The sequence below is a fragment of the Schistocerca nitens genome, chromosome 7 (genome assembly GCF_023898315.1).
Source record: "Schistocerca nitens isolate TAMUIC-IGC-003100 chromosome 7, iqSchNite1.1, whole genome shotgun sequence".
Lineage (NCBI taxonomy): Eukaryota > Metazoa > Arthropoda > Insecta > Orthoptera > Acrididae > Schistocerca > Schistocerca nitens.
In genome coordinates, this window is record NC_064620.1 from 355972787 (window position 1) to 356082807 (window position 110021).

The 110021-nt window shown below is 40.4% G+C and overlaps 2 protein-coding genes across 2 annotated transcripts; one reads left to right on the top strand and one right to left on the bottom strand.

Annotated features, from left to right (window-relative positions):
- Window positions 1-512: 512 nt before the first annotated feature.
- Window positions 513-23208, top strand: LOC126194918 (39S ribosomal protein L43, mitochondrial). Its single transcript, XM_049933293.1, has 4 exons — window positions 513-853; window positions 929-1035; window positions 1118-1320; window positions 22776-23208. The coding sequence occupies exons 1-4, from the start codon at window positions 717-719 to the stop codon at window positions 22899-22901; spliced, it is 573 nt and encodes a 190-aa protein (XP_049789250.1). The 5' UTR covers window positions 513-716; the 3' UTR covers window positions 22902-23208.
- Window positions 23209-41781: 18573 nt separating this feature from the next.
- On the bottom strand, window positions 41782-102668 carry LOC126194908 (leucine-rich repeat-containing protein 1-like). The gene is made up of 5 exons (XM_049933267.1): window positions 102480-102668; window positions 102182-102395; window positions 57385-57625; window positions 52020-52210; window positions 41782-42130 (listed from the first exon to the last, which is right to left on the bottom strand). The coding sequence occupies exons 1-5, from the start codon at window positions 102621-102623 to the stop codon at window positions 41871-41873; spliced, it is 1050 nt and encodes a 349-aa protein (XP_049789224.1). The 5' UTR covers window positions 102624-102668; the 3' UTR covers window positions 41782-41870.
- Between the last annotated feature and the right edge of the window lie 7353 nt (window positions 102669-110021).

The window sequence follows — 110021 nt, forward strand, 5'->3', positions numbered from 1 at the left end:
ATGCATTGTTTTATTGTTTGGTTAGTGTTTATAAAGCAGATGTTACGCCATTTCGAAACAGGACAGTCAGCTAGAAACGAAGCTTTATTTTCGGATATCTTAAGCTTCATGTTATTGCTTGTCAAAAAGATTTCGACACTCTTGAAAGAGTTTCATGAAGTGGTATGTTGTGTTTCAGCACCTGTGCCGAGCCCGAATCTCGTCCGACACAGAGTGGAATGAAACATCCCTGTTTCGATACAATTAGTCCGTTCCAGGCACAGGTGGACTGAAACAGCCTTACTTTGAAACAACGATACAGTTTCTGTGTCTGGCTCGAGATCGAATCTGGTCCGAGACAGGGGCCGAATGAAACACCACTGTTTCGAAATAGTGTACCACAACCGTCCCGAAACACTGAAACAGTTCCACGTATCGATACACTGTATCGAAACATAGAAACAGTGGCCAAGTCTACCTTGCAGGCATACATGTCGACTGTATGGTCGACACCGTTCGACTTAAATAGTTCTCGGTCTCCGAAAAATCGATTCGATCATAGCACAACATCCAAGGCCCAAGCACAACAAATCGGGTATGCGGGTATGGAAAGGGGCATGAAGAGTAAGAGGTTGAGTTGTGTTTGTTTACAGCATTCTGTGGGAGGCAGTGTTTGATACGAACAGGTTACAGTACACAGAAGGAAGAATCAGTGTGTGTAATAGTTGTTTCATATCATGTCGAACTCTCATTTATTTTTGCCTTCGGGTTTTCCGAGAGCACCATTAGGAAATGGTTTGGGCAGATACATTTGTCAGTTGCAACGAATAACTATAAAATTTTGCAAAAACCATGGAGCAAGTAGAGGCGTCAGGTAAGTTATAAGGTAGTACTCTAGAAACCAATGTTTTTATTACGCTTCTTACCATTGCTTTTTGAAATCTTTTAGGGAATTCATTGAATGCGACCTGATTGATTTTGCACGTAAGAACCCTCAAACCGTAGTGTACGTAAAGCCCCGTCGACATCGATCACCTGTCATCAAGGCGGAATACCGTACGTTTTTCATTTTGCAACAAAATACTCTTTGTCTTGTTAAAGTTGTCGTTATTTAAGGATTTAAAGATTTTTGTTTCAGTGAACGGAGAAAATCATCACATGAGTGTTCATAACTTTACATTAGATGAGATTCGCAAGTGGATATCGGTTTTATGCACGCAGAACCAAGGGTCATTCGTACGTTATCGCAAAATGTGGCACACAGATCATCCTTCCATACAAGGTGTGTGGAACCCTTTCACTCACAGGCAGCCAGAACTGAATAAATCCACGTTCCCACAGGTGAGATAAAACGCCAAATACAAATTTGCATAATGAGAGAGCTTTTTTGATATAGTTCTAGTTGACAGTAACAGAAATTGTATAATAATGTGTGGCCGCTAGCAACCAGCAGTCATTTGCACAAGCAGTAGTACTGCAAAGAAATTATGAAGTGTGCTGGGACGAAAATTATTAAGTAATTGTCATTAAATCTAACCTAACATTTGTACATGTGTTGCAGGAAGATGTTTTGCAAAGACGACAGTTTTATTCAGCACTTCTATTTCAGCCTTATGTAGCAAGTCAGGAAAACTTTGAATGTTTAATTTCGTGTTTTGTGACAAGTATATGTTTTTGTTAGCTACACGAGAATGTTGCACAGAAACATTGGGGAGACCTATACATGAAGTAGATCATACATCATATTCCCATGATATAATTCAATGTGTCATTGATTTTATTTGGTTCTACAAGCTTTCAAACTCATTAAGAACATTAGGAGATTTTATTTTTAGTGACCAATTGAATGCAATACAAAACTGTGCTCAAGGGAAGACAGCACTTGTTCATTTTCAAGTGTTATGCAAAGTACAAACCGTGACAAATGTGTGCAGAACAAAGGGTTAAGAGGAAATACGGAAGCGTCCGATCCCGCCCGACTGCTTTGACCCATGACGTCACAAATATGGCGGAAACGACCATAAACCACGATTCCAATATGGCGCATATAAAGTCGGTACGTACACATTATGAGAACGAAAATACATCGAAAAACAAACACACACACTTTCCACAAAAATCCTAATGACACTAATGGGACAAGCGCGGGAAATGGGGTGTTTTTGGGTGGGGGCAAACTAAATATAAACAAATTTAGACACCCACCCCCATACAAACCATACAAAACGACGAAAAAAACCATCATCACAAAACTCCACAAATACCACTAAACACAATATCATCTGCAATCGGACACTTCCCTTGACCTATATAGCTCAACAGCAGCTCCCGATCCCATAAGTTAGGATCAAACAGTTCCCTTGGCCTATATAGCTCAAAAACATCTCTCGATACCAGTATCAACATACACAGCCACACATTGGGATCGAACTCTTCCCTTGACCTGCGCACTGGTAATTTTATCCGTCGTATCCATTCGTGAACATAAACAACAACAGATTAATTTTACTAAAATTACCACACGATGTACAGCGAACAACACTAAATTAACCTTCACACAAATCGTTAACTCACTGAAATGAATTACACTACAAACACAGCCGACACTCGAACAATTCTGGATAATGAGCAAAGGCAAACTGAGCCCATTACACCACACAAACGAAAACCCTGAACATACCACCAGAGAGTACAACAAACCACAACACGACAACATCTACAAACACGCCACACTCACAAACCTAACTCCGTGCCGTCATGACGTCACACACGACAACACCCTTACGTCATGGGTCAAAGCAGACGCATGTGATCGGACGCTTCTGTCAACCCGGGTTAAGACTAAGTGTTTTGGAAGAACCTCTGGCAGTGCAAAACTTGTGGCAAAATAGCACAAAAGTTGCTATGTAGAAAATAAAAGCAAAAACTATACGAGAAGAGTTGGAATGTCAGAAAACATTCCTCGAGTAAAGAAAGGCCTGGAACAGTGTGGAGTTCTTCCAGTGTTCTCAGAGTGAAATGGAATCTGGCCTTTCGGATCCTCAGTTTTTCATTTTTTCAGATGAGGTGTGTTTTGTCCCATCAGGGTACGTGAACATGCAGAGCATATGTTGTAGTGCAAAAAACTCTGTCAGTACTTTCAAGCGTCATTGCACAGTCTTAAGATTGGTGTTTGGTGCACAATATCTGGTGTCCGCATTGTAGCAAGATTCTTTCTTGAAATCATTAATGTCAACTGGTGTGTCAAGAATCAATTTAATTCATATGTGGATCAACTCACAGCAGATGAACAACTGTGTGGACATTTTCAACAAGAGAAAGCAACAGTGCTCACCACTTTGACAACTTAGACACAACTGCATGAGGTGTTTAGTGAGGAGAGGACAATCAGCAGAGGCAGTACAATCTTATGGTCACCTTGATCACATGATCGGCCTGGAGATTTTTACCTGTGGGGCCAATTGAAGGGTCAGGTGTACTCAAATAATCTGCACATGCTGGAAGAGCTACAGCAGCACATTGAAAATGTTACTGTTACTGTTACTGTCCCTCGGGCAAAGCTACTCTTCTTATTACCCAGGTTGATAAATTGAGCACAGTGTTGCATCAGTGTCAACAATGGACTTTCCCAGTGTCTACTGTGATGTTCATAAAGTGTTAGTCCCACATCAGTCTTGTTATAAATATTTTCTGGGCCAATTTTATTTTGGTTTCTTCTACTGTTGGACTCCCTTACAGTGTTAAGGCACTTTTAAACATCATAATCCAAGTCGAACAGAGGGAGAAATAAATGAAATATTGGAAAGTATTGATTATTGGTTCTTGACAACGTTATTAATAGAAGGTTGTCCCAAAGCAAAATGAGTCGTGACTGACTGCCCCAGTGATGTCACTATAGGAGTAAAGCAGGGAAGTGGTTGGCACAGATAGCAATTTGTAAACGCAAATAACTGCTTATAACTGCAATAAATTTTCAGAAAATTGTTTAAGGCAGTTGATAACCTGTTTAGATGTTTTGTATTGGCTGAAATGTGTCACTGCTGTAATTATCATTTTTGTGCTGCTGCTTGCATTTGCAATGTCATATTTAGGAAGCGCACATAAATGAAAAGTTTGTTTCTGATTTACAGTTTTATAATTGCTGATAACAATCGGTATATTTCCTTTGTACAGCATTGCAGATTATCACTGTGGCTTTTTTCCCCCCTCAAAACTTACAAATCATTACATTGAAGTTATTTTATGTAACTAGTCATCTGTCTGAACTGTAAACCCATTGCAATATAGGACTTTGGACATAAACAAATTTTCCAGACTTACTGTAGCAGTAGTTGTTGTAGTAGGCTGTTAAGTGTGTCACTGTAGTTGTTTGCACAATACAATGTGTAGCCAGCCAAGTAGAGGAGCAGTCAGCATCATATTTCACAGTAGATTCCTCTGGTGAAGTTTAAAGAGGAAAGTTAATATCGTGCAGCTCACTTTCACCATGTGTTATTTCCAGTGTTTTTCCCATGTTGGGCAAAATAGCTCCAAATATATGTGGTTTCAAAAATCCTTACCTATTGTCTGCCTCCACTGAAGTTTCATTTGACAGCGGAATATCATCATCGTTGTGCCCCAAGTGTAGCAGCCATTGTCAATGTTTTGTTTCTGTTGGCGAAGGAATTAAGTGGCAGTGATTGATTCCTCATATCTGTGAGGAAAATATTCTTTTGTATAACAGATTTTGTAACAGTGTCATGACTCAGATGTACAATTGCCATACATGACGCTAAGAGACACTTTCTTTAACATGACAAGTACACTAAAACAAGTCACGCTTACTAATCACTGTGCATATTTCATGTGGTTAGTGAAGTGTTTAATTGTGCTCACCAAGATCCAGAATGTGCCTCTTACTGATAGCTATGACAATGTGACATTCCTGACACTGGACATTATTGCAACTATTGCAGTGGACACGTGTTACTCGTTGGTAATGTTCCAAGTATTAAACAGCACAGCTTATTCAATTAGTAATTGCAATGGCTATTGGTTACGTTTGTCATTTGAAGATGTTAATTTAGAATGATGTGTGTTGTGGGATAATAACCATACCTGAAATATTGGAATGTTGATCTTTGCTAATATTTACATTACTCAGCTGTGGACACACAAAATAATAAAGATTATCTTCTATGGAGCAGATAATAGAATTCCACTGTTCAGCATTATCTGTGAATCAAAATTATGGTAGACTGCTTGCTTCCACCCTATAAACAAACAGCATACCATTACAAATAACACATTAGTATGCCATCCTACAACACAATCTTCAACGGAATATTATGTACACTGTTGACTACATTTATTTTGACAGTGAAGGTGACTAGCCTTTCATTGGCTGCAAAACATCTGCAAGCACACCAGGAAAGCATGTGAAACAGTGTAAGCTCAATGTTTCCAGTATTGATAATCCTGAAAGTGGGAAACCAACCTTGTTTCTTAATCCTTGAGTGGGTGCACTGTCTTTCACAACGAGTGGGCGTACCGTGTACTTTGAATATTTGCAAAGAATCACTTTCTTTATGTTACCAAAGTAAACATTGTACGAGCAAAATCGCAGTTTACTTAGTATAATTAGACAACAATAAAACAAACTTACGTAATATGAGCTAAAGCACTGTCTAATTAAGCAATAACAAAATAAACTTTCATTATACCACTCTGTTGCCATGGACAGATGTTACCTGTCAGTAATGACCCAAGTATTAAACAGTGCAGCTGCATCACATTCCTGCCAATCGCTTATTCAATTGGTAATTATCTTGTAGACAACTGCCTAATTGTGGGATTGTGCTGCTAACTCATAAACTGGTAATTTTCTTTCGGATCGTAAATTTTTTTTCTTACCTAGTTCACTGTTTATTTTATATTAGTGCTGCTCACTTGGACATACGACAACACAATTTATCACTGTTAGCTGAAGCGGTAATGAAGGAATTGGTATGGGCTGACAATTGTGGAACAATAATGGAATGGGGCGAAGCAGTTTTATGTGCAGTTGGAGCATTTTATACATAGGTGCACCTGCTCAAGGGTTAAAAACAAATAGCGCTTCCTGGATACAGTACAAAGCCTAACCACTATACAGTTTCTTCTCTGGCCACTTTACTTGTTTCTTTCCACTCAATAAACAGTTTATCTGTGTATAGGAAACTCCTGTTTATCCGAAATCCGCTTTATCCGAACAAATTTTTCTGATTTTCGCGGCTTACATTGATGCTGTCTGATGTATCACGCAGCTTCACTTTTGGCTAGCTAGACTGACACTTGACAAGTTTCAACTTGTCTGCACCTGGAGCCATGATTTCGCTGCTGTTTTTCGGCAGTCACTGCTAATCAGTGCACTAACCCGTGTCAAAAGTATGAGTGTTGTCAATTTGTGCATGTGTTGGTTGAAGTTTTAGCATGTTTCTTGTTCGTATTGCTTGATTTCATGCCATTGCCATCTATTGGAACTCCTTGGAAGTACAGTAGGGACATTATTGCTCTAGGCAGTGGGAAATGCCCTGTTGAAACCAACAGTGGGAGTGTGGCGCCAAACACTTTCCGCCTGTTATTGGTACGTCAAACGAAGCAGAGTCTTTAACAATTTGACAGTGAATGTACAACACACTGTTGTGTTGCTGCGTTGGCTTGGGTAGGACAGGGGAGAGGGGTTAGATGTGTCGAATCTGTAATTCAGTGGCTGCCACAGCCTGGTTTCAAAAGTCAGAAGCTTTACTTAGTGCATCTCAAGGGTTGTCAAGTAGTCCGCTTGTGTGCTTTCGATTCAACGTTTCGTGCTCGTGCTACATGCTTCAAAATGTCCAGAACCAAAAAAGAATCAGTCAAGTATTGGTAAAAAAAAAAAAAAAGCTGAATGTGACTACGGGTGTGAAGCGAAAAAAGAATGTGATCTCATTGGAACAAAAACTTTACGCTTTGCAGAGAATTGATGCTGGTGAGCCACCCACAAAAGTTGCTGCGGATTTGAACATCGGTAGGAGTACGATTACTGATTGGAAGACAAATCATTTAGAAATTGAAAACTTTTGTTCCATCCAAGTGTCAGGCAGTGCAGTGAAGTCTCGAAAAACAGTGAGAAAAGGTGCACATCCTCAGTTGGAAGAGGCCTTATTTTTGTGGCACGAACAAGTAAGAGCCAAAGGTATGCCAGTTTCAGGTCCTCTACTTTGTCAAAAAGTGATGACTTTTTTATGAGCTGGTTGAAGGAAAGGAGAAAGGATTCTTTGGAAGTGATGGCTGGCTGGATCGGTTCAAGAAGCGACATGGTATTCGTGAAATTGCCATCAGCAATTAATCATTATCCGTGGACGAAGCCACTATCGCTGATTTTAAGAAGAAACTGCACACAATCATTGACAAAGGAGGTTATCCTGGCGATCAGCGATCAACTTTATAATTATGATGAAACTGGGTTGCATTACAAAATGTTGGCAACAAAAACCCTTGCCTCTAAACAAGAAAAAAGACATCTGGATATAAATAAAGCAAAGAAAGGGTTACTGCCCTCACATGCAGTAATGCCACTGGCAAACATAAATTGTGCCTTGCTTTAATTGGCAAATCCAAAAAACCAAGAGCATTTAGATTGCATCCAGCTGATAAACCTTTTCCATTTGGGTACGTGAATCAGTCTTAGGGCATGGATAAATGGTGCCATCTTCAAAGAGTGGTTCCAGGCAGAGTTTGTTCCAGCTGTAGGAAAATACATGGAGGAAAATGGACTTCCTCAAAAAGCGCTATTTCTTGTGGACTATGCTCCATCTCACCCAGATGATCTACAAGATGGGATATCAAAGCGTGTTTCTCCCATCAATCGTCACGTCTCTATGTCAACTGATGGACCAAGATGTTCATGAGGCGATGAAAAAAACATTACAGACGCAGGCTGCTGGAATACTTAATCGATGCGATTGATGCTGAAGAAGCTCTTAAAAAAATCGATGTTTTAGGTGTCATTCATTGGATTGATGAAGCTTGGAATCTAACTCTTCCAATTTCTCTCAGTAGGTCTTGGAAAAACTCTTAGATCATAAGGCAGCTCATCAGTGTTGGGAAGAAGAAGGCAACATCGAAGCTGTAGCTGGCATGCCAGAAATAGATGAAAATGACGTAATTGTGGTAAATTTACTGGAGAAGCTACTGGGTTGTGAAGAAGCAAACTTCGAAGATGTTGAAGAGTGGCTGGAAAACGACTTTTTTGATTTGGCTGAGGAAGAAATCGTCCAAATTGTGACCAATAAGGAAGTGTCAGAAAAATATGTCTCTGATGACAAAGCAGAGAAAAAGATTCCTCACACAGTCAGATACGAAGTGGTCCAAATCGCTCTGGAGCACATCAGCCAGCAGGAGGAGGCGACTTTATCGAAATGTTTCCAGCGTTGGAGATATATTACTGCAACAAAAGTTTCTCAAGCCAAAAAAACAAAAAACCATTACGAACTTTTTTACCAAAAAATAAATTCTAATGAAGCGTCCTAGAACTTCAAGGACCATACGTTAGTTTTTTGTTTTTTTACTTTAAAGGTCTTCTAGACAAACTTTTCATTCCATTGAGTAAGCTGTAGATTTGTTTCATAATTTTGTACAGTAGTTTATTTTTCACTCAAAAGAGTAGGTAATAAAATTAAAACTCCTGTTTTTTCCATGCTGCCATATAAGGTGGATTTTTTCTACAAGGACACAAAATAAACTAGCTTTGTTGTTCAGCATTTAAAAACTTTCGAGTTTTCAATCATACTTTGGCGCCCTTTTAACACGCCGACACAATTGTTTTCAGTCAAAAACTTTCAGGCTTATTCACAACCATATCAATAACATTCTACCATACCCTACACACAATTTACGATCATATTTCGCCGTTTTGACCCAATTCTGGGTGTTTCACGTGTAAAAATTGGGACTTGGTTTATGCGAAATTTTCATTATCTGATACGGCAGCCGTCCTGATCATTTCGCATAAACGGGAGTTTACTATATCTCGAAAATAGTTTGCTTAAAATTTCAATCGCTCTCTCCTGCTCTTGCTTCTTTCAACACAATACTTTACTTTAATTTTTATGTACTTTTCACTGTACCTCACAGCTAGTCTGTGATTTCTTTATTCTGATTCTTCTGTGCAATTGACCGTCCTCTGTAGCTCATTGCACTTGGTAGAGCACTTGCCCGTGAAAGGCAAAGGTCCCGAGTTCAAGTCTCGGTCCGGCACACAGTTTTAATCTGCCAGGAAGTTTCATATCAGCACACACTCCGCTGTAGAGTGAAAATTTCATTCTAGAAATAGATTGTCTCTTCTCCCAGTGGGACAAATGTCTTAATGCATTTGGTTATTATTCTTGAATGGAACCACTCCATGATCCCATTTTGGCTGGTGTTATTTTACATTTGACTGCCCCTTGTGCATGGCGATTAAGAGCAGTCCTTTGCACATTCCTGGGGCATGGCTGATGATACCCTTGTTCTGAAGAACAGTTGCCGTCAAGGACAATGTTCTGGATTCCATTACCTAAGAAGTCTTCAAGTCACTCATATCTTGGCACTTATTCCATATGCTTGTACCTATGTTAACAGTCTGCAGTGGGGCACCATGTCAAACACTTCCTGGAAATCTGGAATCTGCCTGTTGCCCTTCATCCATGGTGTGCAGGATGCCATGTGAGAAAATGACAAGCTATTTTGCATGAGCAGTGCTTTCTACAGCCATACTAATTTGTTCATAGAAGCTTTTCTGTCTCAAGGAAATTTATTATATCTAAACTGAGAATATGTTCAAGAATTCTGCAGCAAATGGATGTTAAGGATATTGATCTGTAATTATGCAAATCCGTTCTTTCACTCTTCATATATACAGGAGTTACTTAGGCTTATTTACAGTTTCTTTGGACTTTGTGCTAGGTGAGACAAATTCACGTTAAGTAAACAGCCAGTGCCACAGTGTACTTCTTTTAAGACCCAACTAATATTCCATCTGCATCTGTTGACTTTTATTTTCAACTCTTTCAGTTGCTTCTCTACTCCAGGAAGACATTTTACTATATCGCCTATTTGGCGGTCTGTGCTACAGTCAAGTGATGGTATGTTTGGATGATCCTACTAATTCTTGCCTGTCGACACTGGCACATTCTTTTTTGAACCAAGAGTGCAACAATCTCTGCTTCCTCATCATTTTCCGAATTTTATTATTGGAAACCATTGTCGGTCTGTTTATACCATTTTATTTGGCACATATTACCCACGGCATGTTTACAATCATTTTAAAGTGTGTCTAAGTAGGGTGCTAACGACTACTTATCTGCTCTTTATAACATAAAACTCTCCTAGCCTTCTTGATGAATTTATTAACTTTAGTAACCATCATTACTTTGATGACATCTTGATCTGTAATCCCTCTCTCTATACTGACACTGTCATGCCATTTGGATAATTTTGTGAGGTAGTTCCAGAAATAAACATAAAGTATTCATTGTACAGAAATTAGCTGTTACGATACCTTGGGTCCATCCTCAAACTTCATGTAGGCAATTATTTAAAAAATTAGGCCTACCACCAACAGACCACGATACATTTGCTCATTTTTTAAGTTTTTGAGAAGATTATTTCACAGTTTGAAAATAGTAGTATTCATAAATATAACACTAGAAACAAAGATAGCTAGCTACCACTATCCAACTCTTGACCATACTAGGGGGAAAAAAATATGCATCCATAAAAAGAACCACCTTTGTGAATTAAAAGTCCTGGCAGATAATGGAAGTTTTAAAAACAAATTTAAGTTCTGCTTTTAACTGCTTCTACTCAATACATAGTATATCCAGAATGAATTTTCTCCTTGCAGGGGAGTGTGCACAAGTTTTAAATTTCCTAACTGTTTAAAACAGTGTGCCAGACTGGGACTCAAACCAGCACACTGTTTTCATCTGCCGGGAAGTTTTAGATAGTTTCTGTTTGTTTTTGGGTTTCATTTATCATATTTTGCTATAGAGTCAGATTAAAGAAAGAATCCAGTTATGTAACTATCAAGCATGTAGCCCCATTTTTACAGAGAGAATGTATCATATTTGTAAAATTACAATCAATTTTAGTAGCCACAGAATATGTAAAATTATGAAGCAAACTTCAAAGAATCTTAACTGGGTAGTCTACCATCTCTGATGTATTTTGGGATAATGGCTGTGTTGTGAAACACTGTGAATTAGAAGTAGAGCTGTAGCATACGAATTGTAATGTAACAACTGCATATAATAATTTGACTGGACTGATAAAAAATCTACTCACCAAGTGGCGGCAGAACACACATGTAACAGAAGGTTGTAATTAGGCAAGCTTTCGGAGCCAGTGGCTCCTTCTGGCAGAGGGGTTGAAGGGGAAAGAAGAGGGGTGAAAGAAAAGGACTGGAGAAGTCTAGGAAAAGGGATAAATTTTGGGAAAGCATCCTCAAACTGCAGGCCAGAAGAGACTTACCACATGGGATGAGAAGGAAAGACTGATAGTAGGGGACTGCATTGGATGAGATTTGAAAACATGAGAGCTTAAAGATGGTAGACAATGTAATAAGCGGGACAGAGATTACTGATTAAACATCATGCATAAATTAATAAGAATGAAAAGGAAAGTGCATTGTACGTAACAGAGATGGGAGGGGGAGGTGAAAAATAGACAGGTAAGACAATGAAAGAGCACAAAACTAAAACGGAGTGAAGAAAAGAGTAGCTGATGTGAACAAATGCTGAGATGGAAGAAATTAACATAAATTAAGGCCAGCTGTGTGGCAAGAACCAAGAACATGTTGTAGTGCTAGTTCCCACCCGCTGAGTTCTGAGAAACTGGTGTCTGGGGAAGGCATCCAGATGGCACTATGATGAAACAGGCACTGAGGTCACAATTGTCATGTTGTAGGGCATGCTCTGCAACAGGATACTGTGTGTTGCCACAATGCACCCATTGCATATGCCCATCAATTCTAATTGGTAATTTGTTGGTAGTCATGCCAATGTAAAATGTTGAACACTGTTTACATAACAGCTGGTATATGATGTGTCGTACACCCATTCATCCAAAAGAAGGGAGAGGCAAGTCCTCCTGGTAATAAGAATACTTTGGGCTGCAGTAACAGGTCTCATGGAGTCATGAATAACCATGAGTTTCTGGTGATAAAGAGGAAGGAAGGGGACATTTGAAATAGCATCCCCCTTTTATATCCATAAGGATTTGGAAGGCCTTTCTGGAACATTGTTAATCGAAACTAACAGGTCAAAGCAGGTAGACCTTCTTAAAAAATCGCAGAAACTGGGCCACTATAATGTCATTGTTGAGATGCACACCTCTCTCAACTCCAGTAAGGGCATTGTCACATGCTGAGATATCATGGATATGAACATAGCAGATCTGAAGCAAGAATGGGCATTCCAGGGAATAGTCGATGTGGAGCGATGAAACTTTTGTTGTCAAATTCAATTCTCCAACACTGCCTGAATATCTTATGGTGGGGTTTCTTCAATTTAATGTTCGGCCTTACATTCCAAACCCTATACAGTGCTATAAATGCCAGCGTTAAAGCCACACAACCACGAGCTGTAGAGGTGAAGCGATCTGCGGGAACTGCCGAAAAGCCACTCATGACGCTGGGACCGACTGCTCGTCCCCAGTGATCTGCATCAACTGATCTGGGAATCACCCAGTCTGGAGCCAAGACTGCACTGTTTCTGCTGAAGAACCCAAAATACAGGAGATAAAAGTGACCAAGCAGATCCCCAATGCCAAACGCAAAAAAGAAAATAAGGCTACAAAATCCACTGTCTTTGCTACCTTATATTCTTCCATGGTGCAGAAACCTACTCCCAAGGTGGACGCTTCGACACAGATGACGCATAGTGTGTCTGTATCCACCACAGGCACCTGTTCTTGCACGTGTACATGTCAAGGGAAAAAGAGTAAAGACAAAGCAATCCAGGCAGCTGCAACAGGAAAGCCCAAAAGCAGTTCTACATCTACATTCTACATCTACATTCTATATCTACATTTATACTCCGAAAGCCACCCAACGGTGTGTTGCGGAGGGCACTTTACGTGCCACTGTCATTACCTCCCTTTCCTGTTCCAGTCGCGTATGGTTCGCAGGAAGAACGACTGCCGGAAAGCCTCCGTGCGCGCTCGAATCTCTCTAATTTTACATTCGTGATCTCCTCAGGAGTTATAAGTAGGGGGAAGCAATATATTCAATACTTCATCCAGAAACGCACCCTCTTGAAACCTGGCGAGCAAGCTACACTGCGATGCAGAGCACCTCTCTTGCAGAGTCTGCCACTTGAGTTTGCTAAACATCTCCGTAACGCTATCACACTTACCAAATAACCCTGTGACGAAACGTGCCACTCTTCTTTGTATCTTCTCTATCTCCTCTGTCAACCCGACCCGGTATGGGTCCCACATTGATGAGCAATACTCAAGTATAGGTCGAATGAGTGTTTTGTAAGCCACCTCCTTTGTTGATGGACTACATTTTCTAAGGACTCTCCCAATGAATCTCAACCTGGCACCCGCCTTACCAACAGTTAACTTTATATGATCATTCCACTTCAAATCGTTCCGCACGCATACTCCCAGATATTTTACAGAAGTAACTGCTACTAGTGTTTGTTCTGCTATCATATAATCATACAATAAAGGATCCTTCTTTCTATGTATTCGCAATACATTACATTTGTCATTGTTAAGGGTCAGTTGCCACTCCCTGCACCGAGTGCCTATCTGCTGCAAATCTTCCTGCATTTCGCTGCAATTTTCTAATGCTGCAACTTCTCTGTATACTACAGCATCATCCGTGAAAAGCTGCATGGAACTTCTGACACTATCTACTGGGTCATTTATATATATTGTGAAAAGCAATGGGCCCATAACACTCCCCTGTGGCACGCCAGAGGTTATTTTAACGTCTGAAGATGTCTCTCCATTGAGAACAACAAGCTGTGCTCTGTTTGTTAAAAACTCTTCAATCCAGCCACACAGCTGGTCTGATATTCCGTAGGCTCTTACTTTGTTTATCAGGCAACAGTGCGGAACTGTATCGAACGCCTTCCGGAAGTCAAGGAAAATGGCATCTACCCGGGAGCCTGTATCTAATATTTTCTGGGTCTCATGAACAAATAAAGCGAGTTGGGTCTCACACGATCGCTGTTTCCGGAATCCATGTTGATTCCTACAGAGTAGATTCTGGGTTTCCAGAAATGACATGATACGCAAGCAAAAAACATGTTCTAAAATTCTACAACAGATCGATGTCAAAGATATAGGTCTATAGTTTTGTGCATCTGCTCGACGACCCTTCTTGAAGACTGGGACTACCTAAGCTCTTTTCCAATCATCTGGAACCTTCCATTCCTCTAGAGACTTGCGGTACACAGCTATTAGAAGGGGGGCAAGTTCTTTCGCATACTCTGGTATCACGTCAGGTCCAGTGGACTTTCCTCTGTGGAGTGATTTCAGTTGCTTTTCTATTCCTTGGACACTTATTTCGATGTCAGCCATTTTTTCATTTGTGCGAGGATTTAGAGAAGGAACTGCAGTGCGGTCTTCCTCTGTGAAACAGCTTTGGAAAAAGGTGTTTAGTATTTCAGCTTTACGCGTGTCATCCTCTGTTTCAATGCCATCATCATCCCAGAGTGTCTGGATATGCTGTTTTGAGCCACTTACTGATTTATCGTAAGACCAGAACTTCGTAGGATTTTCTGTCAAGTCAGTACATAGAATTTTACTTTCGAATTCACTGAATGCTTCACGCATAGCCCTCCTTATGCTAACTTTGACATTGTTTAGCTTCTGTTTGTCTGAGAGGCTTTGGCTGTGTTTAAACTTGGAGTGAAGCTCTCTTTGCTTCACAGTAGTTTCCTAACTTTGTTGTTGGACCACGGTGGGCTTTTCCCGTCCCTCACAGTTTTACTCGGCACGTACCTGTCTAAAACGCATCTTACGATTGCCTCGAACTTTTTCCATAAGCACTCAACATTGTTAGTGTCGGAACAGAAATTTTCGTTTTGATCTGTTAGGTAGTCTGAAATCTGCCTTCTATTACTCTTGCTAAACAGATAAACCTTCGTCCCTTTTTTATATCCAAAAGTTCGTGTCTGTTTGTTATTGGTAGGTCCAAGATGTTATCTCCACGAGTCGGTTCTCTGTTTAATTGCGTGAGGTAATTTTCGGATAGTGCACTCAGTATAATGTCACTCAATGCTCTGACCCTACCACCCATCCTAAACATCTGAGTGGCCCAGTCTATATCTGGTAAATTGAAATCTCCACCTAAGACTATAACATGCTGAGAAAATTTATGTGAAATGTATTCCAGATGTTCTCTCAGTTGTTCTGCCACTAATGCTGCTGAGTAGGGAGGTCGGTAAAAGGAGCCAATTATTAACATAGCTCGGTTGTTGAGTGTAACCTCCACCCATAATAATTCACAGGAACTATCCAATTCTACTTCACTACAGGATAAACTACTACTAACAGCGACAAACACACCACCACCGGTTGCGTGAAATCTATCCTTTCTAAACACCGTATGTGCCTTTGTAAAAATTTTGGCAGAATTTATCTCTGGCTTCAGCCAGCTTTCCGTACCTATAACGATTTCAGCTTCGGTGCTTTCTATCAGCGCTTGAAGTTCCAGTACTCTACCAATGCAGCTTCGACAGTTTACTATTACAATACCAATTGCTGCTTCGTCCCTGCATGTCCTGACTTTGTCCCACACCCTTTGAGGCTGTTGCCCTTTCTGTACTTGCCCGAGGCCATCTAACCTAAAAAACCACCCAGTCCACGCCACACAACCCCTGCTACCCGTGTAGCCACCTGCTGTGTGTAGTGGACTCCTGACCTATCCAGCAGAACCTGAAACCCCACCACCCCATGGCGCAAGTCGAGGAATCTGCAGTCCACACGGTCGCAGAACCGTCTCAGCCTCTGATTCAGACCCTCCACTCGGCTCTGTACCAAAGGTCCGCAATCAGTCCTGTCAACGATGCTGCAGATGGTGAGCTCTGCTTTCATCCCGCTAGAGAGACAGGCAGTCTTCACCAAATCAGATAGCTGCCAGAAGCCAGAGAGGATTTCCTCCAATCCATAGCGACACACGTCGTTGGTGCCGACATGAACAACCACCTGCAGATGGGTGCAACCTGTACCCTTCATGGCATCCGGAACCACCCTTTCCACATCTGGAATGACTCCCCTAGGTATGCACACAGAGTGCACATTGGTTTTCTTCCCCTCTTGCTGCCATATCCCTAAGGGGCCCCATTACGCACCTGACATTGGAGCTCCCAACTACCAGTAAGCCCACCCTCTGCGACCACCTGGATCTTGTAGACTGAGGGGCAACCTATGGAACAGGACAAGCAGCCATATCCGGCCGAAGATCAGTATCAGCCGGAGACAGAGCCTGAAACCAGTTCGTCAGACAAACTGGAGAGGCCTTCCATTCAGCCCTCCGGAATGTCTTTGGCCCCCTGCCACACCTCGAGACGACCTCTCACTCTACAGGTGAGGGGTCAGCCTCAATGTGGGCAGTATCCTGGGCAGCCACAGTCTTAGTCCGGTCGGGGGATGCGTGGGACGAGTTGGCCGTCCCCGACAAACCCCCATCCGGACCCCCACAGTGATGCCCATTGGCAACAGCCTCAAGCTGTGTGACCGAAGCCAACACTGCCTGAAGCTGGGAGCGAAGGGATGCCAACTCAGCCCGCATTAAACACAGCAGTCACATTCCCTATCCATGCTAAATACTGTTGTGCAAAGAACATCTGAACTAATCTACAGAGAGCACAAATAATTCGACACAAAATTTAAACGGTTATTAAAATACAAGATTGCCTAGTAAATGCAGTAGTGCTGCTACTTGCGCACTTCTGACACACTGCTTGGCGACAGAAGGAGACTACGTGATTTTACACTATTCAGGTACTAAAATGCGATGCTACAACTCTCAAATACTATAATACGCCCAAACTTTATGAATTAAACAATGCAAGTACCCAAAAACACACAAAGAAATTAAGAATTAAACTATGTAACAAATAAGTGAGCTAAGAGTATACGACTTGCTGCTGGCAGCTGCTTATCCAACGGCGACAGGGAGCATCCAGAAGGTACAAGAAAAGCAGAGTGCCTGTCAACACCCCCTTTCCCCCTCATCCTCGAAGGGACAGGGTGCAGGGACAGTCTCACGACATTCGGGTCAAAAGCTGTCCCGAACGCTGTCAGATGTCATTCTTTTCCGCTTGACGGTGCAAAGATAGGGGTAAATTAAAACCGCATCGATGACATAGCTATCATACTACAGTGGATCATGAATAGGTTCAGAACTCATGTGGAAGAACTGAAACTCCTACCACAGGCACGTCCCTTGTGGTTTTGTTTACAAGAAACACATTTTAAAGATACAGATGTCCCTTTGCTACAGGGATGTATGCTATACCGCAAGGATGACCTATCGGGGAGAAAGGGCCAAGGGAGAGGTGTCACAGTGTTTGTCACTAAAACACACCACTCATCAGTTCTCCCCTTCGCTACTGACCTGCAAGCAGTTGCAGTTCAAATTCATGTATGTTGAAGAATCACTGTTTGCTCACTGTATTTACCTCCGCAAGATGTACTAGACTGAGTTTCTCACGGGTCTTATCGCACAACTCCTGTGACCATTCCTCCTCCTGGGAGGCTTCAATGCGCATCATGTCATGTGGGGCTCAACCAATATTTGCCCTCAGGATCGAGTTTTGGAGGGCCTCATGGTGTCTTACAAGCTGTGCGTCCTCAACATGGATACTCACACACGTTTCTCTACTGCTATTTGGTCATTCTCAGCCAACAACCTCTCTTTCTTTCGCCCCCCCCCCCCCCCCACCATTTCTGTTCAGTGGGAGGTCATTGACGACCTTCATCCCAGTGACTACTTCCCAAGCTGCCTTCACCTTTTAAATGGCTCACCACTTGAAGTTAAGCCCCCAAAATGGATGGTCAGCAGGGCTAACTGGACGCGTTTCAGCCAGCTGGCTGTGTTCGAACGCTGCGACAGCGTCCAAGGATGGGTGGACCACACCACACAAATGATCCATCATGCTGCTGACTTCTTCATCCCCCAGTCCTCAGGTCATCTTAGGAGGCAACCAGTACCTTGGGCGACAGATGAGTGCCATTCCGCAATCCGGGAAAGGCATGCGGCTCTTCGACATTTTAAATGCCGACCGACAACAGACAACCCTAGGGCCTTTCAAGTCGCAAGGGCCCTGGCTCGACGCCTCAGTAGGGAGAGTATGAAAAGGTCATGGCAAGCGTTCCCGGACTCCGTCAATCATTCCACTTCTTCTATAAAAGTATGGGAAGCCATCCAGAGGATTTCCGGTAAACACAGCCGTTTACTGATAGCAGCACTGCTGGAACAGGGGTGCCTCCAAACAACACCCAGAGACATTGCTCAGATGCGGGACGAACAATTTGCACTGCCAATGCAAGCCAGGATCTGGTGTTTCGTCGCTATCGTGTGACTGTATTGAGGGAAAAGTTGGACTTCAGGTCCAACAGTTCTGAGGCTTATAACTCCCCTTTCTCCATGTGGGAGCTCAAATCGGCATTGAATGAGATTTGTGACACTGCACTCGGCCATGACCAAATCCGGTATGTCATGCTTTGACACTTGCCAGCGGCATCAAAGGAAATCCTCCTCAAATGTTGTAATATAATATGGCAGACAGGCAACTTCCCCAACTCATGGATGGAGGCAACTCTGATCCTGTGTAGGATCTCAGTAGCAGCACAATAGCAGAGTCTGCATACGAACAAGTATGTTTGCCTCAAATGCCAAGGCTGTATGGGAGGGGAAGTTTGACATGGAAAGGATGGCAACTGTCAAAATGTAAGTACTGCTGTTTGTTGGTAGTGGACCGAAGTGTCTAGCTGGCCTTCAGTGAGGAAATTGGGAGAAGGTATTCAGAGATTCCAGGAATTTTAACAGGTCAGTTTCACCATGAGTCCATATGATAAAGATGTCATCAATGTACCTAAACGAAACCAGGGGCTGAAGATGTATGGATCCCAGGAAAGCCTTCTCCAAGTGACCCATGAAAAGGTTGGCATAGGAAGTAGTCATCCTGGTTCCCCTGATCTGTTTGTAAGTCTGCCCCCCAAAGGTGAAGTAGTTGTTGGTAAGGCCGGTATTACACTATCAAATTTCTTTGTAAAAGATGTGATCAAATATTCCGTCAAATATATTTGACAAAGATCTTTGACGTAGCGCTAGAAGGTGTGTTACACTGTCATCATATTTTTCGTCAAAGTTCAAGATGGCTGACAATAGCAACTTGTTATTAACTGCAGCAGTTTCATGTACCACAGTTGCACTGTGTGCACATGCGGAAGAGAAGCGGGGGGGGGGGGGGGGGCACATACCTGGGTGAAGACTTGGGTTTTATGACACGATAAAAGCATTCAACAAAACTTGTTACGTAAGCTTGTAGTGGAGGACGTCAAGTCATACATCAATTACTTGAGAATAGATGAGAATACATTTCTGTATGTGCTCAATGAAGTGTATCCTCATATCACAAAGCACAATATTCACTTAAGAACTGCTACATCTGCAGAAGGCAGGCTCACTGTAACACTCCGATTCCTTGCTACAGGAGAGGGTTAGGTTAGATTAGGTTAGGTTAGGTCAGGTCTCCAATCTTCGTAATCTATTTTTGTATTCAGCGTGCCTCACGTTGTAAAGTGCCTCATCAGCTTCATACATCTCTCTTAATTTTGTAGTTGTCGGCAAACACCAATTGTATTTACCGGCAATGTTTATAAAAACACTACAGACGACAGAAGGTGGGTAGAAAGGATGTCATAGGTTTGGAATCAGATGGCACTGACTGAGAAAATGTTTAGCAGTAGTCAGACCATGTACATGGGGATGTTGGTATATAGGGAGGTGGCATCAATGTTGACAAGCAAGGGGTGTGGTGGGAGTGGAACAGGCACAGCTTTCTGACGATCTAGGAAATGGTTGCTATCTTTGACATGGAGGGGAGTCTTTGTACTATGGGTTGCAGGTGCTGATAAACTAAAGCAGATATATGTTCAGTGGATGCTTTGAAGCCAGAAACTGCAGGATGGCCAGTATGAATGGATTTCTGGATCTTAGGAAGAAGGTAAAAGGTAGGGGTGTGTGGTTTGTATGGGGTGAGAAGTTATATGGATTGAGGTCCTTTGTCTGTTGGTAGGTTAATGATGAAGTCATCAGTTTTTAGGGCATGTAGAGCCTGCAGTTCTGCAGAGGACAGGTTAGGATCATGTTGTAGGGACCACGGGAAGAGTTATGAAGTAATGCTGGATGTGAGGAATTCTTTGAAGGCTTATAAGGGATGATTTTGAGGTAGTGGTGGTGGATCAAGTTGGGATTATGGTCTGAACTGTTCAAGGCAGGGTTCAACATCAGGTTTGTTGTTGGAAAGGTTTTGGGATTGGGTTGCAAAGTGATATTTCCAGTTGATTTACATGTGAAGGAAAGTAGGTCCTTCACCAAAGCAGCAAGATCAAATGCAGGTTTAGGGTTGAGAGTGAGACCCTTAGATAATACAGATAATTCAGAAGAGTAGAGTGCTTTATATGAGAGGTTAAGAACACTGTACTGTTGTGACTGGTTCATGTGAGTATGGGCTATTCTGGGTCTGGGAGGCAGTGGTGGATGTTGTGGGATGTTAAGGAGGTTGGCCAAGCTCGGTTTGTTCCCCTTCAACCCTCCTGTCTGAAGAAGGAGCCATTGGCTCTGAAAACTTACCTAATTACAACCTTCTTTTGTGTACATGTTCTGCCATTGCTTGGCGAGTAGATTTTTTTATGTATCCAGTTAAATTATTTTGTCAAAAATTGGTGTTTTTGTTGTTAAATACATTTAATAGATGTATGAAGCACTACAATATGGAACATATCTTTTGTGAGTATAATTATTGTCACAGTATTGTTTGACATGCAAAAGCCATCAGTTTGATTACTGTGGAAAACTAAATAAAAAAATGTAGTTTTGTTGTGTATTCTGTTGTTATGATAGTTGTTACAGTAGTTTGCAGAAGCTGAAACAAGCATTTAATCAATGCGAGTATATAAAGAAAATTACATTGTTGAGCAGATATTAAAGCAGTCTATCTTAGTGATACATTACTTAAAGATAAGTTGCTGATATACCTCTCGTATTTCATTGTTAACTTTGTGATGTTTGGGGTGATTATATGATTCTGGTGCCTCTTGCACTGCCAGAGTGTTAACAAATATACTTTGGCTATCTCCTTTTTCCAACTAATTGGATGGACTTACAGTAACAAACGTTTGTTTGAATTACACACACTTTGTCATCCTTTGTTACAGTAACAGGTTTTTAAGGCCTACAGCAGAAAAACAAAGAAATAGCCACTCTACAAAAGGATGAAAAACACCTTACTTAAAAAAAATAACACACTGCAAAAAGCATAATAAAAAAGGAGATCAGTCAATTACAACAGAGGAGATATCTACTGCAGATAGTAGTCCATTGTTGCCAGTCCGTAGCTTCTTCTCCCACCGCTGTTGGCTCCACTTTTTTAAGGGTAGTTAATATGTTGTCCTTCCCTCACGCCCTTGGACTTCCCCTTGTATGTTTTTGTTTTCCAGCAGGTTGAGAGTGGAGGACTCGGTACAGGAGGGATCTATCAGCTCGAAGGATGTGACCAAACTACTGTTGTCTCTTGTGTCCTAATATTCTGCCAATGTGTGACTTTCCAAACCACTGGTACAGCTCTTCTGTCGTTCTTCATTCCCATTTACCTTCCAGGATATTTAGACAGTGTTGCTGATCCACCTAAGTTTCATAAGTATATAAAATTACCAGCAGTAATAGTGTCATGTATGGCTGGATCTTATTCTTCTGTGATATCAGTCATGACTTGAATAAATTGTTCAGACTAAAAAACATGTGATTAGCACTTATTATTTGTTGATGCACTTCTTTCGTTGCTTCACTTTTATAGTACTTGAATTCTTGAACTCAAATTTCACACACTTGCAGACATAAATTTAAATCATTTTCCCCTTTTGTTCCTTCCTCCTCCCTCACACACACAATTTTCTTTTGAACACAGCTGGTTAATATTTTACTGTGTTGGTTGCCCTCATTTTGTCACATTCCCTTTGGTTCATTTTCAGATATACTGACAGATACAGCAGTATATCAGATATAAATATGTTTCACTGCTTCCCACTTCAAACCGTCACTTGCTCAGACGCCGGGGATGTATTTTATCGACATTGGAAAGTATTAAGGCCTACAAAAATCCTGTAGTCTTCCCTAAAAATTTGTCATCCTGACAGTTTAAATGTTATGTAGCATCTTCTTTCTTTTCACCTAGTTGTTTACAGCTCTGAATATTTGTCAGCTTATTTTGTGTTAAGATAATGACTTACCTTCAGATAACATTACAGTAAGATTACTGAAAATGTGTATGTTTGAGGTTGGGACTCAATTCCTTATTTAACGTGGAACATACATTTTTTAGTATGACTTAATTTGTTCTATATTTGACATATGTCTTCTTTAACTTTGTGGCGTCATCTAATTGGTTGGTATCTTAAAAAGATGCAGATTTCATACTAATTCAATGATTTAATACTGACTGAACAGGTTGTGAAACAAAATTACACTTTCATTGTTAATATACTTATTTTAAAATAATTTTTCTTTTCTGCAGGAAGAATTGTCAAGTCCACAGAATTTACCACCCACTGCTACTGATTTGTTACTGGAGATGTTCAAAAAACAGAAGCTGTCAGAGGAAGACTCTAGAGCTGTCTTAGAAGAGAAACATGCTGAGTGAAGTTGCATCTAGAACGGGAGACTAGTCAGTGTTGTAGTAAAATAGTGCAGAAAGAGAAGAGCCTGAGAATTTATAAAGTAGCTACTACTGTTGATTTTGTGAGCAGTAGTACCTTAATACTTACTAGCATTTGGTCAGAGAAATCAGCCATGCGTCTGCAATCATTACTTGAACCAGAATTAAAATTATGCAAGATGTGATTTACTTCTGCAATTCATGCGTCTTGATACAAGAAATTGTGTTTCTATGCTACAAGACGCTGTAAAGACATTGTTTTGATCTATTTGGCAATAAAAGTGTTATTTTAGGTTGCTGTTCTTCAATTACCAGTTTAAATAGGTGATGAGAATAACAGTCGTGACAATTAAGTCCACGATGAAAGGGGGAGAGGCACTGTAAATGTACTGATCGCTAGGAACATAGTTGAGGAATTTCAGTGGCTTGTAAGCACATAAGACTTTAGTGAACTGTCTTCATGTGAGTTGTTATTTCTTATGTTTACTGTATTCTAGTGCTGCCAGTTTGAATTTGTGACTCTTAGAAATAGTAATGTTCCTGTGTCATTCACTACTGAACAGCAGCAATACATCCAGTTTTTATAGAGCATTTAGTTTAGCCATTTTATGACGTGCTTCAGTATGGACATAAACAATAGTTGCTTATGTACTAGAGCTTTTTAATTTTTCTAAGTGTTTGCATATTTCCTGAGTGTGTTGCAAGGTCCCAAAAGAGCATAGTAGCAGAACAAGCCTTAGTCACAGTGTTGTCTCAGTTGTTTATACAGTTAGATCACAGCTTCAGATCCTCTTAAGGTTTAAATGTACCTAATTAGATTCAATTACGTGTGTTATATGCCTAACGACGCGCTTGTTATGAATGGATGTGAGGAATATTGGTCATAGTCTGTGAATACCTAGAAGCTGTGTTACCTGTGGGTGATAATCCTCAGACTGCTACCCAGGACTTGAGCAGTATGTTGAAAACAAATATGAGGTGGTGCCCATTTTTAAAATTATAAAGGAGCCAACAATAGCCACTCCATCTTTTTGGTACTAGCATTGATCTTCCTGGAAGATCTAGATTTCCACAGAGGGAGGTGGTGCTCATGATTGGGAGGTCCACTGTTAGCTCTGTGATGATCAAGGATGTTGTGTGTAGATCGAGTAGGAAATTATGTGCAGTTGGTATGCTTGCCAGGAGGTCTTGTCAAAGATGTGGAAGAGGCTTTCTGACAGTTATTGGATGCACTAGTTGCTGCCAGCAAGAAGTAGCTCATGTTGACAGTAATACTGAAACCTGTTACTTTGGTTCAAAGGCCATACTGAGTTACTTTTAGTGGTCAACTGAATGTTGCTAGCCCTCTCTCGGGGTGAATATACATCTTGCAACATGTAGCATTTTCCCCTGGACTAACTGTGACTTTCTGGTTTGGAATCAGGTGAAAAGCTTAAACAAGAGATTACATTGATTCTGCAGTTTCCTGAGTGCAGATTTTTTGCTTGTACCATTGGATGGAAAATTGTTAATAGTCCCCAACTAAATCATGTGTGCACTCTCCTCCAGAAGCAGCTTGTTAGGCAGCGTAGTATTTATGGTATGCTTATGTGAGTTTCATGTTAGAAAAACTTCAGTGCATACTGCATGAGCAGTTGTATTTATTGTTTTGAGGAAATCTGAGCAAGTCACATGTAGCTGTTATGAAAGGTAACAAATATCATTATAGGAAAAGAAAATTTAATCCTAATGTTAGTTTATTGCAGAAGTGATCATGGTGAGGTTCCATAATTACTGCTACATATTAATGGCAACAAAATGCTCATATTATTTTGAACAGAAAGTAATTGAAACCAGAAGTAGAAAGCAATAAATATTAAAATTGAAATGCAGTATTGTCTGTCCACAAGAGGAAGACTTCTCACAGGTGCTAACAGTAGTGGAGAAAATTGGAACAAGTTAGGTGTGATATTTACTTGTTCTTAGTGCTGCAGTGTTAGCCGAACACACTGCTTCAGTAGCCTGACAGCACCCTTTTTTTAAAGAGCCTATATACCCTTGTGTTATTTTACTGTGTGGTGTTCTGCTTTGCAGATTTCTGCTGCTTTCTAAAATGAGTGCAAAGGTTCATCAAGGCTTCATGTAGTACATCAAAATGGAAAAGAGATCTGTATTTTAAGTGCTGCTGCATGCACAAGTAAAAGCCTGACTAGTTATATGATGATTAGATTTTCCCCCAATCTCATATGGTCAAATAACCTGAAAGCACTGACACAAAAAAAGAAGGGGAGGGTGTCTCCCTTATCTAGCGGTAGTGAATAAATAAATTCAGTGTTCTGTAAGTTTTACCTCTATTTACTCTTGCTGCACTGCTCCTCTGCACACTGCAAATGTATGTACTGGGCATGGCAGATCACCATCTTTCCCTTGCAGCTCTCTGTGTGAAGAGTCCTCCAACCACAGGCAAGCAGCATACTAGCTGTGATAACAAAATAATGGGAATTTTTGTTTTTCTTGTAGGATCTTTATTCATTCATCAACATCAATTTTGACCCCTTCAAAGTAACCCCCTCGGATGAAATACACTCATGCCAGGACTTTTTCCAATCGTGGAAGCACATCTGGAACTTATTCGTCGTTACTGTGTTCAGCAATTCTGATTTTATCTCACCGTTGGTCGCAAAATTTTGTCCATTAGTGGTTCTCTTCAGCCTGGGGTATAGAAAGAAGGGGGAGGGGGGGGGGGCATGCCCAGTGAATATGGTGGCTGAGCAACATAATGGTTTTTGTTTTTTGCCAAAAAAAAATCTTGAACAAACATTATTGTGATGCAATTTTCATGATTGATTTTGCCACAATTCTGGTCGGTTTCTTCAGACTGCTTCACCCAAATGACGCATAACTTCGAGGTGGTATTCCTTACCTCCAATTCTCCCACCACTCCCAAGAACCAGCCACAAATGATTGTCTCCTTCATCATCCAGTACCACCCTGGACTGGAACAATTGAACCACATACTTTGCTCGGGCTTTGATTACCTATCACCATGCCCTGAAATGAGGGACATCCTCCCTGAGATACTTCCCACCACCTCCTAAAATGGTGTTCCATCACCCACCCAACCTCCACAACATCCTAGTCCATCCCTATGTCACTCCCAGTCCCAACCCCTTACCGCAAGGATCATATCCATATGGAAGGCTCAGATACAAAACCTTCCCAATCCACGCACCCAGCACTTTCTATTCCAATCCTGTCACATGTTTATCCTATCCCATCAGGGGCTGGGCCACTTGTGAAAGCAGTCATGTTATTTGCCAGCTCTGGTGCAATCATTGCGCAGCTTTTTATATTGGTATGACTACCAACCAGCTGTCCACTAGGATGAACAGCCACCTTGAAATTGTGGCTAAGAATAAAGTAGATCAACCTGTGGCACAACATGCAGCTGGACATAAAACATTTTATTTCAAGGGCTGCTTCACCACCCAAGCCATCTAGGTCCTTCCCTCCACCACCAGCTTTTCTGAACTGCACAGATGGGAGTTATCCTGAAAACACATTCTTCGCTCCCGTAATTATCCCAGCCTCAACTTGAAGTAACATACTGTCCCCGCACCCTCCACCCAGCAGTTTCCACTCCTGTCCTATCATCTCCTTCCCATTCTTATCTCTCACCCTTCTCTGCCAACAGTCTTTCCTGGCATCTCTTCTCTCTCCCCCCCCCCCCCTTCCCACTTTTGTGCACTACAGCTTCCTGATACTGTGCCTGTTGACAGTCTAGTCCCTGCCCACTCCAGCAGACAGCATTAGTCTCTCTCTTCGCCATACAATACTGTCCCTTCCCACTTCCCATACCATGTGATAGTTGTGTTCCAGCCTGAGATGCTGGGGTTGGTAGTCGTGTGTGCCTGAGATGTTCTTGCTTGTGTTTGTGAATGATATGTCTCTCTCTTTTACTGATGAAAGCTGTGTCTGAAAGTGTTATGTAAGTGTCTTTTAATTGTGCCTGTCTGCAACTTGATGTGTCTTCTTTACGGTAAGTAGCAATGTGTCTTTTCCTTCATTGTTGATATTCCTACCTGGAGTTTCCATTGTTTGATTTTTGCCTTCATTCTTAGTTGTATTTAGGATGAAGATAGATCAGACTTCAGAAAAGTAAACATATTCAAATTTTTTGATGAACCTACAAACGTTTTGTGCTATCATTTCAGATAACTTATGTCAGGCTAGCTGATAGCACTTCCTGTTCCCTCAATTGGCGTAGCAAAAAAAAAAAAAGAAAGAGAGAGAGAGAGAGAGAGAAGAAGTATTAAACGTTTGACAATGCTGTGTGTTAGTTCCATGGAGCTATGTTTTTGTCAGTTGGTTTTCAATATTAGTAAGATTGTTTGCTGGTTTGCTTCCATAATGGCTTGTACAGACATCCCTACATAAGCAAATTTGGCATAATCAAGTCTTCAATTTGTTATGTACATGGTATTTCAAAAACTGCGCACACTTTGAACTGACAGAGTATGTATTTTCCAGTAGGCATATGGGGAAGTACTTGACACTACCCTAATTTTCAGAACTACTAATTCCTTCCTCCGGGGAAGAGAGAGATGAATTGGGGACGATCAGAATTCTCAGACCCCAGGTCAAGAGGGATCCACCTGTTGTGATATCTTTGCCTCCCCTCATCCTCAAAAAGTGTGGCTGCCTCTCATCTTGGGGCCTGAGTGGCAGGTCCCGTCTGTTTAGCCTTCCCCAATTTATCTCTCACTTTTCCCAGAAGAAGGAACTATTAGTTCCAAAAACTAAGGTAATGTCATGTATTTTTATTTGTACCTATTAGCAGTACTGATATTTTGCCTCCTGAAAGTACGTGTTGACCACCAATTCTGTCTCATAATTTTGGAGTTTTCTCAAGTGAATTTTCCTTTTGATACAAAAGCATTTTCGTACTTACATAGTTAAGTTTCTGGGAAGCATAAGTTTGTTTCATCAACAGATGTCAGTAGAATCATTGATCAGTCAGTTGCAAGAGACTAGCATCTTATGGTCATGCATTTGAGCTTTGAAGTGTGGAAGCAGGTCATTGAGTGGTACTGGAAGTTTGAGACTTGTATTTCAGAGACAATGGAAACATGAGTATGGGACTGATCTACCCACAAGGTTAATAATTACACATCTGTGTCACAAATTTCAGGACCACGGGACAGTGTAGGATGTGCAGAAAGGTGGACAGGGGTGGCCTTGCAGGGATACAAGTGGTAATTCCTCAAATATTATGCTTGAACTGTTTCAGCAGGTACTACATAAAAATCTTCAAGGCAAAGGTCAAATGAGATGGTGTAAGTGCTAACAGTATGCAATGGATTCTGAAGAGAAGCAGGTTGCTTTACTTCATTCCAAGATTTGTGCAACATTTAAGTGACATCAACATACAGTGAAGGGTACAATGTAGTGAATGTGTTCAGGCAATGGTTATACGTGTACCAGAATTAACTGTTAGCATTGTTTGGTTGGATGGAGCACAATTAAAACATAATGGAAATATCGATTGCCTTTATTTTAAGTTGGTTGGATGGAGCACAATTAAAACATAATGGAAATATCGAGTGCCTTTATTTTAAGTACTGAGTTGATTATAATCCCCACATCACTACTGCAAAGGCTGTGAATTTGTCGAGTTTGAATATGTGTGTTCTTTGCAGCTCACATATTTTTGGTTTTGAAATTATTGTGAAAGGAGAAAAATACCTAACAGTACTATCTATTTACTTATGTACCTCCATTTAAGCAATCTGCCTCTGTAGCTGAGGTTGCTAACACAAGCATGTGCTGTGGCACTTGACTTAGAGCTAGACAGTTTGAATGACAGAATTGTAGAAACAAGCTACTGTTTTTGCACTTGCCCATGATCATATCATTAATGAAGTTGTGCAATTTGCTGGTGTATTGATGTGGACTGTCCAAACTTCAATGAGGTGTTTGATCTTCAGTGTGTGGAGGAGGGTGCAGTTAAGAGTGGAGGTGGTTCTGTGAATTTAATGTCAGTTTCATGTGCTTGGGGCAAACACTCAAAAAGGGCTTCTTAAAATAAGAGGGCTACACCAGGCACCACAGCAATATGGGAACGCAAGCAGCTGCCATAAGTTTGGGCTTCTCCCACCACACCATCTTCTAGCACTAGGTCCTCCTTCCCACACATCGTGCGTATCCACTGGTGGGCCACCACAACATTCACTCCAGTAGCAGTAAGACTCCTGCATCAGAGGTCAGCAGATCGAGACCGTGGCGGTACAGCCACTCACCCTTCTGCACTGGTACGGGTGCCCTGGTACCACGCACTGTCAATCACAGGAGCAAGATCCATCACCAGAGACCAACCGTCCCCTGCAAGTATTTTGGCATCTCTTTGCTGCTGGCACCTCTCGCGATGTGCCGTGCAGTGTCCAACTGGGATATGCTGCTGAGCAAGCTCATGGTGAAAGCATTCCTGAGAGCAGGCATCACAGCCTACTGGCCCACAGTTGACCATACACCACACACAGTCCTCACCATGTGCTGATACAGGCATGACAGCCACACCACGAAGCTGTGAGTTTGGTCGTATGGGTTTTATTAAAATATTTGATTTTTTGTTGTCTTTTTTCTGAGCTGATATTGACTTGCATCCTTGCCACGACACATCACCACAGCCCAAACCTGCACAGAAGGGGCCTTCAGCCCAGGTCCACTTCACACTTTAATAGACTTGCTTTTGGCACTATCTTTATCCAGATTATCTCACATTCTATCTCTGTATTTATCTCATTAGAAATATGCTACCAGTATCTGTGCCAGCCTATCCTTTCTGTATACAGTGTGTGGTCAAAAAGTAACGTAAATTTTTTAATTTTGTGGGCTTTATACATTGGATTTTCCATTTTTTTTATCTTGTTGGCACATACATACCTGATTTTTTTTTTTTTCATTTTCAGTTGTTTTCAAAATTTAATTTATTGTTGATAGTTGAATAGGTTTATACGTGTTTCCAAGTGCTCAGTGAATTTTTACTTTCGAAAAAGATTGATCAAAGAATTTGCATTAAATTTTGCTTGAAAAATGAAGTAAAGTACATCACCGCATTCAAAACATTGACTGTGGCTTTTTGAAAATCTACTATGAATAAGATAAGAGTTAACAAGTGGTATAAATGTTTCAAAGTGGATCGAGAAGACAACAACCACCCTGGACGCCCTAGCATTTAAATTACTGATGACAATGTGGAAGAAGTAAAGAAACTGGTTCTGGAAAGTTGCCGAACCACCAGCATGATGTTTAGGAGTACCAGCATGAAGAATTTTAGGAGATTAGTCATAAATATTTATTTGTAGAAGCAAAATGCTTTTTGACCACAATCATTCAAATAAATTTATGAATCACATTTATTCATAATAAAAGGAAATAATAATTTGCCCATTATCAGTTACAAAATTATCAGTGTGTCTAAATTGTTGTTGCTATGAGACATATGGAATTGGCAGGCGGACGTAGATGAAAGTGCATTTTAACAGGGTGCAGATCCAGCTGTTATCGGTGCAGAGGGAGGCACACTGCTTATGGCTGACAGCACTGCTGTAGTGGCATGTAGTTGGCGGGAGAGGCGTATTCTAGTGGTGGCTGGAGCTGGGTGTCATGCATTGGCAGCGCAATGGAACGCATTCAGCAACCAAGTGTCATGTTTCACTCATCGGCAGACTGTCTCCCATTTTCCATCTGGGTGACAAGTGTCTTCTTTCCCAGTACAATCACCAGTATCCCTCCAAGATAACCTCTTTGCATCCTACAGAGACTTGTCCCTGGGTGTGGCCATACATTTGATTGGCTGGTTCATATTCTTCTTCTGGCCAATCATGTTATTGTTCACTATCATTTTAAACAGTTTTGTACCACCCACAATTTTCCAAATTCTCATGGTAAAAGGGAGGACCACACACAGACATCATCATAGAATTCCTTCAGTAGGCAAGTTCCATCTCGGCACTTAAGAATAGATGTCCTGTGTTCTATCCATTTGTCACCTACACCTCCTCTTCTACTAAATCTTCCTTTCCACACATCCTCTTGGCAACAGAGCACATGTAGAGGCTAAAAGGCTTCTTGTAACAAGCATTGCTTTCCTTAGCAAACTGCATTTTGATATTTCATAATAGCATCATGTGTTTTAGAGAAATCCGATTGTCCCCTTGTCTGACACTCTGCAGATGGCTTCTCCAATTTTTCTGTTTCCCTTCCACTCTTCTCAAGAGCACAGAAAAACTATCTGGCGGACAACAGCCTGGATGACCCGGAAGGGGCAGAGGGGAGGGGGGGGGGGGGTCTTTTTCACTCGATCAGCACCTGCCTGCCTTCTTCAAGAGTGGTCAGGGACTGGGGGTGAGGGCAGTCAGGTCTTTATCTGCAGGTCCATTTCAGCTGTTTAATTTTTTTAATGTGTAATGGCTCACAAAAGAAAAGTGGGAAATTCACTTATCACCATACTTTAATAACTCTAATAGGGTGGCTATGGGAGATGTACATATCACCATAGTTTTTGGTGCTTAGTCACAAAAATAAAATTATCAAAAATATATTCAGTTTATCACAATTCTAGTACGGCACCAAAAAAAGTTAGCTTTGCCGAGTCACTACAAAAAATGCCCAAACGAAAGAGTTAAATTATGAACAGAAAGCATAGAATTATCTTAGTTATTACACATATGTATGATAAAAATTATTTGCCATGAATAATTACAGTTTGCTGTGTAAAAAGATGAATATTTGTAATAGATGTATAGGAAGTAGATGTTAAAAGTTCACTGTTTCTAAATAATGGACAATGTGATTGCCTTGAATGTGCAGTGCAAATGTACCTGATGACATTTTATGGAGCTTCAGTACACATAAAGTTTACATGAGCTTCCCAAAAGAAATGCTACCAATCTTATTACTGATTTGAAATAACTGGGGCATGCAATTTTCCCTATCAGTTTCACTTAATATTTGTATCACAACAGTATACTCCCAATTAGTCATGTGAAGATTATCTAGTTTGTGGATTATTTATGCACAAAAAATGAGAAGCAGACAAAGGAATGTGCAATATTTCCCTCTAGCAAACAAACATCAATGAACAACCCATCACGTGATAGTAAGTGCTATTTCCATTGTTTACACAACTGCTGTATGATAACAGAGTACAGTTTCCATTGTTATCGGCCAGCCTGTTCTCTCTAAATCAAAAACAAACTCATTTTTCATATGTTAATTGGCATGGAAGTGTCAACAAAGCAAGTTAAATGAAAGTTGTAAACGAGATGATGAAGAAACAAAAGAAACGTTTTGAGCACAAAAATTAGAATTAATTGAAATATTTGAGAAAGGGGAAACTGCTACAAAACTTAAGTGCTGATTATGGTATTATAATGCAAACTGTTCAGGATATTAAAAAGAATAAGCAGAAAATACAGGATTTGAACAGGAAATGTGATTCCAGTTCTGTACCATCTGCACGAACAGATCTACATTTGATGAATTAGATGCTGCCCTTTTGCATTCATTTAGCCAAAAACGAACAAAACGTTTCACTGTTTCAGGTGCGATGTGTGCTGAAAAAGCTAAATTTTTTTCTTGAAGCTCTAGGGTTACAGGGAGAATTTAATGCCTCATCTGGATGGCTAAATACAAGCAACCAAGAAGAAGCATGGATAGTGAAATTTTCAAAAACTGGTTCCACACACATTTTGTATCACAAGTTCAGAAGAGAAACAATAGCTACAAAAGGCTGTTCTATTGCTTGATAGTGCCCTTTCACAGCCCAATGAGGGGATTATCGTATTTGCTGATGGTCTTATTGTAACCCTAAGTTTTTACCTCCTACTTGACTGCAGTTATACAGCCAGTGGACCAAGACATAATTGCATTAGGAAAGCGGAGCTGCCAGGCTGGTCTGCTCAGAGAATGCTAGTTGATGAGAATGATTTTGTAGTGTTCTGGAAGAAGTTGACAAGTCTAGACACCTTACATGGGATTTTTGATGCCTGACAGGATGTCAAGACACATACACTAGTCTGATCATCGAGGAAAAATCTTCCAGATAAAGAAGAATGTGTTTTTCAAAGTTTCAGTAATGAAGAAATAACAACTGCACAAATGATGCATTGCGCAATGGGTTTAAATGGTTTTGAAGATGTTGATGAAGTAAACTTGTATAAGTGGCTGAAGATCAACAATTGTGTAAAGGCTTCCAGTACTTGAGTGATGCCAAAATTGTGACTGCTGCTTCACAACAAAACAAAGAAGAGGACAGTGAATGTGAAGGTGGGATGTAGGCAGTAACCTTGTCAATCATTTTACCGTACTGCAGTGTGTTGATACTCTTCCAAATTATACGGGCCAAAGTAGGTTTCAGTACAATGACATTATTGCTGCAAGAAAAATTCGAAATGCCATGCAAAAAAGAAAAAAAATCAGTTCCCTACAAAAGCAGACCAGCAACACAGACTATTTTAAGAAATAAACAGCCCTACAGTACCTATCCACAGAACTAGTTAAGGTTTCGTACGAAGACTGCATATTTCAAAATGTCTTGATCATTCATGCATCTTCTCCCACACATTACCCCGAATAATTGGGAGTATAGTGTACAGAGGTACATAATTTACTTGACAGGCAGGTGCTTTAACTGTAGTGTACTGCCCTTAATCCCATACTTACTTTCTGGACTACTAAGAAGTGCTTCACTGAGTCAAAGACTTTAGTGAGTTCATAGATACTTGCCACTTTCCAGTAAGTGCCCATCTTGTCAAGAAAGTAATTTATCTTGCCTACAATGCTTTTTCTTCCTTGCAAGAAAACACATTGGTTCTTCAAAATCATGTCACTTTTTCAATAAAATTTTGTATCTGGATTGGAACTTCTTTCTCAGATACTGTTGACAAAACATAAAGAACAGAAATATGGTGATAATTTCCTAAATCTTCCACTGACTCTTTCTTAAAAGGGGTTTTTGTTTTTGGACATATCAATACATCTGGAAAAAAACTGTGTTCTGAAGACTAGTTTATTAATGTAGCTAGTGGATGACCTGTTATTTTATACAATTATTTAATTGCCGAGCACTTCAAAAATGTACCTGTACAGAGACAATCCTTGACCAATTCCTAGGTGCCTGTGGACAGGCAACACCTACAACTGAGCAATGCTATAGTGTTTCTCTAGTATCTGCTTGCAGGCATGCAGAATTTGAGGGATGTTAAGGAGTTGCCCGCCTGCAGGAGCCTAGGGATCTGTAAGGGATTGTCTCTTTACAGATGCTCGTGAAAACTGGAAATGTACACTACTGGGCATTAAAATTGCTACACCACAAAGATGACGTGCTACAGATGTGAAATTTAACCGATAGGAAGAAGATGCTGTGATATGCAAATGATTAGCTTTTCAGAGCATTCACACAAGGTTGGCACCGGTGGTGACACCTACAACGTGCTGACATGAGGAAAGTTTCCAACCGATTTCTCATACACAAACAGCAGTTGACCAGCGTTGCCTGGTGAAACGTTGTTGCCTGTCACGATTGCGGTTTATCGTATCGCGACATTGCTGCTCGTGTTGGTCGAGATCCAATGACTGTTAGCAGAACATGGAATCGGTGCGTTCAGGAGGGTAATATGGAACGCCGTGCTGAATCCCAACGGCCTCGTATCACTAGCAGTCGAGATGACAGGCATCTTATCCGCATGGCTGTAACGGATCGTGCAGCCACGTCTCGATCCCTGAGTCAACAGATAGGGACGTTTGCAAGACAACAACCATCTGCACGAACAGTTTGATGACGTTTGCAGCAGCATGGACTATCAGCTCGGAGACCATGGCTGCGGTTACTCTTGACGCGCATCGCAGACAGGAGTGCCTGCGATGGTGTACTCAACGACGAACCTGGGTGCACAAATGGCAAAACATCATTTTTTCGGATGAATCCAGGTACTGTTTATAGCAGCATGATGGTTGCATCCATGTTTAGCAACATCGCAGTGATCTCACATTGGAAGCATGTATTTGTCATCGCCATACTGGCGTATCACCTGGTGTGATGGTATGGGGTGCCATTGGTTACACGTCTCGGTCACCTCTTGTTCACATTGACGGCACTTTGAACAGTGGACATTACATTTCAGATGTGTTACTACCCGTGGCTCTACCCATCATTCGATACCTGCGAAACCCTACATTTCAGAGGATAATGCACGACCGCATGTTTTAGGTCCTGTACGGGCCTTTCTGGATACAGAAAATGTTAGACTGCTGTCCTGGCCAGCATATTCTCCAGATCTCTCACCAATTGAAAACGTCTGGTCAATTGTGGCCGAGCAACTGGCTCATCACAATACGCCAGTCACTACTCTTGATGAACTGTGGTATCGTGTTGAAGCTGCATGGGCAGCTGTACCTGTACGCGCCATCCAAGCTCTGTTTGACTCAACGCCCAGGTGTATCAATGCCAGAGGTTGTTCTGGATACTGATTTCCCAGGATCCATGCGCCCAAATTGCGTGAAAATATAATCACATATCAGTTTTAGTATAATATATTTGTCCAATGAATACCCGTTTATCATCTGCATTTCTTCTTGGTGTAGCAATTTTAATGGCCAATAGTGTAGTTTAGGTAATTTTAAGTATGCAACATCCCACTGCGCTCTTTGGCTTAACACGTGCAGATGAGGTGCAAAAGCTGCAAGGTGAATTGCACATCTCCGACAAGGTGCAAGGACAATTGTACAACTGCACCTGCTGCGGAGGTTTGCTTATGTTTTGATGTCGTAGCTTGGCAGTGACCTGGAAGTCTCAGAGAAAAGGGGATGTTAGCAAGAGAGTGAAGGATGGAACAGTTGAAGATCAGACTTGTGAACTGTCATTCTGACTTGGCTGTTGAATGTCAAAGCATCAAATATGCCTTACAATATACAGTAAACTACAAGTTAAGATCAATCTGTATCACGTGCCATTGCAAATGTAGCTGTTATAACACAGAAGAGCTTCTGAAAACCGATTTACATCATTTAGTAGCTTGGACAGATTGAAACTCTTCCAGCACCTACTTCCAATGCAGAAGGTGAAGTAGTCACATGTCATGGCCTCGTGGCTGTGCATAACAGGACTACGAAAGTAATCCACATCAAGAACGGCAACTGAAAATTATTTAAGAGGTAAAGTTAACACACACGCATCTGGGTGACAGATCATACATAGCGTGCAACCGAACAATACCAGTAACACTCCAACAGCCACAACAAAGGGATTGTCAAAAATTTGAATATACAATTGACTGGGAAGTACAATCTTTGTAAAATTTGGTTGTTACATGAGAGAAATATCAAAGAACTGTAGGTCTGCATAAAACAGTGATTCACAAAATTATTAGGCTACATTGCAATTGTCTTTAGCGCAAATGGTGTCTACAGGTATGAACTAAGAGTCTCCTCTTGCTTTGAGGGTCACTAAGAAAATAAAGAAATAAAATGTTATTGTGATAGGTGCCCCTTAGATTCTTTGTGGGTAAATAAAGGACTACAGAAAATTAACAGGATATATAGAAAAATCTACCAGTCTGTTATGAACATATCATTTTGCATCACATGTGGTATACAAAGAAATCATTTTAGGAAAAATGGGACATGCCCGAACAAAAGAAGCAAATCTCACACATTCCAAAAATTTATTTAATTTTCTGGAAAGTAGTTAACAAATAGTGAAATCATCAAACCTATTTCTTTAATGCCAGAGGGCTCTTGAGCATAAAACAAGGAATGCACTGACTGCTGCTGCAAAACAGTTGCAGCTGCAAGCAACAATTGCTGAAATACTGGTAGTGGTTAGATACCTAAAGAATTTCACTGAAATAATGGAATGAGCTCCACCTCTTGGCCATGGAGATGCCTAGCCACAACCTACTTCTGTGGATATATCACAGCTAAGATTTTTATTGCCCTGTGTAGTTCATGCTGCTGCAATTGTTATAAAAGTTGATAAATGACTTGAGTGCCAATATTTCTCCATGTCATATATCCCAGAAATCAATCTTGTACTTTGAGGACTTCTTTTTAATTTTCCACAACACTGTTTCATTTATTGAAATGGGTGTTGTTTCACAAACCAGAAGTGCAATAAATATAAGTACTTTCCTGTAATGAGCAGTTTCCTCTTTACATACACTGTCCAAAACCAAAGATGTTACATATCAGAAGTCACACTCTTTTTAATTTTCCCTTTAATTATGACCTACAATGCCAAATTTAAAGTTTCAGCTAGAAGCGGCCTAGAATTCTGAAGTCACAGTCAAATATTTAATTTATGGGACCACAAACTAAAAAAATTTATTTTGTTGAAACTGTCATTTCCAAGAAATGTTTTATGAAATATGACAATGTATAAAGACCCTTCCACTCCCAGCTGCAGATGACAGTGGTCATGCGTGTGTGAGCTGTGCTAGCTCGCACACATCTGTGTGTGTGTGTGTGTGTGTGTGTGTGTGTGTGTGTGTGTGTGTGTATACTGGAAACAGCACATGTTGGGATGCCTAAAACAATGTAGTTCAGCCACATTTGCACTTAGAATCATTGCAAATCTTGGGAAGAGACAAATCAGCTGACATACTGTGCACATTTTTGTTCAGTAATGTCATAGGGGATAATGTTCTGTGATAACTCATCTCTAAGAAAGAAAGTCTTCATTGCTCAAAAATGTGCTGTAAGAATATTATGTGATGCTCACACATGATCATCTTGTAGACATTTGTTTAAGGAGTTGGCATTCTGACTACTGTTTCACAGTGTATTTATTCCTTCATAAAGTTTGTTGTATATAACCCACTGCAGTTCAAAAGGAACAATGATGTACACAATTGCAATACCAGAAGAAACAGCGACATTCATTACTCCACACTGACATTGTCTTTAGCACAAAAAGGGGGGTGCACTACGCTGCAACCAAAATTGTTTTTATCACTCGTCCAGTGATATAAAATGTGTGACAGGCAGCAAAGTAAAATTTGAAAACAAACTTGAAAAAATTTTCAGCTTGACAGTTCTCTAGAATAATTTCTATTACTTGATATGTGTGTAAGGTGGTGAGTAGGAATTACTGTCTCATATATGTGTACTTAACAAGAAACACTTGCAAATGATTATCATGTAGCCATATTTACAAATAATTTGTGATATGAATATAAATGACTTGTTCCACAACATTAGATATACTGTGCAAATGATCCATGGAACATGCAAAAAACTACGGTGGTCAAAATAAATGTTGCATATAGCTTTGTTGTAAATACTTAGGGGAAAAACTGATTTTGTTCTGTGAGGTACTGTTATATTTGAAAAAAAAGAAAAAAACTAAACACACTTTCACCTGATTAAAACAGACAAGAAGGAAAAACAAAACCTTACAAAAGATTCAACTGCAAACAGTACAATTTCTTTTCCAACTGTTTCCTTGCATAACACATTGTTTTTGAACCAAATGGACCATCTCATAATTCGAGACACTTTTGAATGTTGTTTTGGCGTACTACTTACTAGATTGTTGAGATAAGCCTGTGGGATTTTGTCCCATGCCTCCACAGTGGCTTATGACGGCATGTGAGGTGTCTGGTGGGACAGGATGATTGTAAACAGCTCGTTGTAGCATGATGAAGGCATTATCAATGCAGTGAGGTCCAGAGAATGAGGCCATTCCATCTGATTCTATGCTCCACTAGGAAAGTGTGCACAAGATTGAGGATGAGAGCATACATTGTCATCAATTAGTGTGAATCCCACTCCCATATGTTCACCATTTGGAGCTACAATGTGTTTAAGGATGTCGTCCCGATACTTCACACCAGTTATCCTGTATTGACACAAGGGAGTGTCCTGCAGCCACTCATGATTCCACCCCAAAACATGACTGAACTGCCTTTATCAACATGGGCACAAACATTGTCCTCATTGCCTCCACATAAGTATATCAGTGGTTTGAGGGTGGATACTGATAGGAGTCTCATCAGAAAAGTGTGTGTGTTCCACTGGCGGCTAATCTACAAAGAATGGTTTCATGCCCATGTGACACAAGCCCCTCTCCAAACAAAATTTAGAGGATGAGCCTTGAGAGGTCTTCTGGAACGTAATCCCTGCACATGTAGCCTATTTCGTATCATTTGTGCTGTCACTTAACTGTTTAGAACTACTGCCATACATGTGTAGAGCTGTGTTGAAGGGTTTCTGCTTGCTGTTAAACGCAGATATCATTCCACCATACCTGCCATTTTTCTTCTGCGGCCACTTCTTTGATCATCCTCAGCTGTTTCTGTTGCTAGAAACTTGTTCCAGATTCTGGAGACATCACTTTGTCTCACAACAACATTCACTGTGATGTCTGCCTGTCTCATTTCCTGGTCAATTAGCGTGACTATATGGAGTCTCGGACTGAATGGTATTGCTGTCCAAACCATCCTGAAGCAACACAACACTCTTAATGACATGCAGCACAAGTTCTGGAATTTTTACAGATGACATCGTTACCATAGGCTGCATGCACATACTGTACCCTTGTCGTAGAAACATTGATTTTTTCCCCAGAATTACATTACAAACTGACATCATAATGTATTTCTGGATGACAATGTTACATATTATAGTTTTGGCAATATCTAACATATATTTTGAACACTGTAACTGACTAACATATATTATCACTATGCATCCCTGCTTAGGATTCAGAATGGGGTTTTATATTCTGGCGCAAAAGTCATTAACAGATTGCCACAGACATCAACAGGATACAGGAAATCTCCCGGTATTCAAAAACTAAATTAACCTTGTATCAGAAAATTAGGACGTGGAATATGGAAATTTCAGTTAATACTAATGCAAACATTAAAAAGATTGTAACTTTACAAGTATATAGAAAACAGATAGTGTTCTGTGTAAACATAAGTAAAAGCTTAGTTTGAAGTATTAGATGAAAACAGCAGCTGACTAGTGTAAGAGGAAGATTAATGCCTTTTTTCAAAGTAGTTGTGTGTGTCTTAATATCCCAGGAGGAATGGTCAATATTTAGGGGAATGACAGGAACAATAATTAAAAAAAAAAAAAAAAAAAGAACGTGGTCTCCAAAATGCAAACCTTAAGAGCTATCAGCACTTGTTTATCTTTCATACTGTGAAACATTTCTCTTCTACAGAACAAGTGCTCACAGCTCTTAAGTTATGGTTTTAGCACCTATGCTTACTATACTTTTTGGCTTCGGATAATCATTCCTATCATATCCCTGAATACTGATCATTCCTCCTGGGACATCCTTTACAATATAAAAGTGAGTCCCACGATTATCAATTTGAATAAATTACAGCTAATTGGAAATGGTTATTAGTATACTTAACAGAAATTGGAAGAAGGTACCTCACACAAATAAAGAAGTGTAGCAGAAGTAATCTACAAAACTACCATCCAATATCCTTGACATCCATTTGTTGTAGAATATATTTGGAGCTCAGACATAATGAGGTATCTTGAACAGAATGACCTGCTCCACCTCCATGACAACCAGGAGGGATTCTAAACACATTTGTCATGTGAAGACCAACTCACATTTTCCTCACGACACCCTGAGAGTTACAGATCAAGACAGTCAAGTGGAATTCAGAACTGCTGGTGGTACGGCAAGTGTGCACGAGGTGTGCTTGCTTTTGTGTGTGTTTTCTTTACTGAGGAAGGCTTTGGCTGATAGTTGCATGTATATCAGTCTTTTCTCTGTGCCTATCTGCAACTCAACAGGTAATATTTACAATGAGTAGCTATCATATCGTATTCCTTACAGTATTGTAATTCCAACCAGGAGTTTCCATTGTTTGATTTGAGCATTATTTCTTGAGTTCCAAAAAGTATTGGATTTAGTAACATATCTCTGCTTATCAAAGAAAGTATAGTTATATGAGTATGAAATAAATTTGACTGGCTTGAGGATTTCTACGTAGGTGGAACACTGCATGTTATCTTGGATGTAAAGTCATCCAGAGATGTAGAGATAACTGCAGGTACGTCCAAGGAAAGTGTGTTGGAAGCCTTCCTCACTGTTTATGTTGCATGTTAAAGATCAGACACATGATATTGAAAGACATTTTGCAGATAATGACTTTATCTATAATGGAGTACTACCTGAAAAAATTGAGACAAATATTCAGTCAGATTTTGATAAGACTTCAAAATGGCACAAAGATGATCAACTTGCTTTAAGTGCTCAGATATGTAAAACAGTATACTTAGCAAAATGAAAAAGAGTCACAGTTGGAATTTGTGAATTCATGCAAATACGTGGGTGGAAACATTTGAAAGAATATGAAATAGAGTTATCTCATAGTCTCATTAATAGATGAAGCAAGTGGCAGACTTCATGCCATTGGTAGAATACTGGTAAAATGCAATCAGCCTGCAAATGAGATTGCTTACAAAATGTTTGTTTGACCTTTCCTAGAATATTACACAAATGTGTAGGAGCTATATGAAATAGGACTAAAGGGAGTATTGGATGTATACAAATAAGGCACAAAGTGTGACTAGTGTTTTTAACCCACAGAAGAAAGTTATGGAGATGCTGAAAAACCTGAATAATCGTACGAAAGCATGCTTGCAAAGTGTCGAGATCCATTCATTATTAAGTAACAAATCTCAGAATATATCACAATCTCTTACTTACCACTCCTGTAGGTGCTAAGAGGAGAGTAAACTGATTACAATATGCATAGAGGTGTTTAAACAGTCATTGCTCCTGAACTCCATATGCAAATAATATAAACATAGTATTTCTCTCTGTATGACAACTCCGTATTCTTGAGAAATATTAGAATGTTATCATGACTTTATTTTTCATAGTAATTTATCTGTAAAATTCCTGTGCACAACACCAAATGTATCACCACTGTATTCATTTTAAAAGTGTTGTATGATGTTTCTTGAAAAGCAGTCACAATTTTTAGGATATCCTGTGTAAGTACAGCATTGAAAATTGAGTTCTGGGTTTAATGCTGTGCTGCATGAGCGTGCACAGTGTACACTGCAGTGAAGCTCCATCACCAGCAAAGGCTCAACATCACTGCACAGCCAGATTCGTGCTGCTCCAACTAGATAAACAGGGACACCACAGCGGGCACATAAGGCTGCAGGCTCTGTGAGTCTGGAATCCTCCACATCTGCAAATACAGGTGGATAACTTTACTTTTGGTGTAATGTGTCAGTAATCTACTAAAATGTACTAATGAAAGGCAAGCAAGGTCTACTTAAATCAAGAAAGACAACACCAGTTTCACAACCATCTTTTAAGGAGGGGCAAATTATGAGTTTTTTTTTTTTTTTTTTTTATGGATAGTTCTTTGCCTGAAATGGATTCTAACCGTTTAACTGTTGTGGGTGTGCATACATGCCCTGCTACGCTGTTCCCCAGGGCTGTGGATGTAAATACATGCACTGCTTGTGTTTTCTTACAGTGCTATGGATACCTGTGTGCATCCTGAGCCATTGACATCTCACTTCTGCAGATGAGTTGCTTCTACATCATATATAAAAAAAAATTGAATTATTTATTGTGTAACATACACTTTCATATTTGCTATCATTTGCAAAAAAACATTGTTTCGATATCTTGAATTGTTTATGAACTATAATGATTGTTATGACAATATGATTCGCAGTGAGCAAGGGTGTGTCATGCACAACTGTTCATTGGATATGAAAATCCAGTAATTCAAAAATGAAATGTGCTGCAGTTCTAATCAAAATTGAGTAAAATTTTGGTATCTTATCTGTAGTTCATTCACAGCAACATATGAGTTATAGTCAACCATTCATGAAGTTTACGTAATGCATTTTTATGTTTGCAAAATCTTTAAAATTTTGTGCAATGTTTTACTTAATTTGATGCAGCTCAGTAAGTATGATGGATAATAAAAACCAATTGAGTTCTTTATCGAGTGAAGACATCAGACTGTAAGATGTGCAAAAATCAAGCTTTTCACATGATAGTTGTCATAAAATCAGATGATGAGAATTTCATATAGGCTGGAATGCTGCTATCTCTCAGCACAGCCACCAGCATTTGGTGAGGAGTACTACCCTCAGCACGGAATGCAGAGAGCATGTCTGTAGCAGCGGAAGGGCTAATGGGTAAAAGTCTAAATGCAGCTACAGTTCATAAAAGATAGAGCAAAAATTCTACTCACAAATGAGTGCATGACTGTCAGATTGACAAAAACCTGGTGTTCCTTTGCTTCAAAACAATAGGAGCAAAGAAGGATACTTTCAAAGAATCACACACAGCAGTGCTCCAGAGTTCCAGGTAATATGCACAGCCAGATATTGTTAATTTCCATATCTTTCTCACTTATTTCTTGGCCATGGATGAGCTTTCCCTACTTGGTCCTTTAAAATATCTGAATCTTCTTTTTTATGCAGATGAATGAATCCCATATTACAAAAGCATCTATCTTTCACATAGATAATGTTGTGGGGAAAGTGAACCAAAGACTGCTGTTTATTGGCAGAACACTTAGAAGATGCAACATGACTACTAAGGAGACTGCCTATACTACACATGTTCATCCTCTTCCAAAGTATTTCTGCATGGTATATAGATACGGTTGACATAGGACATTGAAAAGGTTCTAAAAAAGGCAGTGCACTTCATGTTATTGTGAAGTAGGGGAGGGAGTGTCACAGAGATGATAAATAAGTTGGGGTGGCAATTATTAAAACAAAGGTGTTTATCGTTGCGGCAGGATCTTTTTACAAAATCTCAATCACCAACTTTCTCTTCCAAATGCAAAAATATTTTGTTAGCACCTACCTACATAGGGAGAAATGCTCATAGTAATAAAATAAAATAAATTGGAGCTTGCACGGAAAAAGTTAAGTGTTTGTTTTTCTCCCATGTCGTTCAGGAATGGAACAGTAGAGAAACCGCTTGAAGGTGGTTCAGTGAACCTTCTGCCAGGCACGTAACCATGAATTGCAGAGTAGTCTTGAAATGATGTAGATTGCTGCCTAGCAAGATGATGTTTTGACTGGATGTTGTTATGGAAGAAATGAATTCTGGATGTGCTATGCAAGTTATTTAGAACTCTATTCCTATTGGCACTGTAAGTTAGATCTAACTTTTTTCAGTTCACAGATGTAACTGAAAATAGTGTTAAATAATCAGTTCACTGTGAAGATTAACTGGTTCACAATCTATGTAATAATAGTACAGCTGTCACACACAGTACACTTGCATGCTCAATTTAAAGACAAAAGTAACTTTCACATGATTTCTCACTGTCAGGTAACATAGCTCAATGAAACTTGGACCATATATAGAAAGAAGTGCTACAGTATAGTACAGAAAGTACCTTATGGAAATACACAATGAGACAAACAGAAGACAATAATTACACTGAAGTCATTGCAATTTATGATGGCCCCCTGAACATTACAAAAAGCGGACCGTAGTTCTTAATAGTGTGTGTGATCACTATGGGGGGCAGTGCATGCTGTGAAACGTTCTCCCATTCTGCGATTTGTAATGTCCAGGAGGCCATCATGAGTCACAGTGACTTCAATGAAATTATTGTCGTTGAATAAAAGTGTCATTTTTGTTCTTCTCACTGTGTATTTCTTCCAGTTACTCCTGTACTACTATGCAGCAGTTCTTTCTATGTATGACCCCACATTAATTGAGATATGTTACCTGGCTCATGTGAAAGTTTCTTTCATCCTTACGTCTTGTGAACCAGTGTATTAATAAATTATATATAATTTACCTAATGCATGCAAGTTTCTTAAAAACATAATCAGGTTGCATTTTTCCAACAATTTCATATACAATATGAGGAAACCAATGTAAGTATTCAGTACAGTACAGTTCAGTACAGATATATCAAATTCAGCACACATCATAAAAATCCACAATCATCGTACATCACGATGTTTAAAACATACAGTTTTGATTTGATTTATTTCATCTCATAGTATACAATATTCAGATCTTGTGATCTGTTGTATTGGAGACAAGTCAATATATAATTTTAGGGATTTAGTTTACAGACTTAAAATAATACAAGCATAGTTATCAAACAATTTTCTAGCAGTACAATACTTTTACATTTTGTACATTTTTTTTTTTTTTTTTTTTTTTTTTTTTTTTAATTTACAGAGACGTCTGTTGCCCGGTTTAAATTATCACCTCATCATTCATAAACTCCTCCACTGAATAATAACATTTTTCCACTAAGAGTTCATGTAATTTTTTTCTTTAGATGACCAATTTCCATGCTCAGAATATCACAGCCCATTAATTTATTGTATATTTTCATGCTAATGTATTGAGGAGTCATAGAATATAACTTTAATCGGTGTGCAGGGAGCATAAAATTTTGTTTTTGCCTAGTTGTGTAAGTGTGTTTGATGTGAAATTCTTTGAAAAGTTCAGGTTTACTGTACAGGAAAACTACAATTTCGAAAATGTATAGTGACGGGACAGATAATATATTTAGTTTTTTAAACAATGAGTGACATGAGGTTCTTGGAAGTGCGACACACATCATTCTAATGATACTTTTTTTTGAAGTTTTAATATCAGTACCAAAAGTAGCACTCAACAAAGGTTAAGTTTCAGTTTAAGGCCATATTAATATACTTCAACAATTTACTGTCACTTCAGTATTACCAAATTATTCATTGTACAGGGTGGTTATAAATAAACTTTCATTACATGAGAGGGCCCCTATGATTTAGTGGAAACATTTGTAAGAACATGCGGAAGGGAAAAAACATGTAAACCATTGAAAGAAACACATTTTAATTTCCACATGAGAGGCTAACATATGTTAATTGCATACCATGTTTACATTCCAGGTCACAAATGCTGCATAAAGTGATGACCATCTGCACACATGACAGCCAGAAACTATGCTAGAGGTTGCTCTACTGGCGCCCGAAACAACAGTGGACCATGTAATATTCAGTTGTTGTGACACAGCTTGTGCACTGCTCACATGTCCAGCATTCTCAGCCATGACAACAGTAAATTCTTTAGCGATTTGTGGCACAGTTGGCCATTGACCTCTCCCAATAGCAATTTCCAAATCAGCAGTTAATTCGAATTTCAGAATCATGTTATTCAATCCTGGTGCAGGAGGAGGACCTCTCCATATTCTTTTAATACATCACCTAGCAAAAGGCAGCAACACTATTGCTGTTGTTTTGATAAAACAGCTTGAGGATTAAAGACCTGCTTACCTAGTTCAGACCCATGTTGACTGTCTGTGACTGTAATGCACACTGATACTGGTGTCTCAAAGGAAGGTGTGACACTAACACTACTAACAATGCAAATCCTGCAATGCACAGTCTGAACGTAATTCCTATGAAGTTGGGTACCCATATGATGAATAATTTCCTGTGTAGGGAGACTCAAGTAGCGAAAGTTTAATTGTATCCACCTTGTACATAATGTAACTGACCAACTATTTAAATTTACTTTTTGATTACATGTAGTAGTGGCCTAATCTAAATACAATTTCTGTAGCAGTGTAAATTATTACCTGTCAATCTATTTTTGTTACTCAAATTATTTACAACAAACACACTACTGTATCTTTTGTAAATAAATTTCATTACTTGTAGTGCATGAAAATTTTGTAATGCTGTTCTCACTGATTATTTATGATCTATGTTGGCAGAATTATCATATTTATGATTATATCATTCAATTGATATTTTTCACCAAACAAATATCTTCAGCTGAGTAATTTGTGCAAATTTACATTCAAAATAAAAAAAATTATTTATCTGCCACAGATTTACCTGATGACAGAAATCAGCATAAGGGATGCTAGTTGTCTGTAAGTGATTATAGTTGCCTGGTTTGTTGCTCTTTAATAAGTTACATGAAGACTGATGTAGATCATTGTTGGTCATATAGTGATTTCCACTGTCTCTGTCTGCTTGTATAGCATAATGCGCAGCATGCTAGCTTTTGATACAGGCAGGTGAGCCAGATATGGATTGCATACGCTTGGCAGATTAACGACCATGGGCTGGTACACTGTCCAGCCTGAGTGTGGTTCTTAGTTTCTGACACTTGCTGGTCCCCCAAATTCCACCTCAGAGGATACAGTACACACAAACAGTTGAAATATGAGAACACACAGAAAAATGTTTACACAATTTGTAGACGGATGGCGCATGTGACTTCCCTCTCTTATGTTACCATTATGTCTGTGGTGTCAAGGAAGGGCATCTGGCCACAAAATTAAATAATAAAATAAATTTTGCTAAATCCTGATAAAATGTACTCCATCTTGGACAGGATAAATGCTAGGGGGAAGAAGAAGTGATTTCAGCTGTCACTACACCATACTGGAGGAAGAGTAGCAAAACTTGAAACTCTGAGCTGATTTGGCTGTTACATAGGCTGAGTTAGCACAGTTGTGAGCTACAATTTGCAGTAACAGCAATGACATACACAACACAGCAAGTGTAGAGGCATGTGGACAGTGCAAGGCATGAGAAGTACGATAAGTTTAGAAAGAAAATGGTTAAGAAGACCACAAATGTTGTAGCCCTAAGTAATAATTGTGGGAGAGAAATGCCATAGCTGGTGCAGATGTCATTGGTTGATAATTACCAGGTCATTAGTATTCCAAGCCAAGCACTGGGCTCATCATTGTTACCTGTAATTTAGTTAATGAATGTCCTTAGGGTACTGGGTACAGTTTGGACCACAACCTCAAGTATGCTCTGAGGTTGACATCAAGTATATATGTGAAGATCATATCACTCTTTAAGTGGTACACAAAGCCCTGAATGAAGTTTTCTGTGGCATATGTCAAATGAAGTTTGGAGAGTCACTCAAAGCAGGAGGGTCAGGAGGTGTGGCATTTAAACAACATGGGTGTGACTAATGTGTCACCCCACATTTAAAAAAGAGACCATTCTTACTTGTGATCTCTCAGATTTCACCAGGTTTATGGTATATGCAGGACTGGGGCAGAACAGAAAGTAAGAAAAGTAGGAACTCTAGATAGCTAAGAAAAAAAAGAAAAAAAAATTTTTTTTGGCACAGGCCTGGCATGGCATGTGCCATTTATGTTTTTGTAGTTAACAGGTGGCGATTGGTACACCAGGAAGAGCACAGAATGGTAATCTGAGTGTCGTGAGTTGTAGTCTTCATGTAGAAACGTTTTTATTTTCAATTTTTATGTTACTTACAATGCAAATAGATCAAAATAAAAATTGTATTTATTAATATTGTCATACAAGAAAAGGCAAAGGAAAATTTGGGATTTCGCATAAATTTCAGGGAAGGGATTGTAACCATACATGAGAACTTCATATATAAAATTAGATACTTTTATTATTTTACAATGTAAGGTTTACACATACTGAGGGACATCCAGCATAAAAACTGGGAAAGGGATAATTTGCTTGGTATCTTGCACACATTATAAACATCACATTTTTAAAATTATATGGTTGATTTGAAGTTTCTATTCAACAATAAACTTGGTTTACATTTGTAAAAGATTCTCTCTCTTCACACAGTTTGGTAGCAAATCATATTTATGTACCATTTCGTAAAATACTGGTGCGGATAGCTGGTGATGTACACTGCTCAACAAAAGTCTGGAATACTATCGTAAAATGTGGTCTAAGATACTTAGAGGTCTCATTGACCTAGGCACTTCACTTCATGAATTATCCTCTAATAGTGGACAGTGTTTACTACTGGCATACTTTGTAGCCATTTCCCAGTCATATAAACTTACCACTGCCACAGCAGCACACTGCGAGCAGTCCAATGTCAACAACGTCATTCACCTTCTGTTCAGCACTCTGGTAACATGCCATGTACAGGCATACAACACTTTGACAGAGTCACGATAATGGCTTTTCGGCAGGTTTACACAGCAAGATGTTGCTGATCGGTTACAGGTCACTTAAAGTGGTATGTCTAAAGTGTGGAGTACAGAGAGATGGAAAATGTGAACAATAGATCTCACAGTGGTCTTCCTCATATGATAACACCAATGCAGGATCATTTCCTCCAAATATTGGCCCACAGGTATCCAACATCAACTGCCAGAAATATTGGAAATGACTTCTCTCAGGCAACAGGAATTCATATCTCAGACCAAATAGGACATAAATGATGGAAATGGGGTGGTCTTCATTCCAGACCATTGAAAAGTTTTGCACAGAACCCATGGAACTGATGCAATCAAAGGACCTGGGCTCTTGCACATCGACATTGGACCATTGCGGAACAGAGTAATGTCATATTTTCTGACAAGAACAGGATTGGTTTGCGACCTGACACTAGACGTGTTAGAGTTTGGAGAAATGCTGGACAACACCAGGAACATTGATATGTTCGGGAAGTCCATTCATTTGCAGGTGGAAGCGTAATATTCTGGGTGGCAATAGTGATGGGAGAGTGGATGCCTCTAATTCATATTTGCAGCAAATCAACTGGTCCCCGATACCTCCAAAAGGTCCTACAAATGACTGTAATGCCCTACAGACATGAAGTTGGTGACAACTTCATCCTAATTGATGACAATGCAAGACTGCAACATACTCCAGCAGTGTCTTGGTACCTTCAAACATGCAACATCAACTGAATGCACTGGCCAGTACAGTCCCCCCGATATGAATGTAGTTGGGCATGTATGGGACCTGTTGAAGGTGGCCATTGCAGATTGACAATCTTCAGGACCTCACTGAAGTTGCCATTGAGAAGTGGGACCTCATACCCCAAGATAAACTTGATGTTCTCATCTAGAGCATGCCTCGCAGAGTGGAAGAACTCACCCATGTGCAGGGAGGAAATACTCACTACTAAAGACTGTTAATCACCACCAGGAGATGAAGATTTTCACTGTTTTGTGTTAAATATGTGTACTTTGAGAGAACATGCTTTGTTTTGCAATGATTTTTTGTAACTGTCCAAAATTGTTCTTGTTTTGAGAAGGAATTATGTTTATTTTGTTAATAAGATGCTGTACAAACTTAAGAAGTCATTGGCAGCAAACTCTATGATATTCCAAACTTTTGTTGAGGTGTGTACAAAAAAGTGTAAGAAGTGGGAGAAGTAAATCTATGAGGATGAGGCATGAGTCATGCTTGGGTAGCTCAGTTGGTAGAGCACTTGCCCACGAAAGGCAAAGGTCCTGAGTTCGAGTTTCGGTCCGGCACACAGTTTTAATCTGCCAGGAAGTTTCATATCAGTACACACTCCACTGCAGAGTGAAAATCTCATTCTGGAAAGTGTATTTTGATGCAGTCTTCTTGGGATGTGATTTGTTTTCCTCTTTTGACAAGATAAGGGCAATTTTGAAGCATTTTCATCATATTCTTCAGATGAAGATAAAATTGGACATCACAGAACTGCCCATTAGCAGATTACATTTGGGAGTGAGGAAATCACTTCAGTATTGCAGAATGGCAATCCTTCATCTTGAAAAATCTCATCATGCAACTGTAACTTCGTTTGTCCTCCTCATGAGTCGGTTAACATAAGCAATTTGTTCTCCTGTACATAAGGTTTCATCACATCAAATATAATATGTTTAGCATTATCTAGGTTTATTTGCAGTTCTCTCTCTCTCTCTCTCTCTCTCTCTCTCTCTCTCTCTGTCTCTTTTAATTAGAGATCCCTTACAGGGACTTACGGAGTCAATCACACAATCCTCAGCTTTTCACTCTGCAAGAGCACTCCCTGGAAACTACACTAATGTAAATCACTCATGTCTTGCCCGCCCAGTGCCAAAAACATCATTTTTTCACAATGCTTGATCAGCTGGAGCTCTCACTTCTGTTGCTTGCTTTTCTAGCCAAATCCTATATATATCATATATTTGGACAAAGCCAGTGACGAGTAGGCACGGTCTCCTTGTTAGTCATTTTATATATGGCAATAGTCTGCATTATAATGCCTCTGGTAAAAGCTTACTTCCACCCTCTGTTTTCCAAAAACATCTCATTTGATCAAAGCAGGGTCCATACGGTCTGTGTGATTTCCAGTGGTTTTGCTGGGCCTTTTTTAGGGAAAAACTATTTGAAAAGGCAATGTTGCAAAGAGCATATTGTTACATTTCAGAGAGCTACTAGCAAAGCAAAACACTTAAGTTTGGACAAAATTAAGAATTATGAAGAATACTCATTAAGTATATTCTGTCAGAATACACAAAGTACCTTAAATAAAATTGATGACCTTGAAAAATCACTAGTGGAAAACAGAAAGATAGCTGGAATATAAGCAGACGTGTTATCCTTTTCATTACTGTGTTATTCTTGTCCTTAATCTACATAAATGATCTTCTAATGACTTGAAAGGACTCTTAAAACTAATATCAGCTGATGCCAAACTCTACCAAACCAACTCAGGTGACAGCTTCACAAGCCAACAACTGGTTCATTCCAAATGGCTTTAGTCTTAATATCATAAAGACAATACTGTAGAATTTCAAACAAATAAAATTACCTGTTGTTAGCAGGAATAGGTATAATGGGCACACACTAAACAAAACACTTTGCATAAAACTCCTCAGGATCCAGCTGGATAACAAGCTAAAATGGAGTCAACACACAGAAGGACTGATCAAGGAGCTAGGTTCAGCATATTTTGTTATTAGAAGTATCTTTCATTATGTTAATTTGAAGACCAGGATGCTGGCTTATTCTGGATATTTTGACTCTCTGTTGTCCTACAGAATTTCCCTTCTGGTGCAACACAGCTAAATTAAATAAAGTATTTATGCAGCAAACATGAACATAAGAATACTGCAGAAACTTCTTCAAGCATTTTTAAATTCACATTCTTTATGTACTTTAACCCTCAATAGTGTTAGTTGCTAACGAGTAATGAGACGAGCATTCTAATGGAGAATAACAAGCATAAAATTTTGTAACAACAATACAATGCAAAGCATGTTCATAATTTGTGATTTTGCATTGCCGTTATTTTCTTTTACAACTGCACTGTATAGGACTAGTACATTACTTTTACTATTCAAGCTTTCATGCCATGCACACACTTTCTTCTACCTGTGAACACGCTGTGTAGTTTCCTAAGGCAAAGTTCCTGGAGTGGTGGAGCCTGTGGATGGGAACACTGGCATCGACAGCAGCCCAGCATTGGAGGGGGCAGTGGCAAGCTCATACTTGCAAAGCTGCTGTTTTGCTGCAGTATTAGGAGTCTTGGTCCTTTCAGTACATAGCGCCATTCCTGGCAGCACCTGCCCAGAGAATATATTTTGACTATATTTTCACAAATACTACATAAAACACAGGTGAATGACACATGAAATAAAGCATTAAATATAGACCTGTAGTGAAAATTTTACCAAGCTTCAATAATATGAGATTAAAAAATATGACAAAATGCTAGCTTTTTGAAATCTGAGGCTCCTCCATTCAGTACAGAAAGAATAGTAGGAGGAAGCTAGACTATTTAGGAATTAAGGAAGCACCTCAGTCAGAACCCTGAGTCAGAAGAAATAGAGGGTGTTACAAAAAGGTACGACCAAACTTTCAGGAAACTTTCCTCACACACAAATAAAGAAAAGATGTTATGTAGACATGTGTCCGGAAACGCTTAATTTCCATGTTAGAGCTCATTTTAGTTTCATCAGTATGTACTGTACTTCCTCGATTCACCAGCAGTTGGCCCAATTGAAGGAAGGTAATGTTGACTTCGGTGCTTGTGTTGACATGCGACTCATTGCTCTACAATACTAGCATCAAGCACATCAGTATGTAGCATCAACAGGTTAGTGTTTATCACGAACGTGGTTTTGCAGTCAGTGCAATGTTTACAAATGCGGAGTTGGCAGATGCCCATTTGATGTATGGATTAGCACGGGGCAATAGCCGTGGTGTGGTACGTTTATATCGAGACAGATTTCCAAAACGAAGGTGTCCCAACAGGAAGATGTTCGAAGCAATTGATTAGCGTCTTAGGGAGCAATTCTTCGTGCAGTTGCCGATAACCCTAATGTCAGCGTCAGAGAAGTTGCTGCTGTACAAGGTAACGTTGACCACGTCACTGTATGGAGAGTGCTACGGGAGAACCAGTTGTTTCCGTACCATGTACAGTGTGTGCAGGCACTATCAGCAGCTGATTGGCCTCCACGGGTACACTTCTGCGAATGGTTCATCCAACAAAGTATCAATCCTCATTTCAGTGCAAATGTTCTCTTTACGGATGAGGCTTCATTCCAACGTGATCTAATTGTAAATTTTCACAATCAACATGTGTGGGCTGAAGAGAATCCGCATGCAATTGTACAATCACGTCATCAACACAGATCTTCTGTGAACGTTTGGGCAGGCAGTGTTGGTGATGTCTTGATTGGGCCCCATGTTCTTCCACCTACGCTCAATGGAGCACGTTATCATGATTTCATACAGGATATTCTACCTGTGCTGCTAGAACATGTGCCTTTACAAGTACGACACAACATGTGGTTCATGCATAACGGAGCTCCTGCACATTTCAGGCGAAGTGTTCGTACGCTTCTCAACAACAGATTCGGTGACCGATGGATTGGTAGAGGTGGACCAATTCCATGGCCTCCACGCCCTCCTGACCTCAACCCTCTTGACTTTCATTTAACGGGGCATTTGAAAGCTCTTGTCTATGCAACCCCAGTACTAAATGTAGAGACTCTCCGTGCTCGTATTGTGGACGGCTGTGATACAATATGCCATTCTCCAGGGCTGCAACAGTGCATCAGGGATTCCATGCGACGGAGGGTGGATGCATGTATCCTTGCTAACGGAGGACATTTTGAACATTTCCTGTAACAAAGTGTTTGAAGTCACGCTGGTACGTTCTGTTGCTGTGTGTTTCCATTCCATGATTAATGTGATTTGAAGAGAAGTAATAAAATGAGCTCTAACATGGAAAGTAAGCGTTTCTGGACACATGTCCACATAACACTGACAATGTTGAGTTTTTATGGAAAAAGTTCAAGGCAATCATAAAATGCGTTTTAGACAGGTATGTGCCGAGTAAAACTGTGAGGGACGGGAAAAACCCACCGTGGTTCAACAACAAAGTTAGGAAACTATTGCGAAAGCAAAGAGAGCTTCACTCCAAGTTTAAACGCAGCCAAAACCTCTCAGACAAACAGAAGCTAAACGATGTCAAAGTTAGGGTAAGGAGGGCTATGCGTGAAGAGTTCAGTGAATTCGAAAGTAAAATTCTATGTACCGACTTGACAGAAAATCCTAGGAAGTTCTGGTCTTACGTTAAATCAGTAATGGCTCGAAACAGCATATCCAGACACTCCGGGATGATGATGGCATTGAAACAGAGGATGACACACATAAAGCTGAAATACTAAACACGTTTTTCCAAAGCTGTTTCACAGAGGAAGACCGCACTGTGGTTCCTTCTCTAAATCCTTGCACAAACGAAAAAATGGCTGACATTGAAATAAGTGTCCAAGGAATAGAAAAGCAACTACAATCACTCAACAGAGGGAAGTCCACTGGACCTGAAGGGATACCAATTCGATTCTACACAGAGTATGCGAAAGAACTTGCCCCCCTTCTAACAGCCGTGTACCGCAAGTCTCTAGAGGAAAGGAATGTTCCAAATGATTGGAAAAAAGCACAGGTAGTCCCGGTCTTCAAGAAGGATCGTCGAGCAGATGTGCAAAACTATAGACCTATATCTCTGACGTCGATCTGTTGTAGAATTTTAGAACATGTTTTTTGCTTGTGTATCATGTCGTTTTTGGAAACCCAGAATCTACTCTGTAGGAATCAACATGGACTCCGGAAACAGCGATCGTGTGAGACCCAACTCGCTTTATTTGTTCATGAGATCCAGAAAATATCAGATACAGGCTCCCAGGCAGATGCTATTTTCCTTGACTTCCGGAAGGTGTTCGATACAGTTCCGCACTGTCGCCTGATAAACAAAGTAAGAGCCTATGGAATATCAGACCAGCTGTGTGGCTGGATTGAAGAGTTTTTAGCAAACAGAACACAGCATGTTGTTATCAATGGAGAGACGTCTACAGACGTTAAAGTAACCTCTGGCGTGCCACAGGGGAGTGTTATGGGACCATTGCTTTTCACAATATATATAAATGACCTAGTGGATAGTGTCAGAAGTTCCATGCGGCTTTTCGCAGATGATTCTGTAGTATACAGAGAAGTTGCAGCATTAGAAAGTTGTAGCGAAACGCAGGAAGATCTGCAGTGGATAGGCACTTGGTGCAGGGAGTGGCAACTGACCCTTAACATAGACAAATGTAATGTATTGCGAATACATAGAAAGAAGGATCCTTTATTGTATGATTATATGATAGCGGAACAAACAATGGTAGCAGTTACTTCTGTAAAATATCTGGGAGTATGCGTGTGGAACGATTTGAAGTGGAATGATCATATAAAATTAATTGTTGGTAAGGCAGGTACCAGGTTGAAATTCATTGGGTGAGTCCTTAGAAAATGTAGTCCATCAACAAAGGAGGTGGCTTACAAAACACTCGTTCGACCTATACTTGAGTATTGCTCATCAGTATGGGATCCGTACCAGATCGGGTTGACGGAGGAGATAGAGGAGATCCAAAGAAGAGCGGCGTGTTTCATCACAGGGTTATTTGGTAAGCGTGATAGCATTATGGAGATGTTTAGCAAACTCAAGTGGCACACTCTGCAAGAGAGGCGCTCTGCATCGCGGTGTAGCTTGCTCGCCAGGTTTCGAGAGGGTGCGTTTCTGGATGAGGTATCGGATATATTGCTTCCCCCTACTTATACCTCCTGAGGAGATCACGAATGTAAAATTAGAGAGATTAGAGCGCGCACGGAGGCTTTCAGACAGTCGTTCTTCCTGCGAACCATACACGACTGGAACAGAAAAGGGAGGTAATGACAGTGGCACGTAATGTGCCCTCCGCCACACACCGTTGGGTGGCTTGCGGAGTATAAATGTAGATGTAGATGTAGAACATATTTTCTTTCTTTGTGTGTGAGGAATGTTTCCTGAAAGGTTGGCCATACCTTTTTGTAACACCCTGTATAGCAGAGCTATACAAGAGGGAAATCCTTGATGAATTTCTAACAACAGACATAAATGAAACATTATACATATCCAAAGTGCAGCTAATAAATCATAAATAAGAATGGAATAAAATAGAACTAAAAGCATTTGTGACTATCAGTTGCATAGTGTCAGAGAAAATGAAAAGATGACACAAAAATAAGAAGATGGACTTGTAATAAAAATTAATAAAAATGATTGCAGAAATAGGGGAGTGAAAGCGCAAATGTGATGAAGACCTGCATGTAAACTGAGGCCTGATCCATGGCAGAAGATCGAGTTCTGGGTTGCTGGAACACAGAATCCAATTCACACACATTGTGTAGCTGGCATCAGAATCACAGGTATCCCATTATAGTTTTGTCTCTATTACAACATTGAGTATTAGCAGTATAGACACACTATTCTTGTCCATTAATTGTTACTAACAGTTTAGTGGTCCTCAAGCTGACAAAGAAAGCTGACACTCTGTTGTATGTCAGCTAACACGAGGCATAGGTATCCTCATGAGTATCTCTCCTTTTGATGAGTTAAGCAGGTCTTCCCAGCAATGAGGCAGGAGTAATTAATGTTACGAATGTACTTAAGAAAAGTCTTGCATCTAGGGCAACCACAAGGGCATGAACCTAGTAGTAATATGAGGGATGTAAGTTGCAGTCTCGTCAAAATATATCTGTGTGTACTAAGACTACAGTTACTGAAAATATGGCACTACTTTGCATTGCATGTCTTCAGCAAGAGGTATGAATGGATGTGTAACAATTGTCCTAGTCAAAGAAGTTGATAAAAATTTAATGTAGTGTACATAATAAAAATTTACAGTTGTGTAGGTAATGGGGGTGATTTAACTGATAAAGATATTTCCTTGTTTTTGAAGGATACATTTAAAATGACTATATACACCAACACCGTTTCCTTTTTGTGAAAATTACACTTCTTAAATTTCACAAAAATTGGTGATGAACTGTGCTAACACTGATTTCCTTCTTATAGACATGCATTTAAGGGAGAAATATTGTGGATTACAACTTCACATTGTGACTTTACATGCAAAGGAAGTTAAGTGTATCGTTACATACAATAGTTTTAATATTAAAATTGAAATAAAGTGTAATGTTTGACAAAATAATAAAGATTTTTAGGAGTTGAACCACAGTTAATACACACATGCAGTTTCCACTGATTGCTATGTTTCTTACTCTCCCATGCCTTCAGATTTCCATGGCACATAATTACTTTTCATAGGAAAAGGGATTTCTTTTCAAAAGTGTCATTTTTGATCTTGAAGAAAAGACCTGGGACTTTTATCATAAAACTGTTAATAGCTGTCATGTTAACGAAGCCTCTATGTACCCATCCAGTTTTATCCTTGGGAGAAGAGTCAGCATCTTTGCAGGCAAAAACGTGAGAGTCGTATTATTGCTGACATCCAGTTCACATCCAGCAGGAAGTGTTACCATTGGAAGCCACTTCAGAAAATTACTGGACACATTTAAGCACTGTAGTTGTGACAGTCGCCCAATACTACTAGGCAAATGTGATAAGTGGTTTCCATCAACAAGAAGGCAGCGAAGAGAGGTGAGTTGACCTAAATCTGAAACACATAACCCCAAAATGATAAGCTGACAAATTCAAGTTAAATTGTACATAATGAGATAAAAATAGTTGAAGGAAGGACAATGTGATCATTCAGATTTTCTGGAATAAACAGTCAAAATGAAATTTGTTGGCCATTCACAGAGAAGAGATGCACACAAAACTATGTACCATTCAACAGTTTAAAAGATATGGAGACTCACCACAGTTTTCATATGTTCAGAGAAGACATCAGAGCCTGCTTATGGCAGAAAATGTAAACTTACAAAACATACGTCAAAAGTGTGGGCTCACAGGCTAGAAAACAGCACAAGTGAAAAATTTATTAGACTCCACAAACAAAGATACCTTTTTCTTTGCTCATTGTCATCATTATTCTCCAACATCTTTGGTACTGCCAAACAAGCTTTAAAAAGACTCTCCATTGATTTTGGTTGGCAGGGAGTCTTGTCAGTTGAGAAAGTTTCCAACACTTCTCTATATTTGGAAAGTAGAGAAGTCAGCCATTATTTTGTGTTGTAGGATGATCTGCTAATCACTGGTGTAAAATGAGGAACACAAGGATCAAGCGAGAGAATGTTTGTAAACTACCCACATTAAATGTTTTGTGATCATCTGTCAATAATGTATTTGTGTTCAGCTTGGACAAAGTTCCTCTGTAAAAATTTTGTGCAACATTATCCATTTCACCAGTGGAAATTTCATAATGTAGACTATAGAGGACTAACAATCTTCAAATGTTTTATCTTATGGGCTCGTCTTTGTCTTATGGCTAATTACTAAGCAAGCCACTCTTACCATGCACTTCGTATAGTTTTCCTTAGATGCTCAGTGCCATATTGTTTCTTAATTCGATTCTGAAGACCCACAAAGGTCACACAATTCACAGTGAATTTTCCCCATATCACTGTTATTCTCCAACATCTCTGGTACTGCAAAACAAGCTTTTCAAAGCTTTACATACAATCTGGTTGCCTAGGAGTTTTGTCAGTTGAGAACTACAATGCGCAACAATTACCACGTTCAAGACAGCTCATACCATCGGGGCATGAGGGCCGCCGTGCCTACTGGATGGAGCACGCTTGTGTGGCATCATCGATCCTCACAGTGCCAAGGCTCGTACCCTCGGCCTGGCTTGTAGGTTAAAAGTGATACTCTGGTCAGGCTCTCAGCAGATGTTTTGCTGTCATTTAGACTGGTTCGTTCATTAGTTGTAGTGTGAAATGAATTTGTTCCAGCACATCAAAATTTCATTTTTATTACAGTAGCATTTTGATATTTTTCTTTTTGTTCACAAAGGTAAGTTAATGAAATAATTTATTTGATAAAATCGATTTGTCAAGGACATACACAAGATTTTTTGCAGAGGTACCTGGGCCTTTTAATGAAATTGGGGGTGGGGGGAAGGAGCAGGCGGAGGGAGGGGTGTCAAAACGTTTCTGGCTATGTCCTTAACTGTTCTAGGTATTTTACAACACAGTGTCATTTCATGCTTGTATTTCCATTTCAATGGATGTTTTCCATCAGTGAATAAATGAGTTCTTTGGGCATGTTTTGTTGTTGTTGTTGTGGTCTTCAGTCCAGAGACTGGTTTGATGCAGCTCTCCATGCTACTCTATCCTGTGCTAGCTTCTTCATCTCCCAGTACCTACTGCAACCTACATCCTTCTGAATCCGTTTAGTGCATTCATCTCTTGGTCTCCCTCTATGATTTTTACCCTCCATGCTGCCCTCCAATACTAAATTGGTGATCCCTTGATGCCTCAAAATATGCCCTACCCGCCGAGCCCTTCTTCTAGTCAAGTTGTGCCACAAATTTCTTTTCTCTCCAATTCTATTCAATACCTCCTCATTAGTTATGTGGTCTACCCATCTAATCTTCAGCATTCTTCTGTAGCACCACATTTTGAAAGCTTCTATTCTCTTCTTGTCTAAACTATTTATCATCCACATTTCACTTCCATACATGGCTACACTCCATACAAATACTTTCAGAAATGATTTCCTGACACTTAAATCTATACTTCATGTTAACAAATTTCTCTTCTCAGAAACACTTTCCTTGCCATTGTCAGTCTACATTTTATATCCTCTCTACTTCGACCATCATCAGTTATTTTGCTCCCCAAATAGCAAACCTCATTTACTACTTTATGCATCTCATTTCCTAATCTAATTCCCACAGCATCACCCTATTTAATTCAACTACATTCCATTATCCTCATTTTGCTTTTGTTGATGTTCATCTTATACCCTCCTCTCAAGACACTGTCCATTCTGTTCAGCTGCTCTTCCAGGTCCCTTGCTGTCTCTGACAGAATTACAATGTCATCGGAAAACCTCAAAGTTTTTATTTCTTCTCCATGGATTTTAATTCCTACTCCGAATTTATCTTTTGTTCCCTTTACTGCTTGCTCAATATTCAGGTTGAATAACATCGGGTATAGGCTACAACCCTGTCTCACTCCATTCCCTTTCATGCCTCTCGACTCTTATAACTGCCATCTGGTTTCTGTACAAATTGTAAATAGCCTTTCATTCCCTGTATTTTACCCCTGCCACCTTCAGAATTTGAAAGAGAGTATTCCAGTTAACATTGTCAAAAGCTTTCTCTAAGTTTACAAATGCAAGAAACGTAGGTTTACTTTTCCTTAATCTATCTTCTAAGATAAGTCGTAGGGTCAGTATTGCCTCACGTGTTCCAACATTTCTCTGGAATCCAAACTGATCTTCCCTGAGGTTGGCTTCTACCAGTTTTTCCATTTGTCTGTAAAGAATTCATGTTAGTGTTTTGCACCTGTGGCTTATTAAATTGATAGTTTGGTAATTTTCACATCTGTCAACACCTGCTTTCTTTGGGATTGTAATTATTATATTCTTCTTGAAGTCTGAGGGTATTTCGCCCATCTCATACATCTTGCTCACTAGATGGTAGAGTTTTGTTAGGCCTGGCTCTCCCGAGGCTGTCAGTGGTTATAATGGAATGTCGTCTACTCCCGGGGCCTTGTTTCGACTTAGGTCTTTCAGTGCTCTGTCAAACTCTTCACACAGTAACATATCTCCAATTTCATCTTCATCTACATTCTCTTCCATTTCCATAATATTGTCCTGAAGAACATCCCCACCTCCATTCTGTTATCAGAGCAAAAATTTTCCAAAAATAAATAAAACTGTTATTCCTCCCATTAGCTGACATATGTTCACTAATGAGATTTTGCTTTCCTTTGTAACTAAATAATTATCATGTTCTAATTTTTCTATAAATACTATTTCCTGGGGGCAATATTTAATACTTCTCTTCTTTTCCATTTTTTGTATGTCGGAGAGTCCATTTATCAGGCTATCTGGAAGCAGAAAGAGAAAAACCTACACTGCAGATGAAGTCATTAACTGCTTAGAGTATGAAAAATGGACAGATGATGAGTTAGAATATTATTATAGGATGAATCAAATTCAGATGAGGATGAAGCAGAACCTGTTAACTTTCAAGATGTACCCTGTGCTACAGACATACCTGGTGCTACTGACAACAATGGCAGGGCCCAGTAATGAGGCTTCAAAACCTTGCACAGTTTCTCAACACCACCAGGTTCCCATATCACCCATTTTTCTCCCTGAAGACAAATGGAGTGAGGAACCACCACATAATAGGAGGGAGATATCTTTTACTGGTTCTCCAGGACTTTTGGAGACCCTCCTTCCCTATCACACCAATATTATTTTTCTTCTTGTTAGTTACCCAATACTTCTTTAATAGTGGAAGAGACAAATGCTTTTGCTTTGGAAGTGTTTTTCAACAGCGAAAATGAGCATGTTATATAATTTCTTGGAAAGATATCACCTTTGAAGAAATGAAAATGTTTTTGGGCATAATATTTTACATAGGGTTTGTGAAGATGAATAGGGCGAAGGATTATTGGAAAACAAACCATCAATTTAGATTGCCCATCATTAAATACTTACGGATGAGAAGTCTACATTTTGCCAGAAGTTATGCTGGAATGCCATCTAACAAACAAATTGTGCCAGTGATAGATCATTTTGATAACACCATGGAGAAAATCTATTACCCATGGAAAAACCTCTTGAAAGATAAGGCATGTTCCGTTGAAGAGGAAGACTTATGTTTCGCCAGTACAAACAGGGGAAGTGCCATAAATATGAGATGAAACTGTGCATGTTAGCTGATCCTAATGGGCTGATAAATTAACTCCACAATTATACAGTGGTGCTGAGAACCCTGTATAGGAGGGAAGGATCACACTTCAAAAGTGGATAAGAAAATGACAAAGGGGAAATCAGATGTTGGCCACAGCTTTTTATGGACAATTATTATAATATTTACTTTTACTCCCTCGCCAATGAAATACTTGCAAAAAAAAAAAAAAAAAAAAAAAAAAAAAAAAACTTCTGCACTGGTACTCCTGACTCCAATCAGGTGGGTGATCCACAAGAAATTGTTGGGATGAAATTGGAAACAGGAGAGTCAGTTTCTTGTTTCAAAGAATATGGTGTATATGTTTGTAAATGGAAGGAAAAATGGGAAATGCTGGCCATATCCAAGGAATTCAGAGGCAAAATGGCGGACACGAGAACTCACCTTGGAATATCCATCAAGAAACCAAAGATGATTGCCCAGTGCAATAAATATGTGAAAGGGATTGACAGTAGCAATGAAATGATTGCCTGTTATCCTATTTCCTACAAGACATTGAAACGATATAAGAATGCTGGACTTCATGCATTTCATCTCATATTGGAAAATGCACACTATTATACCTGAAGTGTGTGACAGAAAAAAATCAATCTTCATGATTTCCAGCTGGTCATTGTTTCAAATTTGCTCCAGAACAAGAAAATCCTGCAGTAAAAATTGTATGGACAGGAAGAAAAGGAGAGTGCATCAATTTGGTTTTGCCCTCCCTACTTTATGGAGTACTATAGGTACTAGTCTTTTCATTGTTGTTATTACTTTTTTGTGTTGAAACTTAAGAGATAACTGCATGTGCTATTTTATAATTCTGTTTCTTCATTATTATACATCTAGATAAATTATGTACACTACTGGCCATTAAAATTGCTACACCACGAAGATGACGTGCTACAGACGCGAAATTTAACCGACAGGAAGAAGATGCTGTGATATGCAAATGATTAGCTTTTCAGAGCATTCAATCTAGGTTGGTGCCAGTGGTGACACCTACAACGTGCAGACATGAGGAAAGTTTCCAACTGATTTCTCATACACAAACAGCAGTTGACCGGTGTTGCCTGGTAAAATGTTGTTATGATGCCTCTTGTAAGGGGGGGGAAATGTGTACCATCACGTTTCCGACTTTGATAAAGGTCGGATCGTAGCCTATCGCGATTTCGGTTTATTGTATCGTGACATTGCTGCTCGTATTGGTCGAGATCCAATGACTGTTAGCAGAATATGGAATTGGTGTGTTCAGGAGGGTAATACGGAATGCAGTGCTGGATCCCAATGGCCTCGTATCACTAGCAGTCGAGATGAAAGGCATCTTATCTGCATGGCTGTAACGGATCATACAGCCATGTCTCGGTCCCTGAGTCAACAGATGGGGACATTTGCAAGACAACAACCATCTGCACCAACAGTTTGACGACATTTGCAGCAGCAAGGACTGTCAGCTCGGGGATCATGGCTGTGGTTACCCTTGACGCTGCATCATAGACAGGAGCACCTGCAATGGTGTACTCAATGACAAACCTGGGCACACGAATGGCAAAACATCATTTTTTCGGATGAATCCAGGTACTGTTTACAGCATCATGATGGTCGCATCCGTGTCTGGCGACATCGTGGTGAACGCACATTGGAAGCGTGTATTCGTTATCGCCATACTGGCGCATCACCCAGCGTGATGGTATGGGGTGCCACTGGTTACATGCCTCGGTTAGCTGTTGTTCACATTGACAGCACTTTGAATAGTGGACCTTACATTTCAGATGTGTTATGACCCGTGGCTGTACCCTTCATTCAATCCCTGCAAAACCGTACATTTCAGCATGATAATGCACGACTGCATGTTGCAGGTCCTGTACGGGCCTTTCCGGATACAGAAAATGTTTGACTGCTGCCCTGGCCAGCACATTCTCCAGATCTCTCACCAATTGAAAACGTCTGGTCAATGGTGGCCGAGCAACTGGCTCATCACAATACGCTAATCACTACTCTTGATGAACTGTAGTATCGTGTTGAAGCTGCATGGGCAGCTGTATCAGCTGTACCTGTACACGCCATCCAAGCTCTGTTTGACTCAATGCCCAGGTGTATCAAGGCCATTATTACGGCCAGAGGTGGTTGTCCAGGGTACTGATTTCTCAGGATCTATGCACCCAAATTGCGTGAAAATGTAATCACATGTCAGTTCTAGTATAATATATTTGTCCAATGAATACCCCTTTATCATCTGCATTTCTTATTGGTGTAGCAATTTTAATGGTCAGTAGTGTATATATTGTTAGTACTTTATAATTCTTGTATATATTCATTCATATTTTGAAATTCAGGTTTTTGAATATAGATGTAATGTTCTATTTTTATGTATTTGCAGTTGTTTGGGTCCATATAACTATTCCCCTATATAATAAATATATTATTTCTATCAGTTATTATTTGACTCGAGTTTTCTAAAGTTCTTATGTCTCAACCTTCCCCTATATAATAAATATATTATTTCTATCAGTTATTATTTGACTCGAGTTTTCTTATGTCTCAACCTGAATAGAGAAGTATCCCATTAAAAGTAAAAATAAAAAGATTTTTTTGACACTTTTATATATATTTTATAAAAACATCAACAAAAAAGATCAAAATATGAAATATACCATTCAGAATATGAATGAAAACTTGAAAACAACCATTTTCAATATAGACACAGGTTCCCTGCTGGTTTGGTTACCATAATGTCACTGTTTATCCTCGCCAGTGTGTACATGCTACTGTGGCATCATGTCAAAATTATATTGATATGGTGGTATTTTTTTCAGAGTATATGTTGCATTGTTGAGTCATTTAGTTTCAGTTCAAGTTGAAAAAAGTCAGGTCCAAATGGAAATAAACTACTAGTAGATCATCAAGAAGATGTTAAAGGACCACTTTTTCAAAACCCCTTGATTGTCTCCCATTGTGATGCATAAGTTTGAAATTTGACTCAAAGGTACTTACAACCTTCCTCTGCAATGGTGCCAAAGCTGGGCACTGTGATGTTACACTCAAGCTTGGCAACACTTTAAACAGCAAGATGTCAACACATGGGGAAGAAAAGAAAAAAAATGGTAGGTGTAAGGTGGGTTAATTAGCACCAAATTTCACCATGGTTCTGCTCGATAGCACTGTAGATATGTTACATGATGAAAAGGTCATGACACCCCCTCTTACCCATATTTAACCCCTTCTTCTGCCTCTGCAAAGGAGGAAGGAGGTCAGAAGCACAACATCCGGTGTTGAAATCATGAGGTTTTTTTAATTGTTGGCCGAGGAAAACATTTCAGACACACTGCTGCAGAGGATCAAAACGAAAAGGCCTTAGGGAATGGCACAAATTGTGTCAGTGAAACTACTACGTCCCTTGCGGTGCTGATTCCCACACATTTTGTGGTCGAAAGTGGCAGTTGGTAGTGCGATGAGCAACAGGACAATGTTCTTGAAAGTTGTTGATACTGCTGATATCTCTTGGATACTTCAGCCCTTCCCTAAGGACATTTTGGGCTAACAACCGCTTAGTTCAGCAATACCCTCAGTGGCACCTGCCCACATTAATTGAGAATTTTAAAAATGCGCCTTTACAGAGAAAACCTGTGAAGAAGTCCTAGGCACCTGCAGGCAGGCAACTGACATTGGAGGGGTGTCAGAAGGTTCCTGCCTGCAGGTGCCTAGGGCTACTTCACAGGTTTTCTCTGTAAAGGCGCATTTTTAAAATTCTCAATAAATGTAGGTGGGTGCCACCAAGTGAACTGCCAAACTGGGGGCTCTTAGATGGACCCTTTGGTATTGTATTCGTTTTGATCCTTTACAGCAGTGTGTCTGAAATGTTTTCCTTGGCCACCCATTAAAAGACCTCATGATTTCAACACCAGATGTCATGGTTCTGGCCTCCTTCGCAGAGGCATTCACACAATCTTGCACCACTCCAGAATCATACCACAGAGGACATGAAACAGGAGGGCTGACAAATCATAAGTACCCTTTTCTGCTTCAGATCCAGTTCCTATTTTGTCAAAGGGTTTTGAATGTTCCCCAGCAGTGTCACCCAGTACACCAGAGCAAATATTGTGGTCACACTGCTCTCCAAAGTGGAGCAATTGCATTCAATTGTGTTGCTGGTCCATGGTGTCCTTAGAAAAGGGCTGAAGCATGCAGTGTCAAAAACTGTCAAGAACATTGTCCTGTTGCTGACTGCAGTGCAAACTGATGTTTTCAACTGTGAAATATGTGGGAATCAACATCCAAAGGGAAGGAGTGGTTTTATTGATGCCTTTTGTGCCATCTTCTAAGGCCTTTTTGTGAGTGGTGGTGTGTCTGAACTGTTTTCCTCAGCCATCTATAACAAAAGTGCATGATTTCAGTGCTCAGTGTTGCAGTTCTGACTTCCATCACAGAGGCAGCAAAAACAATTCAAACAAATGTCACATATAATTACAAACTATGTAGGAAAGCTAATCCAGTGGCAATAGAGAGTTTTTGAACAAGAGTGGCAGGATGCTTGTAGTGATGATAACATAGATGACAAATACAGTGCTTTCCTTGACACATTTCTCATGCTCCTTGAGAGTTGCTTTCCACTACAACATTCTAAATGGGGCACTAGCAGTGAACAGCAGCCTGGGTGGCTGACTAGTGGGACAAGGATATCATGTAGAACAAAGCAGGAATTGTATCAAAATGTTAGAAATAATCACAGTCAAGCTACAGTAACCCATTACAAACAGTATTGTAAGGTGCTTAAAATGTCATTAGGAAGGCAAAGAGTATGTGGTACACAAATAGAATAGCTAATTCACAGGATAAAATTAAAACTATATGGTCCATTGTGAAGGAAGTGTCTGGTCATCAGCACAAGGTCGACAATATGGAGTCAGTTCATAGTAAAAATATTTCTGTTACTGATAAGTCAGATATATGTACAGTATTAAACTATCATTTTCTGATCATTGCTGGTTAATTAAATAAAACTTAGTTTCTACAGGGAATCTCATAAATCTCTTGAAAAGTGCCTTTCCGAGACTGGTGTCTGAAATACTCCTCTGTGATACTGACAAGGTGGACATTGAGTCAATAATTAAATCACTGAAGGCTAGGGACTCTCATGGACATGATGAAGTGCCTAGCAGAATACTAAAGTACTGCGCTGTGCTGCACATTTTAGCCCTGTACTTAGCCATATTTTTAATTTTTCCTTTAAGAATGGTCAGTTTCCTGAACAATTAAAATACTCAGTAGTAAAAAAGAAAAAACAACTCTGTCTTCAGACCACAAGTGGCCCATTGGGACCATCTGACCGCCATGTCATCCTCAGCTGAGGATGCGGGTAGGAGGGGGTGTGGTCAGCACACTGCTCTCCTGGTCGTTACGATGGTTTTCTTTGACCGGAGCTGCTACTATTCGGTCGAGTAGCTCTTCAATAGGCATCACGAGGCTGAGTGCACCCCAAAAAATGGCAACAGTGCATGACGGCCCAGATGGTCACCCGTCCAAGTGCCGGCCACGCCCAACAGCACTTAACTTCGGTTATCTGACGGGAACATGTGTATCCACTGCGGCAAGGCCGGTGCTGTACTCATTAGTAAAGCCACTTTATAAAAAGGGAGAAAGGGATAAGGTAGACAATTTTAGACCTATTTCTACGCCATCAATGTTTGCTAAAGTTATTCAAAAGGCTGTGCATGTAAGGGTAATTAATCATTTTATATCACATAATTTGCTATCAAATGTACAATTCGGCTTCAGAAGTTGTTTAACAACAGAAAATATTATATTCCCTTTTCTCTGTGAGGTACTGGAGGGATTAAACTAAAGGTTTTGAACTGTAGGCATATTTTTTTTTATTTAATTAAGGCGTTTGATTGTGTTGATCACAAAATATTGCTCCAGAAGTTGGACCATTACGGAATACGGGGAGTAGCTCACAATTGGTTCACCTCTTACTTTAACAACAGACAGCAAAAGGTCATTATTCACAGTGTTCAGAATGGCTGTGATGTGGGGTCTGAGTGGGGTACAGTCAAATGGGGAGAGCCCCAGGGATCAGTGTTGCGGCCACTCCTGTTCCTTATTTATATAAATGATTTGCCCTCTGGTTTTACAGGTAATTCTAAAACATTTCTGTTTGCCAAAGACATTAGCTTGGTAGTAAAGGGTGTTGTATGCAACACTGGCTGTTTCAAATAGTACAGTTAATTACATAAGTTCATGGCTTGTAAAAAATAAACTAATGCTAAATCACAGTAAGACTCTGTCTTTACAGTTTCTAACACACTGTTCAACAAAACCCAGCATTTTAATTTCACAGAATGGGCATATTGTTATGCCGGAGCCAAGGTAGCCCCTGAGGGCCAGCAACCCATATTACACCACAGAGGATGAGGTTGTCTATGTCCAAGGCATATCAAAAGCACCATGGTAAACACCGGCTATTTACATACTAGGTAATGGAAACAGACATTCCAAGCACTACTTCCTGCAGGGGGAGCTCGAGCCATGGCCTGCACAAAGTATCACTACGCCAAAACCTGATTGGCTAGAGACAACTATTTAGGGGCTAGAACCAGCCCTGAAGTTCAGTTCACTCCGGATGGCAACCTCTTGTACTTCGACTGCTGAAGATTACGTCTTCGTCTATGAATTGGACCCTTACTCCCTTACTAGTGTGTGTGTGTGTGTGTGTGTGTGTGTGTGTGTGTGTGTGTGTGTGTGTGTGTGTGTTACCACGAACCTTTGTGGAAAATTAGAAGTGAACTTTTGTTTGCCTCGATTAGGAGACTTTTATTGGCATTGTTATTGTACTTCAGCAGCTGCTCCAAAGTGTGCACGACTTACTACAAGGCTTTCAACAGTTTTTCAAAAAATCTCAGGATACATAGGAATGTTTATTTACAGAACTCTTGCAAAACCGCCCGGTTCCGCCGCCCCCGCCATTTTCCGCTTTCAATGAGGATGCTGAAGACTGGGAAATGTACGAGAAGTGGCTCCAGCAGTCCAAAGTGTATGTGTTCTCTTGATGAATCTCCAACCTCGACCTCCAATTCTTTGACTTTCTCCCAGATTTGTGAGGTTCTCACAGCTTACTACCAATGAAGGTTCCACGAGTTGGCTGCCCGTGTCGAATTTTAACAGTGCCGCAAGAAGGCTGGCCAATCCTATCGCCAGTGGGCAGCAGAACTGCATGGCCTCAGCCGGAAATGTCACTTCAACACATGAGTCTCCAAAGAATCCTACGCGGACGAGATGGTCTACGACCACCTCATCCAGGCGGCTTTCCGGCGCGACGCCCTCAGACTCAGCAATCCTACTCTGGACCAGATCACTGATCTAGCATTCAAGTACGAAGTCTCTATGCCTCGGAACCCGTCGCATCACTGGCGGAGGTTGCAGTTGTTGCTGCCACCTATTCTGATGACCGGCACCAACCATCCTGTTCTGCACAGCGTCGATAGGGCAGTCACCCTGTCCAGGACTTTGCGCCCTCGGATGGCTCCGCGGGTCTGGTGCAGACCGTTGGTGCACGGAGACCCCTGCACCCTCGTCAGTTCCGCCAGCCCCTCTGGCTGCCATCCTGCCCAGGATGCTTTAAGAACCATGCACGGGAAGACTGCCCTGACAGGTGAGCTTATTGTGCTGTGTGTACCTGTAACGGACATGTCAGTTCGGTCTGCCAATCTCGGCAGCCCCCTCCTCATCTGGCCAATGACCGTCGGGGACCTATACCCATGGGTATCAACCAGGTGCAGTGTTCGGTATCTTCCAAGCTGATGACTGATGTTCAGGTCAACGGTCGGCTGCTGCAGATGCAGGTGGATACCGGAGCAGCGGTCTCACTGATCAACTATTCCTCTTATGCAAAGATTTGGGCAACCCCCCTGGCGCCCACAACTCAGCGTCTCCTTACTTATAATAAGCAAGCGATCACCGTCTTGGGTCAGTTCATGACTTCTGTCATGTATAAATCAGTTCGCCGGGAAGTTAACTTCCTTGTGATCAACAATGCGGCCACGGGGAATCTCTTCGGGTTGGATGCCTTCCGGGCCTTTGGCTTCGCCATAGACAACAATGTTCATCTGGGTGTCTTCCCAGGTTCTGTTCCAGGCAGTCAATACCTTGTGCACGGAATTCCAGGACCTCTTCTCACCAGGCGTTGGCTGTGCTCAAGATTTTCATGCCTCGCTCCAGCTGAAACCGTCTCCCTGCCCGAAGTACTTCCAGGCCCGGCAGGTTCCCCACGCCATTTAGCAGCCTCTTCAACAAGAAATGTATCACCTCACCATGGAGGGAGTCGTCACTCTGGTCCATCACAGTTTGTGGGCAACACCGTAGGTCGTCCTCAAGAGACCAGATGGGCATCTTTGAGTTTGTGGTGACTTCAAGGCTACGCTTAACCCACAGCTACAGGTTGAAGACTATCCCCTCCTGTGACTCGAGGACCTATTCTCGTAACTCACAGGGGGACAATTTTTTTCGAAAATCGATCTTGCCGAGGCCTACCTCCTATTACCTTTAGATGAACCTTCTACTTACTTGACCATCGTCAACACACCGTTTGCGCTGTTCCGGTAGAACTGCCTCATGTATGGCATTGCTAGTGCACTGGCTATCTTTCAGTATTACTTGGAACAGCTCTTGCGGGATGTGCCAGGTTGTATAAACCATCTTGATGACATCGTCGTCACCGGCCGTAACGCGGATGAACATCTCAGTCATCTGCGACAATTGTTCCTGGCACCTGCAGACTGTGAGCCTAAAATGCAGCCTTGCTAAATGCCCCTTTTCTGAACCTGCTATCTCCTACCTGGGTCACATCATTTCCCATGATGGCATATCACCTACCTCATCCCACATCACCGCTATAACGGCCCTTCCTCGTCTGCACGACATCGACTAATTGCGCTCATTCCTGGGTAAAATTGCTTACTATCGAAAGTTCATTCCCTCACCCGCCCACATTGTGGCACCCCTCTAGCACTTATGTCAAAAGAACATGCCTTTTCATTGGTCCCTGGCTTGTGAATCGGCTTTCCAAACTTTAAGGTGGAGGTTGCACTCTGCTGTGTGTCTCATGCTATATAACTCCTCTCTTCCTCTCCTCTTGGCTACAAACGCCTCAGACTATGGCGTTGGGGCTGTGCTTTCGCACCGTCTTCCAGATGGATTGGAATGCCTGGCGACATACATATCTAAATACCTTACAGAGGTCCAATTCAAATATTCCCAAATTGAGAAGGAGGCCCTAGCCATCGTGTTTGCCTGTACCAAATTCCTCCCGTACCTTTACGGTACGTCTTTTCGCTTAAGCACTGACCATATGCCCCTCGTGGCCTTATTTTCCCCATCAACCCAGTTACCCATGAAGACTTCCCACCACCTGCAGTGATGGGCCCTATTCCTTTCACGTTTTAGGTACACCATCCATTTCCAGCCCACCTCCCAGAGCATGCCAACGTCGATGCTATGTCTCAGTTCCCTTCGGCCAGGATTCAGCATTCGATTCATCGGACCTCCTAATTTTTCAGGTCAATGACGACATACAGGATGCGTTAGCTGCATTCCCAGTCACAACTAAGAGGGTGGCTGCAGTGACAACGGCAGATCCGCTCCTCCAACTAGTACGCTGCTATGTGCTCCGCAACTGGCCAATGCTTCATCCGCCTTGCGCCCAGGCTGACCTCCGATTCTTCTTCTCCATCCGCCATCAACTGGTGGCCTTCAATAGGTTGTTCCTCCATGCAAAAAATGACGCCAATCCATGAGTCATCGTACCAACTTCCCTGCAGTCCCAGATTCTCCATGTCATAATGAAGGTCACTGGGGTATTGCCCTGATGAAAACCCTCGCTCGTCGACGAAAACCCTCCCACGTCACCGAGATGGTGGCATGACAGTGGACTTGGAGCGCATGGTCTGGGGTTGTCAGCAGTGTACCCAGGCCCTTCCCACACTGCGCTGGTCCTTCCAATCCTGGCCGGCCCCCTCCCTGCCATGGGAACACATCCATGTGGATTTTGCGGGACCCTTCCTCGGCATTTACTGGTTACTTGTCACGGATGCCTACTCCCACTTTCCTTTCATTATCCGATGCTCCTCTATCACCACAGAGAATACCATCATGGACCTGTCAAAAATATTTTCTATTGAAGGCCTTCCCGTCATCTTGGTGTCAGACAATGGCCCGCAATTTCGCAGTCAAGAGTTTGCAAATTCTGCCACGATAATGATATCCACCACGTCTTTACCCTTCCTTTCTGTCCCCAGGCTCACAGTTTCGGGCCCTCGCCCAGCTGGCTTCTGGGGCTCATTATACGGCCCTGTGGTTGACAACTGTTTCACGTATGTCTGGATGACAGCATGGTTTCGCGTCACTGCAACCAACAGCTTCCTCGTTTCCTCGAGCAGCCACAGCCCCAAATGCCGGCTCCTCTCTCTCTCTCCCATTGCCGGTCCCTTCCTTGGGGCCTCTGTTGATGCCCTCTCCTCAGCTGGTGGATGATCTTCTCGGAGATAGCCAGCAGACGCCAGCTGCTAGCCCCACGCTGCCGCATACTCTGGACCTGGGACAGCTCCGGGACCTTCCCCAGAACCCACTTCGTGGCCCCTCTTCAGTGCCACCTCGGTTGAACAACGTGCGCATCATGCCGCTTGCCCAGCCCGACGTCGCCTCGCAACCACCACTGCTGCAGTGTTCCAGCTGCCTCACATGGAAGGCGGCACCCTACTCTCCAGCGGCTGGGTTCGCCTGCCTCATTTAGGAGGACTTAGCTGCAGATCAGCCTACAGCACCAAGCTATATTGATACTCTCTCCCCCACGGTTGCCTGTGCCACACCAGCTTTTCCGAGGGGGGAGAGGTGTTACGCCAGAGCCAAGGTAGCCCCTGAGGGCCGGCAACCCATATGACACCACAGAGGATGAGGTTGTCTATGTAAAAGGCGTACCAAAAGCACCATGGTAAACAGCAGCTATTTACATACAAGATAATGGAAGCAGACATTCCGAGCTATTTCCTGCAGGGGGAACTCAAGTCACAGCCTGCAGGAACTATCACTACGCCAAAACCTGGTAGCTGGAGACAGCTATTTAGGGGCTACAGCCAGCCCCCGAGTTCAGTTCACTCCAGATGCCAACCTCGTGTACTTCAACCGCTGAAGATTACGTCTTCATCCCTGAATTGGACTCTTACTAGTGTGTGTGTGTGTGTGTGTTACCACAAACATTTGTGGAAAATTAGAAGTGAAATTTCGTTTGCCTCAATTAGGAGACCTTTACTGGCATCATTATTGTTACCTTTCATTTGTTGTTCAGTGATCAACCTTGTGAACTTGACACCAATATAAGTTATGTTTGTGAAAAATTGAGAATTGTCAGTGACAACACATAAAATTCGTGAAACTGGACAGTTCAAATTTCAAGGTTTTCAGATAGATAGTAAACTGTCATGGAAAACCCAAGTTCAGGATCTTGTTCAAAGACTTAATGCTGCCAATTTTATTACTTGAACAATATCTGAAGTGAAAGCTCGATAAGAAAATTAGTCTATTTTGCTTATTTTCATTCGCTTATATTGTATGGTATTATATTTTGGGGTAACTCTTCCCATTCTACAAGGTTTTTTGGGCTCAGAAATGTGCAGTTCGGGCAATAAGTGGTGTAAGTTGGACACCATGCTGTTTGAAGTGTTGCCAAACACAAGGATGCCATGCTTTTGCACCATTACAGAGGTAGGTTGTAGGTGCCTTTGAGCCAAATTTCAAACTTACGTGTCACAATGGTAGTCAATTATGGGGTTTCATAAAACTGGTATGGGGTTTCATAAAACTGGTCCTTTAATTATGTTGCACTGTGTAGCTACATTCCAAGAATATGCTAATCGATGCAGTCAGTAATAAATTACTCTGAAAAGTTTGGAAGAAACTTCACAATTTGCATAGTTTGACTTTCCTAGTCAGTGCCTCTTTTTCAATACTCTTTTGATTACAGAAAATCAATGCAAAAGCCACCTATGTAATGGAGATACAAGTAGGATGTTATTTTCAGAGCAGTTCAGTAGTACTCACAGATTCTCTGATCATGAACAGGATGATGTGACTTGTGTCCACTGTACAGTCTGTGAACTTGTATCAAAGGTTAGTTTTAAGCTTATACTCTTAAAGCATTGTCACTTTACCACAAGAAGAGTTGCATACAAAATTGGCATAAAGCACAGCGAGGTAATTCAATAATTTAACCATTTTTGTGAGACACAAAATACGTCAGCTCAGCTGCCTAGTGGTCATTCTACATCAACATCAGCTGATAACTTGAGGGCACTTGTGTGGCTATCCAGCTCACCTGACCTCCTTCCTGATAAGCATATAGTGAGCTGTTGTCGGCAGCTGGACAGACATGGATTGACATAGTTCCCCCACTTCTTTTGTTCTCTCATGGAGGCCATCCATCAGGGCAAAAGAGGGCGCTAAATGTTACTGGAAATGAATCAGCTGCTTATGAGTGTATCTTAATTTTGTTGCTAAAGATGTTAACCAAAATAACTTGACATCTGAAACAGCCAAAGATTTTTATGTCACAATTCTGAACGGCAGTCAATAGAACTGCAAACCATTCTGTACAAAGAGGCTTTTCCAATTTCTTAACAAATACTGGAGGGTGTAAGTAGTCCTAATTGTTTTCCAGTGCAAGACACAATGGTTTGGTAAGATTTAGAACACTTAGTGTGTAATGAACAGTGAAATTATATTATTTCATTCACTTGTTCATATAATCAATTTTGGACATTAAAACCATGTTGTGGGGTGTCTGTCATATTGGTAAATGCAATCCCTAATTGGGACAATGCCTGCACCACAGAAAACTTCTTCCTAATCTGTGTCTTGCATTCCTACAGGATCTACTTGTTTGGTTGCTTTATACTACAACTTTCTCTCAGGAGCAAACTTGAGTTTGAGACCTGTCACTCACAAGTAACCCTTGATCTTGTTTAGCCCTAAGTTCTTAGAATGGCCAGGTGGTTGACTTTCTCCTGGATCTTAATGAATTTTTTGCCACAGATCTGTTCTTATGTCTGGTAATGTACCCATATGACATAAGGAGTGTTTTTCTTCCCTTACATTTTAATTTTTCATATGCTCTAGTCTTGTGATACCTGTCAACCAGTGCAACATTTTTGATTCAAGCAGTACTTGTTTATAACTTGTTGTTGGTGCCCATCATTCTGAACTGTACAGAGCCAGTGACAGATCTATCAACTGCCCCTTAAAATGAGTGGGTACTTTCTTGTCACAAAGCTCTGCAATGACTCGCCCCCATCTTAGCCAAGCAGCATTTACTCATACTAGAATGTCTGGGAATATCTCACCAGCTGAATTTGTATTAGAGCTGAGGTACTTAAATTATGCAGTATTACTGAGTGTTTGGTTCTTATAATTATTGTGCTGTTAGTCTAAAGTCCATATTCAATGCACTAACTTTTGTTGACTTTTAACCTAAAGCCATTATTTCTGCTGCTGAGAGTCTGATTTTTACAGTTTTGAAGCACATCATTAGTATGTAATATCATCAGATGAAGGAATATCTCAATAGCTGCTGTCACTGCATACATACACTGAATGAATTTCTGGCTCACACTGAGGTGTTACCTATCATTTTAGGGGAAATGATAGGAACACTTTCCGTGATGAACGATCATAACAATATTTAATATTTACTTTCTATTAATAGTCAAGTTTCAAACAGCATACTATGGGAAAAAATTTTCTATTAATATTTACAGGTAATATGAGGCATGTGGGGGCAGCTTATATACAGGACGAGATGAAGGTTCATTGTGGTCATGGAAGAACAGCACTCACAATAACAATAGCAACAGCGTAAAAGAAAAAACAAATAAAGTTTTTAAACAGTTGTTCTGATATTACTCATCTCTGATGTTTTGTTTTGTCAAACTGTATTTGCGTTGTGCAGTCTAATGAGACAAGACATTCGTAACTCATGCAATTATAATACATTGAAGAGCCAAAGAAACTGGTACACCTGCCTAATATTGTGTAGGGCCTCCGCAAGCACACAGAAGTGCCACAGCATGACATGGCATAGACTTGACTAATGTCTGAAGTAGTGCTGGAGGGAACTGACATCATGAATCCTGCAGGGCTGTTCATAAAACCATAAGAGTATGAGGGGTGGAAATCTCTTCTGAACAGCATGTTGCAAGGCATCCCAGATATGCTCAATAATCTCCATATCTGGGGAGTTTGGTGGGCAGCAGAAGTGTTTAAGAAGAGTGTTCCTGGAGCCACTCTGTAGCAGTTCTGAACACATGGGGTGTTGCATTGTCCTGCTGGAATTGTCCAAGTCCGTCAGAATGCACAATGGATATGAATTGATACAGGTGATCAGACAGGACGCTTACGTATATGTCACCTGTCAGAGTCGTATCTAGATGTATCAGGGGTCCCGTGTCACTCCAATTGCACTTGCCCCACGCCATTACAGAGCCTCCACCAGTATGAACAGTTTCCTGATGACATGCAGGTTCCATGGATTCATGAGGTTGTCTCCATACCCGTACACGGCCATCCACTCGATACAATTTGAAACGAGACTTGTCGAACCAGGCAACATGTTTCCAGTCATCAACAGTCCAATGTTGGTTTTGACGGGCCCTGGTGAGAGCTTTGTGTCGTACAGTCATCAAGGGTACACGAGTGGGCCTTCAGCTCCAAAAGCCCATACTGATGATGTTTTATTGAATGGTTCACATGCTGACACTTGTTAATGGCTCAGCACTGAAATCTGAAACAACTTGCGGAAGGATTACACTTCCGTCATGCTGAATGATTCTCTTCAGTCGCCATTGGTCAAATTCTTGCAGGATCTTTTTCCAGCCCCAGTGATGCCAGAGATTTTATGTTTTGCTGGATTCCTGGTATTTGTGGTATACTTGGGAAAAGGTCATACGCGACAATCCCCACTTCATCACTACCTCGGAGATGCTGTGTCCCATTGCACGTAAACTCACTTAAATCTAGATACCCTGCCGTTGTAGCAATGGTAACCAATATAACAACTGTGCCAGACATGCAGGGGTGTTCCAATTGCAGCGCCTAATTCTGCCTGTTTACATATCTCTGTATTTGAATACACATGCCTATACCAGTTTCTTTGGTGCTTCAGTGTGCAACTGTATTATAACAGGAAGTTACCTGTTGATGTATTAAGAAGTTTAATAGATTGATAATTAAAAGAAGAAATTTTCTTGGTCAGTACATATATTTTAGAAGGATTCCAGCTTTCTTCCAGCCTCTAGCACTGAAGGTGCTGCAGAGCAAAAGAAGTCCACTAATAAGAAAAGAAGCACAGTTATTTTGATATATTAGCTAGTCCACAATGTAATTAACTCATGACATAGGCGACCACAGAAATTATAATACATACAATCCATTAATAAACCAAAAAGACATTTAAAAGAAAAAACAAGTCATTTTTGTATCCTAGCGAAGGACGTGATATAGTCAAGCTAGAGAACAGTAAAAAGAGATTTTTTGAGAAATTTATGAAGAAGAAATTGGAGCAATATTCTGTTGTCCTTGAAAATGAGGTTCAACAGCTACAAATAAGTAACAGTGAGTACACTTTTAAAACACAGTGCTCGTGCTCATGAATCAACTAACAGTGTTTTTTATGACTACAACTACAGATTGCAACATGGAAGAAGTCTGATAAGTTCACAAGTTGGAAGAGAAACAATGGCAGTTTGTATGAGCTCTGACTGTTACTGCTTTCGCCATGACACAGCCTTCTGTGCAGCCAAGCCACAACTGCCTGTCCTTCCCGCTTGGATGATGCATTCAAATCTGCTGACAGGGTGTGAACAGCAACAGGTTACCTTCGCACTAGCAGCTCGTCCGCATGATGCATGTGCCTACACAATTCAGACAAGATGTATCTGTAATGAACAATTTGTTTTTCTATTATTTTTTTGTAGTTGTGGAATAATAGCTCAACATTGGGCAATTTAATGATGAATGGATTTTTTAAATTAGCAGTGCAAGTTAGTGGTTTGGTATTGCTACAAGACTAAGGTAATACTTATTAGAAGCATATTGCTGAATTTGCTGTATGCCTGTGATTACCCATAACATGGACAGTTTACCAGAAGTATTTAGAAAACTGGAAGAATTAATTGGTTGTCTAATTCAGACTCAAAAAATGAATTGAGTGCAAAGATAGAATCTAGTAATAATACCCTAAGAGATGAATTACCTATCAGACAAGAAACGACTAAATAAGAATTATCTGCTAGGTTAGAGGCTACTAAAAATGAACTGTCTGCTAGGCTAGATATGACAAACAACAACCTAAAAACTCATGTCTCATGAAAATAAAATATTAATGCTAAGATTTCAGAATTGCAGATAGCGATAATTACTTTAAAAGGGGAGTTACAGGGTGTTTCAAAAATGACCGGTATATTTGAAACGGCAATAAAAACTAAACAAGCAGCGATAGAAATACACCGTTTGTTGCAATATGCTTGGGACAACAGTACATTTTCAGGCGGACAAACTTTCGAAATTACAGTAGTTACAATTTTCAACAACAGATGGCGCTGCAAGTGATGTGAAAGATATAGAAGACAACGCAGTCTGTGGGTGCGCCATTCTGTACGTCGTCTTTCTGCTGCAAGCGTGTGCTGTTCACAATGTGCAAGTGTGCTGTGGACAACATGGTTTACTCCTTAGAACAGAGGATTTTTCTGGTGTTGGAATTCCACCGCCTAGAACACAGTGTTGTTGCAACAAGACGAAGTTTTCAACGGAGGTTTAATGTAACCAAAGGACCAAAAAGCGATACAATAAAGGATCTGTTTGACAAATTTCAACGGACTGGGAACGTGATGGATGAACGTGCTGGAAAGGTAGGGCGACCGCGTACGGCAACCACAGAGGGCAACGCGCAGCTAGTGCAGCAGGTGATCCAACAGCGGCCTCGGGTTTCCGTTCGCCGTGTTGCAGCTGCGGTCCAAATGACGCCAACGTCCACGTATCGTCTCATGCGCCAGAGTTTACACCTCTATCCATACAAAATTCAAATGCGGCAACCCCTCAGCGCCGCTACCATTACTGCACGAGAGACATTCGCTAACGACATAGTGCACAGGATTGATGACGGCGATATGCATGTGGGCAGCATTTGGTTTACTGACGAAGCTTATTTTTACCTGGACGGCTTCGTCAATAAACAGAACTGGTGCATATGGGGAACCGAAAAGCCCCATGTTGCAGTCCCATCGTCCCTGCATCCTCAAAAAGTACTGGTCTGGGCCGCCATTTCTTCCAAAGGAATCATTGGCCCATTTTTCAGATCCGAAACGATTACTGCATCACGCTATCTGGACATTCTTCGTGAATTTGTGGCGGTACAAACTGCCTTAGACGACACTGCGAACACCTCGTGGTTTATGCAAGATGGTGCCCGGCCACATCGCACGGCCGACGTCTTTAATTTTCTGAATGAATATTTCGATGATCGTGTGATTGCTTTGGGCTATCCAAAACATACAGGAGGCGGCGTGGATTGGCCTCCCTATTCGCCAGACATGAACCCCTGTGACGTCTTTCTGTGGGGACACTTGAAAGACCAGGTGTACCGCCAGAATCCAGAAACAATTGAACAGCTGAAGCAGTACATCTCATCTGCATGTGAAGCCATTCCGCCAGACACGTTGTCAAAGGTTTCGGGTAATTTCATTCAGAGACTACGCCATATTATTGCTACGCATGGTGGATATGTGGAAAATATCGTACTATAGAGTTTCCCAGACCACAGCGCCATCTGTTGTTGAAAATTGTAACTACTGTAATTTCGAAAGTTTGTCTGCCTGAAAATGTACTGTTGTCCCAAGCATATTGCAACAAACGGTGTATTTCTATCGCTGCTCGTTTAGTTTGTATTGCCGTTTCAAATATACCGGTCATTTTTTAAACACCCTGTACCTGCAGAGATGAACAACCCCGCATCATCAGTCATAAACGAAGTCAGTTTGCAATTTCGTGAATTAAATAATGACAACTAACAAATGAAAGAATTTACAGGATAGTACTTTAACAACGGTTATGAGCAAATCTCAGACACCTAGGCAAGGTTGAATGTACTGAAACAGACTAAGAATTTGAATGTAATGGTGAGTCCCCACTCTGCTCTTACTAGTTTGGAGGAATGAATAAATGAACTAGTTGAACAGAAGCTGCAAGAAAGAATTAACTTAACTGTAAGCACATCTAACTCTGCCAGTGATTTAGTTAAAAATGAAGTGGAATTTCAAAAACTGGAAGGAACTGGAGAAAATAAAACAAAAATTAAGCAGACTGCAGGTTAAAGATAATGGACTATCAGAAGATTTAATTGAAGAACTTCAACTGGGAAACGAGACAAATTTGTCAAAACAGTTTGCTTAATTTAAACCAGTTGAAGTACCAGTACATCAGGCCTATTTTTTTCGAGTGTGTTCTCTTGATCCTTTCCAAAGAGGTGGGAAGATTCTTAGAAAATAAATTTTGCACTTAGTTAACTGGTAGGTGCCATGGCTGAATGGGAGAACCACCCATCCAGAAGAGTTTAAGTCTTGAGATGATTTCCAGAAAAAATATAAAAAGAAATGTTGATCAGAAAGCACACAAGAAAAGTTAAACTGAAATTTCAGATATTTCTACCTTGTGCATACACTAAACAAACTGAGATGTGGGTGTCAATTGGTTCATTCAGAAACGTGCCCCGGGGTACATTTTCAACATCACTGACAGGTAGGAATAATATTTAAGTACCGTAGATCCTCAGCAGATTCTGCAATCTGTGCTGATTCGGCGACTGACAACTGCCAGGTTCTGAATTAACTGCTTTAGTCTTACCTATTTAGTTTTCCCTGTAGCAGATGCTTCTGCTCATACCTTCCTATCATCTATGAATGAATTTTCCTTCTGCTGTCCTATCATAACGATATAAATCATACATATGATGCAGAGAATTAGAATCATGGAAATGATTATTCTACCAAAAACTGGTATGAACTACCAAAGACATAAAATTACATTAATTAGTAAGTAAATATTAATTACATTTACTCACCATCTTTGATTATAAGTATGTAGTTGCTCATTTAATAATAATGTAAGATGGAAATTTAAAACCAATATTATTTAATTTCTCTCATATGTGTAGTATTGTGTATTGCAATTCTATTGATGTAACAATTAGTTAACCAAATTGAAATGGTACCTATCAACTGTTTAAATACATGGAAGCAAACAATTCATCTTACTACAAGAAGTAAAGTGGAGATATTCCACTAACAATCAGTAGTAAGTATCTTATTTTACTCTATTTTTATTAGCTAAAATTATAAAAGAAGTGGGAAAAATGTAGTAAATTAATAGAGGATAAAACGACATTAACAGCATACATGCACTCTGTAATGCCAAACACAAAATAAAGGCAGATGCATAGAGATCAGCAGACATTAACAAAAAGAAGAGCTATGCTCTTTTGTGTTAAAAATATGTTAGAATTATTACATTTATTTGTTATGTTAGCTATGTGAAAGGAATTAGAAGTTGTTACGAGTTATTTAAAGAAAGTAACTCTCAAAATCTTTCATCTCATTGGGGGCATAAGAGATCTAAAACATCATTTTAAGGAAAATGATAGGTTACACAGTCTGTTCTTCTAAATGATGAAAGTTGAGTGTGATATTTATTTTTTATTAATAATTAAGTTTCAGAGAGCATATTGTGGGAGAAACGGTCTATAAATAAGTGCAGGTAATACGTAGTACATACGTACAGCATATCTGCCAGATGTGACGACGAATTTGGCATCTCCGTCTGCTATGAGCCACTTGTTGTTAGACGTCATGGGTTGGAGGTGTTTTGTGGTTGTGGAAGAATGCCGCTCAAAATAACAATAGTGATATCATAGAAGAAAACATCAAAAAAACTTTTTAAACAGTCATTCGACGACGTTTCACTTTGTCAGACTGTATTCACACCATGCAATCTAATGAGACAGGGCATTTGTAGTTATAGCAATTGTAACATGATTGTGTTACACATATCTGATGAGTGTCATCTGCCAATGTGTAAAGAAACTTTAATAGATAATTGAAAGAAGAAATTTTCTTGGGCAGTATGTAGACTTGAGGATTCAGGTTTCTTTCAGCCTCTAGCACTGAAGACATTGCAGAGAAATAGAACAGAAGCACTGTTATACAGATCTGATTAGCAGGTGTGAATCATAATTACTTCATGACATAGGCAAGCACAAAAACTATATTATGTAACCTCATACTGACCAACTAAAAAGACAGATGTTGTTGTTGTCTTCAGTCCTGAGACTGGTTTTATGCAGCTCTCCATGCTACTCTATCCTGTGCAAGCTGCTTCATCTCCCAGTACTGACTGCAATCTACATCCTTCTCAATCTGCTTAGTGTATTCATCTCTTGGTCTCCCTCTACGATTTTTACCCTCCACGCTACCCTCCAATGCTACATTTGTGATCCCTTGATGCCTCAGAACATGCCCTACCAACCGGTCACTTCTCCTTGTCAAGTTGTGCCACAAACTCCTCTTCTCCCCTATTCTATTCAATACCTCCTCATTAGTTACGTGATCTACCCAACTAATCTTCAGCACTCTTCTGTAGCACCACATTTCGAAAGCTTCTATTCTCTTCTTGTCCAAACTATTTATTGTCCATGTTTCACTTCCATACATGGCTACACTCCATACAAATACTTTCAGAAACGACTTCCTGACACTTAAATCTATACTCAATGTTAACAAATTCCTCTTTGTCAGAAATGCTTTCCTTGCCATTGCCAGTCTACATTTTATATCCTCTCTACTTCAACCATCATCAGTTATTTTGCTCCTCAAATAGCAAAACTCCTTTACTACTTTAAGTGTCTCATTTCCTAATCTAATTCCCACAGCTTCACCCGAGTTAATTCGACTACATTCCATGATCCTCGTTTTGCTTTTGTTGATTTTCATCTTATATCCTCCTTTCAACACACTGTCCATTCCGTTCAACTGCTCTTCCAAGTCCTTTGCTGTCTCTGACAACATTACAATGTCATCGGCGAACCTCAAAGTTTTTGTTTCTTCTCCATGGATTTTAATACCTACTCCAAATTTTTCTTTTGTTTCCTTTACTGCTTGATCAATATACAGATTGAATAACATCGGGGATAGGCTACAACCCTGTCTCACTCTCTTCCCAACCACTGCTTCCCTTTCATGCCCCTCGACTCTTATAACTGCCATCTGGTTTCTGTACAAATTGTAAATAGCCTTTCACTCCCTGTATTTTACCCCTGCCACCTTCAGAATTTGAAAGAGAGTATTCCAGTCAACATTGTCAAAAGCTTTCTCTAAGTCTACAAATGCTAGAAATGCAGGCTTGCCATTCCTTAATCTTTCTTTTAAGATATGGCGTAAGATCAGTATTGCCTCACGTGTTACAACATTTCTATGGAATCCAAACTAATCTTCCCCGAGGTTGACATCTGCCAGTTTTTCCATTCGCCTGTAAAGAATTCGCGTTAGTATTTTGCAGCTATGACTTATTAAACTGATAGTTCGGTAATTTTCACATCTGTCAACACCTGCTTTCTTTGGGATTGGAATTATTATATTCTTCTTGAAGTATGAGGGTATTTCGCCTGTCTCATACATCTTGCTCAGCAGATGGTAGAGTTTTGTCATGACTGGCTCTCCCAAGGTCGTCAGTAGTTCTAATGGAATGTTGTCTACTCTGGGAGCCTTGTTTCAACTCAGGTCTTTCTGTGCTCTGTCAAACTCTCCACACAGTATCGTATCTCCCATTTCATCTTCATCTACATCCTCTTCCATTTCGATAATATTGTCCTCAAGTACATCGCCCTTGTATAAACCCTCTATATACTCCTTCCATCTTTCTGCTTTGCCTTCTTTGCTTGAACTGGGTTTCCATCTGAGCACTTGATATTCATACAAGTGGTTCTCTTTTCTCCAAAGGTCTCTTTAATTTTCCTGTAGGCAGTATCTATCTTACCCCTAGTGAGATAAGCCTCTACATCCTTACATTTGTCCTCTAGCCATCCCTGCTTAGCCATTTTGCACTGCCTGTTGATATCATTTTTGAGATGTTTGTATTCCTTTTTGCCTGCTTCATTTACTGCATTTTTATATTTTCTCCTTTCACCAATTATATTCAGTATTTCTTCTGTTACCCAAGAGGTTCTACTAGCCCTCGTCTTTTTACCTACTTGATCCTCTGCTGCCTTCACTATTTCATCCTTCAAAGCTACCCATTCTTCTTCTACTGTATTTCTTTCCCCCATTCCTGTCAATTGTTCCCTTATGCTCTCCCTAAAACTCTGTACAACCTCTGGTTCTTTCAGTTTATCCAGGTCCCATCTCCTTAAGTTCCCACCTTTTTGCAGTTTCTTCAGTTTTACAGATTGTGGTCAGAGTCCACATCTGCCCCTGGAAATGTCTTACAATTACAACCTGGTTCCTAAATCTCTGTCTTACCATTATATAATCTATCTGACACCTTTTAGTATCTCCAGGGTTCTTCCATGTATACAACATTCTTTCATTATTCTTGAACTAAGTGATAGCTATGATTAATTTATGCTCTGTGCAAAATTCTACCAGACTGCTTCCTCTTTCATTTCTTACCCCCAATCCATATTCACCTACTACGTTCCCTTCTCTCCCTTTTCCTACTACCGAATTCCAGTCACCCATGACTATTAAATATTCGTCACCCTTCACTATGTGAATAATTTCTTTTATTTCATCATACATTTCTTCAATTTCTTCATCATCTGCAGAGCTAGTTGGCATATAAACTTGTACTACTGTAGTAGGCATGGGCTTCATGTCTATCTTGGCCACAATAATGCGTTTACTAAGCTGAAAGCAAGGGGAAACTACGGCCGTAATTTTTCCCGAGGGCATGCAGCTTTACTGTATGATTAAATGATGATGGTGTCCTCTTGTGTAAAATATTCCGGAGGTAAAATAGTCCCCCATTCGGATCTCCGGGCGGGGACTACTCAAGAGGATGTCATTATCAGGAGAAAGAAAACTGGCGTTCTACGGATCGGAACATGGAATGTCAGATCACTTAATCGGGCAGGTAGGTTAGAAAATTTAAAAAGGGAAATGGATAGGTTACAAGTTAGATATAGTGGGAATTAGTGAAGTTCGGTGGCAGGAGGAACAAGACTTCTGGTCAGGTGACTACAGGGTTATACACACAAAATCAAATAGGGGTAATGCAGGAGTAGGTTTAATAATGAATAGGAAAATAGAAATGCAGGTAAGCTACTACAAACAGCATAGTGAACGCATTATTGTTGTCAAGATAGACACGGAGCCCACACCTACTAGAGTAGTACAAGTTTATATGCCAACTAGCTCTGCAGATGACGAAGAAAATGAAGAAATGTATGATGAAATAAAAGAAATTATTCAGATAGTGAAGGGTGACGAAAATTTAATAGTCATGAGTAACTGGAATTCGCTAGTAGGAAAAGGGAGAGAAGGAAACATAGTAGGTGAATATGGATTGGGGCAATGAAATGAAAGAGGAAGCCGCCTGGTAGAATTTTGCACAGAGCACAACTTAATCATAGCTAACACTTGGTTTAAGAATCATGAAAGAAGGTTGTATACATGGAAGAACCCTGGTGATACTAAAAGGTATGAGATAGATTATATAATGATACGACAGAGATTTAGGAACCAGGTTTTAAATTGTAAGACATTTCCTGGGGCAGATGTGGACTCTGACCACAACCTATTGGTTATGACCTGTAGATTAAAACTGAAGAAACTGCAAAAAGGTGGGAACTTAAGGAGATGGGACCTGGATAAACTGAAAGAACCAGAGGTTTTACAGAGTTTCAGGGAGAGCATAAGGGAACAATTGACAGGAATGGGGGAAAGAAATACAGTAGAAGAAGAATGGGTAACTTTGAGGGATGAAGTAGTGAAGGCAGCAGAGGATCATGTAGGTAAAAAGACGAGGGTTAGTAGAAATCCTTGGGTAACAGAAGAAATATTGAATTTAATTGATGAAAGGAGAAAATATAAAAATGCAGTAAATGAAGCAGGCAAAAAGGAATACAAACGTCTCAAAAATGATATCGACAGGAAGTGCAAAATGGCTAAGCAGGGATGGCTAGAGGACAAATGAAAGGATGTAGAGGCTTATCTCACTAGGGGTAAGATAGATACTGCCTACAGGAAAATTAAAGAGACCTTTGGAGAAAAGAGAACGACTTGTATGAACATCAAGAGCTTTAATGGAAACTGAGTTCTAAGCAAAGAAGGGAAAGCAGAAAGGTGGAAGGAGTATATAGAGGGTCTATACAACGGTGATGTACTTGAGGACAATATTATGGAAATGGAAGAGAATGTAGATGAAGATGAAATGGGAGATACGATACTGCGTGAAGAGTTTGACAGAGCACTGAAAGACCTGAGTCGAAACAAGGCCCCCGGAGTAGACAACATTCCATTGGAACTACTGACGGCCTTGGGAGAGCCAGTCTTGACAAAACTCTACCATCTGGTGAGCAAGATGTATGAAACAGGCAAAATACCCTCAGACTTCAAGAAGAATATAATAATTCCAATCCCAAAGAAAGCAGGTGTTGACAGATGTGAAAAATACTGAACAATCAGTTTAATAAGCCACAGCTGAAAAATACTAACACGAATTCTTTACAGACGAATGGAAAAACTAGTAGAAGCTGATCTTGGGGATGATCAGTTTGGATTCCGTAGAAATACTGGAACACGTGAGGCAATACTGACCTTACGACTTATCTTAGAAGAAAGATTAAGGAAAGGCAAACCTACGTTTCTAGCATTTGTAGACTTAGAGAAAGCTTTTGACAATGTTGACTGGAATACTCTCTTTCAAATTCTGAAGGTGGCAGGAGTAAAATACAGGGAGCGAAAGGCTATTTACAATTTGTACAGAAACCAGATGGCAGTTATAAGAGTCAAGGGGCATGAAAGGGAAGCAGCGGTTGGTAAGGGAGTGAGACAGGGTTGTAGCCTCTCCCCGATGTTATTCAATCTGTATATTGAGCAAGCAGTGAAGGAAACAAAAGAAAAATTAGGAGTAGGTATTAAAATCCTTGGAGAAGAAATAAAAACTTTGAGGTTCACCAATGACATTGTAATTCTGTCAGAGACAGCAAAGGACTTGGAAGAGCAGTTGAATGGAATGCATAGCGTCTTGAAAGGAGGATATAAGATGAACATCAACAAAAGCAAAACTAGGATAATGGAATGTAGTCGAATTAAGTCGGGTGATTCTGAGGGAATTAGATTAGGAAATGAGACACTTAAAGTAGTAAAGGAGTTTTGATATTTAGGGAGCAAAATAACTGATGATAGTCAAAGTAGAGAGGATATAAAATGTAGGCCGGCAATGGGAAGGAAAGCGTTTCTGAAGAAGAGAAATTTGTTAACATCGAGTATAGATTTAAGTGTCAGGAAGTCATTTCTGAAAGTATTTGTATGGAGTGTAGCCATGTATGGAAGTGAAACATGGACGATAAATAGTTTGGACAAGAAGAGAACAGAAGCTTTCGAAATGTGGTGCTACAGAAGAATGCTGAAGATTAGATGGGTAGATCACATAACTAATGAGGAGGTATTGAATAGGATTGGGGAGAAGAGAAATTTGTGGCACAACTTGACCAGAAGAAGGGATCGGTTGGTAGGACATGTTCTGAGGCATCAAGGGATCACAAATTTAGTATTGAAGGGCAGCGTGGAGGGTAAAAATCGTAGAGGGAGACCAAGAGATGAATACACTAAGCAGATTCAGAAGGATGTAGGTTGCAATAGGTACTGGGAGATGAAGAAGCTTGCACAGGATAGAGTAGCATGGAGAGCTGCATCAAACCAGTCTCAGGACTGAAGACCACAACAACAACAACAACAACAAGCTGTTTGTAGTAGCTTACCCGCACTCCTATTTTTTTATTCATTATTAAACCTACTCCTGCATTACCCCTATTTGATTTTGTATTTATAACCCTGTATTCACCTGACCAAACGTCTTGTTCCTCCTGCCAGCGAACTTCACTAATTCCCACTATATCTAACTTTAACCTATCCATTTCCCTTTTTAAATTTTCTAACCCACCTGCCCGATTAAAGGATCTGACATTCCATGCTCCGATCTGTAGAACGCCAGTATTCTTTCTCCTGATAACGATATCTTCCTGAGTAGTCCCCGCCCGGAGATGCGAATGGGGGACTATTTTACCTCCAGAATATTTTACCCAAGAGGACGCCATCATCATTTAACCATACAGTAAAGCTGCGTGCCCTCGGGAAAAATTATGGCTGTAGTTTCCCATTGCTTTCAGCCGTTCGCAGTACCAGCACAGCAAGGCCATTTTGGTTAATGTTACAATTACAGATTTAATTTTTGAGGTGATACTTAAAACAAGGTCCATGAACCATGGACCTTGCTGTTGGTGGGGAGGCTTGCATGCCTAAGCGATACAGATGGCCGTACCGTAGGTGCAACCACAACGGAGGGGTATCTGTTGAGAGGCCAGACAAATATGTGGTTCCTGAAGAGGGGCAGCAGCCTTTTCAGTAGTTGCAGGGTCAACAGTCTGGATGATTGACTGATCTGGCCTTGTAACATTAACCAAAACGGCCTTGCTGTGCTGGTACTGCGAACGGCTGAAAGCAAGGGGAATCTACAGCCATAATTTTTCCCTAGGACATGCAGCTTTACTGTATGATTAAATGATGATGGCGGATCGGAGCGTGGAATGTCAGATCCCTTAATCGGGCAGGTAGGTTAGAAAATTTAAAAAGGGAAATGGATAGGTTAAAGTTAGATATAGTGGGTATTAATGAAGTTCGGTGGCAGGAGGAACAAGACTTTTGGTCAGGTGATTACAGGGTTATAAATACAAAATCAAATAGGGGTAATGCAGGAGTAGGTTTAATAATGAATAAAAAAATAGGAGTGCGGGTTAGCTACTACAAACAGCATAGTGAACGCATTATTGTGGCCAAGATAGACACATAGCCCACGCCTACTACAGTAGTACAAGTTTATATGGCAACTAGCTCTGCAGATGATGAAGAAATAGATGAAATGTATGACGAGGTAAAAGAAATTATTCAGGTAGTGAAGGGAGACAAAAATTTAATAGTCATGGGTGACTGGAATTCATCAGTAGGAAAAGGGAGAGAAGGAAACATAGTAGGTGAATATGGATTGGGGGGAAGAAATGAAAGAGGAAGCCGCCTTGTAGAATTGTAGGTGAATATGGATTGGGGCAATGAAATGAAAGAGGAAGCCGCCTGGTAGAATTTTGCACAGAGCACAACTTAATCATAGCTAACACTTGGTTTAAGAATCATGAAAGAAGGTTGTATACATGGAAGAACCCTGGTGATACTAAAAGGTATGAGATAGATTATATAATGATACGACAGAGATTTAGGAACCAGGTTTTAAATTGTAAGACATTTCCTGGGGCAGATGTGGATTCTGACCACAATCTATTGGTTATGAACTGCATATTGAAACTGAAGAAACTGCAAAAAGGTGGGAATTTAAGGAGATGGGACCTGGATAAACTGAAAGAACCAGAGGTTGTAGAGAGTTTTAGGGAGAGCAAAAGGGAACAATTGACAGGAATGGGGGAAAGAAACACAGTAGAAGAAGAATGGGTAGCTCTGAGGGATGAAGTAGTGAAGGCAGCAGACGATCAAATAGGTAAAAAGACAAGGGCTAATAGAAATCCTTGGGTAACAGAAGAAATATTGAATTTAATTGATGAAAGGAGAAAATATAAAAATGCAGTAAATGAAGCAGGCAAAAAGGAATACAAACGTCTCAAAAATAATATCGACAGGAAGTGCAAAATGGCTAAGCAGGGATGGCTAGAGGACAAATGTAAGAATGTAGAGGCTTGTCTCACTAGGGGTAAGATAGATACTGCCTACAGGAAAATTAAAGAGACCTTTGGAGAGAAGAGAACCACTTGTATGAATATCAAGAGCTCAGATGGCAACCCAGTTCTAAGCAAAGAAGGGAAAGCAGAAAGGTGGAAGGAGTATATAGAGGGATTATACAAGGGCGATGTACTTGAGGACAATATTATGGAAATGGAAGAGAATGTAGATGAAGACGAAATGGGAGATAAGATACTGCGTGAAGAGTTTGACAGAGCACTGAAAGACCTGAGTCGAAACAAGGCCCTGCGAGTAGACAACATTCCATTAGAACTACTGATGGCCTTGGGAGAGCCAGTCTTGACAAAACTCTACCATCTGGTGAGCACGATGTATGAGACAGGCGAAATACCCTCAGACTTCAAGAAGAATATAATAATTCCAATCCCAAAGAAAGCAGGTGTTGACAGATGTGAAAATTACCGAACTATCAGTTTAATAAGTCACAGCTGAAAAATACTAACGCGAATTCTTTACGGACAAAAGGAAAAACTGGTAGAAGCGGACCTCGGGGAAGATCAGTTTGGATTCCGTAAAATGTTGGAACACGTGAGGCAATACTAAGCTTAGGACTTATCTTAGAAGAAAGATTAAGAAAAGGCAAACCTACATTTCTAGCATTTGTAGACTTAGAGAAAGCTTTTGACAATGTTAACTGGAATACTCTCTTTCAAATTCTGAAGGTGGCAGGGGTAAAATACAGGGAGCGAAAGGCTATTTACAATTTGTACAGAAACCAGATGGCAGTTATAAGAGTCGAGGGGCATGAAAGGGAAGCAGCAGTTGGGAAAGGAGTGAGACAGGGTTGTAGCCTCTCCCCGATGTTATTCAATCTGTATATTGAGCAAGCAGTGAAGGAAACAAAAGAAAAATTTGGAGTAGGTATTAAAATTCATGGAGAAGAAGTAAAAACTTTGAGGTTCGCCGATGACATTGTAATTCTGTCAGAGACAGCAAAGAACTTGGAAGTGCTGTTGAACGGAATGGATAGTGTCTTGAAAGGAGGATATAAGATGAACATCAACAAAAGCAAAACGAGGATAATGGAATGTAGTCAAATTAAGTCGGGTGATGCTGAGGGAATTAGATTAGGAAATGAGACACTTAAAATAGTAAACGAGTTTTGCTATTTAGGGAGTAAAATAACTGATGATGGTCGAAGGAGAGAGGATATAAAATGTAGGCTGGCAATGGCAAGGAAAGCATTTCTCAAGAAGAGAAATTTGTTAACATCGAGTATAGATTTAAGTGTCAGGAAGTCGTTTCTGAAAGTATTTGTATGGAGTGTAGCCATGTATGGAAGTGAAACATGGACGATAACTAGTTTGGACAAGAAGAGAATAGAAGCTTTCGAAATGTGGTGCTACAGAAGAATGCTGAAGAGAAGGTGGGTAGATCATTTAACTAATGAGGAGGTATTGAATAGGATTGGGGAGAAGAGAAGTTTGTGGCACAACTTGACTAGAAGAAGGGATCGGTTGGTAGGACATGTTTTGAGGCATCAAGGGATCACAAATTTAGCATTGGAGGGCCCCGTGGAGGGTAAAAATCGTAGAGGGAGACCAAGAGATGAATACACTAAGCAGATTCAGGAGGATGTAGGTTGCAGTAGGTACTGGGAGATGAAGAAGCTTGCACAGGATAGAGTAGCATGGAGAGCTGCATCAAACCAGTCTCAGGACTGAAGATCACAACAACACAAGGCCAGATCAGTCAATCATCCAGACTGTTGCCCCTGCAACTACTGAAAAGGCTGCTGCCCCTCTTCAGGAACCACACGTTTGTCTGGCCTCTCAACAGATACCCCTCCGTTGTGGTTGTACCTACGGTACGGCCATCTGTATCGCTGAGGTAGGCAAGCCTCCCACCAACGGCAAGGTCCATGGAACATGGGGGGGAGGGGGGAAAGACAGATATCTACCAGATAAGGAGGTGAAATTCCAACTGTGCTGTGTACTGCATTCATAATGTTACAGTAGCCTGGAAATGTAGCCTTCTGGAACACTATGAGCACAAATTGCTTTCCAGATAGGATCATGATAGATGCTGTTAAACTTATTTTATGTGTTTTTACTTCCAGGAAATCTGGTATAATGACTGATTTTTATGTCAACATTTTTCTATTATCATATGTGAGACTTGAACTGTATATTTTGTACTGTGGCCCTTAACAACACACTGGTTTGAGGAAATGTGGGAAGAGTTTTGTAGACGATAAATTCCTTCAAAAATTTTGGTTGTATGCATGAGCAAGTGGATTTTGAGGCACGGAGTGGTGCTCACCCACACCTCCTTCACCTTTACAGGTATCTTAATTAATAATGCAGTTGAAGAGTACTGTAAGAATCCCACGTCCTCTTCACCCTAGTATCTTCCACATTTCAGATGATACATTATTTGGTCCCATCAGCTTCTGTTATTCGTCCTACTCATAGCAGCTCAAGCTGCAGTTCGTTTAATGTGACTAGTGACTATGACAGCTAACGTTGTCTACTGCTCCTGGGGAAACTAGCAACAGTCTTTCCTCAGCGAGATCAGCTATCTGCAGCGAGCAATGGGCCACACGAGATGAGAAGTCAGTCACAGTGCTCAGAGAGCAGTGCAGCTAAAACTGTCTGTGGAAGTGTAGACTCAGTACCATTCCAGTTAATGGAACTGTTCACTACAAAAATGTTACTTAGAGATGAACAACACAGAAAACTGATTGAAAATGTCTTGAAGTTTCCTTCTTATTTTGGTATTGGTAGTCCAGTGTATAATGGCCATAACGTGAAAGACAGTGCTTGGAAGAAAACTGTGAAATTAATCTAGAAATCAATTAAGAATGATATCATGTACACTCAGTGTCTGTGGTTTATTAACAATGAGGAGCAGAGTTCTATCAGTTACTGTACAGTCAGGAAGAACATTCCTAATTGATTCTTGTAATTCTGCCAATGTACTGACCCTGCATGGACGTTAAAATAGTTTATAATTGAGTCTTACAATGACAAACCTCAAATATTGGGCAGACTACTATATGGTTTTTGGCAGCTCAATTTGGTATGTTTCATTATAAGGTATGTTACTACTTTCCAGGAATGCATTACTAACAAGAATGTACAGACAACAAGCTAGAATGATTAAGTCATTTGTCATATTTGAGTTTATGGGAAATGGCATATGAAAAATGTGAAATACGTGAGAAACATGAAAAAGTGTTTCCAGAAGCTCTACAAACATGATATGATGATAATTAAAGATAAGTATCTGATGGTTGACAATAGCTGCTGGCTGAGAAAAGGGTTTCAGAATATTTTCATTCAGTCAAATTGACTTGTCTCCTACAAGAATAAGTGGTACACAATGTCTGAATTTGACAGTTTCGAAGGAGCTGGAATCATTTTGCCACTTCTGAAAAGTGTCTTATATTACTTTTGTCGAAAATTTGGATGAATGAATTACATCATGAATTACACCAGGAGAAGTTCAAGAATCACAAAAATTTGTCTGTTGCTTTCCATAAGATCAAACATCAATGAACAAGACTGTGTTATGTGCATCCAGGAATGCAGCAACACAACTGATAAAAAGATATTGGTAAATGGAGAACAAGGAGCCACCATGGACAGGGGAAAAACTCGAACATTTTTCATTGATGGATACAATAAATTCTACTTGTAATCAAATTTCTCAGCTGCGTCTTCTGATCGTCAGATGAGGATGGCTGCAAAACCAAGAAGCACTAAAGTATTTCAACGTACTGACATCACACTTTGTACAGGTCCGCTGATGTAAATGTGGGATATTTTAATTACAAACACCAACTATCTAAATGACATGTTTCATTGCCATGAACAAAAATCAGAAAATTAGAATAGATTTGCGGTTGCAGCATGGAAGTTACATATTGAACAACTGCACTACTTTCACTAGGGTAGAACAGGTAATCTATATGGAATGTGACATAATAATTTGCTAATAATTATTGGTGAGCCATTACAGTGAAAGAAGGTAAGAGAAAATAGAGGAGCATCAAAGATACCCATCAAAAGAGGCTAAAAAAGGGAAAAGAACCTTATCTTCAACTTCATGTCAAATATATGGTTTCCTTAAAATGCTTAAGGCTAATACTGAGATGGTTCCTTTGAAGAAAACACAGCCAAATTCCTACTCTATCCTCCCACAATCCAAGCTTGTGATCAGTTTATGATGACATCTTTAACCCTAATCTTTCTTCCTTCAAGTCAGTTTAGTAAGAAATGACCACTATGTGATTGTGATATGGTATCATTTCTTGGAGGAGTAGATTGTAAATGATAGTAAAGTTATTCTACAGTGTTGTCTGTTTTCTTAACTTTCACACTGTACAGTCAAAACTGTTAATTTCAGTTTACTTCATAGAAGTATATCAAACATTCAGCAATATGATTTCTGCACTTAAGAGGAAAACTCCACATCGCACCACCTTCAGAATTAGTGGTAAGAGGGTCCACTGGACAGCCCATCAAAAACTGAACACAGATCAACAGGAAGAAGGTGTACTGGACTGCAAAATATAAACAATGCATGGCCCAAGAACAGGAAGTGCAATATTGAGCAGCTGGGAGAAGAAATGGCATTGTAGTTAGTTGGTTATGATGTTGGACTGCTACATGGGCGAGCCGTGTTCAAACCTCCCCTGACATCTTATCGACACCTAATTTGTACGACTGGTAAGTAAGATATGCCTCCTTGTGTGATATAGGTGTTTGTATGAATGTGAATGTGATCACTCCTAAGGAAATCATGAAAGCATGATAGTTTGTCACATAAGTTGCAAAAAATGAATGCAACAGTTTCACAATCACACGGTTTCGCTGTGCTCTGTCAAAACATATGTTTTTTTAACATTTTTTATGTTGCATTCATTTTGGGAGTCTTGAATTTTGAATTCCTTTGTTGTAACATAGTTCAACCTGTTTATTTGTTGTTTTCATTTCTATGAGATGTCTATGTGGCATCTCACTACTCGTCACATTTACTTGTGGCAATGCCATATTCTTACCACATGACTCATATTTTATAATAAATGTACAGTATGACAACTGCCAAGACTATAGATAGAGAACAGACAGCTCATATGTTGTGAAGAAAAAGAAAAGAAAGACAGTGGTATGAGGGAGTTTTGAACACAACTTGGCAGCTCGGCAATCCAACACCGTGACCACTTACACACGACGCTGTCACTGTTTAATGGTTCTTTTTATTGCACTTCTTGTTCTTGGACCATTCACTGTTTCTATTTTGCTTTTTTTCACAGTTCAGTACACCTTCTTCCTGTTTCCATGCTTGATCTGTGTTCAGTTTTTGACAGGCTATCCACAGGGCCAACTTACCACTAAATGTGAGGGGATGTGATGGGGAGTTCCCTTGTTAGGAAGATAATGATTAAACCATTGCTATCGAGCATTCTTGGACAAAGAACGAGGATGTAATTGTTGATTCCCTTCTGTCTTCTAGCACAACATTAAAATTTTGGTGCTCTTGGAAGCTAGGTACATACAGAAATTAAAACAATGTCAGTGTAGGTGGTTTTTTATGTGGCAAATCATAACAGCTCTTTTGAAGTTTTAATCATCATCAACATATGTGTACCTTACAAATAATGATAACTGATTAAGTACTTCTATGAACTGCTCATGGTTGGAGTGGAAAACACCACTCCACCGCATGTCACCGCACCTAGTGGTTTCTGGCAATGTGTGCAGCATTAGCATGCTTAAATGAAACGCATTTACTCTATCAAAATGTTGGCTTCATTCAAAAACTGCAGATGAGCACAGACTCACAAGGTTCAGAGGAAAAATATATACAAAAATAGAAAGTAACAGATCCATCAAAAAGGAAAAAAGAAATTTAGGTTATGAGAATTATACAATGGGAGGGCTATACCAGATTACACCAAACAACAAGTTCAGTATATTAGAAAACAAATACTTCTTAGAAGAAAGGAGGAGTTATTTAGTAAAGGAAATAATATGAATAGCAAAATATGTTGCATGCACAAAGAAATGAAAGGAAAATCTCAAATGATACAAGGCTGCTATTGAAAAGGAGACTAGGGTTTCAAGCAAATGACAATAAGTTCACAAGAGAATATGCTGAACTAAACAAAATTATTTATTAAACCAGCAGCAGCTATGGGATGATGCAATAAAAATTTAGTAAGTGGACGAACTGAGAACAAAAAAAGTATGAAGGAGGCAAAACAAAACTGTATGTTGGATAAACTACACATCTCATCAATTGAGTTTGCAAGTAGCAAATTTCTACCAGCAGAGAGAAAATTTTACAAGTATTTCAGGATTTCTTTAAATGTTTGTATACAACAAGGGATGGCAAATACATATGGTTAATCATGAAATTTGACATATAATACCAGGTGTGGTTGTAAATCTACTACTTATATCACATGCCAAGCCACCTTTTCATATGTCTCCCATTGTTATGAAAGCAAACTTCTTGCAGCAAGTTCACATTTAATACAATCGGTTTTCTCAGGGATGGGGATACACATGCAGATAATGATGACGCAATCATTTAAAAACTGATGAAACAAACACCACATTTATGATAACCCTTATCATGCCAATGTATAGAACACAATTAGTTTCAATGCCATCTGCCAGTACAAAACTTTGTATCTGACACCACGCGTCGTAGATGACCTTGAATCAATTATTATTATTATTATATGCAGTAAAGTAATCCTTGCACTAACATGTTCATAAGGTGTATACAGCCATTCAAAGGATGGAAGATCAGGGTTTTAACAGCCTATCAGTGATGAAGTCACTAGATGTGGATCACAAGTTCAAATCAGGGAAGGATGAACACAGAAATTGGCCAGGTCATTTCAAAGGAACCATTCTAGCAACCACCTTATGTGATTTGGAGAAGCAACAGAAAATCTAAATCTGGATGGCCAATAGTGATTTGAACCCGTCATCCTCCAGAGTATGATTCCAGTGTCTTACCGCCTCACTTAGTAAAGACATTCAAGGTATGAAGAAACAGAAGGTACTGCGACAGGATGGTTTTTCATTTGAAATTATTAAAGCTGAAGGAAACTACCTAATAACATTTACAGACTGTTTGTGAAAGAATACACTTGACCAAAATTGGGACAATGCTGCTATTATTCACCTTCACAAGAAAATCTGGTGGAGGTTGCAAGAAAATTAATTACATGTTTTCAAAACGTAGTATTAGATGTGTCTGAAAAGAAAAACTTACAAGCTGCTTGTATTAATAGAAAAAATTGCTTGTAAAAGCTATTAAATAAGGCAGAATTGTGGGATAGTACCTGTCTTCAGAAAATGAAACATCAGTACTCCTGGTAGACACATGAAAGAATACACTATCCGACCTTTTGGAACTATTAGTACCTTCCTCACATTTGGAAGGTTTAAAAAGGAAGATTGGTTGGTTGTTAGAGTTAAAGTGAGCAAGCTGCGAGGTCATCAGTCCCTTCATCGTATGTATCATGTATCAAACCAGGAATAATGCTCAGGAGGAGGATACAAAAGGCAAACCCTGGGAAGCCTGACTGTAAGCAGGATATAATGAGACAGAGATAAAATCAAGAAGTAGTGGGGTGGGGGGTGGGGAGTGAGAGGGGGTGAGGTGGGTGAACCGCTCTGCCCAGAATGCAGTTGGAGGTCCACAGAGCATGGTATGCAGTGGGAGACACACACTGCATCCCACCAGCACCACCTCACTGTCCATTGCCCCAAGAAAAGGAGCAGCACAGACAAGGTGATGAAAGTTTGGGAAAGATAAAACATTACAAATGGCAGACATAAAAGAACAAGGAGAATAAAAAGGTGGGAAGGGTAGGGGCCAGGTCAGACCACCAAGCAAGGGCCACCTTGGGCTCCCTGGGCCAGAGCAGTTGAGGGGTGCTCCTCCAAAACCTCAGGTGGTCAATGAGGCCAAAGTGCCCCATCTCACTGAGATGAGTAGAAAGCACCTTCTTGGGTGAAACACAAAACCGGGTCAGCCATTTTGGCACCATCCACTAGCACCAGAAGTAATGTGTCAGGAAGATTAAGAGATTGCCGCAAAGCAGACATATTTGGGTAGTCTATTACGATGTGGGCCACTGTCAAGCGGGCACTACATCAACAGTAAGTTACGTCCTCACATTGGAGAACATGGCTGTGGGTCAGCCAAGTGTAGCCAATGTGTAGCTGACAAAGTACGGTGGATTCCATGCGAGAAGCGCAAAATGGAAGACTGCCATATGGTTGTGTTCTCCTTTATTACCGCAGTTTTTTTGGGGAGACCAGAGTGAACTATTCAGAGTTCCAGGCATCCAACAGATGATGGTGTAGAGTCAACCGAAGGTCCAGTTCTGAAACACTCCCCCCCCCCCCCTCCCCCAATTCCAAAATCAGCATCCTGGTAACCAACTTTGCCAAGCAGTCATCATGTTTATTCCCTGAAATCCCAACATGTTCAGGGATCCAAACAAAGTCAACTGGCCATCCAGCTTGATGGATGCCAAAAAGAGGATCCTGGGTAGTTGTGATCGATGAGCGATGAGGGTAGCACTGGTCTATAGCTTGGAGCCCGCTCAGGGAGTTGCTGCAGATTAGAAGCATCTCGCCAGTGCAAGAATGAGCACGGCTAAGGACTCATTTGATGGCCACCAATTCAGTAGTGAAGACACTGTATCCATTCGGCAAGAACATAGTTCACTGCATCTTGCTTGTGTGTACATGAAACCAGTTCATCCATCAACTCTTGGGCCATCAGTGTGTACCACTTCCAAACCTGGAAATTTATGAAGGACAACAAGGAACAGGTGGCAAAACACCATGGGGGCAACTGAATCTTTTGGTCCAAACGATAAATCTGGACAGGTCTGAGGTTGGGGTACATGCCACGGGTCATACGCGATTGCCCTCTGACAATGGGGAAGTTCAAGTTCAAAGCAGAGACCCTGTAGTTGAACTGTAATTGTGACTCCAGTTTTGGGTCTCTGTTGAGGAAGGTGAACTTCTCTGCTAGGAAAAAGGACATGGTAGTCTGGATAATTATGGGAGCTGCGAACATGTGTGGCATAATTGAGTAGCTGTTGTTGGAGCCTGATCCATAGTGAAGGGATCCAGGCCTCTGAGAGTAGGCTGTTTACAGGGGTAGTTTGAAAGGCTCCTATTGCAAATCAGATCACACAGTGGTGAATCAGGTCCAGAGACTGCAATGCTGAGTGCGATGATGCCAAACCATATGCCAGATGCCAATAATCAAGACGTGACAGGATCATGCCTTTGTAAGGCTGCAGAAGTGTAGTGCGGTCTGCACCATGCCTAGTGTTACCGAGGCATCGAAGTGTCTTCAAGGCGTATATACAGACAAGAAAAAAGTTCCTGGATTTTTTCCAGTTAAAAATATACTTTCTGAGGTGAAAATAAACTTTTTCCAGGTGAAAGTACATTTTTCTATGTTAGGTTATGATATACTTTCCCTCAGAGCTGTAAAACTTACCAATCTTTGGAATGGCGAAGGATTTATACACTGGCATAGAACATTCTGGCACTTTAGGAATGTTTTAGTATTACAAAAGTATAAATGGGAATTCCGCCAATTACATGATGGTAGCTTCCGAAGCACTGAAATCGAGAGTGCAATACGCTTTTGTCAGTCAATCATAAGTCGTATCACATGATCTCACCAGCCAATGACAGCAGATGTTTAGAGCACAGGAAACGTGAAGTGAGCTGATAGCAACATCATTGTTAAGTAAAGTGAACACACAAATACAAAAATTTAATGGTTTAAATTAATACACATACAATATAACCGCAAGAAAAGCTAAGATTTCGCATGTGATACCAATTGTCAAAATTTTTTTGCTGTTTTTTTCCAGATGGTTTGGTCAGACAGGATCCTAAGAGCATCATTCTAAATTTCAGCATTGACTATTGTTGACGAGCACAATTATAAATTTCACTGCTGTGCACTATAAATTCTGTCAAACATTTCAACATTTCCCATAGTAAAGACAGTTACCTGTGGAATTGCTCGAGAACTTACGTCACACCTCTTTTCACATGTAATGATTCTTTTTGCCATCATTATTGCATAATTTGTAATCTATGAAAGAACTAAAATAAATATAGAAAACTAACCTTGAAACTTGGTCTTTTTTAGAGTGTATTACCACTTTAAGATGTATCTAACGCGAATGTGCCAGTAAAATTTTAAATAATGGCGTAAATGCCTGATTTTCTGTGGATGAAATGTTTCTGAGTGACTTGTCCTCAGTGTTAAATGAGAGTTTGACATGCTATGATTTAAGAAATCCATTTTGTGGTCATATATTTCTGTATTGAATCAGTTCTTTTCTGCTGAAGAGACTGCTGGAACCATATGAGCACCAGTGGAGAAAGTTTCATCCACTCATTCGTCGTGGTTCCACTGATGGGCACATTCTCCTTGGCATATATTGAGAGGCTACTACCATCGAGGTACTTGATGAATTCATTTTCAAATACTGGAAGAGTATAGTCTGGGTATTTGTGCATGGATAGCTACCCTGCCTCAAGATGTTTTATCACCTGGAAACCATCAGATACACAGCTTGCAACTGTGACTGGGTGCCATGAACTTGGTTAGCCGTTCAGTAATATAGTGGGATGCATATAGCTGAAGACTTAACTGCACAGAGATATCTATAGAAGGCTTTTATCTGACAGTGGGCAATATGTCTGGAAACTGGATACAACAAAAGCTCACAAACACTGTGACTAAAGTAAAATATGTGACAGAGATCTCAGAATCACAGTAGATCAAGAGTCATGGCAGACAAGGTAATGGATTTTCTTAATTTCTATCGTTCAACTAGGTTTTGGAAAAAGTCACCCAAGAATGGTGAGAGAGACTGAGCCAAATAGAAGGTGGTGATCAGTTCAGACTGGGTCCCAAATTAAAGAGTATATGCTGATTGTCTGTCCTTTGCTGATGACATAGCTTGGTTGATTGTTTTGGGGAAGGAGACCAGACAGCGAGGTCATCGGTCTCGTCGGGTTAGAGAAGGACGGGGAAGGAAGTCGGCCGTGCTCTTTGAAAGGAACCATCCCGGCATTTGCCTGGAGCGATTTAGGGAAATCACGGAAAACCTAAATCAGGATGGCCGGACGCGGGATTGAACCGTCGTCCTCCCGAATGAGAGTCCAGTGTCTAACCACTGCGCCACCTCGCTCGGTGATGACATAGCTATCTAGCTATCTTAAGCAGAAGTCAAAATAGAAAGCTCAGCCATCTAAAGGAAGCAGCTGAGACAGTTGGTCTACAAGTTTCCTTCAACTAAATGAAATACATGAGAAACCTCTATAACATACCAAAATGGAACAGTGACTATGGAAAGATTGCCTGGGCCAAGGAATTCAATTATGTAGCTGATGTGATTCAGGAGAATGGGTTGCAGCAGGAAGCAATCAATGCTACAGTCTTAAAATTAGATGGGGCTATCATCTGACACAAAACTCTTCCCCGAGGCAGGACTTAATAGTTCCAAAAACTAGCACAGTATTTGTAATTTTGTATATGTCTACCAGCAGCATTTAACATTTCACCTTCTGAACATAAGTATTGACCAGCAATTCAGTATAAAATTCTTTGTTTTCTTGAGTGAATTTTCCTTTTGATAAAAAAAACTACAAGTAGGTACTTTGCATTGGAGCGAAGTTAAGACAGGATATTGTGTTGATTATACCAGAAGGAGTGTATGCATCACAGACCTTAACTATGAGGACAAAGGAAGCCATCAGACATTGACAGAAAGGGAATGGTGGATACTGAGAACGAAAATGAGCAATGGAAGGTTTAAGGATAGGCAAGATTAAGACCTAATGAAGAATTATACAGAAAGATAGAAGTAATAACATCACTAATTAAAGAGAGATGACTGCTATTGTATGGGCACATACGCAGACTTGACAATGATCAGCAGATCACAAGGAGAAGTTACAACTCAAACAGAAATGAGATTGTTTCAAAATGCACAAAATATTTGCAACAAGCTGAAATTTCAGAAAACACAGATGTGGACAATGTGACTTGCTTAAAAAGTCTTGATATGTTGAACGAAAATATGACTATCACAGGCAGTCACTCTTGCAGGTATTCAGTAACAACACAAAAAGCAAAAATAAAAGTTCTACACACACACACACACACACACACACACACACACACACACACACAAACAGAATGAAAAGTAAATAATTTAGCAACATACCTTTAGGCAAATATACAAGTCTATTCCTGGAGAGACACAATACTTGAAGGTTACTTAATTTGCAAAGACTTTCTGGCAACACAGACAGGAAGTTGTGCGCAACATCAAGAACAGTCAAATTGCACAAATCACCTATTTCATGTGGTAGAAAGTTCAGCTTATTTTGAAACAGGTATAAACCAGTTAGCTGCTTCAGTGAACCTATCCAAGTGGGCTATTAAAAATAAAATTACTTTCAAGTGCCAAATATTAAATCGACAATTTCCGGAACTTACATCTGTTTTTCTTTCATACTAACCAATGTAGTGATATGATTCTCTTTTAAATACAGATCTGTTATACATTCTGCATAGTGCAGTTCATCAGGAAATTTGTCAAAGTCTCTGTAATTCCAGTGCAGAATTGTTTTTTGACATACTTCTCCAAGCAGCTGACAATCCATTAGAGTACTACCACAACATCTGTGACATTGAGGCAGATGCAAACAGGGCATTCTGCCAAGGAAAAAAAAATTGTGTCGGCATCAAAATAGCTCCTTGCTCCTTCAGAAAAACCTTGGAAGAAACAGTTTGGTTCTGCTACTGATTTTCCATCTCATAAATTTTGAATCTTATATTTCTAATAAAAGTTAAATATTGTAAAAACACGCCATCAAAAGTTATAATTGTTTGATGCATGGTGGAAACAACAGGATAACCAATTATTACTATTATTATTATTATTATTACTTTCAATAAGTGCAGAAGAAAGACATGCTTCAGCTGAAGAATCACTGACTTTAATTTAGATAGTTCTTAACCAAATGAATCAGTCCACTACTCCACCTAAAACTGTTGATTTATAACAGGGATACTACAATCAAGGGAAATTGCACCAACTGACATGTCACAGATCTGAAGCAAATATAGCCTACTTCTCTGCTCAAGATTGTTTCAAAGAGGCTCCTTATTTCCAAAAGTAGAAATGAAACTACAGTTGCAAGCAATATCAGTTTATGTTGTGGTGCAAGCAAACTTAACAAGCGTGTTAAAGTACCTTAGACACTTATTAATGAGGTGTTAACCATAAAAATTCAAATTATTGTAAATTTTTCTGAGCATGATAGCTGCGTAAAAAAGATGTTTTTAAATATACAAGACCTCTCTCCACCATAACAGACAATAGTAAAATCTGCACAGTGGAAAGAAAAGATGATCACGATTCAGATTACAGCACTTATTTTTTTCTTGTTGTAAGCTTGAGATGCCTAATAGGATTGAATTAAAAATAAATTTCTATGCAAGAAACCGGGTCAATATTAAGTCTTCACATAACATGGCATCTGTTACAGAAGTATTATACAGCCTTTTCAAGCTATTGTGTATTGTTGAGTTATCACATATACAAGGTGTGTCCCAAAATTCATGAAATATATTTAAAAGAAAGATTTATTAATAATATCTGTACCAAGGGTTAATATTCTTCAAAGTACTGCCACAAGCAACCGCACATTTTTTCCACCAACTCTCCCATGCTCAGTACATGTCCTCAAAGGGAACCTCCTTTGAAACTGTTGCACAGTCACTTTGATAGCATCAATGCTGTCAAAACTGTGTTCTTGACCTTAGGCAACAAAAGGAACTTGGCCAGAGCAAGGTCAGGACTGTAGGGAGGCTGAAACAGTGTTGTCTCGTTATGCTTCTCCAGGAACTCAAGTACACAGGGAGACATTGCTAGGTGCATTTCTATGAAGCAGCAGACAGGTAGTGGCGATATCTTTGCGTGTAGATGTCCCTTTTCTACAATGTTTCGAATGTTCAGTTTCAGCTAACAGACAAACTCTCCTTCGACAATCAACATTAAACAACCCAAGAACAAGAGTCACATTTTCATCAGGTTGGTTCGTTGATTGCCATCCAGAGCTGGTCATCGTCCACAATTGATATTATGAAAACTTCAACTGAAGAACAAAATAAGTTACTTTGTTTTTTAAAGCATTATATTGTTATAAAACCATTGCAATCAGTTTTTGGTTTTGTTACAGGTCTCATCAGCATTCAAATTCCTAAAAAACAAAATTGTAAAAATATTGTAATATCCCCATCAACAGACATTAACAACAGAGCAGACACTATAGTTAAACTTTGTCAGGTGCCAATAGCGTGGTAGCAGACACACACTGACTCGATGGCCACGAGAAAAGCATGCTGCGGCAGCTGTCTAGTACAACATAGTACAACACACCGTATGCACACAGTGGTATCGTGCCTAGTTGCTACTCTGTACTTGACCCTGCTTTGGACTCTGACGTCCTGGCTTAAGTAATATGTGCTTGTTCAGTGTTCCGTTCATGACAATGTAGGCTTTGTTCATAGATTACGAGCACATATCAGGTGCAGATTCTTTAGTGGCGATGAGTTCTTACCCTGTTTTGTTAACAGTGTTGTGTCTGCCTTCAGCTCCTGCCTTACAGATGCAAAGTTTGTGAAACTGTGGCGGCAGCAGCAGCTGTCACTCCAACAGCAAGTTTGTGGCTCAGCAGTCTGCTCTCCTGCAGTTTGTCTCAGCATTAACAAACACCAAGCTAGTACGAGATCACCCCCCTTCGATGAGGTTTTGGGGAGCTGGGACACCTACTTCTGACTTGCACTGTCCAGTGTGTGATATTTCCAGTGAGCGGAACCGTGGTTTGCTCTTGTCTCTTAGTGGCTGTTTATATGAAGCGATCTGAAACTTGCAGCCACTCTTGGAACCTAACGAAGTGCCTTTCAGTGATCTCTCTGTTCTGTTAACTGAATACTATGGTCAGCAGACACACTTTGTTATTGGTACGCTTCAGTGTAACCAATATTGGGCAAATGCTTGGGCAGCTGTCTTGCAGGATCTCACACCCAAGTGCAGTTTTACACTCTAGAACAACAAAGTTTTGAATGCAGAATAGCTGACTTGGGATGTGATCGTGCACCTTGCTCTTGACAGGGAGGTCAACACTAAAGCTTTGCACTAGTCTGATCCTAGTCCTGTCGTAATATTTAAAACTGCTAAATGTTTCGAGGTTGATTTGACAGCTCAGCATGCTTTTACAAATGACGTTCACATTTCTCAGTTTGTTAGTCGTCATCTTAAGTAGCAGTCAGCTGATGTTCTGTCTCATTATCTGCTGATTACGCTTCCAAGTCTCACTAGAGTTGACAGGCATCCAGATTATTGGCATCTTGTGAGCCACTTCAGTATGTTGTTCAGTCTGCCCTACCTCAATGCCAAAGACCATAACACGATCCCTCCTTTCAATGATCATATTAACATGGAAATGGCAGATATTGAGCTAACCAATGGTACGAGTGTTGACTGAAAAGTAATGCCCACACCTTTGTCACTCTTCAACAGTTGGTAGCATTGGTATGCAGCACGTACTGGCTTGTTCTGTAGCCTCTCTTCTACAGCTCCAGTTGGCAGAAAGCCTTAGCATTGAACGGTTGTGTTGTTACAGTATAAAGTATGGAACCCTGCACAGATGGTTGGCCGATGCGATTTAAGCAACATGCAGTCATCGAATTCTTGACAGGAGAAGGTGTCACCCCCAGGGAGATTCATCAGAGAATGAAAGCAGTTTATGGTGATTGTGTTGATATGAGTACTGCGAGCTGTTGGGCGAGTAAGTTTAAAGATATTGAGGTAGGAACATCTGACCTGCGTGGCTAAGAGTTGGATGTCCTGCGACAGCAACCACCGAATTTCACAAGCAAAATGTTGACAGATTGATTTAGGACAATCTTTGTATCACTCAGAGAGAAACTGCAAGCACAATCGGCATTTCACAAGAACATGTGGGTCACATTATTGCTTTGCTTGGTTATCGGAAGATCTGTGCATGATGTGTACCCCAGATGCTGACTCCTGAAACGAAAGTGCACAGACTAGAAATTTGCCAAGAACTCCTCTCGCATTACGAGAATGAAGACACACAGCACTCATTAACACAATCAACATAAACTGCTTTCATTCTCTGATGAATTTCCTTTGGGGTGACACCTCCTGCTGTCAAGAATTCAATGACTGCACGTTGCCTAAACTGCATTGACCGACCGTCTGCACATGGTTCCATACTTTACACTGTAACAACACAACCGTTCAATGCTAAGGCTTCCTGCCAACTGGAGCTGTAGAGAAGAGGCTACGGAACAAACCAGTACATGCTGCATACCAATGCTGCCAACTGTTGAAGAGTGACAAAGGTGGAGGCATTACTTTTCAGTCAACCGTTATTGATAGAAAAGCAACTCCACTTAGTAGCGGAAAGGCATCAGGAGCAGATGACATACCTATAATATTCTACAAAAATAAAGCAAAAGAACTTGTTCCCCTTCTAGCAGCAGTTTATCATAGATTGCTGGAGCAACAAAAGGTACCTAGTGACTGAAAACAAAGGGTTGTAGAACAGATGCACAAAATTCCAGGCCTATGTTGTTGACATCAATCAGTTACAGGACTATGGAACATGTTTTATGCTCAATAACTACGCCTTTTTGGAGAACTAAAATCATCTCTATAAAAATCAACATGGATTTTGCAAACACAACGTTGCGAAACTCTGCTCGCTCTGTTCCTCCTCGAGATCCATAGCGCTGTAGACAACAGTGCTTAAGTTGATGCCACATTCCTTGACTTCAGGAAGGCACTTGACACAGTCCTGTACTAGCATTTGGTGGAGGGGCGGGGGGGGGGGGGGGGTGGAAGCAAACTTACAGAGTATTGGACCAGATTTGCAAATGGAGATTTTCTTGCAGGCAGAACGCAACAGGTCACACTTGAAAGTACAAAATGGACAGATTTAAAGGTAATTTATGGAGTACCCCAAGGATATGACATTGTATATGAATGATCTGGTAGAAAATGTCTGAAGCTCTTTAAGATAGTTCGCAGATACTGTAGTTCTCCATAACAAAGTAGCAACGTGAGTAGACAGAACTGATTTGCAGAATGATCTGCAGAGGATTGATGAATGATGCAGGCTCTGACAGTTGACTCTGAACATCAGTAAGTGTAACATACTTCACATACATAGGAAAAGAAAGCCACTACAGTACAACTACACTATTGATGAGAAGCTGCTGAAACCAGTACCTACATTAAAATATCTAGGAGTAACTATCCACAGTGACCTTAAGTGGAATGGCCATATAACACAAATTGTAGGAAAAGCATATGCCAGAATGAGCATCATAGGAAGAATCTTAAGGAAATGTAACTGATCCACAAAGTAGAGACACCCGTTTGACCAATTCTTGCATACTGTTTGGCAATCTGGGACCCTTGTCGACTACGAGTTATATGAAAGATACAAGACCTAATAAAGACCAGCACATTTTCTTATGGGTTCATTTAATAGGTGCAAGAGCATTACAGAGATACTCAACAAACTGCAGGGAGAGATGTTACAAGGGAGGCAATGTGCATCATAGGGAGGATTACAACTGAAATTTCAAGGATTTAATATCCCCACCAACATAAATTAGGAATAACGAAGATGCTGCTTGGTCTGACCCACTGATGGCCATAAGGTAAGCAAGCTGCTGTGGCTTAGCCTAGTATCATTCACTGTGTGCACTCAGTTATATCATGACTAGTTGCTATTTGGTACTGGACTGTGCTTTGGAACTGGATATTTGTCTTAAGTTCCCAGTGGCATTTTTCAAAGATAACAAGCGCGTATCAAGTGCAGATTCTTTGAAAATCGTTGAGTGTATACAACGGTCTGACAAGCATTACTAAAGAACTGACCTTGTATAATAAACATTGTGATTTTCCAAGACATCGTTCTGTGGATTTATGCTTGTGTGAATGTTGGTACAGTTCTCCTCTGTGGATACTCAGTAAACAGTTATATAAAGAAGTTACTCAGACACCTCTCTTCAAATCCTGTGAGTAGAGGTACATAAACAATCCCCTATAATGGACAATTGTGGCTTTAGCTCAAAGCCAGAGAAGAGTATATATAGCTCTGATGATACGGTGTTCCACTAAATGGGTAAAACAAAAACTTTATAATTTTTAGAAAAAGCCATACCTCCAGGACACAAGTCAGCCAATGTGTACACACAATGTGAAAATTAATCAGCCCATGTACTACTGAAACAAACTGCTGCCAGAAGCAGAATAAATAACTTTAGGAATGTGGAACAAATTATATTACAAAAAAATTTGCAGAACACTACTACATGCAGCTTACAATAAACAATTTTAATTAGACTACATGTGTCAGGCCTGATGGAATAATGGAAATCACATGCTTATACACAGTCCAGTCACATTAAAGTGACCAGCTGTCAAAAGCCTGAATAACCACCTTCTGCAGTGCCGACCACTGAAAGAACAAGCATGAAGCAAGTCAATGAGGACCTGGAAGGTACAGACAGGGATGTGCACCCATGCCAACTCCAGTGCTGTGGCCAGCTGCACTAGATTTCTCAGTTGACGATCCATGGCACATATGGCCTGATAGAGGTGGTCTGTCACATTCTCAATTGGGTTTGAATCCAGGGAGTTTGATGGCCAGGGGAATACAGTCAACTCAACCTGGTGCTCTTCGAACCACACACGTATGCTGCAAGCTTGGAAACAGGTTGCACTGTCCTGCAGATAGATACCATCGTGCCCAGGAAAAACAGACTACATGTAGTGGTGGACATACCCCAGAAGGATAGATGCATACTTGTATCCATCCATTGTGCCTTCCAGAATGACGAGATCACCCAAGGAATGCACAAAAATGTTCCCCAGACCATAACATACTTCTCTGCCCTGGACCCCTCCAACAATTGTGGCAGGGTGTTTGCTTTCAGCTGTTTCACCAATGGCCATCTGTCTGACGGAGCATAAAATTTTATTCATCTGGAAAGGCCATCTGCCACGTCACAGCACATGTCCAGCTGCAGTATTAGCGTGTGAATTCCATCCTTCACTGCCACAGAACAGCAATCAGAATGAGTGCATGAGCCAGCCACCTGTTGTGGAGGCTAATACGCAGCAACACTTACTGGATGATTGTTGAGGAGACACTGTTGGTAGCCCTGGATTCACCCAGGCAGTCTGTTGCTCAACAGTTTCATGTCAATTCATATATACATATCCCTGCAGCTATTGTTCATCTGTCATCTATGGCCCATGGGCACCACAGTTATCTTGGCACTGGTTTTGGATACCGCCATTTTGACAAGTATGATATACTTTAAACACAGCGGCATGCGATCTGTTTACAAATTATGCAGTTTCGAAAATGCTTCCACTCTTGGTCCAAACACTAGTGATCATGCTCTTTTCAATGTCAGATAAATCACTCCATTTCTGCATTGCAACAATGACTGCACTGCTGCCCCCCCCCCCCCCCCCCCCCCAACACACTGCTAGTGCTGCCATCTGCCATTTGTGAGTGGTTATTACACATTGCTGTGCAATACAAGGGGGTGGTCACATTAATATGGTTGGATTGTGTATAATGTGCATTGCTGCCATCATCAGATATCCTGACACTGAAGGGCACAACATGGGTGCTCGGGTTAAACATGTCCCACCCCCCACCCCTCCCCCATTTCTCAATCCATGTCAAACACTCTATTCATTGCTATACAGGTGGAGATAAAACAGGTTCGCAGTTTCAGCTAGTGGAACATGTTTAACTCTGAGAAGCAGTTACCTACATCCACACAAGTCTTTGAGGCTGTACTTCACAGTTGATGACAAAAGTCTGGCACAAAAAAGTTGCCATATAGTACATCCTAAACCAAGAAAACAGATTTCACCGAGAAAGTTAACACCAGCCAAGACAGTCTGCCATAAATTTAATGCTACCCTTTCTGCAGCT

Bases quoted from the DNA above. Each gene is read 5' to 3' on its own strand.
- LOC126194908 (XM_049933267.1), bottom strand. From the start codon at position 102,623: ATGGATTGTCAGCTGCTTGGAGAAGTATGTCAAAAAACAATTCTGCAC. The intron at 57,626-102,181 runs GTATGTTGCTAA...TATGTGTTTCAG, and splicing joins ACTTGTATATTTGCCTAAAG to ATTTAGGTCAACTCACCTCT. The intron at 52,211-57,384 runs GTACATAGAGGC...TTCTCTGGGCAG, and splicing joins CCAAGGATAAAACTGGATGG to GTGCTGCCAGGAATGGCGCT.
- LOC126194918 (XM_049933293.1), top strand. From the start codon at position 717: ATGTCGAACTCTCATTTATTTTTGCCTTCGGGTTTTCCGAGAGCACCA. The intron at 854-928 runs GTAAGTTATAAG...GAAATCTTTTAG, and splicing joins GGAGCAAGTAGAGGCGTCAG to GGAATTCATTGAATGCGACC. The intron at 1,321-22,775 runs GTGAGATAAAAC...TCTTTTCTGCAG, and splicing joins ATAAATCCACGTTCCCACAG to GAAGAATTGTCAAGTCCACA.